Below are 144,179 nucleotides of genomic sequence, written 5' to 3'. Positions count from 1 at the left end.
GTCAAACTATTATGAAACCCTATTTATGGTAAAGACCTGCATGTGAGGTCTTACCTTTGCCATTAATTAAGGTTATTTTAAGGAATTAAAACAAATTTTAATAGCTAAGTCAAACTACTATGAAAGCAAAAGTATTTATTTTGCCTCAAGTTATAATATTGTCCAAATAAAGTAACTTTTTAAGGGTGGTATATTAGCTAGCCAAAGGGGTGTGACGCAAAATACCAGAAATTGCTTGGTTTTTATAAATGGTATTTATTTGGAGTAGGAACTTACGGTTACCAGGCCATAAAGCATAAGTTACTTCCCTCACCAAAGTCTATTTCCACATGTTGGGAGTAAGATGGCTGCTGACCTCTGTGATGGTTCACACTTTCTGGGTTCCCCTGGGCTCAGCTCCTGTTTCCTCTACAAGGTCAGCTGTAGACTATGAGGCTCTCTACACTTTGCCTCTCTCCATAAGGTCAGCTGTAGACTACAGGTGAACAGCTCTGTCTCTTTTCCTGGGACTCCAGCTTAAGACTTCAGCATCAAACTCCAACATCAAAACTCCAATATCAGAAACCCCTCAACTCTGCCCTTTGCCATGTCTTTTATTTATGAGTCCCCACTAACCAAGGGGTGGGGACTTAAGACCCTTATTATAACTCAATCACGCCCAGGCAAAGATCAGATTACAAACATAATCCAATATTTATTTTTGGAATTCATAACCATATCAAACTGCTACGGGTGAGTTAATCCTTTTTGTTTTGGGTAATCTTTTCTACAACATCCAGACATGTCAAAATTGGACTGAAAGTAATTCAAACCCCTAGTATATATCACTATTAGAAAGATATTTAAAAATAGTTTTCATTATGACAGTCATCTATCCTAAAAGGCTATGGAGAAAATCCAATATTCTAAGAGCCCCAAATTTAGTTTACTTTAGCTTTTAAGATTCCTTTTGAGCTACAGCCTCTAGCTTCAGTTTCTCCCTGATCTAGGCACTAGTGCTGACTGGCCCCTTGACTACTAATGGAAAGAAAGATCCAGTATGTGTAAGTATTTTTGTCTAAGTGTTTCTTAAACTCAGGCCAATGGACCCACAAATATATATCCTTAGGGTCTGAAAGTTCTCTTCAAGAAGTTTTAATTGTTTTCGGTTTAATGATTATCTGAAAGAGATGATCTAGATCATTCAAATAATCACTTTATAACCAAGTATAGCCTCGGGATTTTAGTACCCATATCTGCATTTATGATTAGGTTTACCCTGGCACTAAGTAGTAAGTACTACTTTAAATGGGAGGGGGCTAATGACTTAATATGTAAATGATGCATTCTTGTGAAGTGAAGGCTGAATGAGAGTTAGGTATACAGTATGAATACAGGATTTGTGGTGAATCTGCAGATAACTGAATCAGCACATGGCATGCAGGAGAGCACAGACATCTCATACTAAATTGTACCACATTCATGGTGCAAGCAATGATTTGGTTAATGGGCCAGTTATCTGGCACATTATGTTGTTAATTGGTATACTCTTGGTTTTAGAGTAATATATACATTTTATTTATAGATCTGTTTTAGTTTTACAGCTACATACAATTTATAAGGATAAAGAGTTTTAATCAGGTTTTATGTTTGTGCATTTTAAAATAAACATTATAAAAATAATCTAAGCCAGCACTAGGGGATCTAGAAGAATTTTCTTCCTCTAAAAGGGTCTCATGTGTTATTGAAGGTTCAGAAACACCTATCTAAATGATTCATTTTATATACACACAATATTCTTTGTTGGAACAAGACTTGTCCTATAGTTCAAACCACTTCTGCTAGTAAAAAGAACTGAAATCAGCTGAGACAGTCACAGCACTTTAGTGCATGCCATAAAAAGGGTCCAGAAGGACAAAGGAAGAGCGTAAGCTAAAGATTCGCATAAAGGAGGCAAGATGCAGTCCTATTACAGAGAAAAGCACCACAAAAAGGAAGAAGGAGCACACCCACACACCAAAATTTTGTTTGCCATGGATAGTGCTGTTTGTAATTGTCCAAAGAACATAAGAATAGATATAGAATTCAAAATTAAGTGTGTAAAACTCAATTTTAAATAGGCTACATATAGAGAGTGGACCAAAGAAACTTCATTATAATCTGGTAGTTTTTCTTTTCTTTTCCTTTCTTTTGTATTTTGGTATAGACAGGTTTATTGATATGTGAGTGTGTAAATTACTTTGTGCTTTCCTTTTTAAAAATTTATTTTCATTTCTATTTAAAAAGTTTGAGGCACTTCCACTACAGAAGAAGGTCCTCACGCTTTCTGTCTGTCTGGTTGTGGCAGCCATTTGGGAAAGGGGAAATGATCTTTGCAACTCAGAAATAAACTTCAAAGAGAAAAGAAAAAAAAAAAAATGTTTGAGGCAAAAACAGGGATTCTGCAGCCTGGACTACTTTAAACAGATTTTTGCAATAAGAAAATAGGTGAAGGGTAAAATCTAGGGAAAATACCCAATGATCCCCTTTAAGCCTGGGTCCTTTTTCTTCAATTCTCTGTATTTGTTCTTTTATATTTTATATTTTTGTAACCATTTCAAACTTTTGTGAAACAAGGTAGGACATAAAGAATTAACATTATTAATTTTCAAAAGGAAAAAAAAAACACTCACCCATGGGCCAGTTGTCATACACATGCTTTGCAATGTCTGAAGCAGAATCATTAGGAGAAAACAGGAACTCTTTTGTTTTCCCACTTACTAAAATGAGGCGCAAATTTATCTGGAAAAAAAAGAGCAATGATTCTTTTAATATAAATTTTGATATTTTAAAGTTAAAAACCTGATTCATTAGCTTTTCATTTCAATCACATTCTAAATTATTACAAATGCCATTTTCTGGTTTTTATATACTTAAATTCTATAAAGCTCTCTTATGCCATAATAAATGAACAAAAGTGTAGTGAAATTCGTTATGCTTTTAAATTCAACTATCTTAAGAATCTTCAAAGTTTGACTTCCACAGGTTATTACTATTACCACAGAATACACATCTTCTACTCCAAAATTAATAAAAATGTTATTAATAAAAATCACGTCACAAAACAGAAAAAAATTAGTTGGTAATATATACTTAAAAAAATAAAGAAAACACAATAAATTATGTTGTTTTAGACTATAAACATTGTTGAACCTAAACAAATTTGTAAGACAATATAATTTTAAAGAACATTATTATGGTTAATGGAGGCATCAATAACAGTAGCCACTTTACTCCCAATTGTACTATCATTCGTTTTCTTAGGGTTGGAGGTGTGTGTGACAAAGGACATGGACTCGCTTACAGTGAAAACCCTAAGGGGGATAACAGAATTAAAAATGTTCAGATCCAATGGATTTATACCTACAAGTCACTTTTAAATTTTTACCTGCCAGGATTAACTTGATGGCATTTTAAAAAAACATTTCCGAAAAAGGAAAGCAAGGCCAGCACAGTTCATACAAAAGTCAAGGAAATGAAAAGGGTCTATATATAAGAAAATACACAATGAAAAAAACAAAACACTTCCCATTAAGTCACAAAATAACAGACATGATTTTCTATATCTCTGGACCTCTGTTAAGAGAGTAAATAAGATCTTCGTAAAATTTGGATTTATCCAGAGCTGAGCCCTGGGGCCAGGCAACCTAGCCTAGATTCTTTATATGTAAAGAACAGAGAATGCCATTGTACCAGTTTGAACTGTGCCAGATCCAGGTCACCTAAGCTCCCCTCTTCAGTTACCAATATTCTTTTCCTTATAAAAAACACCAGAAAATCCTTAAGATGGCACAGTTCATAATAAATATCCTGGCACTTACTGTAGCACCATCAAGATACAGGATCTTTGATTGCCTATTTACTACCACCACAGCCAGGGCCACTATCAAAGCCTCACCAGTTGGAAAATATCTGCCCTAAAAAAATGCGCACACACAAATAATTCTGCATTCAATTTCAGATGGATTCTGTATTAGAACCTGTATTCAACCTGTATGTTATCTCTCAATAAGCATTTGAAAGATAAAAAGTTGAAGAAAAAAATAATCTTAAGTTCTGGGTGAAATGTTCTTTTGACATATCCAGAAGAATTTCTTGCTGCCTTTCCTAACTAGAAAAAAATTAACCCCTAAAAAACTTAATAGAGGAAGAGAGGAGGACTTTGATGAAAATACACTCCTATAAAGACGTCATATGATGCAAAAATATTTTAGGTCCCTTTTGAACAAAATTATAGCAGGAGTTTGCAACAATGATTAATTATAAGAAAGCAACATCTAATTTATTTCCTATCGCAAATAAGTAATCTTCAAGCAAGGAATCCAACATTTACGCAGTATAATGTAGATTTTAATTCTCACAGTCACGATTCATGGTTGTACTCTTTATATATGAATGTTGATAAATACATATTATACTCTGAATTTATACGGAATCTTAACTGTTTTAAACCACTTTACAAGAAGAGCCCACTTAGTCATTGATGTCTAAGAAATTATGACCCTCGTAATGGTGCAGCCACATGTGTTTAACCAGAAAGAAATACAATTAACTTTAAGAGAGTTATGTATGACATGAATTTACTATTTCTTGGAATCATTTTTTAAGTCTAAAATGATTTCTACTGTGCTTTTATTCAAATTATAGTATAATATTTTAATATAAAGGAAAAAAAGACTTAATCCTTAGAATCTGTAAATGTGAAATTAAAGCATACTTTCCATTTTCCCTAATACTGATTGATATGGAAATGGGAAAATAAATGAAAGTACATCCTCACCATGGAATTCTGTGCAGAATTCTGTTAAATGAATGAGAAAGTGATCTATTTGATTTGACATGGAAAGATGTTCACAATTTACTAAGTGAGAAAAAGGAGGCTATAAAAACAGTACTGTGGAAGCCAAAGAGCACAAGTGTACTCTAGGAAAGAAAAATATAAAATAAGAAACTCCCTTTAGGAAGGGAAGCAGCTTTTGATAAAAGGCAGAAACACAGAACATTCACAGGTGGCTAAACAACCTATTTACCAACAAGTTTAAGAAAAGGTATAAAGTAAGACTAAATTTAACTGCACTACATTTTTCTCTTAAATGACAAATTTCTCCACCTTGTTTTCCTGACATTTCATATAAAGAAATCAGGACTCTCTTGCTGTAAAAATGTTTTATTCCAGCAACTTGAAACAGAATGCTGGTCTCTCTTGTCCCTGGTATAGCAGTTCGCAACTTAATACACTTGAATTAAGTTAAAGTTCTTCTGACAATTTCAAGACCTAAAATACAAAGCAGAGCTTTGTTTACACTTTACCAGCCTGGGTGTACATCTCACACATATAAATGCATACACCATAGTCTAGAAGAATCTGTATGTACCAAGTCTCAACAACAGTTATTTCTGCATTAGGGTTGGTCTCTAGTTTCTTCTTTGTGTATTTCTATATTTTCTCTTTTTTACATTCAGTCTGTATTACTTTAGAAATAGAATATAAAATAAAAAAATTATTTCAAGAAGTATCCCTTAATCATTTCAGAATATTCCCTGTAAACTAATTAATATCAAATATTTGTTAAAGGTTTCAAGTACTGTATCAAGGATGGACTTTCAAGGCAAGTTAAAGTAATGACCCTTTGAAAGAAATAAGACTCTTTCCACAAGAGATCAACATGTTGATAAAAAAAGGAATTCCCAAGTTCTCTCTGAGAGTTTCTTAGGAATGATATAAGTATTGGGGCACTACTCTATTTCACAAGAGAGGAGTGCCTTGGGGAAAACAATCAGAAGGGCCTTTGCTTAAATAGTGCTATACCTGCCTTTTTTGCAGTAACAAGCAAACGGAAGTTTTAGACCCTCTCTAAAAATAACTTAAAAAGCCCTCAATTTATCTCAAAGGAATTATGCTGAGTATAAAAAGTTAATCTCAAAAAGTAACATACTGTATGCTTATATTTATATAAAATTTTAAAAATGTCAAAGTAATGGAGATGGAGAACGTATTAGCGGTGACCGAGTGTTAGGAAGGAGAAGGGGACAGGCCGGAGAGAGGGAGCTGTGCCACAAAAGGGTAGCACTTGGACATGGGCTGTTCTGTTTCTGGGCTGTGGTGGTGTTCACACGAATCTACACATAGAACTAATATATGCACACAAATAAGCGCGTGTAAAGCTGGAGAAATATGAATGAAGTCCTTGGATTTTTACCAATATCAATTTCCTGGTTGTGATTCTTTATCAGTTGCATATGATTTCCCATCAAGGAAAACTGGGTGAAGGGTACCTGGGAATTTTCTGTATTATTTCTCATAGCTGCATGTGACTCTACAAGTATCTTGAAATAAAAAGATTTTTAAAAAAAAGCAAGTTCCCAACCTGTTAAAACTTTATATGGTATTATATATGTGTCTGTCTCTGCTGCTTTTACTTAACAGCATCTGAAGAGGAACAGCAGTTGTTAAAATTAATATTGTATTTAAAAAGCCTCAATCTAGGAAAATAGATGTAAGCTTATCAGTGACTTAAGTCATGCTATGAATTTAAAAATAGATAACCACATCTCTTCATATTCTAGAGAAAGGATTTGTAAATGGTATATTTTGAATTTTCGTTAACTTTTGTGAAAGAAACATGCAATGAGGGAGAAGACGAATGTGTTCATTTTTCTATAAGGGACTGATTTAAACAATTGCAGGGTTGAAATACAGAACTTATATATTTAATAAGCTTTCTTTTATTTGATCATTTATTCAAATTTTTTCTGAGGTAAGACACTGCTTGGTGCCCACATTACAAATATTAATATGACATTCCTTGAGTATTTTATAACCTTGAAGCTATGAGAGACATACAAAGATATTAATAGTTGTTTAGTATATAAAATGGTAGGTGCTCAATAAACATTTGCTGAGTGAATTGACAAAATAACATAAAGGCAGCTCCTGTGAGTCTGAGATTCCAGAGTAGGGTACGGTACAGTGAATAAAGAAGTAAACCTGAACCACCTCATTTCTTGAGTGGCTTGCTGTAAGTCAGGCAGCATGCCTGGTTACCCCCAGCCCCTCTGAAGCAGGTAGGATTATCCCCATTTTCAAGTTGTGGGGATGAGTTGAGGGACCTTAAGTAATATGCTCTAGAAAGTAGGCAAGCTGACATTTGAACCCAGGTCTGCTGACAAGGTACATGCTGTTTAGCACCTGCTAAAGTAACCCAGAAGGACCACGCAAATTCCTCACCTTGATTTACCTGGCTCCTGCTCCCCTCACCCACCCCTCAACTACTCAACTCTTTCCCTCACTTGCTTCATTCACGTGCATCAGCCTTCAGTGCCTCAAAACTGCCAAGTTCTTACTTGCCTCAAGGTCTTACATGGGTTGTCCCTTCTGCCACAGTCCACACACTCTGGCTAACATATGTCTGAAAGTAGGTGGCATGAATAAATCCCTGAGCCTAATCATCCCTGGATGAAATAATGAAACTGAATTTTGAAAGAAGAGAAGGAAAAGAATTAAAGGAAGCCATGAAAGCATTCTCTTTCCCCACTGAAAGCAGCAGCAGTCATTGTGGAGAAGTTACATATTATAAAGCATATATGCAAACAGACAAGCTATAAGAAAATACACCTGATTTCCTGTCTACGAATTTCCTCTTATTCAGAGGACTGAGGCATGGGCTCCTCAACTAAGTACAGTGGATTTACTAAATAGACTGAGGCTATGGAATCATTTCCTATACTCTTTCTAACACTTAGCATGATACAGATTCTAATATTTATTAAATACTAAATCTTTATTGGTAGAAAACTCAATGGTATTCACTTTTTTTTTTTTTTTTTTTTTTGAGGTATTGGGTGGGGGACGGCTGGGTATTGAACCCGGTGCTCAACCACTGAGCCATAGCAGCTTTCCTGAGTTGATATGTTCCTTTGTGTTGCTTGTTTTTGCTTTTTCAGGAGGCACTGGAAATTGAACCCGGGACCTCCCATGTAGGTGGGAGGTGGGCATGCAACTGCTTGAACCACATCTGCTCCCCCCTATTTTTTAACTGTAGAAACATTTGCCTACTCTGAAAGACAGGTAAAGGGGAGAGGCCAGAGAATTCTCTAGCTTAAGCTCCCAAGAAAAATTTTTACATTGCCTCATTTTACTTGGAATGTAATTTCCAGAACATTTAACTCCTATTAAAACTTAAGTAGAGGCAGTGGACTTGGCCCAGTGGTTAGGGCATCCGTCTACCACATAGGAGGTCCGCGGTTCAAACCCCGGGCCTCCTTGACCCGTGTGGCGCTGGCCCATGCGCAGTGCTGATGCGCGCAAAGAGTGCCCTGCCACGCAGGGGTGTCCCCCCGCGTAGGGGAGCCCCATGCGCAAGGAGTGTGCCCTGTAAGGAGAGCTGCCCAGTGCCAAAGAAAGTGCAGCCTGCCCAGGAATGGTGCTGCACACATGGAGAGCTGACACAACAAGATGACACAACAAAAAGAAACACAGATTCCTGTGCCGCTCACAACAACAGAAGCGGACAAAGACGACGCAGCAAATAGACAACCAGGGTGGGGGGAGGGAGGGGAGAGAAATAAATAAATTAAAAAAAAAAAAAACTTAAGTAGAGAGGAGTGGATGTAGCTCAACTGGTTGACTGTCTGCTTCCCATGTATGAGGTCCCAGGTGTGATCCTCCTGAAAGCAAACAAAGAAACCAGTCCTCACTGGTAAAGCTCAATGGTTGAGCGCCTGCTTTTTATGTATGAGGTCCTGGGTTCAACCCCCAGTAACTTCCCCCTGCCCTCCCTCACCAAATTTAAGTAGAGGAAGTACATTTTTAAGCAACTTAATACTTTTTTAATTATACGAACAATTCGATGATTAATTAAGTAATTTTTGAGTGCTGAACATGAATGAGAAGTTGTTGGGGCTACAAAAAATGAATTATTAATAAATAATAATAGTGAGCTTGTTGGTTTCTACACAGATTGATTTTTTTTCCCCTCATCAGTAAAGAAACAAAGAAAATATTGGATTCTTATAAGTACGTTTCAAAATCAAATTATGGGGACTTCCAGGAAGATGGTGGACTAGAAAGACATGGGACTCTCTTCTCTCCCAGAAAAATAGCTAGAGGACAGGCATAAATGCCCTGGAAAACAATTCTTCTAGGGTTTAGGACACCAGGGATAGGCTGGACATTGCCCAGAAAAGGGGCAAAGGAAAAGAATCGCAACTGCAAAGCTGTGAGTTAAAAGCGGCACTGCTACCGCCAGCACCCTCACCCTCACTGAAGACACTGTTGAGTTCTCAGGCCTCAGGTCAGGCAGCTACAGACAAAGGGGACCCCAGGGACCCACCTCCCCAGGAAAGGGGGGAGAGAGGGACATAGCCTAAGGCTGACTCAGCTCTTGACCCACAGATTTGGTCTCCTGTGTCCCAGGAGTCCTTCCAGGCAGGTGGGGCAGCACCACTGTTGGCCTTCTGAGCCAGTTCTGTACTAAAGAGATGAGGGACTAAAGAGATCTGACCCTCTCAAGCTCCTTCTCTCCTAAATGGGACTGACTGTTAAAGAGGAGAGTGGAAATATTTCTTTCTTTCTCGTTTTTTAATTTTTGCTGTGAAAATTTTATTCAGGACATCATACATTTTGTCACTGGAATCCCCTATCCAAAATACCTCTTGAGAAAGTATTTTCAGAATTCAGCTTTCCTACCCCTGAAGAATGCTAATGTCCATCTTTTGGGTAATGAGATTTATGTGTTTTCCTTTTTTCGCTTGGGCCACTGGGAAGCTCTGATTCAACTCTACTACCATATCTATGTTGGCCATTATGGGCTCTTTACCTGGTCTTGGTTTCCTACTTTTATCTGTATATCCTTAGTCATGATTTTCTATTTCTATTGTGGCATCATTTGACACTGTAAATAAAATAAAATAAAATAAAATCCTTTATGGAATGAAGGAAATTATAAACAAGCAAGCAAACAATCAAAACATCCTGATAGATCTGCTGCATGCTCAGCTGACTCTGCCTTGGTAGTGTCCCTACCGCTTAGCCTGCCACTTCTCAACTTTTCTAAATGCTGAAATTTGTTTAGTGGGCCCCACTGTGCCAGCTTTAATGACCCAGAAGTGCACTATTCCAGTTCTACCATGCTACCCTCATATGCTCTAAGGGAAGTTACTACTACTCTTGGCCTCAAGATTGCACCCACCCCAGAAGGTTCTTAGGAATACCAAATGCAACAGTAAGTGCCAAGGGGTGATGCTCAGTTTTCTAGGGTATTGGTATTATTCCAAACAGCTTCAATTATCACAGTCCTGGGTATTATAAATAACAAAAATCTAAGCATGCCACTCCCTCTAGCACTATTGTATTATAAAGTAGAATTCACAACAAGTCTTAGACAGGAAATATTTCTTACCCTGAAAATATTTTAATTACAAGGCTCTTTGCCTGTAGGCAAGAACCTCTAATAAGACATTTGATGCTGTCTGTACTGAAGCACACACACACTCTGATGAGGCAATGAAATGAGTGCCATCTGCTGGCAGACCAAGGAAGTGCACCGGAGGAAATGAAAAGTAAGTGAGGCTTTTTCCTGGTCTTTAGAGCCTCCCTCCCCAAGGACCTAGGATGTGGGTCTATAACTCATTACTGGGCTCAGGGCCCAGTTTTGAGCAACTAACGGGGACAAACCTAGACCCAGATCCAGGCTGAACCAAGAATCAAAGAAAAGCAGTATACACAGTCTCCTGTCACTAAATCCCTATGAAAGAGAAACTGAGCATCCAAGTAAACTCACTATCCTAATCAGATGTCTAGGCATCAGGAAAAATTATGAGCCATACTTAGAAAATGGAAGACATGGCCTAAGAAAAGGAATATATCAAAGCCCCAGAAGAGAGGCAGTATGTGAGACAAGTAATTAACAAGATGCACACAAAAAATCAAATTATGTAACTCAAAATTTATATAGCATTTAGTGCTTGACACAAAGTAACTGTCTAACCAGTTATCACAAATTATTTATCATTATCATCATCACTACCATCATCAGCTTAGTAGGTCACATAATATTACTTATATAAAGCCTTTCTTTAAATACTTTGTAATGCACATTTACTTTAAAATAAGTTTGGGAGCCTGTGATAAAATTAAAATTCTATCAAAAACTGAATACCATTTTCTTGAGGGTTCTGGCAAACTATTCTTAAAATTATATTTTTTTCAATTTCCAAATCCTGTAAACTTAGAAAACATGTTTTTGAAATTATAGTTGTGTCACTTTAAAAACTGATTATGGGATATCCCTTTAAAACCTGCATATCGGATACAAACTAGCTCCTTTAACCAGATAACATTATACAATGGCAGTATCTAATATCCTATATATAAAAACGAAATAGCAAATCTGAGTGAAACCAAAACACTGTCTCTGCAGCACTGGGTTGTATCAAGGGACACCTTTGTTTTGAGGAAGATTTTGAGGTCTCATGACTGACTAAATTAAGAACATTTCAGTATAATTGTTTTTGTCCAAACAAGCACTAAAGATATTGAAATACAATAAAGAAAATGGGCTGACAAAGACAAAGCAATAAAGAGGAAATTGGGGGGAATGGGGAGAGCAGGTTTTTTCCCCCTATATTCATAATGCATTTTTATGTATTTCAGGAAGATGACAAATCCTTTTTGTGAAGATATGATGGTGGAAGTTTTTTGGGTATGACAGTCTTAAAAACCAAAAAGGAGGAGAAACTGAAAAGATAATGACAATTAAATATAATACATAATACTAATGGGTACAAAGAATGGAAGAGAAAAAGATCAAAAGGACATTACTGGCACATAAGAAAATGTTGGAATATAGAATATAAGCTTTATATCAATGTTAAACTTCTTGAGCTTGATAGCTGCACTTATGGTGATCACACAAGTGAATACCCTTATTTGTAGGAAATGTACATGAAGTATTACGTGTTCGAGAAATGTTCAGAAAATAGGTAGATGATAGGTACATGGATGGAAGGAAGAAGAAAAAGGCAAAGGTGGCAAAATGATAAAATTGGTGGATTTGGATAACTGGGGGAATGGGAGTAATGCTGGAGCTGTATGTTTGGGGTTTGCATATTACTTTTGCGACTGCCCTGTAAATTTGAAATTATTTCAAAATAAGTTTTTTTTTCTTAAAAGTTAATAAATACTCAACATGCAAAAAGAAAAAAGAATTCAAACACGTTTTTTCACTGCAAAACCAAGAATTTTTCATATGCCAAAATGCACTGTGAATCTCCAAGGTGGATGGAGAGTGGTGGTAATACCAGAGTATTCTAGATTCTACTCTCAGCTGATACTTCAAAAGACTGAACACACATTTATTACACAAGGCACTAGGTCAGACTCTGTAGAAGATAAAAAAAAAAATGATCCAAACACAATTTCAGTGCCAACAGTACTTTGGGTTTACCATAAAGTCATTCTACCACACACACAGGCCATTGATACTGAGGTTTGTTTAGTGGTTTTCAAATTTGTTGGGCATGGTGCATTGATGTAGGAACAAATTTTACTTGTGGAAAGTCAGGGAAACGGACGTGGCTCAACTGATGGAGCGTCTGTCTACCATATGGAGGGTCCAGGGTTTGATCCCCAGGGCCTCCTGACCCATGTGGTAAGCTGGCCCATGCGCAGTGCTGCCACATGCAAAGAGTGTCCTGCCACGCAGGGATGCCTCTGCGTAGGGATGCCCCACACGCAAGGATTGTGCCTCACAAGGAGAGCCGCCCCGCATGAAAAAAAGTGCAGCTCACCCAGAAGTGGCACGACACACACACAGAGAGCTGACGCAGCACAATGATGCAACAAAAAAGGGACGCAGTTTCCCAGTGCCACCGGATAAAGCAAGCAGACGCAGAAGAACATACATCAAATGGACATAGTGCAGATAATGGGGGGAAAGGGGAGAGAAATATATAAAAATAAATTAAAAAAAAAAAAGGAAAGTCAGACATCAGTCCTGTTGTATAAAAATGTTGAAACATTCGTAATTAAAAAAATCTATTTACACCTATTGTTCAAGGCCAGTTACTTCCCCCTTTAAGTGTTAAATATTTCTATGGTTGTACACACTAAAATTCACGTAAGATGGACATACAACTATTTTACTATGCATAATAAAAATAAAATGCATAAAACACAAATATTTAGTAATGACCAAGTTATTTCAATCTGTCAATCTTTATACCTGAATTAATAAAGATAGAATGATGTAAACCAAACTAGTGTGGATTGAAGCCATGCTATTGCACTGTTCCCTTTCAAAGTCACTTATGACTATCTAAAAAAGCAAAACAGGGGAGTAGATGTAGCTCAAGTAGCTGAGTGCCTGCTTCCCATGTACAAAGTCTGGGTTAGATTTCTGGTACCTCCTAAAAAACAAACAAAAAAACCAACTGTTCACTGGGAAGCATATGTAGCTTAGTTATTGAGCCTGCTTCACATGTATGTGGGTCCTGGTTCAATCCCTGGTACCTCCTAAAAACAAACAAACACCAAAGGGCTTCTTCTCATTTCTCATTGTCTTTAGACTCTGCAATATTTGGCGAAGTTGGTCATTCCTTCCTTCTTGAAAATCTTTCCTCACTAGGTTTCTATAATTCTACACCAAGTTTTCCAAAGTCTGTCTTTCTGGAACATCTGCCCCCCGTGAAAGATGCTGGGGTGGGGTCGGAGGCATTCAGATAGCTTCCTCTTGGGAGATTTGTCATGGACATTAACATATTATGCAGTATTCAATCACAGAATAGATTTTCTTTCCCATATTACCTGTTATCATCTCACAGATGTAGCTTGTGGTAGAACATACTTTGGAGAATGCTATCCCTGCTTGTTTGATCCTTCTCCCTTTTAATAGTTCTTTTTCCTCTTGTAGCCCAAATATGGCTTTTCCAAGTTTCCCTCATCAATTTTTTGTTCTTCTCAAGACTATCTCATCCACTCCCCCAAGGCTTCAATTGCCAAATATTTCCCACATTCTCAAACTAATTCTCTATAGACCACTATTTTCATTTCTCCAATTACCCACTGACCATTTCTAATTGGACATCCTGATGTCAAAATCTGTATATATTCACACTTATTTCTTCCCAAATAACAGGTATCCCTCCTGACTTATTGCCCCTAAATTCTCCTAGTCTCCCAGTCATTCAGACTTGAAAGTTCAGGGTCATCACTTACTCCTGCCCTTTTTTCTCACCTCCCTTTACCAAATGACCAGATTCTTTCCATTTCTCTCTGCTGCCAATCCCTCACTGCCAATCCAACCTGCACATGGCCAAGCGCTGTCTGAGTTTAAAACATGTCGGTGTTAGAGAGATAACATTTACTGACCACTTTTAAATGTTTGCATGAGCTACACAGTTAATCCTCCAACTCTTATAAGATAGGTACTATCAACTCCATTTTATAGATGATAAACTAGAACACCGAAAGGTTAAGTAACTTCTTAAGGTTTCACATTCAAATTTCAGTCCAACTACTCCTATTTTCCCACCTGAGTTTCTATTCCAGTCAAACTGATAAACACATTGTAAATCTCATCCTTAAAATAATCACCGGAATGACTCCCTGATCCTCTTGTCCTCTTCAAATGCCAGCCTACACAGCTCTTCCACCTCAGAGCACCTACCTGACCACTGGAGTACATTAAGATAGCCACATGTGCAAGTTTATCTGGGACAATTTTGATTTATTCATGTCTAACTACAATTATGCCCAGTGCCCCTTTGCTCTCAAAAGTAATTCAACTTAGATGATAAATTATAAAGTCACCCTATATATGTCACATCATTTATTGTAAATACCATTTATGTATATGTTTTAATTCTCTAATTAAAACATGGCTTTTGGGAAGAGAATCTTAAAACTTTGAAATATGTCTCTAAACACCAAAGACAATTTATGTATGTGGGCCACAGAACAATTTTGGAGATGGGGTACCTTTTGTTGTATTGCTCACCCCCGCCCCAATTAAATCCTGCTTTTAGATCAAAGCAGCAGAGAGCGGGGGGTGGTTCATAGTTAACCTCAGTTGCAGTGTCTGAAAAGAGGTAGGTATTTAACTACTGGGAGATGAATGAACAATGTACTGGGGTATGCCAGACTACAGCCCACCTTCCTAAAACATTTCAGCAGTGTGCAGGAATAGGGTATTTTATGTATAACCAGGAAATGGATCTACTAGCAACTAATGAGGAAAAATGCTCTCTAACATTGTTTGCTACTGTATACAGTTAGGGAACGATAGCCTGCCTCACTATTTTCCACACACTATTTTCATGGAATATAAGCCTTGAATTAGGCCAAAGAGATAATAAAAAAATTGTCCTGAAGAGGGGAAAAAAGAAAAAGACATTTAAAAATCACTCTGTTCTTTAAATATGTTTGTCAGTCAACTCATTATTCATAAGTGACAGCAAGCTCTCCTGTTTAAGAAGAATGCATTCTCTCCTGCTATGAAGACGACGACTGTTTGCCCTGCCTGGGCCCTGCAGTCCTATTCAGCTCCACAGATAATCTGCCTCAACCTGTGACTGGTGATCCTGTCACTTGGTGGTGCCCCAGACAGCCATGATCTCATGTGATTGAGATTCTCATTTATAAATTCACATCTCTGCAACACTCATGAATTCTTACTTGAATACAATTGTTTTATTATTATTTATTAAATTTAAAATACTAATAAATAATTTATCAATTTACTTAGGATTGGTTTGATAAATTGTTCAGCAGCAGATTCTGCATAACAATCAGGGAATTAGGTAGGTGAATGTGACAAAAGCATCAAACTTACTATATGGTATTAAATAGGATTATCAGAGAATAAAGCATAAAATTATTGAGTGCTAGTCACTGGTGATGAATGCATCTTACTATTCATGTATTCTTAAAAAAGTGAAGGCTTATAAAATATAATTGTTAGAGTATCAATCTAGCAGCACTGAGACATTGTTACCTTACAGAAAGCAAAGTGAACCGCAGTGATGGCTTTAAAGAGGAGGAAGAAAGAATACAACTAGAGTGTTCAAGTGCAAAATAAAGGTAAAAAGAGGAAACATTTTTAAAGAAATTGTTAAGGAAAAGGAGAGCAGACCTCCTGGGAAAAAGCAAAGAATTAACAGATGGCAAAGAAGGAATATTTATAAACAGGACAGACTGTTATCAACAGATTAGACAATTACACAAAGATATTGATATGAAAAGAACAGATGTATTCTTGCTAGAGAAACAACTAAAGATCTAAGGATCTCTGGCACTGAGTTAGAAAATATCCCACCATACTTTCTGCAAATTTAGAAACTTTGGTTCAGAGTTTTAAAAAATTTGTCTATGGTTATAAGAAACAATAAGATAGAAATCCAAATAAATCAGCTCAGGTCTATGAATGATGACACCTCTCTGACTTGGACTATATGTTCAGCCATGTCTTATTTTTATCATTGAAACAGCCTGTGCTCATGTCTATTAAATACAATCCTCAAGAATCTGTGAGGGGGAGTGGGTGTAGCTTAGGGTTTGAGTGCCTGCTTCACATGTATGAGATCCTGGGTTTAGTCCCCTGTACTTCATTTCTGATGTTACTATATTAATAATTACTCAGAATAACTAACATCATGAGACAGACATAAAAGTCTGGGGGAAAAATGAGTCTCTGGACTCATTACAAGAACTAATGAAATTGTTCCTATCACTTCATTTCTTACATTGGATTTTCTTTTATTTTCAGAATATTTAAGACATTCATGTTTGAACATTTACAAACATTAGGTGGTTTCATCACCTTACTCAAATGATATTTAATGGATTGCTCATACATGTATATTTAGAATTTAGTTTGGGATCAGTCTATATGATCAGGGCCCCTAGGTGAGCTGGACTACTTGGATTTGAAAATGATTACCAAATAAACCTGAGTCTTTTCTGAATTTTAAACAAACAAAAAACCCCAACTCAGTCAGGAAACAGTCTGGACAAATATTGCTGTGACTTCTATGAATCACCCCAGAAATAATATGGAATTAACCTTTGACCACGCTCCCTAGTGCTGTCCTGTATGTTATCCTTGTAATAGGGAGGGTTAGGGCTTGTTAGTTTAATCTGTTCATTTTCTCTAAGTTTCCCTCTACTACTGCTTTCTTTGTAGAGTCAATCTTGGTAGCACCATCTCCTCATTCCAAGAAACAATTCAAAGCAACTGTTAAGACAGGTTCAAATCAGAAAGATTCACTGGTGTGCTTGTGGGGCCAGCTGTTCTGTGAGGACAAGAAGAATGGGGCTGGGCTGGAGGAGGAGGACGGAGACAGAGCCAATGGTGACTCACAGTGGAGGGAAAAGAAATGAAGAGACAAACCTCTACGTGAGAGGGAAAAGAAGGACCTTTGACTCAAAGAACCGGGGTTGACGCCTAGATGACTTACTGATTCCATAACTTGCCGACAATTTGCAAGTTAACAATCCTCAACACTTGGGTCAGCTTGTGTGGGAATAAGTGTGTGAAAGAAAACCCTTGCCCCCTGACCATGGTGTGCCTCAAAGAGCAGATGGAAATTTTCCTCCAGGTGGTAGAGCAGTGGACACATAGCCATTATTCCATGCATGAACCCTTAAAGTACGGACAGTGCTTCCTTCTCCCTTGACTTGCCATTTGGCTTCAGAGCAATCAACCTGTCTCAAAATGGTGTGTAATTCCTTGTGAACACTATAGGCATTCTTGAAACCATACTTTTTATAAGTAAATAACTTGTCCATGATTGCTTCAAGCCAAACTAGTCAAAACACAAGTTTAAACTGAAACACCAAGGTCTCTACTTAGTCAAAGCTGCCATATGTATGCAAAATCAATACTGAAGAATTTTTAAAAAGTATGTGAACAAATAAACCCTCCCCCAAAAGAAAAAACAACAAAAAACAAACCAAAACCAAAATGAAAAACAGGAAACAAATGAACAAAAAGACAAAAAGTATGTGAGTGATAGTGGTATAGGATGTTTTATTTTTTAACAGAAGATATAATTTTAAAGTTTTTATTCTTAGAGCCATTAAAAGTAACTCAGTTCTGCTGCTCAATTCTGATTCCAGAGAGCCAGGAAAAGAAAAGGGGGAAAAAATAGGAAAGAACAGATGATGAAGAAAGTATGAAAGATCCACTGCAAAGGAACAGGCAAATTAGAGCTGCTGCAATATAAACAATTGGAAGATAAAAATTAAGCCATGTGCTGAATAAGTGATTTACTCTGCTTTTGATTTTAAAACAAAATTTGATTTATAAAAATTACAAATTCAAAAATTCCTCCCTTAAGTTTTTAAAAATTTTACTCAATTTACAAGTCTGGCAAAATGTGACTAGTAGTAACTTTTGGTTAATTACCTAGATTTTAAACTGCAATTATAAATTGAATGGGTTCTATTTCCTTTTTAGATATTTCAACCACCAGCTGGCAAATCTTCCCAATTACTTATTTTTTTAATAATATATATTTTTTGAAGATTTATTTACGCCCCCCCTCCCCTGTTGTCTGCTCTGTGTCTATTTGCTGTGTATTCTTCTGTGTCTGCTTGTATTCTCATTAGATGGCTCCGGGAACCAATCCTGGGACCTCCTGGAGTGGGAGAAAGGCGATCATTCTCTTACGCCACCTCAGCTCCCTGATCGGCTGCGTCTCTTATTATCTCTCCTCTGTCTATTTTTGTTGCGTTATCTTGCTGTGCCAGCTCTCTGTGTGGGCCAGCACTCCTGCCAGGGCAGCACACTTGTGCAGGGCAGTACTCTGCGCAGGCCAGCACTCCGTGTGGGCCAGCTCACCACACAGGCCAGCTTGCCTTCACCAGGAGGCCCTGAGCATTGAACTCGGGACCTCCTATATGGTAGATGGGAGCCCAATTGCTTGAGCCTCATCTGCTTCCCTAGTAATATATTTTTGGTTTATTTTTAAAAGATACATACATCACACAAAATGTTACATTAAAAAATATAGGAGGGCAACCAGCAAGATGGTGGCAGAGTAGGGAGCTCTTCGAATCAGCTCCTGTTGCAAGGCAGTAAACACCCACACCTATCTGGGGCTAGGTGAAGCACCTGTTTGGGGGCTCCAAGAGACCAGAAGAGCATCCTGCCACATCCTTGAAGGAATGGAAGGAGGAGACTGCCCATCTGCAGAGAAGATTCCTGAGTAGAGCACTCCATGCCACTGGGGCCAGTGCCCATCCTCCAATGGAGGCACAAGCTGCCTCGGGAGCTGTTCTGTGGCTGGAATTGAAAGTTCCACTTCCCCAAAACGAGGGAGGGAGGAAGGATGGCTGGACACCAAATTCAGCTACTGATGAGTAAATTTGGCGGGTTAAAGTGTAACACTAAGAGCAGCTGAAGTTTGAACCTGTCCAAGTCAGAAAGAGGACAGGAGCTGCCATCTTAACTCCATGCCTGACATGAGGGGAAGCAGGGAAGAATGAAAATCACAGTGCTGGTAGGAACCAGTTTCTTTCCATCCAGATCAGACTGCAGCTCTAGCCTAGGCCCCAGACCCACCTCTGGCAGGGAGGAAGCTGGGGGAACCTGCGCCAGCCTCTCTGGGAAATTACCAGCAAAGTGACAGAGGCCAGTGACTGTCCTAATCTGGCAGCACAAACCACCTCAGGAGCTATTCTGTGGCTGGAATTGGAAGCTCCATTTCCCAAAAACAGGGTAGGAGGAGACGATTGGCCACTGATTTTGGCTACTGATTAATAGATTCAGCTGGCTAAGGTATAACCCTAAGAGAACAGCTAAAGTATGAACCTGTTCAGTCAGAAAGAGGGCGGTGGCCACAATTTTGACTTTGCCTCTAGCCTGAGGGGAAGCCCAGCCCACCAAAAATCACAGTAATGGGAACTGGTTTCTTTCACCCAGATGGGCCTGCAGCCTTAGGTTAGGCTTCAGCCCCATCTCTGGCAGGGAGTAAGTTGGTGGGCCCTGCACCAGCTATTCAGGTAACTGCAGGTACATTTGGCTGGCACACACTGAATAATCGGAAGTTTATTGGGGTAACTGTGGTCATCTTGGACCTGCACTGCACAGATGGCTGCCCACACCTGCAGTTCCATCCCCACCACAGGCAGGGCAGAAAGGGGCATGAAGCTTCATCAGTCTTTCTGGGCAACTACAGTCTAGGTCTTTACAATGTGGATTATTCCATACAGCTGTGACTCTGTCCCTATCCCTGGCAAAGGAGAAAGTTGGGAGAGGCTTCATCTGTTCCTGGGCAATGAGGGAAGCTTGAGCCTCCACTGCTTATAGCACCAACTAATCCTTGCACAACTAGCAAGGGGAAAAGGGCAGGAAGGCCTAAACTAAAGAGAAAAACTGCACCCAGAATAAATAATAAGTCAGATGCCAAGACACCAACAGAAAATTATAATCCACACTAAGAAACAGGAAGATATGGTCAGTTAAAGGAACAATATAAGCCTCCAGATGACATAAAGGAGTTGAGACAACTAATCATACATGTTCAAACAAATCTCCTTAATAAATTCAATGAGATGGCTAAAGAGATTAAGGATACTAAGAAGACACTAGATGAGCACAAAGAAGAGTTTGAAAGCATATACAGAAAAATAGCAGATCTTATGGGAAGGAAAGGCACAATAAATGAAATTTTTAAAACTTTGGAATCATATAATAGCAGATTTGAGGAGGCATAAGAAAGGACTGGTGAGCTTGAAGAAATGGCCTCTGAAAGTGAACATACAAAAGAACAGATGAAGAAAGGAAAAAAATTGAACAAGGTCTCAGGGAACTAAATGACAACAAAAGACATTCAAACATACGTGTCATGGGTGTACCAGAAGGTGAAGAGAAGGGAAAAGGGGCAGAAGGAATATATGAAGAAATAATGGTAGAAAATTTCCCAACCCTATTGAAGGACATAGATATCCATGTCCAAGAAGCACAACGTACTCCCATCTGAAAAAACACAAACAGACCAAGTCTAAGACACACTTATCAGAATGTCAAATGCCAAAGACAAAGAATTCTGAGAACGGCAAGAGAAAAGCAATGCATAACATATAAGGGATACCCAATAAGATTAAGTGCTGATTTCTCACCTGAAACTATGGAGGCAAGAAGACAGTAGTATATTTAAGATACTACACGAGAAAAATTCCAGCCAAGAATCTTATATCCAGCAAGACTGTCTTTCAAAAATGAGGATGAGTTTAGAATATTCACAGATAAACAGAAACTGAGAGAATTTCTAACCGAGAGACCAGATTTTCAGGAAATTCTAAAGGGTGTGCTAGAGCCTGAAAAGAAAATATAGGAGAGAGGCCTCGAACAGAGTCTAGAAATGAAGATTATATCAATAAAAGTGTCAAAAGAGTGGTGAAAATAAAATATGAGAGATAAAACTCAAATAGTCAGGAATAAACTTAACCAACAACGTAAAACAATTGTATTCAGAAAACTGCAACTCGATGTTAAAAGAAATTTTAAAAAGTCCTAAATAACTGGATGAACATTCCATGCTCACAGATTGGAAGACTAACTATCTTTAAGATGTCAATTCTACTCAAATTGATAGACAGATTCAATGCAATCCGAATAACAATTCCACCATTTTTTAAAAAATTGAAAGCATGATTATCAAATTTATTTGGAAGGGTGAGGGGTCCTAAATAGCCAGAAACATCTTAAAAAGGAAAACGCAAACTCTCATTTCCAGACTTTAAATCATATTACCTAGCTATAGTGGTAAAAACAGCATGGAACTGGCATATAGACAGACACATACACCAAATGAACCAAATTGATGGTTCAGAAAAAGACCCTCACATGTATGATCAAGATATTTTTGACTACCCTGTCAAACCCACAAAGCTCGGGCAGAATAGTCCATTCAACAAATGGTGCTGAAAGAACTGGATATCCATAGCCAAAGAAGGAAAGAGAATCCCCAAGTCACACCTTATCCAAAAATTAACTCAAAATGGATAAAAAACCTGAAAATAAAAGCAAGAACCATAAAGCTTCTAGAGGAAATTGTAGGAAAATATCTTTAAGCCCTGGTGGTAGGTGGATTCTTAAAGGAAGTAAGAGGAGGAATGAGATGGACTATTGATGTTCAATGTATGTAGAAGTTTTAATTAGCTTTACTGTAAAAGTGTAGAAATGTATAGAGTGGATGGTAACACACAGCGAGTAACAGCTAGTTTATAAATGGGGATATGGCTGAAAATGGTGGTCTAGGTATGTAAATGCCGGTTGACAGAGTGCTGGAAAATCATCTAGGAACTGAATAGTACAGTCAACCAAGAGGTGGATGAGAAATGTGGTTGATGGTACAGATGCAAGAGGGTCCTTTGCGAGCTAGAACAAATTTACATCACTATTGCAGGGTGGTGGGAATGTGGAGAAGAATGGGAAAAATACACCTGGAGGAACCTATGGACTATGCCAAAGATGTACTGTGTTGATAATGGGGCAGTAAGGAAAATCTGTGCCAAATGTACACTATAGACATAGTAACAATCAGATGATATTATCTTATTTGTAACAAATGTTCCACCACAGTGTGGTGTGTTAACAGAGAGGTGTTGTTTGGGAATTCTGCACGTGTGCATGATTGTTTTAAAAGTTTACAACTTCTGCCAGAAAAAATATATTTAAAAAAATATTAGGGTGGGTTTGGGGAAAAATACACCAAATGTAAGATAAGGACTATCATTAGCAGTAAGATTTTTATAATATTCTTTCATAATTTGTAACAAATATCTCATGATAATACCAGGTGCTGGTGGACGATTGATGTATGGGACCCCTGTATGATGTTACGCATGTTTGCTTTGTAAGTTCATAAATTTTACTATACACTATTGTTTATGTATGTTCATATATAAATGATATAAAGATAATAATAATAGGGTGGGTTTGGGGGAAATACTTTGGTTAGTAGTAATATTTTGACAATGATCTTTAATCATTAGTTATAAATGTTTAACAGCAATGTAAGGTATTGGTGGTAGGGTGAGGTACGAGAGTCCTGTCTGATGTTATATATGTTTGTTTTTTAAGTTCACAACTATTACTATATACTTATTGTTTATGTATGTTTATGTATGAGTGATATACTTCAATAAATTAAGCAAAACACTACCACCAAAAAAATATATATATGAGGTTCGTATATACCCCACTCCCCATACCCCTCACTTTTCCCACATCAACAACTTCTTTCATTAGTGTGGTATAATTTTTCTTATAAATCTAATACATTAATCTTATAAAAAGGGGACCCTTAAGTTCATATAAATGTTCCAGTACTGTACATCAGCCATGTAAGACGTTTTAACCTACAAACCAAAAGATAAAATCAATTCATCAGTCACATATTTTCAATTGGAATTACACTGATGAACAAGCACATGAAAAGATACTCAACATCACATAGCCATGTGATTAATTTTTTGAGGCAGAGTGATAGGTACATAATGGTCCATTATACTATCTTTTCTACTTTTATGTATGTTATAAACTTTCTATAAGGAAAAGCTCTTAAAAATTGGAAGAGACCAAATTTTCTTAAATATAGAAAGTATATAAACTAACTATGGAGAGATTATTACTCCATGAATTCTTTTTATACTTCATTTAAAATCTTCCTGGGTGTAAAATATATTTAGCTAAAGAAAACAATAATATTATCACAAACAACTCTGGAACAACTTTTTGATGTAATTTTTAGGGCTACCCTCCAACTGCTAAGGTTTCTTCAAGATGAGAGAGGTCCTGGTGGGACAAGGGTGAGTTCCCAACTGCAGCCACAACTGCCAACTGAGCCACTGTGCAGCTGTTACAGTAACTACGCCATAACTTAGCCTGTCATTAACATTAATGATGTCTTTCTGTAAATGAAAAAAGAGTGCCCCTTCCTCAAGCATGCTGGCATCTGAACAAGACATGTTAAATTATTACTTGTAGACAATGATCATTAGATTCAAGTTATTTACTATTAATTTATATATTATATAATTTTTCTACCTACTCACAGACCTCTATAACCTTTACACATGTGGCTACAACAATAATTACATTTAGTATTTATTTGGACCAATAGATATGTAAATGTCTTCCCCTATAATTCTACATGAACTATGAACTTGCTAGATTATGTACCTTTTCATATGTATTCAATTTTTAGGACCACAATTCTTTGAGAAGTCAAAATAACGTATGATTTCATTTTGGCTTTCTCACATGACTTGGTCTGAATTGTGACTGCCAACAGGTAAGGCCTTTCTACTGAAAGGTATGTATTTGCAGAGTTTTTCTGTCTTTACACTAAATACTACCCTAGAAATTCAGCTGCTATTCGCCAAGGGTTTCATTTTGTAGATTTAGGGAAATTATGGGAAGGTTTTAAGGGAAAACCTGAAGGACATACCTGTCATATAAAAGAACATGGTTTGTGTCTCTTTAACCGCTGACATTTCAATTATAGCAGTTAATGTGTTTATAAATTCATTAGTAGAAATGCCTTATGAAAACACTTTTCTTATTCCCCATATTTTAGTTCCTGTTTTCAGTTTGTCTAATTTTTTTTCTCACCATCAAAGCTGTACATTTCTTCAGGTAAGGGAAAGGAGAGAAAAAAATATGTATGGGTACTTTGCTATGCTCACAGTCAAGGAAACACAGGTGGTGAGTTAAATGTGGTTTGAAGAGTAGAGATGGAATGGCGTTTAATGTCTTTATGGGATATTTTCATCAAGATGTGGTTATCTGGTTAAACCCCCTTCTCCTCTCAAAAGTTTCCTAACATATTTGTGTCCACTGGCCAGGAAGTCTTGGAGACAGAACGTTACTCTTCTAATTCTACACTGATATTCCCAATATATTGCCACAACCTCAATATTTTCAAATCTATAATTTAATTCATAACACATGCATTACCTACAAGCATTTGGGAGATACTTTAATTTGCATATATGCTAATTTACCTTTATGATATTGCAAACATAAAAAATGAATGTGAATATTTATTGTAAATTATAAGACTCTAAACTGCTAGTCTTATTTATATTTAAAGAGTGATTAGCCACAATGAATGAGAATAACTGCCCCTGATTTGTCCTTTTACTAACCTTGCTCAATTACCTTCTATCTTCTATCTTATAGATTCCCCATACATTTAGACCTGTAAATCCTCTGAGTATTAATTAAATATATATGTAACTTCTATCTCCTCAATCAGACTGTAAACTCCTCAAGGGCAACAATCATGAGGCCTTCTACTCCTGCTTTTACTTCCTTTACTTCCTCTCCACCATTAGCCAGTTTTCCAGAGTGGGCATGTGCACAAGCATTGTTAAATACCCTTAATGAGGGCATGGAAAAAGCACTAGCTGGCGGATCATCCTCCCTAAAGTGCGTCAACAAAATCATCAGGGGCCACTAGAAAGGAAGAGGAAAATATGCTGGTCACCATGATCACCGAAACATCTCTAACAAAACATAGCAGCTCCCAAAGAGATGACCTCACAGGGATGTGATGACAATCCAATCCTTCTGAACAACCCTTCATTCCTAAGATGTAATCATTCAACAGATTTTTCACAGCCCTTAATAACCATTATTATTTTGATAATTTAAGTCTGAATAAGGCTGGTGCAAGCGTAATTAGAAAATAAGTGAAAAACAAAAACACACTATGCTGTGTGGCATGGCCATTATACATAGTATATGTGAATCATTTCTCAAATGAAGAAGGAATCCAAAAACTTTAAGACATTTACTGTACTTGTATAACTCATAGTATTTTTTACCTTGTATTTTTTACATGCTTGATCTTATTCTGAATGGTGATGAGAACAACAATAAAAATAATACAGCACTTACCATGTGTGAAAAGCTGTGCTAATTACAACTAAATGAGGAAGGCATTATTAACTTAACTTTTTAAATTTTTTTTAGGAGGTATGGGAGATTGAATCCAGAACCTTGTACACAGGAAGCAGGTGCTCAACCACTGAGCTACATCCACTCCCCAATGAAAGTTGGTTTTTTGGTTTGTTTTGTTTTTAGGAGGTACTGGGGATTGAACCCAGGACACCTCATATGTGGGAAGTAGGCTCTCAACCACTTGAGCTACATCTGCTCTGTAACTTTACTTTGCAGATAAGCAAACTAAGGTTTAACAGAGGTTAAGAATCATGTCAAAGTTAAGTGGCAGATTGAATATCTATCTGATCAATGCTGGAGCCCAAGATCATAAGCTAAGTAAGACAGGGTTTTTCAACCTTGACACTACTGACGTTAGAAACCGGCAAATTCTCTCACGAGGGGTTGTTTTGTGCACTGTAGAATGTGTAACATCATCCCTGGCCTCTACCAACGGAATGCTAGTGGCAATCTCCATGCCCACCCAAAGCCCAAAGTCAAGGAAATGAAAACTGTCTCCAGACATTGCCAAATGACTCCTGGGGGATAAAACTACCCTGGTTAAGAATCACTGGGTAGGCTTTTATATTTTTATATTGTTAAATCATCAAGAACTTGGGAAGTGGATGTGGCACAAGTGACTGACAAACCTTGTCTTATTTTGCAAATCACGTTTGGCTTTTTCTTTTTAACCTAAAACAATAATAAACAGTTTATCATTGTCTTGTTTACAAGACATCATTTTGGATACTTTTGCTTGTTTTTAAAAATAAGCCCAAATATCAAAGTTAAGCTTGCCACAACTGTAGATATTAAAAAAAAAGTCCAAAAAGTGAAAGTGTTTTATACATTACAGAATCAATGGACTGAAGATCAAGGTTCCTAAAATGAAATTATGGGGTGTGGCTATAATGTTAATCACATGTTTCAGTTTATTTTAAAATTCAATTACTGATTAGTCATTACCTCGTGTGTTTCTGTTTGTGATTATTTAAGAGCTTTACTTTGCTACATATCCTACAAACAATTCAAAATCACACATCATTGCATTTCACAGATAATTTTAAAATATCCTCTGAAATACTAGTTTTAACCTCTTCCTCTGCTGGATTTATGACTAGAGATACCAACAAAGTAAAATAACTGATGGGTTTAAATTTCAGCCTTTTCTCCTTCTGACCCTAACTGATTGAATTAATGAGCTGTGCTGGCCAAAGGGTGGACAGACTTGAGGAAGGAAAGGAGCTTAGACAGTGTAAATTCTTTGCAAAGCCATCTGGCAATAAATATTATGACCTGTAAGAAGTGTTCCTTCTCTTTTACTGACAGGGTCTACTTATGGAAATTGACTTCATACAAATAATTAAAAAAAAAATACAGAAGAAGGAAAAAAAAGCTATGACATAAAAATGTTTACTCCAAAATCTAACAAAGAAAAAAATGTGAAAGAACCTAATATGGGAAGCAGATGTGGCTCAACTGATAGAGCATCCGCCTACCATATGGGATATCCAGGGTTCAAACCTAGGGCCTCCTGGCCCATGTGGTGAGCTGGCCCATGCACAACGCTATCACGTGCGAAGAGTGCTGTGCCACGCAGGGGTGTCCCCCGCATAGGGGAGCCCTACGCGCAAGGAGTGCGCCCCGTATTGAGCTGCCCCTCATGAGAAAAGTGCAGCCCACCCAGGAGCAGTGCTGCACATGGGGAGAGGTGATGCAACCAAAAAGAGACACAGATTCCCCGTGCCATCGAGAATACAAGTGGACACAGAAGCACACACAGCAAATGAACACAGAGAGCAGACAATAGGTGGGGGGGGGGGGGAAGAAATAAAATAAATCTTAAAAAAAAAAAAAAGAACCTAATATATTAAAAAAAAAAGGGAAAGATTAAAGAAAAATATGCAGACCAACTCAGTGGAATATAACTCAGCCATAAAAATTTATAAAAATATAGGAAAATATGGGTGGAAGACGTCAAGGCAACTTTTTGGTGTGGTGGTCCATGGCAGTCTATCAACCCATCAGAGCAACACTGCCCTAAATGACACACATTGCGAGGCTCAGGGCAACATTTACATACTAATCTCTGGGTAGACCACAAGGACCTACTACCGGGAAGCGAACTTGGCCCAATGGATAGGGTGTCCGCCTACCACACGGGAGGTCTGCAGTTCAAACCCCGGGCCTCCTTGACTCGTGTGGAGCTGGCCCATGTGCAGTGCTGATGTGCGTGAGGAGTGTTGTGCCACGCAGGGGTGTCCCCGCGTAGGGGAGCCCCACATACAAGGAGTGCACCCCGTAAGGAGAGCCGCCCAGTGTGAAAAAATACAGCCTGCCCAAGAATGGCACTGCACACACGGAGAGCTAACACAGCAAGAGGACCCAACAAAAAGAAACACAGATTCCCGGTGCTGCTGATAAGGATAGAAGCGGTCACAGAAGTATATACAGAGAATGGACACAGAGAGCAGACAACTGGGGGGGAGGGTGGGAAGAAGGCGGACAAATAAAAAAATAAATCTTAAAAAAAAAAAGACCTACTACCAACTAAAGAAGACTATTATGTATTTCTGGTGTTAAAATACAAATTCCTTTTTAGTTTTTTCATCAGTTTATGACAATAGTTAATTTACACTTAGTGACAATGTAATGAACTTGTTAGACATTGTAACAAATGAGAGTCAGGAGACAATCAATTTGACTCTTGACCAAACGCAGCCTGACCTCCTATCAAATGAGCCAGTCAAGGTGGAATGGAATGGCATCTGAATGGTCACACAGTGTTTAAGCGGAAAGATTTAAAAAAATTTGAATATAAGAGTTCAATGACTAGTATACTGTGATGAGTCACTGCAACACGGGGGGGGGGGGGGGGGGGGGGGGGGAGGGAATTATAAGCTTTTAAAACTTTTTTTTTTTTAAAGATTTATTTATTTATTTAATTTCCCCCCCTCCCCTGGTTGTCTGTTCTTGGTGTCTATTTGCTGCATCTTGTTTCTTTGTCCGCTTCTGTTGTCGTCAGCGGCACAGGAAGTGTGGGCGGCGCCATTCCTGGGCAGGCTGCTCTTTCTTTTCACGCTGGGCGGCTTTCCTCACGGGCGCACTCCTTGCGCGTGGGGCTCCCTCACGCGGGGGACACCCTTGCATGGCAGGGTTCTCCTTGCGCGCATCAGCACTGCGCATGGCCAGCTCCACACGGGTCAAGGAGGCCCGGGGTTTGAACCGCGGACCTCCCATATGGTAGACGGACGCCCTAACCACTGGGCCAAAGTCCGTTTCCCTAAAACTTTTCATGAATAAAAATGTTAAAACTAAACCAGTCATTTAACATTAAAGCAGACAATGCTAAAACAGTGAAAATTTTATTGAAAATGGAATTTTTTATGTTTTAATTTTTAAAATTCTTTCGAAGTAAAACTAATAAAGTTATAGATACTAAACATCTTTTAAAAGTAAATATTACAATTTTAAAAATGAAAGATGTATTCTGCACAGAAGGGCAGAAGAGGAACCTCGCAAATTACCAGAATTAGGATCTGATGGAATATTAAATTTTATGATTTGACTAATTATGTAATTTAAGAAATTAAAATCTATAAAAGAGAAAAATACTTGTTGGTAAGGACACTGTGGATTAATTGCTGGTAATAGATAGGCTGAATTATATTACCCAATAAAATGCATGCTATGGGTTGAATAATGTACCCCAACACACACAACTTCTTAATCTTAATCCTTGCCCCTGCGGTGTCAATCCATTGTAAATAGGCCCTTTTAGAGATGTTATTTTTAGTGACAGTGTTGTCAACTGTATGACAGTGGGTCTTCATCTTTATGAAGAAAACCTAGAACTCACAGCAGAAAGGAGAGGACACTGCCACGTGACGTGTGGCAGAGATGCAAGTCAAAGAACTCAAAGGACTGTGGCAAGCTTTGTGGACGGACACTACTGACCCCCAGAGGAAACAAGCCTTCCAGCCTCTGAAACTTGTGGCAATAAATTCCCATTATTTAAGCCAACTCGTTGCATGTTATTTGCCATAGCAGACAGGAAACTAATACACTAACCTTATTTTGAAGAAATTATGTTTAAAAATAAAAGTTAGAAGGGGAGGTGGGGCACTCAGAGAAGCAAAGATTTAGGAGAAAATAGGCATGAATGTTATTTTCCTACAGAGTGAAAAAGGCTATCACACTGAGGAATGTATGTAATTCTTGGTTCTGAGGGAGCACCTGGGACCAAAAGCAGACAATTATGGCAAAGGAAGTAATAAGAGGTGGAAATAAAGGAAACAGGATAGATTATGAAGAAATAGGTTTTCCAGACTGATATGGTTTTCATAGGGCAATATGACCACTTGTGTGATGTACTGAGTAGAAAACTACATGGTATTCAAATCTAAGGGAAGTTACATTCGTTGAATTCTTATTAATGTACCAAGCAATTCATACACGTTTTCTATAAGACTCAATGATTGTGTTTTTAAAGAATTAATAACTTGAGAAAACAATCATCCCATAATGCTAATTTTTAAAAGTAAAATATAAAACTATAATCACAGCATGACTTTCTCAAATTTCTACAATGAGCATGATTTACTTTTCTATCTATAAACAACAAAGATTATGAAAACAGAGAGAGGGTTTATAATGCCTCCCACCACCCACCCTACCTTGCACTGATCTGTACACACAGATACATACGGGCTCACATAACCACTCATATATTTTCACAATGCCTGTATTTCAGGCATTGGAGATCCCTTGACTAACGTGAAAGAACCAGAAAATAAAATACCAAAATTGCCATCCAAATGGGGCCATTTCAATTAGTCTAAATTAATCATTAAAGAAATAACATCTAGTAAAAGACTAAATGGTGATTAAAATGTCAAAATCTCTGAAATAGCTGTACTAATATTTGATATAAAACATATATGTCAAAATGAATGTGTGCCATTTTATGGCAATGAAAAAAATTAAATGTTACACAAGTTTCCACCATAATCCCAACCTTAGAATTCTGTCTGAAAAACAAACTCAAATTTAAATTTTTAACTGATTTTTTTTTAAAGATTTATTTATCCCCCCCCCCCTTGCAGCTTGTTTTTTTGCTGTCTGTTCTCTGTGTCCATTGCTGCACATTTTTTCTGTGTCTGCTTGTCTCCCTTTGTTGTGTCAGCTCTCTGTGCCGCACGGGCAGGCTTGCCTTCACAAGGAGGCCCAGGGACGCGAACCCAGGGCCTCCCATACGGTAGATGGGAGCCCAATCGATTGAATCACAGCCCCTTCCCTAACTAAAGTTTTAATGTTCTCAAATCTCAGTAGTCCTTGAGATCAGGGAGATTCAGAAGCATATGGGGAGATTTTCCAAGTATATTTATAGGCCCGGGCCACTCTTCAGGGACCCTGAGATGAAGAATGGCACATCCACTACTGATATCACCTTCTCTTTGAGAAACCTAGCTGTATATGCCATGCATCCTTTTCAAAAAAAAAACAGTCTCACTGTGGAGGGGGAAATCATGCCTTTAGCACAATTAGAAGAAATATGAACTCCATTGCTCTTACATTTTCAGATAATTTGTCCTCCCATATTTTTCATTGTGGGAGTCATTGAAACATCACAATATTCAAGAGGTTGAAATGATAGAGGGCAATTTTCAATACTTATTTTATACCATTTTCATAGAATCATCCAACATTAAGTAATACTTAGCCTGGATTTCAAAATAAATTCGTAACAAGCAATTCTACCATTTTTGACTACTACTAAGGGTTTCCAGAAAACTAAGGACAATGGAAATGCTATTCTAGAATAAACTGGTGTGTATCCAAAGTAGTATCTTGTATCCAAATGAGTATTGTATCGAAGTCATCCAAAGACATAAAATTGTGCCATGGAGAAAAAAGGATTTTAGTAGGTAGTTTAGTAGGTAGTTACTCCTTTTATGGTTACTGACTTACAAATCTTCATATTAATTAACTTAGAAAGGACAATACCAGAAAATATCCAATGCCAGGATAGAAAATGGGTTTTATCACTTGCCATTTATAGTGAGTGCCAAAAATGCTCCATTAAAGAAGGACTCTGAAGCCATCTCTGGGCTCAGTGTAAACTCAGCAATTTATTCCAAATTAATATTTCTTATATACTACCTTAAATCACTTCAATTATAATTATTAATGATTCTAATATGTAATGTACTTTAAAATGATGAAATCATAAAGAAAGATCAATGATTCCAAAAAGGGAATTGAATCAGAATTTGAATTTTTAACGGAGGTACCAGGGATTGAACCCAGGGCCTTGTACATGTGAAGCATGCACTCAATCACTGAACTACATCCACTCTGCCAGAATTTGAATTGAGGTGTTTTCCATCCAGTAACTGTTTTCATCCAGTAACTGTTTTAACTGCTGTTCAATGAAGGAAGAATTATTCAAATAAATATAACTAGAGACCCAAGAGGAGAGTCTTAACAGTGACACTGCTGCCTTGTGAGCTGCATTTGATCCAACATCAGCCATGGTGTAGTTCTGAAGAAAACTGAGGAATTCTAAGGAAGAGAAGAAAAAGGGGACTCAAGACATACCTATGTCAAGAAAATGTTTGTGGTTATTTTTAGGATGAAAAAAAGGAGTTTTGTAGCATTAAGGCAGATATATTAGAAAGGGAAAACGTGGTTCAACTGAAATGTACAATTTTTTGTTAGTCAAGGATTTAGAAAAAGGAGGAGATGGGGAAAAAAAGCACAGAAGAACACAATATCAAAAGTGAATATTTCTGTGTGGTGTGGTTTGGGTGCTAAGTTTTATTTGTCTGCTTCTAGCAGATATTCAATAAATACTTGATGAATGAGTAAATTTTTTCCATATGGAAAAAAAAGGACTTACTTTTAACAATTATTTGCAAGATATGCAAGAAATAAATAAAAATATTGATTATATAATGATTATCTTTGGGTGGAAGCAATATGGGTGACTTTTCTGCCACCTGAAATATTTTCTATATTTCCCAAATTTTAACAGGATTATTTTCTATTACTTTATACAGTAATATTCAATAATAATCCATTTTATGCGAGACTACAATCATCACTAACAAGCAAGCATTAAACAGATTTTACAGTACTTCAAGAAGAACTGGGGATGTCTGGTAAAATTCTGAAAGCCTCTGTTTCCTAAAGAGAAAACTGAGGGAAAAGAAGTCACTGTTGAGGCAGCTCTCATTAATGATCTAGTCTAGACTATTAAAATCATCTTCCAAAAGTCCTCATAAGTTTTAAGGGAGCAAAAAATTTTGCCCATTGAGTGTACTTAACATGTGACTTGACTATATATTTCAAATAATCACAGAATTTCAATTACTGCCCATTTGCCTTTAGGACATATCTCTGGCCCTATTTTAATTTACTTAATGCTGAGTTCTTAATTAGGGATATAATTCCAAACATGACATTATTATTATAGGAAAATCACTTCCAGTTTATCATATGACTTCTAGGAAAACATGCCATAAAACATAGGGAATGCATATCCAAACACACACACACACACTGGCACACACACCTACTCAAGATTTATAAAGACATTCTAATGTATTACTGCTCAAAGCTGTGGGTATTTTCATTGTAATTACAGCCTGGGTTTGGTTATCAGCCCTATGATTTAGTAGCTGTGACATCTTAGATACTCCACTTAACTGATCAGGGGACTATAACTGTTCTAGTTGTAAAACCATTCCTACCTACATCTGTGTAGTACTGTAGAGTTAACAAAGTGTTTTCACAAATATGAAATTCACTGGATGCTCACATGACCCTCATTTTCTCGCTATGCAGATGATTTACCCAATGTCACATGCCTGGTGGCAAGACCAGGGTTTACGTACAGAGATACCCTATCTATTCAGAAGACTATTTTGAAGCTCAAATGAGACAATAAGTAGGTAAAAGCATTTTGTAAACTCTAAAACATATAAATGTAAATCAGCATATAATCATGTTTCCTTATCAGAGAGGTAGGTAGTGATTTTATTAACTGATCTGTAAAGTTACGTCTAGATGTAAAACTTCAAATTAGAATAGTTCAGGTTTTTTTTCCTATTAGAAGTTAATAAAAAATAAGAACAAACCAACAGATTTCTACCACCTTAAAACTATTAAAATTTTAACATAGTTAAGATTATACTCAATAGAATATAAAATACTCTTTCTGGCTTTTTCCCAAAATAATTAATACAAGCTTTTCTTCACAGAATCAATTATGGATTCTGGGGGAAAAACACCTTGGATACATGGGGTAAAACACCAAGATGGGTCTCTCACTTCACTGAGTTTATAGTGCCTAGTGAGGAAGGCAGACAAACATGGAAACAAACAAAATACAATTATGGGAAAGTGCTATAGAAGCAGCACCCTGCTCTAGAACAGGGAACTGGGGGAGAGAGAACTTCACTGAAGGCCTCTCTGAGATCTGAAGTAGGGGCCAAAAATGCAAAGAGTAGGTGATAGAACTTTCTAGGCAGAGGGAATAACATATCTGAAAGCTTTAAGACAAAAAAGAAAAAACCTGGCACATTTAAGGAAACAATACAAACAGTAAGGGCAGAGAATAGTAACTGAGGAAAAAATTGGGGCAAATGCAGAAGAGCAGAGGCCAGATCCCACACAATGAGAAAGGACTTCGGAAATCACAAAAAATGTAATGTGAAACCATTAAAAAGTTTATCCAGGGGAGTACATGATACAATTCACACTTAAGATAGCAGCTGTGCGGAGTGGGGGTAGCTCAGTGGTTGAGTGCCTGCTTTGAGGTCCCGGGTTCAATCCTCAATCTCTGGTACCTCCTTTAAAAAAAAAAAAAATCACAGCTGTTGTAACCATAAAAATATTCTGTCTTTGGAGAAAACAGAGTTGGAAGACCAGTTAGAAAGCTGCTGCAATAGTTTGTTTGAAATGACAAAAGTCTGGACTGGAGACTGTGAAGAAATCACGTTTAGATTAGGAATATAGAGGGAAAGCAGAATGACTTGCAGAGGTATTGGAGGTAAATGGAGAAAACTAAGGAATTAAAATTATTCCACACATTTGTTTTATGCACCTGGAGGGATCTGAGAGATAAAGAAGTGGAGATGTAAAATAAATAACTAGATATAAATTGAGAATAGAAGTTTGGGCCAGCAATAGAAATTTGGGAGTAACCAGCATTTAAATGGTATTTAAAGCCTGGTAATTAACCCTACCGAAGAGGTCGATAAAAATCAAATAAGGATTTGGCAAAGGAAACAAAGACAAGCACAGCTAATAAGACAGTTGGAAAACGATGTATGTATGTGGGATCAAAGAAACCAAGATAAGATAGTGTTTAAAGGAGGACCAGGGGAAGCGGATTTGGCTCAACTGACAGAGCATCTGCCTACCATATGGGAGGCCCAGGGTTCAAACCTTGACCTGTGTGGTGAGCCAGCCCACACACAGCACTGATGCACGCAAGGAGTGCCCTGTCACGCAGAGATGTCCCTCGTGTAGGGGAGCCCCATGCATGAAGAGTGTGCTCCCATGCGGAGAGCTGCCCCACGTGAAAAAAGCGCAGCCTGCCCAGGAGTGGCACCGTACATACAGAGAGCTGATGCAGCAAGATGACACAACAAAGACAGACACAGATTCCCAGTGCTGCTGACAAGAATGTGAGCAGACACAGAAGAACACACAGCGAATGGACACACAAAGTAGACAATGGGGGGGAAGGGGAGAAAAATAAATTGAAAAAAAAAATCTTTTAAAAAAAAAGAGGACCAGATGGTCTACTGTTTTTAGTGCTACTGAAAGATTAAGGAAAATGGAAACAGAGAGGTTCCTCTGGATTTGTAAACTGGAGATCGCCAGTGACTTAGACTAGTGTCAGAGTTGTACAGTTATTTTGTACACAGCCTTTGTGGATATTTATTCACCACTTACTATTTTTTTTCTTAAAGATTTATTTTTTATTTACCACCCCCCGCACACTGTCTGCTCTGTGTCCATTCACTGTGTGTTCTTCGGTGTTTGCTTACACTCTAGTCAGCGGCACTGGGAATCTGTCTCTTTTATTTGCGTCATCTTGCTGTGTCAGCTCTCTGTATGTGCGGCACCACTCCTGGGTGGCGGTACTGTTTTCCGCGCAGGGTGGTTCTCCTTGCATGTGGGGCTCCCCTACACGGGGGACACCCCTGTATGGCACGACACTCCTTGCATGCATTAGTACTGCGTGTGGACCAGCTCATCACAAGGGTCAGGAGGCCCTGGGTTTGAACCCTGAACCTCCTATATGCTAGGTAGATGCTCTATCAGTTAAGCCAAATCTGCTTCCCACCACTTACTATTTTACTGAGTAAAAATACAAGCATTTTTCCCATAAGAGTGAGTTTTTCTACATATGAAAGATACACTGAATTCAGTTAAAGAATATGATTTGTCTTATTTGAACCAATAATGTTTATAATTCAAACTATGATTGGGAGCTAGCACTTTGTTTAGGAAAACAGCTGCACGCATTTGATACAGAGGGACACAAAGCAATTTTGTGTGAAAGACTGGCTTTTGTGTTGGGTGCTGAATCTTTCATTCACTGTTAGCAATTACGAATGTCCAGCTTCTATGATTAAGACCAGAAAGATATATATCAAATTTCCGGCACCTATGCCTGGACTTTCACCTATTTCTGGTCAATGGGGTACAGGTTAATGTACCTGGGGAGAGGAGTCTCTTTTCTAAGTATTGCTAGTGAAAAGTCTTCTGCTCTTCCATCTTCTTACCACCTGAAACATGATATGGCCTTTGGAAGTACAAAAATCTTTGGACCATGAGGAGGAAATCCACAAGCTTAGGAGAGTAGAGCAGAGACAGGAGGAGCCTGGTCCTGTGAGGGCATTCTCAGGCCGCTGGACTAGCTCAGGATGATCACCTTTCAGATTTTTATTGCAGGAGGCATGTAAACTTGTTTTACACACAATTTTGTAATTACTAATAGACAAATACAATACTATTGATATATGCCATGTTCCTTCCATTAGTTTTTTTTTTTTTAAGATTTATTTATCCCCCCAACCCCTGTCATTTGTGCTGTCTGCTCTCTATGTCTGTTCATTGTGTGCTCATATTTTTTTTTTAGGAGGCATGGGAACTGAACCCGGGACCTCCCATTTGGGAGGAAGACGCCCAATCACTTCAGCCACTTTCCACCCTGCTGCTGTGTCTCCTAGTTGCATGATCTTGTTGCATCAGCTCACCTCTCCAGTCTGTCATGCCAGCTCACTCTCTTGCTCGTCTTCTTTAGGAGGCACTAGGAACCAAACCCAGGACCTCTCATGTGTTAGGGGGGCACCCAATTGCTTGAGCCAGATCTGCTTCCTAAGAATATTTTTAAGTGAAGCTAGGTTTAACACAGGAAGAGGATATTACAAATACAGCAAACTCATCAGTAACTAGGAGTAACCATGTGACCTAGTTCTAGACAATAAGGGAAGAAGACAGGGGCTCCCAGGAAAGTTAATCCTTTGCTGATAAAAGTAGAGAGTTGCTGTGGAAAACAGTAGCTGGGCCATCCCTGACATGCCCTCCACTCTATCTCCCCTATACTTCCTGCCTTTGAATTGGTTCTGATACCTAGAACCACTGCAGCCATCTTGAAACCAGTGTGCAATATGCCCAAGGATGAAGAGCTCATCTCCAGAACTAGGGGAAAACGTGGTTGCTTGATAATATTACTAAGCTGATACACCAGCCTTGGACTGCCTTTCCAGATTTCATATGTGAGATAATCAAATTTTGTAATTGATAAAGTCACGATTAGGTTTTTAAGAGTTTTTGTTTTTGCAAAATGATTTCTAATTGACATAATCTTTCTTCTACCAAATATCCAAGCGTCTTCATGCTGCCTCTGAATAAACAAAATATCTGGCTTTCCATCTCATTTCAAAATTTCTCCTCTGATGTACGCTGAAATTGTATTAATATTCTCAAACTTGGAAAGCTCTCCCTTCTAAATCTTACCAATTCTTAAAGGCGTAGCTTAATTCCCACATCCTTCAAGAAGACTTTTCCCAGGGGCCTGTCACAGGGACTGTGTCTTCATGTCTACAATTCTTTCTATCCATTTATTTCATTCCCCTTGTAAATCCTCCCCTTCAAATCAGCATAGTATTTAGCCAACTCAAAACTCAATTAAGAGTTTTAGGCTGACAATGAGGAACACCTACCAGCTGGGTTCTTGTTGTCGAACTCCTATTAAAAGCCTAGTTGCAGAGCAGATGTGGCTCAAGAGTTTGGGATCCTGCCTCCCACATGGGAGATTCCCAGTACCTCTGGAAAAAAACAAAAACAAAAATGAAAAAACCAACTCAGGGAAGCCAATGGGGCTCATGGTTGAGCACTGGCTTCCCATATACAAGGTCCTGGGTTCAATCCCCTGCCCTTGGCACCTAGAAAAAAAAAAAGCTGCAAATCCACTACTCATGCTTACCTTAAGTATATGCAGCTAATTTTCTCTTCTCAATCAGTGATTCTTAACTGGAAATAAAATAAAAATGTACCTGGGAAACTTTTCCAAAACGCATATAGTGAGGAACCACCCCAGACCTAATGAATCATTTCTAAGGGTACATATGTTCAAGGTTCCTAAATGATTCTGATGTGTGCCTATGGGTAAGATTTTCTACTCAAGAGATTGTAGAGCTGCACTGTAGCAGCAATATGGCAGCCACTGGTCATATATGTGGCTACTGAGCATTTGAAGTTAATTTAAATTTAAAACCTGATACTTGAGATTCAGTTATTGGAAAACTTAAAGCATGCCTGGAACTTGGGTATGTGAATTTACTTACAAGTGTAAGTTTTATGAACTCTAAATATAGACTTTACAAAAAATTTTAACATCTGAATTGAGATGTGCTGTAAGTGAAAGCTACACACTGGATTTAGAAGACACAGTACATAAAAAATGCAAAATAACATGAATAATTTTATATTGGTTACAATTTTGAGGTAATATTTTGGATATACTGGGTTAAAATATATTATTAAAATTAATTTCACCTATTCATTTTAACTTTTTAAAACATGGCTACTAAAAATTTTATATTACAAAGTTGTTCGAATTATATTTCTAATGACTTTCTCTCTAGAGAATCAGCTTTAACTGTAACTAGGATACGTGCCATTCCAAATTCACTATTACATTTATGTGGACAGAGCTATTAACTGTTATCATTTAAGTGTCCCTTTTTTTAAGGCCTATGAATGAAATTTCCCTTGGTATCAAGGAAAAAAAAATTTCCTTTTCCTAAAGTAACTGGTAAGAGTTTCATGATATGAACAATGGTGATTTTATTCTTGATTAGGTATTTATTTGCTTTGCCAAACGACAGGTCAGACCAAATGTGCACTTCTCTAATTAGCCCTACCTTAATATTCTACCTGTATTTTCTGTTTGCTCAAATTTCTTTTTCTTCTTGAAAAATGAGGCAGGAAATAATCTTAAAGTTAAGTAAAGTATAAATGCTGCATTCAAGCCCTCAAATTGCTATTGTTTATTTTCTAATTCACTTTGCATAACTCATTTTTAAAAATGAAAATAAAGCAAACTTTTGACAATATATCACAATACTCTCATGTACTCTGGGGAAGGAAAACCAGAGCTGCTTTTGAAATAAGGTGAAAAAAAAAATCCTCAGAGGAGAAAGATGTCATTAGTAAATATTACTGACACTGTTCTGCTTATCTAATAAAAAAATGTTCAAAATCACAAATCAGACTCCTCAGTTATTCAAGGAAGTTAACTCCTATTCTGAGTTATTAGGTATAACCTAGAAGAAACAAGAGTTTCAAGTCTAGTTTAGCTTTAGCCTTTTTTTAAAAGTACATGTTATTTTGCTATAGATTTTATGAAATTATCTCATTTACTTTATAGCCAATATGAATAAATATAGTTTGCTGTAATCATCTTAAATATCAAAGGAACTGCAAGGTCTTTCAATAGTTAACATATTTTACTCACTTGTCCTTAACAAAAATTGAGCCTGACTACTAGCCTACAGATGTTATCAAGGATAAATTTATATTCTACCAAATAGAAAACTTAAATCAGGACAAGGAAATCATGGCAACACCTGAAAGCCTGCTAAAGGTAACTACTGTTCCCATGAATAGATCATTTAATATAGAGAGATAGATACCAACTCTGTAATGAGAAGCTATGGTAAAAATTTTATTTGAGACTCCAGGCCAAAGTGTGCAAATGGCTAAAAGAGGAAGAGAACTAATATACATTAATTGTATTTATCGAACACCCACTCTTCTGATAACTGTAACAGACCCAAGATATAAGGCTGAATATAACACACATGTTCCGTGCTCTCAGAGCTTGTGGGCTACAGGAGAAGACCAGAGTTGGAGTAAAGTATGGTCCAGTGGGCTTCTTCTAGGGTTAGGGCCCTATAAGGGACACTAATGCACCCACTGGAATATAATGACCCGTATGGCTGCAGTCAGGTTAAGTCCAAAAATTGAACAGCACAGGGATTTTTACCAGAATTAATAAATCTTATCTCAATCTTAAATGGCTTTTAGGAAGTTGCCTGGTTCAGAGAAATCATGAAATAAAAACTAAGGAATTGAAACTATTAAAAATTGGGAAATGTCTGTCTAATTATTTTTAGAAAACTGACCCTGGTTTGGTCAGTAGAAATGCATTAGGAAGGTATTTGTTTCTATATAGAAATATTATGAAAAAAGCTTCCTCCTCTTCCATTAAATACATATTGAGCAAATATTCAAAGAATATTACTAAGAAGTGGTTCCAACCACATGAATTGGCCTGACCCTGGGCAAAACAGACATTAAGAATAGCAACTGCAATTTCAATCCAGTGTGATTAAGAACTGCATCAGAAATCCTCTGGGTCCCAGGAGCACAGAGTGTGCACCAATACACTTACAGACATCCCCAGGGAAAAGGTGCCTATGCTGAGACTTCAAACAGGACGTAATCAAGTGGGAAGTGGGCAAAGAGAAGTGGGGCAAGGCGGTAATAACTTACAATAAATATGCTTAAACTGGAGATGCTCTAGTCTGAGTGTTTTTATAAAATTATAAACACACATAACTTTGGGAAATGGCCATGTATTAACCAATCTGCCTTGGATCAAAGATATTAACATTAAATTATTTTGTCCAAGTTAGAAATTTTTAATCAACTTACTGAACAAATAAATCTGTGAGGGTCAGAAGCCAAAGAATATGTATGAATTGGTCTTCTGAATGCCACTTTATCCCCAAAAATATACTAACATCCCAACTCAAAATCGTAAAACAAAAATTCAGGAATGCTACTGATATTTCACAGTAATTCTTGGTTGAGCTTCCACAATTGCCTAAAGATCTCTCTCTAAGATATTAGATGAGTTACCATACCTGATTATACCATTGATTATACCATTTACAGGACTGATTAAATGGATTCCAACTCAAACAGAAAAGCACTCAATGGAAGCTGTCAGGAGAACCCCCTTACTGCAAGGAAGGAAACTGAACTAACACAGCTCCATTTTAGCTTTATCTTCCGGGGCCAGTTCAATCCTGTAAACAGTTGCATAGTCTACACACTTCTAATGGAGATGAGCTGACCACTCTTCAATATCTATCAGTTTCTACACAGAGGAACATAAATATTTATCACACAATGATGCCATTAGGACCTATTAAGTAGATGCTCAGAGATATTTTTTTCATAAACTTTTGAGGATCCTATGCTAACAATTCTGCCAGCTCTTGAGGATTTTTTTTTCAGTCAGCAGACTCTTGACTTGAAAGAAACAATCTACGTTTAAATAAGACAATAGGAATGAAAGCATTTCATTAACTAAAGCATTCTAAATATTTGGCAATTTTATTAGTATTTAAAAATATTGTTACATATTGTTACTTTTATACAGAAGTCCCTTCTTCCCTCAATTAAAGCAATATAATGCTAAAGATATAAGTGTTTATGATGGATAAAATCATGGAGCTTCAGGAACTTACTTCTGGAACCAATAGTAAGGAGAGTTTATCATACAAGCTGCCTACTATGGCTACCTAGAGCAAATCTCTTGCTGTGAGCTGAGATAATAAGTGTTAAACTCTGTCTAAAATAAAGGCAAATATATCCTCAATGTTGGACTCCGGACATCTTCAAGGGGTAAAATTTACAAACTTGGTACAGAAATTGGTGTGATGTTTTTGCTATTTGGAGACTTTCATTGTTATTTCTTTGGTTTTAGCTAAGTTCTAGGAAGATGAGACTGTGGTATAGATAACCACTAGGCATATTAAGGGCTATTCCTCCTATTTCAGTTTAAGACAACACAAGCCATCTTGGCTGCAGGCAACAACTCCCAAAAACAAGACAAAAATCGTGGCAGTGCTACTGTGCAGTTTTCTCTTTATCCCTGAAAATTGTGTGGTGAGAACTGCTCAACTTCAAATACCAGTGCTAAATACAAAATGATCTTAATCTTTAAAGTAACATTTACTAGAGAAATATATGAATATTTAGTTTCTTGTCTGTCACATTTTATTCATTCTGGACTAAACGAACAAAAGCATTTTCTATTTTCGATTCTGAACATCACCATGAGAAAGGCTACTAGTTACTTCTACAGCTCAGTCCTAAAACCTTTAAAAATGAAAATATAAACTGTCATAACTAAACTTCACTTTCTCTACTTACTTTTGCCTCCCGTGTGACATATGTACAAACAGCAGAAACTTTCCATTTTTAAAAATATGATTTCAGCCACCCAGGCTTGTTCCTATGTTTTAATCACTGCTTGTGTGCCCTGCCTCAACCCCATGCAGTTGAGAGGGCTACTGGGCTCTGAAGATAAGCCTGGTTGCAGTGAAGGGAATAAGAGAAGGGGTCAGGGGAGGAATAAAGAAGTATAAGGAAAAACTGCTTAAATATATTTAAAAGGTCAGAATTCTAGAGATTTTTGATTTTTTAAAAAAAGTCAATCTGTAGTCCTCCTCTAAAAGCAGAAAGCAAAGATAGCTGAGGATCTGCGCTAAACTGGTAAAAAGGTTGTAAATCTTTGGAAAGGTGAAAGCACATCATAGTGTTTGTAACTAGCAGAGCTAATAACATGCACATTACTAGGAGGAAGTTAAAAAATATAACAGGACTGTATAGCATAGTGAAACCTCATGTGAAATATGTATGGTTTATATTGCATATATGACTGTTTTTCTTTGAAACTCAACAAATGTACATTAACGTTACAAGATGTTAATATCACGCAAAAATACAACCAAAGCAAACTATGGACAAAAGTATATATTAATAATCTTCCATTAAGGGTGAAAAAAAAAAAAGGAAATATACTAAGAGAAAGAAACTAGATAAAAGGTACTATATATTATTTGACTCCATCTATAAAAAATATATATATATAAATACAAATAAATTAGAGAGATGGAGACAGAATAGCAGCTATCTATAGCAGGGGAAGCACAGAGAGATAAAGAGATGATTATTACAGGGTAGACATTTTAAAAATTACTATTGGAATAATAAATATGCTCTAATAATGACTGAAGTGATGAATGCACAACTATGTGATTATACCAAATATAGTACTATTGATTTTACACTTGGGATGGATTGTATCTTTTATCAATATGTATAAATAGTTGATTTAAAAAAATTCCACTCAGAAGATCAATGCGAAAATCTGTTACAGGGAGAGTGAAGGCCAAGGTCACATGTAGAGGTAAGTATGAGTATATACCTCAAGCTTAAGGTATAAACCTGTGTGCATAAGGCCACTTCCTACTCCATCTAGGAACCCAGGACTAAGCTAGGGTGCTGAGACGGGAAAGCAGGGAGTAGGGTAAAAGGCAATCAGGCATAAAGAAATGTTTTCTCTGTCAGTCTAGGACTCAAAATTAGATGTGAGTTCAGCTAATTTTTTAGACTTTTGCTTTTGTTCAGTTCAACAGTCATAGAAAAGTAACTTGTTTAAACCTGCAATGCTTTCACAAAGTTTATTTTTAAAATCTGATGCAGCTGCCAGTTAAGCAAATTAGTATGGTACGTTCAGATTTTCATTTTAGTCCCTATTTCAAGTCCCCAGCACAGACCATATTATGCGCAAATGCTCTGGCCTAGATGCTGCATTACGTCGCATTTAGCTCTGCATTCTCTCTGAACTGTATAGGGGGTGAAAAAGAAAGGAGGAGAAAAAGCTAAAAATAAGGTTAACAGCCTCCTTACCTCTAGCTCACATACACTCACAAGCTTTCTAATTCATGAACAAGAACTCTAAATTTAGATTGACTAAGGAAAAACGTTACTAGCACACACATCCTTCAGTCAGGAAGGAGAAAGTTATTATCTGTAAAGTCTTTAAACCACAGGAATTAAGATTCATTTTTCATCAATTATTTAAATAACCACTAATCGCTGCAAATGAAAAAGAGAGCAAACACTCTAGGTTACTTGACCAGAGGTACAAATTTTATTTATTTTCTTCCTTTTTCCTTCCAACAAAAAAAGCAAGACAGGAACCTAATTATTTCCCAAAGTAAAGCTAATCCATCACCTGAAGAGTGTTTCTCTCTTCAAGAACTATTTCTAAACCTCTAGGCAATTTATTTAGCTTTCTTCACATTACACATATGTTGCAAGTGTGCCTGTGCTAGATATTAGTGGCCAATGTATACTCTATATTCTGACAGCAAAGTGGGACTTTTTACTTCTTTTAGAGGTAAGAAAAAAACAAGAATTCTAAGAATCTTGCCTAAAGTAGGATTAAAAAAGAACTTTCCCGTGCCTTCTCCCCTTCTCAATGTTCATAAGAAAAAACACTTTGAAATGTTAATTTTCAATGTCTTTTAGCATAGGTTGCTAAAAGGTAGCATTAAAAATTATCTTCACATGCTTTAAATGTGTATATTTGAAAATATCAAGTAATTATTGCTAATTTTTAAAGTGTGATGAGTACAGTACTAGTTTTTTTTTAAGTCCTTATCATTTATAGATATTAATATATCCGGGAAGTATTTATGAATAAAACATGATGTTTGGAACTTGTCTAAAAATAATCCAGGAGGAGGGGCAGGGTAAGTATGGATATAGATAAAACATTATTGGCCACGACTGTTGAAGCTGGATACATTGGGGGGAGGGGTCATTATACTATTCTGTTTGTGTATATTTGAAATGTTTAATAAAAGTTTTAAGTGCTTACAAAATCCCTCCTAAGTGATGCTCTGAATGTTATAATAATCTAAGAGTTCAACCAAACCCCATGTGTAGCAGCTGCTTTATTTTAGTGCTGGGAGAGAAAATGAGAAATAGGCAGTAAGAGAAGAGAAAGGCCAAGTAAGGCATTTTGTTACAGTATGTATCCAGTCCTGGAATAAAGAAACTTTGTCATAGAGTTCAAAAGAAATACAGCAACCTTTAAATGCAAGATTCTGCCAACCCCAAAAACTGACGAGGTTGTTATAATGGTACTTCTACAAATTTAGAAAAAATTAACCTATGAATTCATGGGATTAGAAGACTAGGTTATTTCAAATAAAGCAGTTACATTTTCTGAACTGATCCTGGATAATACTGTTAGCGTATAATAGTAAGTTAATATACTAGGGCACTGTAAATCATGAAAATTTCCTTTTTATGAGCATTTTCCAAAAAGAAAATGTGCTCTTCTCTCAGAAAGGACATTAACAAAAAAAGTTAAGAAGAAAGGAAAACATAAGTATATATGAAAACTGGACAAAAACAATTTAGAAAGAATCCAATGATGTTACACTCCTGCAGAAGGATTAATGAACAACACTCATTAATGCCAGAGGACCCATTAAAAGACCTGAGAGCTCCATCACAGTGATAAATCAAGGATAATAATCCCCCATTTCCACCCCCTACCTCAAACCTTTTTTTACAGACAACTGCAAGGATAAAATGTCAACCACTTCAGAAATATAAGAGGTTCTACAAATAAACTTTATAGGATGATTAATGGTGCTTGAAGGAGCCTAATAGTGTCTCTTAACTTATAGTATTTACCAACACATGGCATTTTACTTCTTTTCTAAAAAGATGCTTCTCTAATGAAATCCCTAGTGACAGTAGTATTTTGGTGATTCTGCAAAAAAAAAATGTACCAGAGACTGGCACACTCTCAGTGAGAGGTCCTTAGACCTTCCTAGTACATAGAATTCATTGTAGGTTTATACTACTCCCTAGATTCCCTGCCACCCTAGAGTTAATTTTTCATTCATGGTTCCCATATCTGAAATGGTATTAGATGTTTCAAAAGATGATCAAGCTTTTTTTTTTCCTTGAGTTATCTTCTACTTCTATTTTTGTTCTTTCAAACTAAGGAATTTAACTATGGACGCTGCCCCAATCAAGCGGTTAGATTATGACCATTAGCTGACCCAAACCACAAACTTCACTGCCTACCAAAAGATAGAAAGTCAACCCTTTAATTTATTTACTATTATCTATTTCATGAATGCTGCCCTTCTGCTGTATAATCTTACCACATGCTTATATAAAATGAACTATATATGTAGTATTTAATAGCAAAGTACACACTCCCAGAATTCCACAGATGTCACATCGTCAAACAACAGGCTCTGAACACAGAATGCCTGGGTTTGACTCCTGGCTCTACCACTTGCCAGCAACTTAACCATGTTTCCATTTCCTTATCTGTAAAATGGAGGTAAAAACAATGCATAGCTCACAGCACCTGGGGAGGTTTTCTTGCGTTAATACTGTGAATCACTTAGAATAGTGCCACTATTGAAAAGGATGGTTACTGACTTAGGTACCAGAGGGACATTGTTTAAAAAGACTATGAAATCTGAGCAGTGTGTTTCAAGGTGTCTGACACTTGAAAAAAAAACTTTATTATTTGTAGATTATATATCTGTTTGATTTACTCCCCTAAGTTCATCACAGAGAAAAATAAATTACCTTTCTCGTTATTTGTTTATATGATAAAGATGAATCCATGTTACTGTGTATAGTTTTCTTATCTTTTCACAGTAAACACAGTAAATAATCGAATTGGTCAGGCAGCCAAATATAACACCTTTTGTTGCAGTCATCCTGCAAAATTTGAGGTAGGTCGACATTTAAAAATCTCTAAAATAAAGTTTCAGATTGTGCTATTGCCACTGTGCAGATACTGACTTTCTAGTGGAGCTTGAAGACTCTGTTCTTTCCAGAAGAACAAGCTAACTTCTTTGGTTGAGTTTTCTATTTCTTATCATTTATTCCATTGAATATATATTCCATAAGATAACAAATTTTACTACGGCAATGAAAATCTTTTCCTTGCTATATATTTATCGGGTGCAAGACCATATAAAAATTTCAACTTTTTCTTAAACTCACTTTTGGTGATGAACTTTGTATATTTTTTAAAAAATCTGAATATCCAACAGTACATAAATTCTCAAAATAGAATTGTTAGCAATAGGTCTCAAGGAATTTAGATGAGATTAAGAACTGTTTATAAACAATGTCCAGGTGATTGAGTCTCTGGTCTTTTAAAGCCCTTTGTTAATTAATTAAATTATAAAATGTAGAAATCTGTTTTCAGGACTGTTTAAAAATATTATTGATGTTCCTAATTTTTATGTAAGTAACAATATCATCACTGGAATATGCTGCCTTGGTGAATATATCTGGTAGGCAAAGTATACTGAATATAATGGTCAGAGACTCAACTTAGTAATGCTTCTGAAAGTCCCTGAACTTTATACAAATGTGATTTCTGAAAAGTAAACTACATGTATAAATTTTAAAAACCATACATTTATTTTTTGGCGGGTGGGGAGGGGCGAGTAAAAAAACTATAAAGAAAATTTTAAGTATAAGATTCTTCTAAAAAATGCTTGCATACTATCGAGATGTATATAAGCTGTTACTATCTATATACCATATATGTATCTCCAACATATTCTAGAAATAGGATAAAGCAAAGTGCTGACTGGAGAAGGAGAAAAGTGTTTTTTTTGTATGTGTGTGTTTTAAGTTGAATCCTTTGGTGAGATCAGAAAAACTTTAAAATAAGCATTTCTTCAAATCTCAAATATAAATAAGACTCCTGTTCCCTTTGCTTTGACTAAAATACTCCGGCTTAGGTGAGTTTTTGTTTTGTGAGGTCTTTAATTACTGAATTAAAATTAGAAAAATGTTTCTAGTCACTGGCACATCTACATTAGACTATAGAATCTCCAAAGATTACATTTTAAGAAGGAAAAGGGAACATATATATTAAAAGAAGACTTTTATTCTTTGGGAAAAAAAGATTCAAAGTTTTTCTCCTGTGTGCATGAACACTGTCTTCATAAGGACAAATAAATATTTAAATTTAAATCTTTAAGATTTCCCCATGTCAAAATACTTCAAAATGAATCAAGTTGTGCGCGCACACACATACACATACACAAAAGTCTAAAGAGCAGAGAGCAAAAATGTTAACATTTATATCTGACAGAGTTTTATAAACAATAATATTTTCTTTAAAATGTTTTATATTTTACAAGTTTTAAAATAAACCCATTGCTTTCTAACCAGGCACAAAATTTCTAACCATTCTATAAAACAAAAATAAAACAAAGAAATAGTTTAGATTTTTAAACGTTGACAGATAAGACAGTGATTATGATCAAAAAAGGACAAAATAAGACAAGCCAGATAAATACTCCCTGGTAGAAATCATTGGTAGAGTACACTAAGAAATCACACAAAGGAAAAATATCACTCCTTTTACCATGGAAGATAAATCACATTCCCATTTATCACTGAGTGGCAACCACCTTACCTCACTTGATATTGCATAATTATGATTACCATGACTTCTAAATAGTTTTTTAAAAATTAAATGTTAATTCAAACAAAACAAGAATGGTTACTCTTCTGTAAAGAAACCATATATGTGACTAAGTTTTCAAAATAGAGAAGTTCCAACACCCTATGGGAACTCTGCACTGCATGATTGTTTTGTAAGCTCACAACTTCTCTAACAAAAAATATATATTAAAAAATAAACTGTCTGTGTAACAGGTAAATTAAAATGGCAAAGCACTCAAAAAAAAGGAAAGAAGTTCCAACATCCAATATTATAACCATGTCCCTGTAAATATCCTCCTTTCTCCCTCTTCTCTCTCTCCTGGGTCACTCCAGCCTTGGCTCAACACAGCCACCCACTCAAACACTGCTAGAGAAAGATTCACCACCCACACAAAAAAGAGGAGACATGGGTCCACAGCTCCAGCTTTTGTAATAGCTGATGTACCGATTCTGGAACACCTCCCTTTTACATTTGTAGTTACCTTTGTGCATTTCTCAGGTAATTACAACTTAAAGAAGTTATTCAAGTAACCAAGAAAACAGAAAAAGTGTTCTACAATTTCAGAGTAGATTGATATCCCCTTTGTCCACCCATCTAACTTCAAAATAATATTGCCTGGGATAGCCGTTTGAACTATACCAGGAAGACTTCAGCTGTAAATCTGCCAGGTTCTAAATCAGAAACAAAATACAAAGCATTTCTTCCATGAAATGCCTCACCTGCTGGCATACTTTAAAAAACAAAACATAATAAAAGAGGGTCTACCTGCTATCTCTATGTAATAAGCTAAGAGGGAATCCCATCCCTACTTTGGTATAAAAGTATTTAGGGAAAATATTTTCCCAGTTTCTCACTTTTCTTGGTTGCCTCTCCTAAGTCCCATAACATGTACTTTGATGAGCCCTTATTCTTCACCTCCCTGCAATATCTGCTATTGCTGGCCACTCTTCCTCCTTGGCACAGTGCCCAAGAATCATTTATTCTTTTATTCCACAAATATTTATGAAGAACCAATTACACAAAAGATACCGTACTCATTACTGGTTATAGAGGCAAAGAAAGATATATAACTGTACTCATGGAACCTATAGCCTACTGAGGAAGACAGAAAATAAACAAGTGGACAAACAAGTTGCAAAGTATAAGTGCTGTGGAAGAAATCAGTAAGGTGCTCAGACAGAAAACAAGAAAGAGAGGGAAACTTTAGACATGGTCAAGGAAAGTGTCTCAGAGGTCAGAAAGGCTAAGAAGGCACTACCTGTGTATGAGTTATAACTGTGTCCTGAAAAGCATCCTAGGCCAAGGAATTGGCATGCGCGAAGGCTCAGCCCAGATGTGGGAAAGGGTGGGTAGCATGCTCAAGGAACCAAGAGGAGCCCACTGTTAAGTGCAGCATAGTGAAGTCACCTGACAGATCATTAAGACAGGAAGGGGCCAGATCACACAGGATCCTCAAGGCCCCAGTAAGGATTTCGGATTTTATTCCATGGGAATTTATTCTTCATGGAAAACTGTTGATATTTTCTGTTTTTGAGAGGGAGAAATAATCCATTTACCTTTCAAAAAACAAGACTCAAGCTATTTTGAGTGACTAGATTATAGGGGAACATGGCCGGCATGTTAGAACGGTTAGTGCCGACACTGATGCAATATTCTGGGAGAGAGAAAAGGAGCTTGCACCCTGGGGCGGGTGGGCAGGCACAGAGAGGAAGAGCCGGGGACAGATCCCATGTCCCCTTTGGGATGGACTGGATTTGGGGAGTGTGGGAAACAGGAATCAAGGATAACTCCCAGATGTCTAAGGCCATTCTTTGACTGATGGTGGCCATGGGGGAGTTAAGCAGTTAAGTATTTAATTAATTTCAGGTATTCTTAGCTACTAACAAGACTGGGGGTAGGGGGAGGAACTTAGAGAGGTTTGGTGATCCTATGACACAAAATGGCAAAAAATGAAACCAAGGAACAAAAAGAAACAGCATTTAGGTCTAGCTATGAGAGAACAGCAATATCTGACCAAATGTCCCACTGAAAACAACTATGAAATAGGATAAAATATGAAAAACAAAACAACCAAAAACAGCTATTTGAAGGGATATGAAGAGCAACCAAGAGCGTCAGGACAGGAAAAATCAAATTCCACAGAGAAGAGAAACCCACAAGAGGAACCCATCTTTCCTCCTTGAGGCAGGTGTTCTTAACCAGGGGTCCACATACCTATGAGCTTCAGTTGAAAAAAAAAATCAACTTACTATCTTTATTTTTCTCTGACCTCGATGTTGAGTGTCATAGAACTATCTGCTGCTACATTTTGAGAAAGGGCCTGTGGTTTTCACCTGACTGGTAAGGGGCTTGGTGGAACAAAAAAGGTTAAGCGCTATTTGCCTTGAGGTATTTGTCAGTTACTAGTACAGAACTGAGAGGCTGAGCACAAGCAGCACACGAGAACTTACAGCAGTCTCACTGGGCTGCGAAGACAAAAATGAATATTCTGTACTACCAGGGAAGCCAGGAATTGAGAGGTAAAGACTCCAGATAATTCTGCTCAACTTTTGTCATCCAGCAATGTGCTAAATCATAAACTGCATGAGCTCAAAGATGGAAAAACCCAGGGGAAAAAAGTTGCAAAGAGACTAAGCTAAGCATGTACTTCCAAGAAGACAGCACACTAGGAAGAAACAGGACACTCTTCTCTACCAGAAAAATAGCTACAGGACAGGGAGAAACAACCTGGGAAAAAAATCTTCTAGGGTTTAGGACACCAGGGGAAGACTGGACACTGCCCAGAAGAGATTGGGGCAAAAGAAAAGAATTGCGATGGCAAAACTGTGAGTTAAAAGCGGCAGCTGCCACGGCTGTCATCCTCCCCAACCCTACAGACATTTTAGAATTCTCAGGCCTTAAACTGGGCAGACTAGGAGACCCCAGGGATCCACCTTCCCAGGAAAGGGGAGAGAGAAGAACAGAGCCTAAGGCTGACTCAGCTCTTGACGCACAAATTTGGTCATCCGTGTCCCATGAGCCCTTCCAGGCTGGGTAGGGCCATGCCACTGGGAGCTGGCAAGGGACTAAAGAGATCCCTCTCTCATGACCAGGATGGTTGCTGAAGATGCAGAAGGGAGTAGAATTATTTTCTACCCAGGAAACAAGGAGGGGCTGCCAGCAAAGTTTGGAGAACTGCTTCTGAGAAAAAGTTTGAATTACAAGGATCTTAGCCTTCTGGCAGGATCCTCTATCACCCTGATCCTGTTGCAGCACACACATTCTAATAAGGAATTGAACTGAGAGGGCTGCCAAAGTGTGCCATCTGCTGGCACACCAAGGAAGTGCAAGTAAGGAAATTAAAATCAGAGAGGCTTTACAGCCTTCCCTCCTCAAGACCTTTGGAAGCTGATCTGCAACCCATTACTTGTCCACGGCCTAGATTTGAGCAACTAACAGGGACAATCCTAAAGATCCAGATGAAGTTAAACCAAGAATCAAAGAACAACAGTAACACACAACCTCCCACCACTAGGTCCCTATGAAAGAGAGAAATTGATCATCTGTGTAAACTTACCATCCTAATCAGATGCCTACTACACATCAGCAAAAAACTGAGGCATACCAATAAAATGGAAGACATGGCCCAAGAAAAGGAATATATCAAAGCCCCAGAAAAGACATAGGATTTGAGACAACTAATCACGAAACACATACAAATTTCCAAAATCAAATTAATGAGTTGAAAGACAATATGCCCAAAGAGATAAAGGACATCCAGAAGACACTGAGTGAACACAAAAATGATTTTGAAAAGCTGAATAGTAAAGTAATAGAGCTCTTGAGAATGAAAGACACAAAAGGTGAGATAAATAACACATTAGAAACATACAACAGGAGACTTGAAATGACAGAAGAAAAAATAATATGGAAGACAAAACAGCTGAAATTGAAGAGAGAAAAGAATGGAAAATATTGAGCAGGGGTTCAAGGAGTTGAATGATAACATGAACACAACAACATATGTGTCATGGGATTTCCAGAAGGAGACAAGAAGGGAAAAGGGGCAGAGAGAGTATTTGAGGAAATAATGGCTGAAAATTTTCCAACTCTCATGAAAGAAATGAACTTACATGTCCAAGAAGTGCAGCATACCCCAATGACAATAAATCCATATAGGCCTATTTCAAGAGACATACCACTCAGAATGTCAAACATCAAAGATATAGAGAAAAATCTGAGAGCAGCAAGAGAGAAGCAAACCATCACATACAAGGGATGCCTAGTAAGACTTAGTGGGGATTTCTCATCAGAAGCCATGGGGGTGAGAAGACAGTGGTATGATACAAATAGGATACTGAAGGAGGAAAACTGCCAGCTGAGAATTTTTATCCAGCAAAATTGTCCTTTAAATATGAATGTGAGTTTAAAATATTCATAAACAAGCAGAAACTAAGAGTTTGTAAAAAAAAAAAAAAAAAGAATCCACCTTTGCAGGAAATATTAAAGGGAACCTTACAGCCTGAAAGAAAAGACAGGAGAGATAGGCTTGAAGGAGAGTACAGGAGACAAGAATACCAGAAAGGATAACCAAAAGAGTAAAAAGACAGATGAAAATATGATATGACATAGGAAAACCAAAGAATAAAATGGTGGAAGTAAGTAATGCATTTATGTAATATCACTGAATGTGAATGGATTAAACTCCCCAATCAAAAGATAAAGGCCAACAGAATGGATAAAAAACATGATACGGCAGACTTGGCCCAGTGGTTAGGGTGTTCGTCTACCACACGGGAGGTCCGCAGTTCAAACCCCGGGCCTCCATGACCCGTGTGGAACTGGCCCAGGCACAGTGCTAACGCGCAAGGAGTGCCCTGCCATGCAGGGGTGTCCCCTGCATAGGGGAGCCCCACGCGCAAGGAGTGTGCCCCGTAAGGAGAGTCCTCCAGCGCAAAAGACAGTGCAGCCCGCCCAGGAATGGTGCCGCACACATGGAGAGCTGACACAACAAGATGATGCAACAAAAAGAAACACAAATTCCCGTGCCGCTGACAACAACAGAAGTGGACAAAGAAGAAGACACAGTAAATAGACACAGAGAACAGACAACCGGGGCGGGGGGGAAGGGGAGAGAAAGAAAGAAATAAATCTAAAAAAAAACCAAAAAACAAAACACCACATGACCCATCCATATGTTGCCTACAAGAGACTCAACTTAGACCCAGGGATATAAACCAGCTGAGAGTAAAAGGCTGGAAAAAGATACTCCACACAAACAGTAACCAAAGAAGAGCAGGGGTCGCTATACTAATATTGAACAAAAAAGAGTTTAAATGCAAAAAAGTTATAAGAGATAAGGAAGACCATTTTATATTAATAAAAGGGACAATCCAACAGGAACAAATAACAATCATAAATATCTATCCACCAAACCAGGATCTGGTGCCCCAAAACACATGAAGCAAACTCTGGCAAAACTGAAGGGAGAAACAGACATCTCTACACCACTCACATCATTACATAGAACAGATACAAGACCAACAAGGATCCATAGAACTTGAACAATATGATAAATGAGCTAAACCTAATAGACACACACAGAATGCTGCACCCACACCCAGCAGGTATATATTCTTCTCAAGAGCTCATGGATCTTTCTCCAGGATAGACCACATGTTAGGATGCAAGGCAGGTCTCAATAAACATAGACAACAAAGAGGTAGAAATCACAAATGTATGGAGAGTGAACAACATAGTCCTAAAGAATCAATGGGTCAAAGAAGAAATTATAAGTGAAAATAGTAAATATATTGAGACTAATGAAAATGAGAACACAACTTATCAAAATTTATGGGATACAGTGAAGGCTGGGCTGAAAGGGAAATTTACAGCCTTAAATACCTATATTAAAAAAGAAGAAATCTAAAATCAAAGATCTAATGGAACTGGAGATACTAGAAAAAGAACAGCAAATCATTCTCAAAGCAAGCTGAGGAAATAATAAAGATTAAAGCAGAAATAAATCAAATTGAGAACAAAAAAAATGAGAGAAAATTAACAAAATCAAAAGCTGGGGGAAACGGACTTTGGCCCAGTGGTTAGGGCGTCCGTTTACCATATGGGAGGTCCGTGGTTCAAACCCCGGGCCTCCTTGACCCGTGTGGAGCTGGCCATGCGCAGTGCTGATGCGCGCAAGGAGTGCCGTGCCACGCAAGGGTGTCCCCCGCGTGGGGAAGCCCCACGCGCAAGGAGTGCGCCCGTGAGGAAAGCCACCCAGCGTGAAAAGAAAGAGCAGCCTGCCCAGGAATGGCGCCGCCCACACTTCCCGTGCCGCTGACGACAACAGAAGCGGACAAAGAAACAAGACGCAGCAAATAGACACAGAGAACAGAATAAAATTAACAGACTAACAAAGAAAAAAAAAAAAGAGCAAGGACACAAAATCAGAAATTAAAGGGGGGAAGTTACAACTGACCCCACAGAAATAAAAAGGATCATAAGAGGATATTATGAGAAACTGTATGCCAACAAACTAGCCAACCTAAATGAAATGGACAAATTCCTAAAAATGCACCAACAATCTACAATGACACTACAAGAAATACAAGAACTTAACAAATCAATCATATTTAAAGAGAATCAGTCATCAAAAATCTTCCAACAAAGAAAAGTCCAGGATCAGATGGCTTCACAGATGAATTCTACCAAACATTTCAAAAAAGAATTAACACCAGTCCTGTTTAAACACTTTCAAAATGATGAAGAGGAGGAAAAATGACCCAATACATTTTATGAAGCCAACATCACCCTAATACCAAAGCCAGATAAAGACACTACAAGAAAATTGCAGACCAATCTCTCTAGTGAACACAGATGCAAAAATTTTCAACAAAATACTTCCAAACCGAACCCAACAGCATTATCAAAAGTCTTATACAGCATAACCAAGTGGGATTTATTCCTGGTATGCAAGTGTGGTTCAACGTAAGAAAATCAATCAATGTAATATATCACATTAACAAATTGAAGGGGAAAAAAACCACGATCATCTCAACTGATACAGAAGAGGCATTCAAGAAAACCCAGCATCCTTTCTTGATAAAAACACTTTGAAAGATAGGAATAGAAGGAAAATTCTTCAATATGATAAAAGGCATGTATGAAAAACACACAGCCAACATCATACTCCATGGGGAAAGATTGAAAGCTTTCCCTCTGAGACCAGAACAAGAGAAGGATACCCATTGTCATTGTTATTCAGCACTGTGCCAGAAGTTCTAGTTAGAGCAATTAGGCAAGGAAAAAAAAAAAAAGACATTGAAATAGGAAAAGAGGTAAAACTCTATTTGTAGATGACATGATCCTGTACTGAGGAAATTTTGAAATGTCTACAGCAAAGCTACTTGAGCTAATAAACAAGTTCAGCAAACTGGAAGGATAGAAGATCAACATGCAAAAATCAGTAATGTTTCTATACACTGGTATCGAACAATCTGAGGAGGAAATCAGGGGATAAAATTCATTTATAATAGCAACAAAAAGACTCAAATACCTAGGAATCAATTTAACCAAAGAAGTATAGGACCTATACGCAGAAAACTACAAAACAATGCTAAAAGAAATCAAAGAAGACCTAAAAAAATGGAAAAAAATTCTGTATTCATGGTTTGGAGACTAAATATCATGAAAAGATGTCAACTGTACCCAAACGGGCTTACAGAGGCATTTCACTGCCTGACCTTTAAATACATTACAAAGCTACAGTGGTCAAACAGCATGATATTGACATGTCAATCAGTAAAAACGAACTGAGAGTCCACAATTAAGAGATGGAGTGGGCATTACCATTCCAGAGTCCTCAGGATTGGGGAATAAAATATGGATTAGAGTGGGCTTACTGGTATTTTACTATAGACTTATTGTGATTCTAGCAATGGAAGAAATTATATCATTTTATGTGGAGATAGTGGCCACTAGAGTTACTGAAGGCAGGGAGAGGGGAAAAAAGGTGTAATACAGGGGCATTTTCAGGACTTGGAGTTGTACTGAATGACATTGCAGGGACAGATGCTGGACATTATATATCCTGCCATAACCTACCAAATGGACTGGGAGAGAACGTAAACTACAATGTAAACTATAATTCAGGCTGTGTGGCAATGCTTCAAAATGTGTTCATCAATTGCAAGGAATGTACCACACTAATGAAAGAAGTTGTTGATGTGGGAAAAGTGGGCGGTGTGGGGAGTGGGGCAAATGGGAATCCCCTATTTTTTTAATGTAACATTTTGTGTGATCGATGTATCCTTTAAAAATAAATACAAAATATATTAAAAAAAAAAAAAAAAAGATTTGAGAGTCCAGAAATAAACCCTCATCTCTACAGCCAACTGGTTAACATGGACAAAACCATGTTAACAGGACAAAACAGTCTCTTCAACAAATGGTGCTGGAGAACTGGATGTTCATAACCAAAAGAATTAAAGAGGACCCCTATCTCACTCCCTATACAAAAATCAACTCAAAATGGACCAAAAACGTAAACTACTAGGAAAAAAATGTACGGAAATATCTTAAAGACCTTGCGGTAAATGGTGGTTTCTTGGACCTTACACCAAAAGCACGAGCAGCAAAAGAAAAAATAATTGGGATCGCCTCAAAATTAAACACTTTTACATTTCAAAGGACTTTGTCAAAAGGGTGAAAAGGCAGCCAACTCAATAGGAAAAAATATTTAGAAATCACATATCTGATAAGGGTTTAATATCAATGCTATATAAAAAGATGCTCTTACTCAACAAGAAAAAGTCAAATGACCAATTAAAAAATGGGCAAAAGACTTGAATAGACATTTGTCCAAGGAAGAAATACAAATGGCAAAAAACACACAAACAAAAAAACATGAAAAAATGTTCAACATCACTAGCGATTAGGGAAATACAAACCAAAGTTAAGATTAGGTGTCATTTCATACCCATCAGTACGGCCACTAATAAAAAGATAGAATTACAAGAATTGGAGAGATTGTAGAGAGAGTGTGTAGCAGTTTGAGTTTATTTACAAATTCCCAAAAGAGAAAGATTATGTTTGTAAAGTAATCTATTACTCTGAGTGTGATAGCCTTTGATTTCATTAGATTCAGCTGAGATGTTTTTGATTAACTTACCTTTAAGATTAGGGCTTTCATTTGACGACGTCAATAAGGAGTGCCTCAGGTTGAGTCTCCAACCCTTGGTGGGTCAATATAAACAGACACTCACTGAAGAAGACACTCTCAAGAAGAGGAAGAGCTCTGTCATGTTTGATCCTGGGGCCCTGGGGAGAGATGGACCACCTGCCTGATAGACTATAGGTGACTTTGGGAAGACAGCCAAGAGAGAACGGGAAGCCCAGAGGGAAAGGTGAGACCAGGCAGCGATCAGCGATTATCTTGCTTCAACATGTGGCAACTGACTTTGGTGAGAAAGCAACTTTGAGTTGGACTCTTTACAGCCTTGTAACTGTGCGCTTTTATGCCAAATAAATACCTTTATAAAAACCAATTTCTTTCTGGTACTTTGCATTGGCACCCCTTTGGCAGACTAATACAGATGGGAATGCTTATTCACTGTTGGTAGGAATGTAGAATGGTACAGCCACTGGGGAGGACTAGGTGGCAGTTTCTAAAGTAGTTGAATAAAGATTTGCCATGTGACCCAGCAAAACAACTAATGGGTATATACCCAGAAGAACTGAGAGCAGTGACACGAACAGACATCTGCACACTGATGTTCAAGGCAGCGTTATTCACTATGGCCAAGAGATGGAAATGATCCAGGTGTCCATCAACTGATGAATGGATAAACAAACTGTGGAGTAGACATATGACTGAATATTATGCACCTATAAGAAGCATATGGCGGGAAGTGGACTTGGCCCAATGGATAGGGCGTCCGCCTACCACATGGGAGGTCCACAGTTCAAACCTGGGCCTCCTTGACCCTTGTGGAGCTGGCCCATGCACAGTGCTGATGCGTGCAAGGAGTGCCATCCCACGCAGGGGTGTCCCCCGTGTAGGGGAGCCCCATGCACAAGGAGTGTGCCCTGTAAGGAGAGCAGCCCAGCACGAAAGAAAGTGCAGCCTGCCCAAGAATGGCGCCGCAAATACGGAGAGCTGACACAACATGATGCAACAAAAGGAAACACAGATTCCTGGTGCCGCTGATAAGGACAGAAGCAGTCACAGCAGAACACACAGTGAATGGATACAGAGAGCAGACAACGGGGGTGGGGTTGGGGGGGAGGGGAATAAATAAAATATAAATCTTAAAAAAAAAAGCATATGGCAACAAGGATGAACCTGGAGGACATTAGGTTGAGTGAAGCAAGCCAGACACAAAAGGACAAATACTGTATGATTGTGCTACTATGATCTAAATATACTGTGTAAACTCATGGGGTTAGTAAGTAGAATATGGAAAGCTGAGGTTAACTTGTGCAGAATTGGTAAAAAGGCTGTGTATTAACCTTTGGAAATGAATAGAAAAGGTGAAAGCATAACATAATGCCTGTAACTAGCAGTACTGCTATATGCGTATGACCATAAGTTTAAAGGAAAAATCTAAGTTCATGTATATTACTAAAAGGAGAGTTAAAAAATTTAACATGGGAATATATAGCATAGTGTTATTAGTCAGCCAAAGGGGTACTGATGCAAAATACCAGAAATTGGTTGGTTTTTATGAAGGGTATTTATTTGGGGTAGGAGCTTACAGATACCAGGCCATAAAACATAAGTTATCTCCCACACCAAAGTCTATTTTCATGTGTTGGAGTAAGATGGCTGCTGATGTCTGCAAGGGTTCAGGCTTCCTGGGTTCCTACGTTCCTGGGGCTTGCTTTTCTCTGGGTTCATGGTTCCTTTCTTCCTGGGGCTGGCTTCTCTTTCCTCTGTGAGCTTACTTCCTGGGGCTCCAGCTTAAGTCTTCAGCATCAAATTCCAACATCGAAAATCCCAACATCCCAAACCCCTCCAAATCTATCTTTTGCCATGCCTTTTATCTGCGAGTCCCCATCCACGAAAGGGTGGGGACTCAACGCCCTACTGGAACAAGAGGTTACTTAATCAAGTAAACCTCTGAATCCAATATAATCTCATATGCCCAGAGGAAAAGATCAGTTTACAAACATAATCCAATATTTCTTTTTGGAATTCATCAATAATATGAAGCTGCTACACATAGTAATACCACATGTGAAATATGAATATGGCTTTATTTGTATATATATGACCATTTTTCTTTGAAACTGAAATATGTTAATACTACAAGATGTTAATATCAGACAAAAAAAGCCATTATGCTAAATGAAAGAAACCAGACAAAAAAAAACTATATTGTATGGTTCCATTTATATAAAAGGTAAATATAAATCAATTTATAAACATGAAATTAGATTAGCGGTTATTTAAGGCTGGGGAAGGATAGAGGGATTGAGCAGTAACTCCTAGGTGGTGTGGGGATTTTCTTTTTGGAATAATGAAATTGTTCTAAAATCTTTTGTGGTAATGAATGCACAACATTGTGATTATGCTAAAAGCCACTGGTTATACACTTTGGATAGATCATAAGGCATGTGAATATATAGCAATAAAACTGCTTAAAAATAAATGAATACATAAGAATGGCCAGAAATAGCAGCTATGTATGGCAGAGAAAGCACAGAGATTGAGAGGTGAAGAATTTTGGTTTTTTTGTCCGTTTTTTGTTCATTATTATTATTAAAATAATGAAAATTCTCTAATAATGACTGAGGTGATGAATGCACAACTATGGGATTATACCAAATACCATCACTTGTACACTTTGGATAAACTGTATGCTTTATTAATACATATCAATAAAACTGATTTGTTCAAAAAAAAAAAGCTAAGCCTGGCTTTCATCAGTCTGACAAGACTAAGGAACTGAAAACTGAAATTCAGGGTTTGTCAAAGAAGCAACATCTGATAAATACCCCAAAATTTCAACTGACACCTTAGAAGGGCTATGCACTAGGGGTAAAGCTATTTATTTTATTTCCCAATTGCCCTGAGTTCAGCCTAGTATCAATCACTGATGAGTCAAAGAGATTAATATCTTTCCTAACTGTCTGTCAGAGAATATTAAATCCTACCTGGAAAAAGATAGCATCATCCTGATCCTCTATAAATTTTTCATTACAATGTTAATAAAATATTACCTAAGGAAAAGGATCTAGTGATCAAAAACCAGACAAAAGAAATAAGTTAATGGATGATTTTGGTATTAGAAGATGGAAACTTTAAAACAACTATGATTAATATACTTAAGAAAATAGGTGAAAATATAGACAACTTTTCACTAGAGAACTGGAATTTATGTAAATTTTAGGGCTGAAAATATATTTGAAATGAAGAATCAATGATTGGGTATAACAGGTTACTGAAAAGAGGAGATAAAAGTAAACTCTAAGACAAGTTAGCAGAAAATATCCAAACTGACACAAGGGGGGAAAAAAAGGATGGAAACTGAAATGAATATATGTGTAACTGGAGTCCTTGAAAGAAAAGAAAAAATTAGAGAGAAACAATATTTCAAGAGATACTAGTTAGGAAATTTCCCAAAGTGGCACAAGAGAGCAAGTGATAGACTCAAGAACCCCATAAACTCCATACAGAACATCTACAATAAAAGTCACACGTGTACATCGTAGTAAAACTGGAAAAAAACAAAGACCAAGACCTTAAAAATAGCCAAAAGAAAACACATTAAGTTCAAAGGAGCAACAATAAGTCCAAACACTGACTTCTTAACTCAAGCAGTGAAAGCCAGAAGACAATAAAATAATGACCCTTTCAAAATGAAAGTAAAATGAACACATTTTCAGACAAACAAAAACAGATAATTCACCACCAGAAGACCTACACTAAAAGTAACAGTGGGGGGGGGAGGGGAGAGGGAGTAAATAAATAAATCTTTAAAAAATGAGTTGGGTTTTTTTCTTTTTGGAATAATGAAAATGTTCTAAAATTAATCGTGGTGATAAATGCACAACTCTGTGGTTATACTGAAAGCTATTGATTATACACTTTGGATGAACTGTATAGTAATGTGAATTTATCTCAATAAAGCTGCTTTAAAAAATAAAAATAAATAAATAAAAGTAATACTTAGGGAGTTCCCTATATAAAAGGGAAATTAACCAAATGCAAATATGGTAAAACAGAAACAAAGATTTCCAGAAAGTATTAATGAGGACAAGTTGAAAGCAAGTTAACGACTGTTTTAACGAGGACATTGTTAATTATAGTTCCAACAACAATGTTGTAATTGAGAGTTAAGAATTAAATAATTATGATTACTGAATCATTATATATTCATAAAATGCATAAAAGTGCATTTTCACTTCTAATATATTATAAAATAGCCAAAGGTTAATATCTGAAATTACTGAAACTGGTTAGACTGACCTCAGCCTTGTATACTTGCTAATGTGACGGTTATTCTAGACTGATATTACCTTTGTTTATGGTTATTTCAAACTAGGCTCACCCTTGTGTGTACTTACTATTGTGGTGGAAACCACCCCACTCTCTCCTGTTTGAATACATAAAAATCCTAAAATCCTCAAACTCAGGGAGGCAGATTTTTGGGCCTCTGACCTCCTTTGCTAGACTAGCAAATAAACTCTTTCTATTTTTGAAATCCTGAAAGATTTGAAGTGCATCAGGCAGTAAAAGAACACATTTTTGTTCAGTACCAATGTCTTTTGGAATAAAGCAAAATGAGAATAAAGTATTATAAGACCCTTCCATGCCACCCACAATTGAGATCATAAAACGAATGGCCTCACACCACGGTAGTACTAATTAGATATCAGTAACAAAAAAAACAGCCAGAAAATCCACAAATGGGGATTAAGCCATATATTAAGTCAGGTATTTCTAAATAATCCATGGGTCAAAGAAGAAACCACAACAGAAATTTAAAAACATTTAAAATTGAGTTATAATAAAAATACAACCAACTTTTGAGAGCCAGCTAAACTGCATTAGAAGTAAATCTTATAGACTTAAAAACATACATTTAAAAAAGGATGATTATATTTTACATATCCATGAAGAACTGAAAGAGAACAGTAAATTAAACTTAAAAATGTAGAAGGAAAGAAATAAAAGTAAAAACAGAACTCAACAGAAAGTATCACCTCCTCTTCACGTGTGGCAGCATTCAGTCTAGAGCTGGTCACCACTTCCCCTAGGTGGTCTTCAGAATCATTCAGCACAAGCTGAAGCTCTCCCACAAAAACTCTTCTGTTACCTCCAACTGAGATACCCACATGGGTCCTCTGTATGCTGCCTTGCTGGAGCAAGTTAATAATCCTGAGTCTTTTTGCTCTAGATGTACTCTTCGTGGTCTTTACCTGGTGGGCATCACAGGTTTCTTCACGAAGAGGTACTACCACTTATATTTACCCAGTGGTCATTGTTAGGATTAAATGAAATATTATCATGTAAAGTGCCAAGTATTGTGGCTGGTAAATACCAAGTTCGCAATAAATATTAGTTCTCCCCTATGAACTCAAAATAGAGCTTGTGGCAGTTCAATATTGTTTATGAATTCCAAAAATTGATACTGGATTTTTTGTAAACTGGTCTGGCCCTCCGGTCGTATTAGATTATACTGGATTCAGAGGTTTCATTTTTACTTGATTAAATAATGATTAAGGCTTTGATTGGGACACATTGGTATGATGTTGCATCCCTGCCCCCTTGGTAGGCAGGGACTCACAGAGAAACCACACTGCAGAGAAGGGAGGTTGGAGTTTTGATCTGGAGCCTGTGAAGTAAGCACACAGAGAGGAAAGAGCAGCTAAGTCTCAGGGAGAGAGACAGAGCTGTCACCTGATCTACAGCTGGCCTTGTGGAAGATAGCAGGGCAGGTGAGCCCGGAGAGAAACAAGCGCTGGGAAGACAGGAACCCAGGAAGCCTGAACTCTTGGCAGATGTTGGCATCCATCTTCCTCCAACACATGGCAACAGACTTCGGTGAGGGAAGTAACTCATGCTTTATGGCCCAGTAACTGTAAGCTTCTACCCCAAATAAATACCCTTTATAAAGCCAACCAAATTTCTGGTATTTTGCAACAGCACCCCTTTGGCTGACTAATACCGAGCTATATGTGTGATTTTACTTTTTAAATCACCTACGTAGTACTTCACTATCACGAATCTACATCTATGCAGAACACAGCTAAGAGCCAGAAAAGAGGACCTCCAAAAACATTCAAAACAAATATGATCAAGTCCATGCCTTACTTGTAAGGCAACCCCCGAAAGTCCTATTTGGACACCATTTGTCATTTAAAAATACATATATAAAATAAACTATTTTTAAAGAGGCTTGAGATTACAGAAAAGTTACATTGAAAGTATAGGGGATTCCCATATACCATCCTTCTTCCCCTCCCACATCTTCCCCTATTAATAACATTTTACAATTGTGTGGTACATTTTACAATTGTGTGGTACAAATTGATGAAAAAACATTGAAGTACTGCTACCAACCAAGGTCTATAGTTTATATTGTGGTTTATACTTAATTCCAATGTCCTAAAAATGCTCTATGTTCCACCTATTCTTCCCTTCCCCTCCCCCTCAGAACCTCTGGCAACCACTATCTTTATATCAATGCTACATGTTCTTCCATTACTACAATATTAATAAGTTTACTTTGTCTTTAGTTGTATTTTCCCCTTATGGTTTGTTCATTCCTCAACCTTGAGGATTCGAGGATGGTAATGCTTGTTCTGCCTCAGATTAAGAGGGGGCTTACATGGAAGGAACTGTTTTCCTTGCAGTTGTAGATACTGCCTGTTTTGGGGGATGGGTGCAGTTTATCATTTTGTCGGCTGTCCTGGGTAAGTCCAGGGAACTGGAGAGTAGGTGTTGGCTGCAACTCTTCTGAGATTCAGGGCTCAACTGGCATATGAACTGACTGAAGATTAAGTCTCAGGCATATATTTAACAGGCATAGTGTTAATTATAGGCTTAAATAAACCTGGAGAAGGATCATGTATAGGGAAATTATAGATGAGTCTAACTCTGTTACACTGGGGAAAGAGGTTATCAGATATTCCAAGATAAGGCCCACCAACAGGGTGCTGATTCCAAGGGTTTGTGTGCTTTGCCTATAGTATCTGGATGGCTCTAGCACCCCCAGGAGCACCCCTATTTGAGGCTTTGTTCACACTGGCAGGTAGTGAGATATGTCTCAGACATGCATAAGTGTAACCTCTGGAAAGACCTCCCAATACATTCTGAAATCTCGTAGCCATAAAAACTCTTCTGATTTTGATGTTTTCCTCTTTTCATCAAGGTCTTTTTCCAAATACACTGCTGGTTGGTGCTTAATATTAATCTCTCAACACCAGGGAGGCTCATCCCTGGGAGTCATGTCCCACACCCAGGAGAAGGTAGTGTGTTTATTTGCTAAGTTTGGTTTAGAGAGAGGCCACATTTGAGTAACACGGAGGTTTTCAGAAGGTAACTCTTAGGCAACAGCTATTATTAGGCTAAGATTCAATTTTACAAGAGTAAGTTTCATCATAGTTACATGCATTCATATTGAGAGCTTGGCATACTGGTCTGTTTTCTTTTATTAGGCTCTGCCTATGTACTCAAGAGATTCTTGCTCTTCTATTTGAGAAAACAGCAGGACTCACTCCCCAGGATGGGAGTTTAGTATTTTGTTGTGTATTGTGTGGGTCTCTACCCATTGAAATAACACCCTAACAAGATGAACACTCATATTTCATAGAAGCATGTCCCAGGCGTACCCTTTCCACACATCTCCCCACCAATACCTGACATCAGCAACCCTCCCCTGCCATATTTGCCAAAAGAACATTCCCAAAATTGTATTTTAAACCACAGACCTCCGCCTCCCCGGAGTTCACCTGTTCTTTCCTCCAGCCATCCCTTCAGTTTCATGAATAGCTCAGCCAATCCCCTCAACCCTGCTCATTCTCATACTCCACCATCCTCAATCCCATTCACATCATCACTATCACCGCCATCCTCTGCCAAACCAACCCCTTCCACCTTATCATAGGTTCTGCCCAGATTGCATTTGCTCATTTTTAAAAAAATCAAAATTGCTGGTTTTGTTTTTGTTTTAAGATTCTTTTATTTCTCCCCTGCCCCCAGATGTCTTCTGTGATCGATCAGTGGCACCAGGAATCTGTGTTTCTTTTTGTTGCATCATCTTGTTGTGTCAGCTCTCCATATGTGCAGCACCATTCTTGGGCAGGCTGCACTTTCTTTCATGTTGGGCGGCTCTCCTTATGGGGTGCCCTCCTTGCGCATGGGGCTGGCTCCCCTACATAGGGGACACCTCTGCGTGGCATGGAACTCCTTGCGCATATCAGCACTGCGTGTGGGCCAGCTCCACACAGGTCAAGAAGGCCCGGGGTTTGAACCATGGACCTCCCATATGGTAGGCGGACACCCTATCCACTGGGCCAAGTCCGCTTCCTGCTCATTTTTAACACATCATTATTCTAATAAACTTGGACATCTGATTTCTACAACCAAGCAAACCAGAACCAGCAACTGGAAATAGAAAGGGATAGGCAGGCATATTCACCACAGCAATAAAACTATAAATATCAAATATAAGAACTTAAAATGCATTTGGAACAATGAAAATGTTTTGGCAATGAATGGTAGTGATGGAAGAAACATTGTAAACATAATAGCACTGTAATATGTATGTGAATGTGGTTAAAAGGAGAAATTTTAGGTTGAATATACAGTGAAAGAATAACTTAAAAAAATTCATGAAACTGTACTGAACAGTGAACCTTAAGCTAAGCCATGGACTAGTTAATAGTACAATTATAAAAATGTGCTTTCATCAATTGGAACAAATGTACCACACCAATGCAAGGTATTAATAATAAGGTGATATATGGGAATCCCACATTTTATGCATGATTATTCCAGAAACCCATAATTTCTCTAATTGGAAAAAAAAAAAAAAGATGCAGTGTTCGTTACAAACCTGTAGCCACATTTGTCTCTTTATTTCTCAAGGGTTCAAACTAAAATACAATTTTATTTTTCCTTAAAAAAAAAAATAGCAGGGAGTGGAGATGGCTCAAGCAATTGGGTGCCTCCTCCCACATGGGAAGTCCCGGGTTCGGTTTCTGGTGCCTCCCAAAAAGAAGATGAACACACAACGAACAGACACAGAGAGCAGACAGCTAGCATAAAAAATTGGGGGGTGGAGGGGGAGAATAAATCTTAAAAGAAAACAAAACCTTAAAATGCTCAGTAATCTGAAGTCATCTAGTGCAGTGGTTTCTAATTTTTTTTGACTGAGTATCCCAACTATAAAATACTTGGCACTTATACCTCCAATCTATATATAATCATTTATAAATCATATATTATATACCTTATAAAATATGTACTAAAGTAGATATAAAGTATTTTAACTTCTATTTTAACTATTAACAATTTTAAGTATTAATTTCTTTTTAACTTTGCAATCACTAAAAAATACTATTACTATTTACATATTGACAGAGAGCACTGTTATTGTATGTGCATCTTTTAAAAAAATCTTGGTTTCCCAATTTGTGGAGTTCAATGTATTTTGACATTTTTTTAAAAAGCCCTCATAATGTGTACACCAATGTTCACAACAGGACAAGTAACAATAGCCAAAAGGTATAAACAACCCAAGTACTCATCAACAGATGGATGAACAAAATGTGGTACATATATAACTGGAATATTATTCAGCCATAAAAAGGAATGAAGCTCTGATACATGCTTCATTCTGATACATGGATGAAGCCTGAAAAATTGATAAGTGAAATAAGCCAGATACAAGGACAAATATTGTATGATTCCACATATATAAAATATCTAAAATGGGCAGACTCACGGAGACAGAGTAGATTAGAAGTTACCAGGGGCTGGGGAATGGGGCAAATGAGGAGTTATTGTTCAATGGGTGACAAAAACATTTTGGTAATTAATGACAGTGATGGTAGCACAACATTGTAAATGTAATTAATGCCACTATCTGTGCATTTATAAATGGCTAGAATGGCAAAAAAAAAAAATTTAAAGCCAGCTATCTGCTGTCGATGTTATTGAAATTTTATTTTTCCTGATGTCACTCAGATATTTTTACAAACTAAAATAAAAAGGATTTACTTTTTACGTTCCCAATAATTGGGCCCAAGATCCACTGAATCTTTATAATGAAGATTTTTTGACAGACCAGAAATATCGAAATGGGTCCAAAATGTTCTCTCCATAGTATTAGTTTCTCCTGAAAAGCAGGTACTCTCTCACTTAATGTTAAAAAAGTCAATTTTGTCTTGAAGAAATAACTGTGTTTGTCTCAAAAAATATCTCTAGGTCGCATACTATTGATAGCCTCTTGCCATCATGGAAAAGGTCAGCATATCTAGAACACTCTGTGTCTTCTGCAAACTAAAATCAAGTAATTCATCCTGGAGTTCTTCAACGCTTAAACATTCTGGCCATGAACTGCTGATTCCCCATCTTGATACAAAGTATCCTAGATTCTTCTTTTTAAAAGTAACCAAATAATATATGATAACAGAAAACTGCAACAACTCTGAGAAATCGATGGTGCTGCTGTGGCCTTTCCATTCTGGAATCCCCACATCTTTCTTCAGGCTTCTTCACGCTCCCTGCGACCCCCTGAGTGTGAACCCAGGAAAGCCTCAGAGCCAACACATGTATTAATACAAAAGTTCAAACACTGCCCTTTTGGGGGGCACAAAATAAACAAATACAAGGTGTAAAATGCTCTTCTTACACCTCAACTGACTTGCCTCACATTACTTTGCAAACTATTGATCCAGTGAAGGGTCATAAAAGTTCTATAAGCTGTATTAGGCCCTGAGGGTATCACAGCTGTAGTTTATACAATAATAATAAGTGCTCACTGAACTGAATCAATTACTCAAATGATGACTCTAAGTCACCAAAAAAAAAAAAAGCAACCTTTAAAGAAATTATGCATAGTATAGTCTGTTAAAGCAAATAGGACAGTGATCCAAAATTGTCAGACTGGGATATTTCAAAACACAACCTTCATGTATTCAGAAAACATGAGGATTCAGAATGATTTCCAGAGCAGCGTGAATTCTACAGTCAATTTCAATGTTCCCCCCAGAATGAATGAAATTTGAAACTGGAGATCATTAATTTAAGAATATACTTCGGTCTCCTAAAGCACATTGCTTCATATTATGAAAACATCAGTACTTTATTCATTAATTTAAAATAACTCCAACCTTAATATAACCATATATATCTCATATTCAAAGTGGTAATAGAAGTAGACATCAGAGATTTCATATTTAACATCATTAGTAGTAGTAGCAGTGGAAGTATAGAATATATTTGCATAAGTAACAAAGAAAGTAATGCTTATGAGGCAAGATAATCATTCAACACAGTTTTTAAATATCTACTCTGTTTTAGAAATTATAGGACAATTGCCGGACATTGTATGTCCTCCCATGGCCCACTGGATGGAACGTGGGAGAGTGTAGGCTATGGTGTGGACCACGGGCCATGGGGTGCAGTGATGCCCAGACATGTACTCACCAGATGCAATGGATATGTCATGATGATGGGGGAGAGTGTTACTGTGGGGGGAGTGGTGGGGTGGGGGCGGTGGGGGTGAACTCGGGACCTCATATTTTTTTAACGTAATATTTTTTGAAAAAATGAATAAATTGAGAATTTTTTAAAAAAAGAAATTATAGGAGATACAACAAATGTAATACACTTAGATCCATATAAATGTAATACTGTGTAAAAAGAATGTCAAATACACTGATAGAAAATGGTTCACAGGAAGAAAAGAGCACTGTGGGCTAGAATGAACTTAAAAAATCATTGTCACAGAGGAGAGGATATGAGCCATGGGTGGAATCCAGAGCTGAAAAAGAGAAAGTATTCAATGCTGAACGAAGTATTAAAAGTTGACGAATGAAAATTGTCATTTGTTTTGTTCATTAAAATGTGTAAATAAAAATACCAAATATAAGGCACACCCGTATAAATTTTAGAGAAATATTCTATTAGAGATATATTATTTCTTAATTGTCCATCGATCCACACACATGTACGTAAATGATACTAATCTACCATTTACCTTCATAAAACCTTCCAATTTAGATTTGAAATAAGAGCTCTAGGAGAAAGCGGAAAAAAGGAGCAGTAAATAAAGAGAAAAACTGTTTTGGCATAGATCTCAATATACTCTTCTTTCAGTGTTAAAAATTTCTATTCTCTGGATCTTTTTCCAGCCTGGCACTTTTCTCTAATATACTGTCTTTTTACTTTAACTTGGAAAAGTCATGAAAGTTCACTTCGAAATGAAATTCAGTTCAGTAATCTGCTGTCCACCAGAGGGCTCCAATATTTCTTCCACAGATGGAAGAGATGTAACAAAAATTACAATAAAATATTAATGAAGCAATAAAATGTACTGAAAAACTCAAGCTGTCATTATCTCATTTAATCCCAAATAAAACTGTTCCATCTGCTACAATGTCTACATTAATAGTTTAAAAAGAAATAAGACTTTTTAAAAAATGTTTTATGAACTAAAATGTTTCAAATATCAAAATTGCTCAGCCATTATCTGGACATTAACTGTTCATCTCTTAGGCAAAGTTTTCAGTTTTATAGATATTGTAAAGTATAACTTCAGTCTAAAGCTCTAACAGTAGCTCAAAGTGTTGTATATAATACTTTTATAAATGCAGTAATGTATTTAATAATTTTCCCAATCAGAAAGCAAAATTACATTATGTGAGTAGCCTTAAGCATTACTAACATAGATAGTAAATGTTTTCTTACAGAAAACCTAGTAATTAACATAATGCCTGCTATGAACATGAGTCCATCATGAACTATGAATTTTGGCTGAGGAATAAAAAGGAAATGAATCACTTAGAGACACTGTACATAAGGATATTCTGTTCAGATATTTTCAGACTGTTTCACAAATAAGTTATTACACTGGTATGTTAGCAAATATCTTCATTCAAACTTGATCACTCTTTAAAAATGTTTTATGTAAAAATATAATATTTATAGGACATGTTTTTTATTGAATGTTAACTGGAAAAGTGGCAAGGGCAAACTATCTTTTTAATGACTACAGCAATTCATTCACTAAGAAAGCCACTCCCCCTTCAAAAAGATCAACTTGCTAATGTGGATTGTAAAGAAATATGAGATCCCTAACGGTGAACATAAAAATTTACTGGATGTTTAAAAATAAAATTTAAAAATGAGTTACAGAAAAAAAAAAATGCTAAAAAATCCACTTTAAAGTGGGTCACAATCAGATGGTAATCATAAGACTACCAAAACATGGATTGATATAGCAATTACTGCAGGTCAAGAATTACTCTATAATCAAAACACGACAAGGGTCATAACATCACTGTCCCACCCCATCCCCCAAATAAGATGTTCCTATATAACTGATGAACACCATGAAAATGGAAAAAAGCATAACATTTGTTTCTAAGTAGCACACACTAGCTGCCAACACTTACAAAACTTAAGAATTTACTTCACCTAGCAAAAATGCATGTATTCATGCTTTCAAGTTTATTGGTTTGTAAGTTTACCATAGGTATCCTAAGCCTAATCAATTTAGAGCTGTGCTGCTGCAAGGAAATGTTAGTTTGTAGAGGGGTGTAGGAGTAGGGAGGGAGGCTGGTGCTTTTCAAAATTGAAAGAGTGGTAAAATAAATAGTTCTCACTTTTAATTTGTGAATGTAAACTCAAATTCACTGCCAATTTTTGATGTGAAAAACATGCCAAATATGAATTATTTAATCAACAACTTCTAACCAACACCCAAGATGTGATATTTCAAAAAGATGAGAATTCTAGGTACATATTTTATTTCTGCACTAAGCAAAAATACAATGTACATAATAGCAAATGAAAGTTTAAAAAGCTTTAACACAGGGGAAAAAAAACAAAAAACAAAAAACTCAACCCTTCCAACAAGTTGAAAAGCTAGAAAACAAGACATAAAAAAAAATACTGGAGCAATCTAATCGACACTGTGTGTGTTAGTACATCCTCTGAAATAGCTCCATCAGGGCATTATATGTTTATTACATAATACTGCTTTGCCCTTGCATATCACCTTTAATCAGGGGATCTCAAAGCACTACAGAATCATCAAGGCCTTAAAATACAACTGAAAACAAATAAATAGTTCTATATTGCAGCTCTTAACAAAACCTTCCCACTACTTCCAAGTACCCTATCTGAAGAGGAGCTTCCAATCCCTCTGTGACTCAGAAACTGTATGCCCCAAATCATTTCAATTTGAGACTGATACTACGCACATTCCAGCTTTTCTTCATCCCAGGGTCTAAAGAAAGTAGTGGCACTATTTTAATGACATACCTATTTCATGACTACCTCTGTGGCAGAATAAACAGCATTTAGGGTGAACAATATCTTGCAGGGTGCATGATGTTATCAAATGGAGGTTTTATAAAGAGAAAATCTTTGCTGGAGGTGAAGAGTCCATAGAGTACTCACCAAACAGTTCTGTCTAGAGACCTCTCCAGGCAACTTAAAGAGCAGGGTAGAGCAAACAATGCCCAGCCATCCTTACCAGGCAGAAAACTATCCTCATGTGAGCACATCATGAGGGAAAGGAAAACTAAAGGACAATGTGCGTAAGACTCAGGAAGGAGAGTGTAAGGTTGCTGGGTGGTCAGGAGAGAGGCACGATATTGTGTTTCCTTTGCATTTAAATAGCACATGAAACGGAAAATCAAACATCAAGCAAAATGTCTTGAAATCAAGGTCAAAACCTGTCGTTTACGATAACTTACTTTTAAAAAAGTGACAAAATCTGTAAATAAGGTTCAGACCTACAGAATACCTAAATTTTAAACATCAGCAAAGTTCAGTTTTGCTTTTTCCACTGGAACACACACACACAAATGTCAGCTTAATGTGAGTATAACTATATTAATGCCAATTTTCAAATACAGTATTATTCCTCTTCCTGTCAACTGCATTACGTTTGTCCTTACAACTGCAAAGTGCAATCTCACATCACACTACCCACCCCCGGCGCGGTAAGCCTACACAGTTACTGTCAGTCAAGTCGGAACTTTAACCCTTATAAAAGCAAAAAGAGAAGCAAGAGTACTTTTTGTTTCAAGTTCCAGACATGCCCTGATAAAGGCCCCAATAGCATGTTTTATTAGTTCCCCAAGCCCAGTGGGGTCACACTACTAAATATCTGGAACTAACAGTCCTGGAATATTCATTAAAAGACACTCAAATCATGTCTAGATTTGCGAAAATTCCCGAACACCTGAACGTTCCGGCGGCCGTACCTGCTCACCCAGAAATTTCAAAAAGCACACAGCAGCAAGACAAATTCTGGTGTACTTTTTCTTAAAGAAAAGCAAATGCCCGTTCTTGAAAAACACCGAGCCGGTGCCTGCTGCAGGAGCCACCCAGGCTAGAGGCCAGAGGCCCGGGTCCCTCCACCGCCGCCCACGACCACTGTCGCCGTCAGGGTTTGGGGGGCTTCCGGCCACCTCGCTACGTTTTCCCTACTTCTCCGCCGGCGCTGACGATTTAAAACACACACACGAGCGAACGAGAGCGCCCATCTCAAAGCAGGGCTTTCCAAAGCGGCGAAAACCAGAAGCTCCGACTTCTCCCCAGTCTCCCAGCACGGGGGCTTCTCCACAGCCCCCCAGCACCCTCCCCGCAGCCCGCACCCTCCTCACCGCACACGCCAGGACAGCGCCGTCAAACCCAACCAGGTCCTCCTTTCGGCTTCACTCACCATATCCGCCGGGACAGTCGTGGACATCTTGCCGTTTGACCGATCCTCGGATCCTGACGCCAAAAAAGCCCACAGAAAAACACACCACCTCAACGCGGCGAGCGTTCAAGCCGCCGGACGAGCCTGAAGGATGTCGCCGGGCTCGGAACGCGCGTCCGCAGAGCGAAGTTCCTCGGCGGCAGGCCGAGCCCGGGAGCGGGCGGCGGGTCCTTCGTCAGCGGCGGCGGCAGCCCCACGACCGGCCGCGCCAGGTGGGCTGAGCCGAGTGACACTCGGGCATGGACGGGGTGGGAGGGGGTTAAGTCCGCCCCGGCGATGAGTCACAGCCGCCCTCGAGGCAGGTCCTCCTCAGGCAGGAGAAAAGGGCCGCGGCGCGCGTGTGCGGAGGCCCCGGGCGCTCGGCATGGGCGCGCGCGGGCGCCGGGCCGCCGGGCAGGGCCGCGCGGGGGGCACGGCGGCGCTCAAGGGCAGGGGAGCGGTGGGCGGCGGCAGCCGGGCGAGGGCGCGCGGCGGCACGCGGGACCCCTCGGCCCCTCGGGATCAGGCCGCGGGCGCCGGCGGGCAGCAGCGGCGGCCGGGCCGGGGCTCGGGGCGCATCGCCTCGGGCGGCGCAGCTCCCCTTCCGCCTCCGCCGCCGCCGCCCCGCCCCACCCCCCCGCCTCGCGAGCGCAGGCGACGCCGACGCGGCGGTCCCCGGAAGCGCCGAGCCCCCCTCGCCTCGGCGACCGCGTCCTCGCAGAGCTCGGGCTCCCCCACGCCACCACTTTTCAGTCAGAAACGCCGCGGCCGCCTTCCGGCAGCGCCTCTCAAGCCAACATGGCGGCGGCTGCCGAGTCGACGAGGGGACACGGCCGAGAGCGCAGCAACCCCCCCGCCCCGCAACCACCGCCCCCGCCCGGCCCCCGGCGGGCCCCGCGCGTCACGGCGGGGCCCCGCCCGCGAGCATCATGGGAACTGTAGTCTCCGCGTGGGGGGAAGGGGCGCCCGACGCGCCCCAGCCCGACGCGAAGCCACGCCCCTCTTGGCAACAGTTGCTAGGAAAGGAAAGCGCCCTTCCTTCCCTGGCCGGGTGTCTGCGCAGGAGTTAGGCGATACCGCCTGCAGAGATGGCTGCGATGATGCGAACTCTTTGGGGGAAATAATTCCGCACGGAGATTCCCTCAGTCACAGTTTTCACAGAGTGAAGATATGGCATACCTCATAATGGTGGACACATGACACTCAACATTTGTCAGAAACCAAAGCCCCTGTGCACACAAGAGAGTGAACCCTAATGTAAGCCAGGAATCTCAGTTTATGATGGTTCATTCATTGTAGCTAAGGTACCACATTAACGCAACATGTTAATAATAGGGGAACCTGTCCTTGCGGATACATGGGAACTCTGTACTTTCTGTGCAATTTTTCTGCAAACCTAAAACTGCTCTGAAAATGAAGTTTTTAAATTAATATATATGGTATACCTCTAAGCAGAATAATTTATTTGAATTACAGCGAGCTCCTCACATCCTACCATCTCAAAGCATTTCTTACAGTGATTTCTTCTAGGTCTCCTTACCCTTACATTCTGAAGATCAGAAGCAATCATTGATTTCCAATAAGGTCAGAGAAGTTCAACAGGAACAAGGATCTCATTAAGCAGTGAGAATGTTTGAACATGTGTTGCCTAAAGACCCAAGGCCATAAAGCTATAATCCAGTTAATTGAAATGATCAAAAACTGTATTAGATGCAATAGCGTATCATGCCAAATTTGTACCAGGAAAAAGCTGTTCCAAACTACCTGGGGATTCACCAGTTTACCACACTAGCCCCTAAAGTGTACTTAATTCATAACGTAACTTTGTAAACCTATACAGCTGCAATGATTAGCAAGTAGCAGGGTGAAAATGCCACTATTGAGAGACTTAGGTGAAATATGTCTACGCCAGAGTTAGCAACAAAATGTAGGAACCACCAATATCGATCTGAATCTCTCTATTCATAGCTCTCTTAGTGCTTTGGCAGAGAATGACAGGAAGGGCAGTCTTGTGAGACACCTGTATAGAAATGCCAACGAAGTTAGACTCTGAAATCCACCTCTCCTACCTCACCTGTGTGACCTCATCTGTGAAACAGTCTTGCCTCCCTTCCAGTGGTCAAATAGGGGCAATTGTGAGGATGAGTTCATGCATGGGAAAGCATTTTGTAAATAATAATGCATCATTTGATGTGAAATGCTACTACTCATTCTCTCATTCAACAAACAAATGTGCCAGGCATTCTGCTCGGCACCAGAAGTTTAAAGGTGAATAACCCATCACTGTCCTCTGGGGCCTCATTGTCTAGGAACCTGTGTCATTTCCCACGGGAATCAGGCATCTGTCTCATCGGAATACGCTCGAGCACCTGCCTCTTGAGTAGCCTGGCTGGAGACATTCCAAGCACGGCATGGGCCCTACACACCCAGGGGTGAGTTAGGGTGAAGAAGATAGAGTGGATTCCCAAAGGAACCAAACAGAAGGGGGCAGGGAGGGGACCCCAAATCTCACCACGATTGGGCTTCAGGTCTGTGTCTAGATCTTTCTGAGTCTGTACATAGAGGCTTTCCCACATCCTCTCTTACTCAGGTGCCCATGCCTAGGTCTAATACCCATGGCGACTTCAGCCCCCACCCCTCCACATTCTCCCCAGGAAATAAGGGCAGTTGAAAATCAATGAGTTCAGAAGGACTATTGGAACACATTTTGAAGGCTCTGGCTCACAAAGCTAGTCCCTTGCCCCACACCTAACCCCCCCTTTATCAAACGACCTCTCTGGACACTGTCCGGCTGGCCCTGAGCACAGCCGTCAGTGCAAAGGCAAGAAGCAGAGGTGGCAGCCAAGAGAAGCACCGCTGCACGCTCCTCGCTGATTCTCAGTAACTCCGGCCAGGGAAGTAAAGACCCCCACTGCGAGCCCAAGACCTCGACATTTCTGACACATGAGGTTGCTGTTGGCTACCGGTCACCACAGCCACCACTTCAAAAGGCCACCCTGTTCTAAAGTAAAGCCACGCATCAGGCTGTATTTCCAATTACTCTGCTAAGAAAGGCTGAGGCATCATTCTCAATATAAGCTCATTATAACACTTTCCTAACATTTTTCAACACGCTTGCAGATTTCTCCACTCTCTAATCTCTGCTCTCAACTTCCTGAGTCGGGCTGGTGAGATGGGAAACCGTGGAAAGGAGCCCATCTGTCCATGGCGGGAAGTAGCATCTTTTTGACACCATTAATCTATTGTCAGCATCGATTTGAAGAAAGGGAGTGACACAGCATTTCGTAATTGGAAGAAATAACTTCACAGGAAATCAAAAGACCTGGCTCTCTCTCACAAATTAGCTGTGCGAGCTTTGCCAATTTGCTTGCCTCTCCGAGACTCGATTTCTTCTGAGGAGGAGGCTTAACTAAATCTCTAAGTTCCCTTTAAGAGTCTTTGAGGGGGAAAACAGATGTGGCTCAAGTGATTGGGCTCCTGTCTACAATATGGGAGGTCCAGGGTTCAATTCCTAGGGCCTCCTGGTGAAGGCAAGCTGGCCCAAGCAGCAAGCTAGACCAAGCAGAGTGCTGGCCTACGTGGAGAGATGGCCTGTGCAAGGGTGTGTGGAGAGCTGGTGCAGCAAGAAGGCGCAACAAAAAGAGACACAGAGGAGAAGAGACAACTAAAGATGCAGCAGACCAGGGAGCCAAGGTGGCACAAGGGATTGAGTGCCTTGCTCCCAATCTGGAAGGTCCTAGGATCAGTTCCTGGTGCTGCCTAAAGAGAAGACAAGCAGACACAGAAGAACACAGCAAAGGGACACAGAGAGCAGACAGCGAGTGCAAAACAGTGTGTGTGTGTGAGAAATAAACAAATCTTTAAAAAAAAAAAGAGTCTATGAGGAAAGCAGCTATAGATCCATTGGTTGAGTGCCTGTTTACCATGTACAAGGTCCCAGGTTCAATCCCTGGTGTTGCCTTTAAAAAACAAAAAAATCTTATCAGTTTCAGTTCCTGGAAGACTAGTGCATGACATCCATCATGCATGATGGCCTGAGTATGAGGTTATTTAGGGGGAAGTGATGAAAATGTTCTAAAGTCAGACAATGGTGATAGTTGCACAAGTCTGTAAATACACTTTAATTGGGTGAATTTTATGATACATAAATTATATCTCAATAAAGCTGTTAAAAAAATATATCTCCCCCAACTGCCATTAAAGGGGTCTGAAATGATTCCCATCTCAGGCCCATTTCCAAGGAAACTTGTGAATTTAAACTAGATGGAAGCATTACTTTATAAGAGAGCATAACCTTTTATTACGTGTGATTAATTCATTATATCATCCATTATCCTTTATTAAGGAAAAATGTCACAAGAGGCAGAGAGCAGTCTGCCACCGTGGAAGCACTGAGGACAGGCCCTCCAGTTCCGCCCAAGGCTGGCCTGGTCTGCGGCCTCCCGGAACACCAGCACTCTCCCATCAGAGAGCCCCTGAACCCCTCTCTCTCGTGAGCCCCCTCCGATGGTGGAGAGACCCACCTCTACCACAGGACTGAAGTGCTCCAAAAGCTAAGTCCCCTTCTTGCTTCCAGCCAAAGAGTCACTTGAAAGGCTTACTTTTAAAAATTACAGTCTCCTTCTCCCGAGAAAGCCTGCGGGAAGCCCCCGAACGCCGTGCCTGCCCCATAGAAGGGGTCTCAGGAAACGTCAGTTCCCTACAGTTGGCCAAGGTCTTCTCACTTGTTTGGGGTTTACTGGTGGCCTTTCTCGCTGCACGTGTGCGTGGGAGTCGGCAGCTCTGGGAACTGTGCTGTGAAGGGGTTTGGGATCGGAAGAGTGGAACGGAAGTGTGGGAGGGCAGGGAGTGGAGAGGACGAGCTGAGCGGCTGAGCAGCCTGGTCTTACTCCTGAGGACCCCCATAAAAACCTCAGCAAACACTCCCAGTGCCTTGAACCTATGCTTCCCTAGCCAGAGATTCTCCACCTGGGCCCCCTGAAAATCACTGGGGGTCTTTTGAAAAGACGGATGCCTCTGCCCCACACCAGTCCAACTAAATCAGCATCTGCAGGGCGGGGGCCTGGCGCTGGTGTTTTTCCAAAGGTCCCCAAGAATTTCTCCAGTGCAGGGATGGTTAAGATGAACCACAGTCCCTCCTTCCCTCCTCCTTCCATGTCCCCTGGCAAGTTTCTTTTGTAATAAGAAGTGCCTGAAGGTTCTGGTGACGTGTACCACGATCCAGTCACAAGGTCTAAGGAGTAATTACATCACAGTTCCAGTCTCCCGCCCCCACTGCAGTCATTCAGGAACAAATACGTTGACTTTCCCCCTCATATTGCCCATCTCTTTGTCCCAAGAAGACATTCCCTTCTGTGCTCACAGTCTAGTAAGATCTTGTCTTAGACAAGTAAGGGGAAGATTAAAATACCAGGCGAGGAGCTGATAAATGCCCCCGTAGGATCAAGCACTGGGTACTTTGAAAGCCCGGACTCCGTCTTGAGGGGTCTGTCACTTAACCATGTGAAAGGCAAGTGTGTGTGTGGGGGTGTCAGGAGGTGGGCCAAGACCCAGGACAAGCGGCCAGGTGGTCTCTGGGTGTGGAGGTGGCTGGAGCTCAGATGGCTGCTTGGAGTGGGGGCAGGATGGGCAGAGAGGAGTGTGGCAGGAGAGAGAACTGGAGACAAATCACCAAGGGCTTTATAATTTCGGCTAAAAGTTTGGACTGACTTAGTCCAAACTTCCAAGCAAGCGGTAGCCATTGAAAGCATTCAAACTAGGGAGTGTCATGATGCGATTTGTTTTTATAGAAGGCTCCCAAGAGCCCTCTGCACTTGTGTAGCACTGTCTGTATGTTTGGGTTCTTTGGCTACTTAGGGCATGACGTCTTGGACTCAGGTAATTTAAAAGCTCTAAGGGGATCCTAGAGATCATCAAATCCCATTTCTTTTTACAGATCAGGAAATAGGTCAGTTTAGTGGCAGACCAGGGCTGACTCCTTTTTTCCAATATCCCCTCCCACCAACAAAATTCTACAAAATAAAGAGATCTTTACTCATTCTATAACATAATAGATATTGAACCCACTTAAAATGTAAATTCTCTTTTATTTTTAAAATAAAGAGCAATATCAATATTATAAAAATTCTAGAAATTAGAGAATCCACTTTCACTTTTTGTGTGCGTGATGTCACAAATTTAAGGTATACATATTTTTTCTTTTAAACATTAAAATTCTTTTTTCTTTTGAAATTAAAAAAAAGTGTACATTTTTTACAAATGACTTGCATAAAGATCCTACTTTTCATTTTAAAGGCAGCTGACTATTCCACTAAGTGAATGTGTTATAGTTTACAGTCATTTTCTATCTGGAAAGCATAAAGATGGTTTGCAATTTTTCACTACGTATGCATATAAATCTTTCTGTATTTTTAATTAGGTTACAGTTCAGAACCAAATCAAAGTCTGTGGGCATTTCCATGGCATTTGAACTGCCCAGCCAAATTATCGTCTAAAAGATTTTCACCTGCTTACACTTCTACCCATGTATAAGAATACCAGCTTAACTACACTGCACCCCAGCCATTGTATGTATCTATAGCTACACCTACGTGTTTCTTACATATAGATATACCCTTGCAGAGAACAGCAGGTTTAGCCCCTCATCAACTCTTCTCATCTTCTCTAAGTGAAGATAAAATCCAAGTAAAAACAAGTGTTTGTTATGCAAGCTCAGCCTCAGCAACACACACACACACACACTCAGAGGCATGTACACATACCAACCAGACAGGAAACCCCCCATAGTTAGAAAATATGGAGCTGTTACTGCATATGCATACTAATTAATCAGGTGGGTTTTTTGGTTTAATAAGCACTTCACAATTGTTCATTTTGCATTTTGATGATTTCCATCAGATTGAACCTTTTTCTGTGCTTAGGGAACAAACAGTTTTGAAAATTGACCCTGAACAAGCAGAAATGGGGCAGCAGGTCCGGGACCTGTGTGGGACTGAGCCCAGGAGCCTGCCTGGCAGCCAGTGGGCCTCCCACATAGGGTGGGGGCAGGTCGTCCAGGCAGGGCATGGGTGGGGGACAGCACAACGTGGACATCTTTGGGAGATTGCTGGGGCGCTCTAGAGTAAACTCTTGGTTTTAGGGTTATTTTAGTATAAATACCAATATGTTGAACTTCAGAAATCATATTTGTAGTTATAAATTATTTATTGACATAATACAGCCCTTAGACTGTCCATCATTAATGGAGAAGAAGGCAACACCCGGTTTTGCAAAGGTTGGCAGCTCTGTTACTTATCTCTCACAGCTGCTTGTGCCTTGGGTCCCCAACTGCATACAAGTTTCTTAAGAGCCGGGGCAGGATTTGATTCATCTTTGTACCTCCAGGGCTTAAAATGGTGAATTGCATAAAAAAAAAAAAGTCAATAAATGCATTGGGTTAACAGTTGGCCTTTTAAAATCCCCTCCCCATTTTGTGATTCTGCCAAGTCAGGGGTCACCTTCTTAATGTTGTCTTCAGTCCCAGCCGTCTGTCTCCTTTACATAGAAATGATATTCAAGGTCTAGTTCAATTGACCTCCCACCCTGGGGCAATAGGCCTTACCACAAAGGAGGCAAATTTGATATCAAGGTAGGAGAATTTCATTTTGACAAAACAAAAGGAGCTGCATTTTAAAATGTTTTTAGCTATTTTTGCAAACATGAAGATGTACGTTGGGCTGGCTAAGAATGCATAGGTCGCGGGAGGAGGAACACTTGTGTTTGTCCCTTTCGCCTGCCCGCCGTGCCTTTCTTCCTGGCCCCGCTTTTGCACACAGTTTGGGGCCATGGAATCGCAGGCTGGAGCTGGGAGACCCTTAGCAATGATGTCATCTCCATCTTTTTTTTTTTTTTTTAACAAATGAGGAAATGGAAACTTCTTGAAAAGCCACATTTTCTCTGTAATTTTCAAATGTTCATGAGAATGAGTTTCCTCTAAGATGTTCCAAGAAACAAAAAGACAGATTGTTTCCTAGCGGCATTATGTAATAGTTGAATTATTAAATAATTTTATAAATCACGGCAAATATACTCAATGAGTATAGAGTTTATTGTCAGATTGGTACCATAAAACAAGCATTATGCCCTGTTTCATTGTCATGGGAAATCACTTAATCATAGAGTTATTCAACCAAAAAATGTTTTTAATGCCAAAACAAGTGAAACTCTATCCAGAATTTTTAAAAATCCCATATTAGCATTATATTCCCCTCGGTGTAGGCAAGAGAACTCTTCTTAACACTAATTTTTTCATGGGAACTATAAATTCTATTTCCTTTGTACTCCAATAACCTTTAGCACAGCCACGGCATATAGCTTTTTGACCAGGTTTTTTGATTGATTAATGAATTGATCCATAGTTCCTCCATAATGTCCAAATTGTGTTTTTCTATATTTACAGAGGGAGGTGGTGTCATGATCAAGAGGCATATTGTGCATTATATTAATTTTAATGAACGAAACAAGGAATCAAGGAGAGATTTTACCAAGCCCCCGCGCCCCCATTTGCTTTTGAAGGCTTCCCTTGTATCACGTTGGCAGGGAGGTCCCACAGGTGGAGGATGGCTGGAGCCAGAGAGTGCCCTCTGTAATCACTGATTCAGATCTTGAATCAGCCCTTGTTGGGCAACTGCCCACGTGGCTGGATTTCATGATTGTGGTTCCTAAACTGAATAATCCAGTTAGCATGCACTTCCTCCAGCATGCCAATTAGATACTTCAGAGAAGAGCCAGGATGGAGCTGGCTCACCATGTAAAGAACTGATGACCCTGTGTACCTGGGCAGCTAGTCTGGTGTGGCAGCAGCCTCATATCTGATTTCCAGCTCATCTTTTTTGGGGGTTCAGATGTGATTAATTTGTTACAATGACAACTTTTGACTTAATGGCACAGTTGAAGAAGGCCTGAAATGAACTTAAATTAGATAGATTAGAGTGAGAGAGAGAGAAAAATAATATATTGGTTAAGCGTGTAGGCTGCTGGATTTAAATCCTGCCTCTGTCATTTACTAGATGTGTAAACTTGGGTAAGCTACTCAATTTCCCCATCTATTAAAAAAAAAAAAAAGGAATAATAAAAGCAGAGAAGCACATACATTTAGAACATTTCATTAAAATATTTAAGTTTAAAATTTAGAACAGTTTCTAGCACATAATAAATTCTCAATAATAACTTATCATTATAACTATCATAATTAAATGAGGATGCAGTGATAAACTCTTGAAGTAGTCATGGTACAGATTTGTCTCATTATATTACTCTGTTAAGCTAAATTTTTCTTATATGCTCTTAACACTATTAAACCAACTTCTCTCGGAGCACTTGCTTTCAGTTACATGTTCACGCTCACCAGCGATCACTCCACACTGCAGGTTTTTGCTTATAGAGAACGGCATTCATGAAAAGGCTGGCCTCCCGGTCAAGAGAGCAAAGCAAATTGGGCTTAGGAATTAGAATCATCAATTGTGACCTCATGGCTACCCACTTCACAGAGAAAAGACAGCAAGCAAGAAATCCCACAGATTTCCACCGAGCCCCCTACCCGTTACCTTCCACACTTATTCTGACCTGCTGGTCCCTCTGGCTTCAGGGGCAGCCCTATTCCCTCCCTTCCAAGACTCCGCCCTCTCCCTGCCCGGGAGCCATCCCTTCCCTCAATAAACAGCCCTTCCCTCTCTCTTACACCTTTGACCTCTCCCTCTCCCGTGCTGACCATATAATATATTGTCCAAACAAGTTAGGGTGAAAGTGGACACTGCTAATAACTACTCCTGGACCACAGATAAGCTGGGACTGTCCCAGGTAAAGCAATCTATTCTCTTAGCATGACAATATACTCAAATCTCTCCCATCTTAAAAAAATAAAAGAAAGAAAGAAAAAGAAAAAAAGCAGGTTCTCTAATTTCTCAATGCTCTTATCCAACGCCTACCCTCTTTTACTCCTTTGAAGATCAGGAAGATGGGAGTCCATCCCATGGACCATCTAACTCTCACCCAGGGCTGTTGCACAGGTTATGCAGGTTGTACCCACAATTCCAGAAGGAGTCATTTACACTGTGATCCTTGTGAACAGTGCCTCCCAGAGCTGGGTGATGCACATTTACCAAGGCCACGCTTGGTAAATTCACTTCAACAGGGCGTTCATCCTTTTTGCCTTCCCTCACACTTCACCCAGACTCTCAAGCCAAGGTTCTTACTTGCCAAATACCGTGGACACATTTCAGACCTTGTCATCCTTGACCAGTTCTTTGACTCGGTGACACTGTTGGCCCCTGCCTCGCTCTTGGATGGGCCTTGGTGTCAGATTGCATGGGATTCGGATTGGATTCCAACTCTACCTCTCACTAGCATTGTGGGCAAGTTGACAATCTGAGTCAAATGTGAGCTCCTCAACCATGAGACATGAGACAGCTAACATCATAGGGTTGTTGTGAGATGGTGAGATGAAATCATTCGTGACCCACTTACCACGGTGCTTGAAGTATGTATATGGCATTCTAGAAATGCTCAGTCTTAGGTTTCTAGAAATGATACAGTTTTCTATCCTACCACCCTTTCCAGGTTTTCCAACCACCTCTTGCTCTGTCTGCATCTCCTTCACTAATTTCCATACCACATCTACCCCTTAAATGCTGATATTCTCCAGGGTGCTGGTCCTTGCCTTTTTCTTCTCCTCCCCTTCCTCTCCCCTCCCCTCTCCCTCTCTCCTCTCTTTGCATATCCTTCATTCCAGTGGCTTCAAATACTTCCCCAAATCTGATGATTTACAGTGTTGTATCTCCATCACGCACTGCTCTCCTGGGCTCCACACCCGTATATCCAAACTGCTCGTTAGACCTCTCTATTGGGAAGCCCCTGAAACCCCAAAGTCAACACATTCTAAACCAAAGCATCACAGGTTTCTCCACCAAACCTACTCCTCTGGTTGTACTGTATCAGCATTCTTCCAAGAGCCCATCCTTGACTTTTTCCCATTACCCATCCCCAATATACAAGTCCTATTGATTCTACCTTCTTAATTTTTTTTGAATCTGTCACCCATATTTGCATCCCCATTTCCACAACGTTAATTCATTTCTCGACAAGTTCTTCCCGAGATCACTTGCCACCCATGATGCCTCCCTCCTGCCTTCAGACTCAGAACCTCTTATAGAGTCTGAATAGTAGAGCTTCCCAAACACCAATCCAGGATGGAGTTTTCAGTGATCTGTGGAAAAATGTTGAAAATAATTCATGAGTTTTTCATAAAGCATTTTTTCCCCAATTTAGACATTTGCCTTTCATTTGGAAAGAATGTCTTTTCTGATTTTTTGATGCTAAAATAATTTCTTTTGTAATGGTTGGTAGTAAGTCTTTGTTGTTATATATTTTTTAAAGTCAGCATTCATATGTTCATCTCCAAAATTCCTTTGTCTCCTTTTTAAAAAAAAATTCTTTTAGGAGATACCAGGGACTGAACCCGGGACCTCGTGCATGAGAAGCAGGCACTCAACCACTGAGCTACACCCATTCTATTCCAAAATTTCTTTAAACTGTTTTATCAAATTGTATATTTTAAAAATGTACAGTTTATTGCACAATTATACCTCAATGATGTTTTATAAAAATAATTTTTTAGGTCATGGAATCTGAAAGCTTGTCAACATCTGCTCTACACAGTTTCCATATCTTTTTATTTATGCTTACATAATATTATAGTATCTGAGCATAAATTATGTTAAATTGTTATTTATACATCAATAATCAAGTAATCCCCAATAATAATTGTGGTGTTTTGGCACTTATGTAACCCAGAAAAACGTATTCTTAACTTTAATCCGTTCCTGTGATGCGAAGCCATGGTAAGTAGGCCTGTTTGATGAGGCTACTGCAGTTAAGGTGAGACCCCCTCCATCAGGAGGGGGCTTAATCCCATTATTGGGGTCTTTATAAGAAAATGAAATTCAGACAGAGAAAGAGAAGGCCAGAGGGCGCAGCCAGAAGCTGAACAACAACAGATCCCGGAAGAGAAGGGAGAGGCCAGGGGACACCCCATGTGGTTTGCCCTTTGACAAGCAAAGGACCATGGACCAGGGGACCAGCCCCAGAAACCACAGTCTTTGGGGAGAAAGCATCACCTTGATGATGCCTTGATTTGAACTTCCTTTTAACCTCAATACCATGAGCTAATAAATTTCCATTTTTTAACCCAATCCATTTAATGGTATTTCCTTGAGCAGCCCAGGAAACGAAAACAATAACCAAAGCTCAAATTGACTGTACACTTGTATGTGCCTGGTACAGGGATAAACCCTTTGCATGCATAAATCTTCACAACAAATTTATGAGGTAGGTTCTGTTATTATCCCCACTTTACAGCTGAAGAAACTGAGGCCCAGTAGGTCGCATATCTTAAGTGGAAGTTTGACTGACTCAAAGCCACTGATTGGTTTTAGCCGCTATGTCTTATTGGCCCCTTGCTTTAAAATCTGTCCATCACACCCCACAACCCACATACCTTAGCTTGGTCCCTCAGCATTGGGCCTCTGCACTCTCTTCCCAGCCTTTTTTTTTTTAAACCTCTCTTTACCTTTTAAAACCTGCTCCAGTCACACCAAAAAATCTCACAAGTCTAAGAACTCGGTAGGTCCTTTCAGGCGTCCCGGGCCTCTGCATGTGCAGCTGCCTTGGTCTGCGGGTACCTTTCTCCTGCTTCCTCCCCTGGTGAACTCTTCCTCATCCTCCAAAACCCAGTGTCCCCCAAGAGTGGTCCATGACCTTTGTCAGTCACAGTTTCAGCCTCAGAAGAAGCAAGGAGAAGACATTTGGGGCGGCTGGGGCCTCTGGCATTCCTCAACTGACAGCACTCTGGCAGGATTGTGCTCTGATTTTGGCCTTCCTTCACCTGCCCTGCGCAGACCCCTGAGTGGGTGCCCTGGGTGGGCTCAACCCTTAGGGAACTTATGTTTTAGGTGGGGAGGCAGTTAATAAGCCCAATAGGTAAGCAAATGAATAGACAAGGTAATCTTAGGTAGTCATAAATGCTACAGAGAAAATTATGGCATAATGGACGAAGAGTGACAGGTGTTGGGGGAGCAGCTTTAGGGTGGGTCTTTGGGGAAGGTCTTGGAAAAGATGACATTTGTGCTGAGACCTGAGTGGCCAGGAGCCAGCCAGGTGAGGAGTCAGGGACAGAGGGTTCCAGGTATTCATGAGTTAAAGGAAGGAGCACGCATGAGCATCTAGAACCCCAGCCTTGCCTCGTACACTGTTAGGGTCTGGCATATAGTAGCTGCTCAATAAATGCTCTGAATTGGGTTGTTAAATGAAGAAACTTAGGAAGTTTTGCAACTGGGCTCTGCATCTCTTAGGACTTTCTCAACATCCCCCTGGTTGGGGAAAAAACTGCTTTAGAAGATTCGTGGGACTGTCTTAGGGAAGCAAGGAAAATGTGGTTGGTGGGGAATTGTGATCTTCTCTACCTTGTAAACAAAGCTTGCCTCTGGCTTGGGTATGCCCAGTTCTGACAGTCAGTTTCAAAGTTCCATGGAGATTTGGAGATGAATTTCCTGTTATGTCTTTGTGCTTAGGCTTTTCATGAAACGTTCCTGTTTCTTTCCTACTTTTATGGTCTCTACTGTTACTTTTCCATTTCTGATCTTAAACCCAAGTGATACTAACACAGGCATAAAGGTACCTTGGTGAGATCAGCATCCCATGGAAGAGACAGTAACATGGCAACTTTGTTAATTTTGGGGGTACCTAAAGCACATTTCACAGCTCTGCCTTTTGTTTTGTTTTGTTTTTTATTAGAGGAATTCCTGTCTTGCCACCTTTAAAAAAAACTGAAGACCCAAACACTCAGATTTAGCTTGAAAATTAAAACACACATGATTTCTATACCAGCAATAAATTTGAGGACAAAGTTTATTTCCTATTCATAGGCAACCGAGCCTGAGGGAATGCCCTGAAATACTTTATTTTGTACCCACTTCAAGACTGCAGCAATTTGAACAGAGATAACTTGGCCACAAATGTGATACTAGGCTGATGATTTGCATAGTTAACCCTGGTCATTTTCATTATCGATTAGAATCTCCATAGACCATTCTGTTTTAGCAAAGTTTCAGGATTTAGCGAATCCCTAAGTTTAGCAAGGCGCCTGTAGGGGCTCAGAACACACCTCGTCCTGTGTCCTTCTGGGGCTACCAGAATACACGATGGACACAGAGGAGAGCGGGGCCAGTGTGCCCACACATGAAGTTACCAAAGTGTCAGCTGGCTGACCACGGGGTGCCATCCCCGGACCCGGGGCAGGGCGGCCTCCATTCCCTTGGGCTGCCCTGCTTCTCCCCTGAGGAGGCCAGGGCCAGGGCCGTGGCCCCTCGGTCTCTCCAAGAGCTCAACTCCTGTATTTGTGAAGTATGCCTGGGCTACTTAGTTAACTTGTCAAAGGAGAATTGCACCAACTACCAAGTCACGAAAATAATGAATTGCGGAGCTATTCCACTCCTGATTTTTCATACTGCAAAGTGTTGTTTTATTTTTCAGGAGGTACCAGGGATCGAACCCGGGACCTCATACATGCGAAGCAGGCGCTCAACTGCTGAGCCACGCCCGCTCCCCACCGCAAAGGTTTTTAATCAGGCAGCAGCATCGGGAAAAGGACATGGAATATTCCCCGTGCCCCTGACTAAACTGCCTGGACCTGATCACACAACTGCCGTTTTTGGAATGCAGAAGGTGAGAACAAGGGGAGGAAGGGGTGAGAGGAGAAAGGGAAGAAGGAGCGGCAGGAAAAGGGGAGCTGGATGGTGCCAATCTTCCCCAAGTAACCTCCATGTCTGAGGCTGACTTATTTCATGGGATCATTGTAACAACCGCAGGGTCACAGCCTGGTCTGTTAATTCTTAAGAGACGGGTAGGGGATGGTGAGAAAAGGGTCCAGGTGGCAGTTTGCACAAACTCACTCACGGCAGAGTTGAATGATATATGTATCCTCAAAAAAATACAATTTACAAAAATAATGGGGTGGGGGGTGGGGAATGGGTTATATGGGAACCTCTTATGTTTATGTTTTTTTAATGTAATGTTCTACGTGATCTATTAACTTATTAAAAAATGTGTTAAGTGGGAAAAAAACAAAAACAAACAAACAAAAAACCTCAGAAGAATGTCAGGGTCCCTCTCGGCTCACACATGTACCCATCTCTTCCCCAAAGAGGGACCCAGAAATAAATGATTGGTTTAATGAAAACTGGCCTTTGAGTTTCCTTTCTTTTAGAGATTAAGTTATCCATCAAATCCACTCTTGGGTTTGTCTCTTTCTGGAAAGATGGTCCCACCACTGGCAGAAATATCATTACAGACAGTCTGCCTGGTGGAAGAGCAGAAGAAATTGAAATCAAATTTTACCATTTATTTTAAAACTAATCATACCAGGGACATATATTAATATAAAGTGCTGGCAAACTTAAACACATCTTCCGAGACTATGAAATACTTGGGGCCTGAAGGGATCTCGTGACTTTTGACCCTTCTTTTTCTTGCAAACTCCATTCCATTAGGTTTATCTGAGTGGCCCAAAGCTCATTTTTTAAAAAGTATTCTAAAAAGTGCTTGTCAAATTTCAGATCCAAATTTTCATCCAGGCTGCACATCAAGCAAAACGAACACTGATTCTGCTGGAACCTGTGGTGCGCCTCCTGCCTTCCCCCAGCCCACGGTTCTACTGCGTGGCGATGAAATTACATACCGGTTTACTCAGAATAAGGTTTTTCTTCTGGATGATTGTAAAAATATTTAGGAGGAGGGTTTTGTGTTTGTTGGAGTTTTTTTTTCTCTCAAAGCCTTAAACTCCAATTACGTTAGCAGGTGTGTGCACGTGCCCTGTGCACGGGTGTGTCCTGTCTGGTTTCAGTTCCCAGGGTAAACCACATGCACGAGGATTCACGTTTACAGATTGCATCCGCAATCATTCTTATGGGGCCAAAGATGAAATGAAAATTCTTCAGGCTTCCACGGTGAGTGTGTGCTGGGACTCTCGAACAGCTGCTCGCGATCCCCGGGCTTGAGAGGTGGCGTGTGCTTGGGCTGGCTCTCCCGCCTCCCTGTATTTATAGCACCGTGGGTGTGTTTATTTTCCTTCTTGTAAAAACTTTTTGCCGACTGCAAGATGTGACGAAGCTTTTGTGTCCAGGATAGGGACGTCATATTTATGGAATGGATCAGTTGTCACGGGACGATTGGCCATGGATTCTTCAGCTAAAGAGCATGGCCTCGTTTCAGCCATTGCGTTTAGCTCAACTCATCCAACTGGCTGTGCGTTTTGAATTCACTTTAGCCACGTAGACAAGTAAAGGGAAAAATGGTCCTGGAAGGAGAGTGATGTTTTTAGTTTTTGGTCAGCTGACACATTCTAGTATCCGTAGAACCATGGAAACTTAAGAGTTGCAAATCTCGCCAAGGTTAATTCACAGGTTTCCAGCATGGGTTTCTTGATGCCAGGAATCTGAAGAGATGGGACTGGGGAAGAGAGAAATACTGGAGGTCATTCCAGCACTTTAAAAAGCTTGCTAGACATTGTATATTTATGACTAATGAGGCTGCTCAGGGAAATAAAATGTCACATTTCTTGGATTTGGACTGGAAATATGTGCATTGATGATCTCGGGGGGAAACTATTAATAAAAGCTTAATAAATGCAGTCCAGGAGATAAAAAATCTTTTGGAAAAACAGAGTACATTGAGCAATAAAAAAATTGATACACTTACTGTTTGCTGTTTTAGTTCGAACCTTTAGCACCCGCTATTAAAAGATACTCGTTAGGCATCTGGGCTAAAGCATGCACAAAAGAGAATATCCCTGCTCTTGTGGAGCTGAAATTCTAATATGGGGAGACGAAAAGATAAACAAGTAAGCAAACAAGCAAATAGCTAAAATACACATGGCAGTTTCCAGTTGTGTGAAGTGCTGTGAATAGGATTCAGGGAGATGGGCAAGGTGGCGAGAGGAGGGGCTACCTTAGATTAGGGTATCCGGGACGGCTTCCCTGAGGAGTCAGCTTGTGCTGACTCCTGGTGGCAAGAAGAAAAGCCTCCAAAAGAGTAGGGGAAAGAGTTTTCCAGGCAGAGGGACAGGCAAGTGCCAAGACCTTTAGATGGGAACAGGCTTGGTGGTTCCCAGAAACAGACAGAAGAGAATGGTGCCTTGAGCTTGCTATACCTGGGAAAGAAAGGTTGGCAGGGGCTGAAATCAGAATTCAGCAGTTCATGCAGGTCCCTGTATGTTTGGCAAAGGGTTCAGATGGATGCTAAAACAAGGGGAAGTCACGGAGGGCAGTCAGCACCTGACTTAGGTTTTACACCGATCACTCCGGCTGCCGCAAGGAGAATGGATTCTAGGGGGCCATGAGAAGAAGCTGGGAGATCTAATGATGACAGAGGAAGAGAAGAGGCTGGATTCTGGATATATTTTAAGGTAGAGCCACAGGGCCAGTCCAAAGCCCTCCGCCCATCCTCGCCGCAGTCCACGGCAGGTGGTCACAGAGGAGCCGGGGGCAGTATTACTGAGACTAATTACATTGAAATAGGAATGTTCCCAAGGAACTACAGCAGTGGGAATAAGGAATGCCTGTTTAAGCAGCATCGCTGCTTGGGGCGGCTGTACCCAGGAACATGACGCAGCCACACAAGCAGCTCTGTGCCTTTGCTTTTATCTCCTGAAGACCTTGATGTCTTCTTTCTACCCTCGGCCAAGAGTATGCTCCCCTCCCTGGTACTCTTCTCCCTGGTAGGTTATCATTGTGATTACACCATATACCAGGCCAGGCTTCTCGTGCAAGGTGTTGAACTCAGCTTCTCTCCCCAGTGACGACGATGCATAAGGAAGGGTGCATTCCGTCTGGGGGCATTGGTTATAGGTGGGCAGGTGACTCAGACCCCATGGTTTGTACAACTCTGTTCAACCTCCCAAGTCAGGTCTGATTCCCGCTGGGCTCCTGAAAATTCTGTATTCTCCATCCCACTCTGCCTCTGTTCCCACTCCAGGCCAGGCTGTGCCTCCTAACACCAAGGCGGTGCCTCTTCTAGTCCCTCGATTCTAATCCCAGTTCTGGCCCAGCTCCCACCTCTGATCCACTGGCCGAGCTCCCACTCTCTGATCCAAAGAGAGGTCTCTTCTGATGCCCAGCGTCTATTGAAATAAAAACTCAATCTCTTCGCTGGAACAGGCTGGGTGTGCTGCCCGCATTCCCTTTTAAGCTGTTGTTCACTAGGCTCAAAGCCATCTGGCTTCTCCTGGGGGAATAAAAGGAGTATCTCCTGTTTACCCATTAAAATGTAACCCTTAATGATCAGTGACAGCCATTTAACAGAGGTAGATGATGCCCCGCGTTCTGTGTCTGGACAGAAACCTGCCTGGGTCACCTTCTGGTCCACCCCTCTCTGGGCAACCAAATCGTGACTACAGCAGTCACTGGGACATGCCTGTTCATATAACAATTCCTAAAGGGCTTCTTTAGCTCTAACTCTAACCTCTGCAAAAATAGCAAAAGGATTTAAGAATGACCGAACGCAGAGAATGCGTAGAAACAACATAGATAAATCGATCATTTTTAAAACCTTACGTAAATTCATCAATACAAAAGTAAAACATTTTCATAAAGCAGGAAAAAAAATCTCTCATTCATAATCCAGCCCTAGCACTCACCCCCTCACAACCCCAATCTTAAAATTGGAGGCATCTTCTTTTAGTCTTGCTTTCTGTATTTCTTTTATACATTTGAGCTCATACTATAAATAACATTTGGAATCTTGTCTTTTCCCACTACTGTAAACACTTTAAGAGCCTCACAACTCTGTACAGATCATAGCTAGTGGCTGCGTGTTGTTCCAACATAAGGCTGTGTAAAACTTTATATACAGTATTACTATATATATTTCTATTCAGCATTTTTACCGAAGTTGGAACAGGTACAAATATGATTTTCATATTCTTTCTCTTGCCAAACCTAGAGTGAAATTGCCCAACATCAGGTACCATCAGGAAGAAAATAAGAAAAAGTAAAGTCTATAAATTGGATAAATAACTCTTAAAATGCCAAAGTTGAATGTTTTAAATGCTTTTTTAACTTTCTTCTTCTTCTTTTTGATAATTTAAGTTCAATCTAGCATCCTTCAGGCCCCAGACCTTTGGCCATTGACAAAGACACATATTTTGAATATGTGTATAGAAGAGCAAATATATTAATATATTTGGTAAAAAATGCTTCTACTTCTAAAAATATCCTTCAGGTAATGTGTTTTATCTTTTCAACTGAAGTGCCTTAAACTTCATTGAGTTGTTTGTTTTCTTCAAGGATTTCACAATATCCTTGAAGGAGTCAGAGTTGTCCTAGAATATTACAAAATTTAGGGTCTTGAAACTGCAATAGAAGTTATGTTCCTAGCATGTCTTACGTGACGGGGACATTTCTCTCATGTCTTAATGAAGCAACAATTTTGAGGAACCAACAGAGTAAAAAAATGCCACCGTTTGCCTATTTGATTCCAAAGTCTTTATTTTAATGGAATGCAATTCATTTAAAATTTCACTATAAGGCTGTTTTAGTTATTTCATTCTGGCGATGGAGGGGTTTATAATATATTCATAGAAATAATTAAATGCTCCTAACGGCTCTCTCATTCACGATGCCGGAAAGCGTCATTTTCCAAAGCTATGGAAGAGCAGAGCCCTCCTACTAGCTCTGCCTGAGCCCCTGCCATGCCTTCCTCTCCATTTCAAGCAGAAAAACGCATTTAGGTTTTGGGGAACCTGAAAGGGAAGTGCAAAGAGGTTGAGCTAAGCAGTCAGACTTGGAGCTTTGCTTTCTGAAAACGCATCCCCTTGAGGAACGTTCAGCTAAAGATCTTGAGAAAAATTGGGGTGGCTAGAGGGACAGAGCACTGGGGGCAGGGTGGGGTCTCCTAACGCCCGTGTTGCCTGGCCTAGAGGCCTGGACGCCTCCAGCACAGCGGTCTTTTTCCCTGGGGGAGATACTTTACATTTGCTCCGTCTTGGTGGCAGGAAGGAAACTTCTTTTTCTGCACATCCTGCCCCGACTCCCACCATCAGATTTCCTCCAATGTAGAAACCGTCTCAGCATTTTGTGAAGGTGAAAGAGCTCGGGAACAAAGGGCAGCGTTCACTGTGAAGGTCTGGCGGGGGCAAAGCCAGATTCTTTTCCTCCCTGGAGGATCGAATGGCAGCAACACAAGATGAAGCCTGTGCGTGAGGCGCACAGAGGAGCCACTAACAGGACACCGTCCCGCCCTTCTGGATAGGAAGGAGGGCTTGGTTTGAGTTTTACATGCTCCAGGGTAGAAACACATGTTCCTCCAACTACTTAGGTCCTTTTCCACCGTAATGGTTTTGTTTCCTAACCTCAGCTGCGGGGTTTCCCTGTTCTGCCCACGTACCTCCTTGTGCTGGCTTCGGGCACCCTGGAGGCTATCACTCTGGGCACAGGCTCATTTGGCGCTTCAGACTTTTCTTCAGTTAGGTGGAATATTAGGTCTTGGTTCGTTTGTTTTTGTAGGGTACAAGCTGCCAGACAGCTTGGTAAATTTAAAAAGAAAACCAAAGCTCTTCAAACTGCGACTTGTTATCCTGAGGCCCAGATCCTTCCAGCCCACCCCGATTTCAGCCCCGGCCCCGCCCCACGCCACCCCCGTATCTGACACTTCCATCCATGACTCCGAAGTCCTCTCCACCCGCTAGTCAGCTCTGCCCAAACACTCGTGTGACTGGAGCAAGCTGGTCTTGATTTTTTTATTTTTTAAACTTAAACTAAGCCCAAGAGCAGCCCACAGAGTAATACATAAAGGGACATGTTTTCAGCAAAGGGACAACCTGTTTTAAGCAAATTTGATGGGCTCAAGACCTGATGTATAAAACCCAGGCACTTGGAAGTGTTACTGGCTTTGTGAAAGAATCCTTTGCTTTGCAGAGGAGCGACTAGAGGGTTTGTTTGAAAGTTCGATAGCATTTAAAATAGTTTGGTTTACCTACGTTTAGTTTATACCTAGAGTTCTTTTATTCACTAAAGCCAGCAATGCCCCACAAATGGCCAAAAACCATTCACTAAACCCACTTGCTGGAGAAAGCCCGAAAGACAGAGGCTGTGGCAGCCGCTGTGGAGACCGGCGGGGTGGGCAGCAGTTTCTTAAAGATGAACCACCAGCAGGCGTCCATTCTACATGCACGAAACTTCCCCTCGGCGAAGAAGTGGAGGTTTTGTCAGTCGAGGAAGAGCTGTTTGGCAGGGGGAGATAATATAAATTGACAAATCTTAGATTTTGGCTGAGTTAACAAGGTTACTAAAGTAGATAAAGGTCAAGGGAGGGGCCAGTATAATGTAACAACTGTGAGTATTTGAAATAGTTCATGTTGTCCTTTTTTTTTTTTTCCTCGTGTTTTTGCTTGTTTGCTTTTTCAGGAGGCACCGGAAACCGAACCCAGGGCCTCCCGTGTGGGAGGCAGGAGCTCAACCACTTGAGCCACATCTGCTCCCCACCTTGTGCATCTCAAACTCATTTTCGTGGGAAAACATGAGGTGAATTAATGAAGAATTTGGAATGCTCAACAAACCTGTATTTCTGGAGACTACAGTTTAACCACACAGTTGAATTAAAAATAATAAATTAACATTTACTGAGCACCACACACCACAGCCAGATGCTACGTTGGTCATTTTCTATCTCATTTAAAACAAAGGCATAAATTGATGGACCCAACCATTCCAACCACGTTTAAAACTAAACTTTGTCTAAATCTAGAATGAGAAGCAAAATCTTACGTAAGACTAGAGTTTTCTTCCTAACGGGCAAGAACTTTACATTTGCAAAGCATGCTTTTGAACTCGTGGGTAATTAAATATTGACTACAGTGCATTTAAATTATTGCTTGTTTCACCAAAAAAGATTAGAAATACTCATTGCATACACATAATATGGCTTGGAAGTAAGATTAAAAGCGCCATTTCATTTCCACTTCTTTCCCTTTCATAGCCTTTTAGAGGAAGTATCTCTTTTTCTTCCTCTGTTGCATGCCAAAGGGTTTCGCTAGAGAAGAAAACCCCACGCTTTCTTGCAGGTGGCACGGAAGAGGGCTAGGGGTCTTTCCTCTGCAGTATCCGAGTGGCTTTCCTACTCCTACCCAAGTGAAAAGGGTACACATTAGACTTCTTTTCTTTTTAGCCAGTGCTGAAAGCCTCGAAACTGAAAATTCACGAAAACCTTCACTGGGATGAAGTTCTGGCCCCGACGATGGCCTCGAGTTGTTTCGAGAACATTCTGCCTGGTAGACGGGCTGCCGCCGCCCTCGTGGGCCCTTCCGGGCTCTCCACCCGCCATTCCTTACTCACCCGAGCTGTATTTTTAGGCGTGCAGGTTGCTATTTCAAGGACTGATGTATAGCATGACATCATTATTAATTATCTTCAATTGGCATTGTTCTCTAATTGTTTCCTCTGTTCTATGTCTCGGTCCTAGATGATATATTACCTCCCCTCCTCCCCCACGCCTAGGAGAGTGCTGCATGGCCAATAACCGGTGTCTTCCGGTTCTAAACTCTGCCTGGGTCTGGGGACTTAGATCTTAGGGACTTTCATTCTATCTTGGTGAGCTTAAGTAAAGGCTGAGGAGAACAAGCATGAACAATTACATAGTAGGGGGTATTTCTAAAAGTGAAAAGCAAAGGAGGGGGAAAGTAGCAAGATATTTCAATAGTTTTTTGTTTTTTTTCTTGTTTTTTAACTCATTTCCTGCCAGGAGCACATTGTTGAGTAAGATGGTGGGATGAAAGAGAGTGGGTGAAGGACGAGGAGGGAAAGATAAGGAGCACTGAAAAGAAATGCTCCTTGCCATGAGGTCATTTGCTTCCGGAATTTCCAAGGCCAGCCCTGCATTTCTAGGCATTGCTATCTTGAAGGAAGTTGATCTAAAGTTACATGTGTTTATAAACTGCTGCCTTGGGGTTGGGGACGCAGGCTTGAGTGACGTTACTTCTCCTGGATGTGCAGCCAGTCGAGGCTAAGGAAAACTGGATGTTTATTCAGGCGGTAGTTGATGACCTTGGTGGCCTCCTGTATTTCCTTATAATATGTTTCCTTCACTGTTCCCGTGAGATATCAGAAGAGAGAGAAAAGCCCATTCATATAAGCTACTGAAATAACAACAAACAATCACTGGTTCCCAAATAACTTACAGATTAGACTTTCATGGCTGGAGGGAGTAAGAAACATGGTATTGTGACAATTGGTGGTAGATCCCCAATTCCCAAATGGAAGGACATTGAGGGTCACAATTTTGCCAGAAGGACTGGAGTCCAGGGAATTGCCTGGAAGCTGTGTCCATCTGGAGCGCACTGACTTTGGGGTAGCTGAGGGCTAGCTGATGGAGATCATGGGGGAGGGGTAAGGCTCCACAACACGTACTGTTGGGTTGGACCTGGGCGTCCATTTCAAACACCATTTGCAATTTCTATAGTAGGAAAAACAAAAGAATACAATTTCTCGAAACCTGTAAGGTTTCAAACTGTTAACTTCTACATGTCCTCATAAACCAAGATCCATGTGTGCTATTTTGAACACCATCGGTATGGTTTTGCACCAGTAGGCAATATGTGGAAATCCTAATTGAATCTGACATGCTATGTATCCAAACTTGTAGTTGCTTGACAGTCTGCAGAACTATATTTCTTATAATCAAATGTCAAAAAGCCTCCCATCTCAAAATACCCACTGTAATTACCTGCCATGGAGGCCGTGGTGGCCATTGCTGGGTCTGATCACCCAGGCCCCTGTTAGAATGCAATATTGAAACAAGAACATGCATTATTTCTCACTCACAAGTAATAAATTTACCGATCAGCGCCCCTAGCCAGTTCCCTGAACGTTACTAAGGGAATGGAATATAGGATTGGCAAATCTGGGTAGAAGACAAGTGACTAGGAAAATTCCAGAATATGGGAGATGCATCAGAGAGCAGAGTGTTAAGAGGCTGACTTGTGGGAGAAGTACCATAAAAGAGGGTCCAGAAGATTAGAAACAAATTCATCTAGTCTCTATTTTGACTATGGCTAACTCTGCTTTTAGTGCATAGTTACGATTAAATTTGGCTGCCAGTAGCAGCGGTTTAAGCAAGAAAGATTGTTTCTCTCTAATGTTCTTTAAGTTCAGAGGTAGTTAGTTCTGAGCTAACTCCATAGTGTCCGGAGAACCCAAACTCTGAAAGTTTTTGTTTGTTTTGTTCTGTCACATGAATGGTTTCATGCTCTAGGTCATCTCATGGTTCAAGATAGCTGCTGGAGCTCCAGCCGTTCCATCTACATTCTCATCAACAGAAAGTTAGGAAAGAGAAAAGAAGGGCATGATGCCTCTCTTCCTTTTCCACTTACATCTCGCTGGCCAGAAGTTAGACAAATGTTCTTCGGCTTAACTGCAAAAGAGGTTGAAGATCATTATTTTGGGCAGTTGCATGCAGAGCTAAAATTGTGGGTTCTTTTACTATGAAAGAGGGGCAGAATGGATGCTAGGAAAGAGTATCTCTGCCCCAGGACTTCAGCCCCCATCGAGGCCAGTTCCACTGTTCACCCAGGCCTGCCCCAGCATCTCTAGCAATTGTGTAGCCAGCACGGGCCAGACGTCTATCTGCAGAAGGCACTTAAGAGCCTGTTCATTCTAGGGAGAATGAACCCTGCAGACAAGGTAAAAAAGAGCTTGGGCTGGGTGTTGTCGGGGTCCTCCCGGCCATTGCTCTGTCTGACCGCTCCATCTGTCATCCTGCCCAGCCTCCCACTGCGGCAAGCTCAAGCCCCGCGGACGGTGAGACACTGAGGCGTGGTGAACTCGAGAAAAACACCAAGGAGCTGGCGGACGGAACATTCTCTACTTTATTTGGCGCATGCAGCATTGCTCTGGTGCCCGGGGGCCAGAGGCGAGGGAGTCCTGTGTTAGCACAGTAACAGGCAGCACCCCAGATACAGGGCCACCCTCAGGGGATCCCACGGGAGGAGGAGAAGGTGGACCTGGTGGGAGCCTGAGAAAAGACCCGGCACCGCAGCTGCCTCTCCCGGTGGCCTAGGCTTTCTCACCAGCACGTGCAGGTGCCTGGGAATGCGCAGGACTTGGGGACAGGGAGGGGGACTTGGCTTCAGACTGGGATCCAACTTTAGCATTCGGGGCAGAAGAAAAACACTGGCTCCAAGCAGTTAACTTCCCCACGTCCCAATTTAAAGAGAAGCTCTTTATGTGTGTTTACGTTATTATTTGGGCAGAATTTAGAATATTCACTTTTCTTTACAACAGAAAATGTGTCTCATCTCTGCTTGAGAAAGCTGATGGTGGTCTAATTATACCCAACCGAGTATTAGCAGCAGGTGAGATATGAACTGGTTCTTTTTAAATTTTTTTTTAATTTAAAATTTTTTTATAACTCTGACAGATGTTAACATCAAAGCCTTGCTGGACTTTGTCACCACAAGCGTTACACATGCTGGCATTTCCCTCTTGGCTCTGTTTCTTCCTTTTATGAATAAAAAACTAAAAGAGGCTGAATTATTTCAAAGTCTTGGTCTAAAAAATTAGGACTGGCGTGGTAACATTAATTTATTTCCCCATTTGCCATGTCCCATTCTAAGATTTTGCAATTAGCAGCATAATTGGAAATTTAAAATACCATGGTCAATGTGACAGACTTAATGTCTTATATATATATAAACTTGGATGTTCTAATTCCAAAGCTTTAGTGCTTTATGACTGTGTTATTGCCTCTGAGAGGGTTTTGTCTTAATATATATGAACGTTTATAATAGCATGCCTACTGATGTCTACTTTACCAGTTCATAGTAACGAGTAAGCCCGCGAAGGATGAGATCAGCCTTTTGCAATACACACAACTGAAGGACTGTTGGTGATGTGGGCAATATCATTCAAGGTCAGTGGCTTTCTTCTGTTATCAGAGGGCAGGGTTTATTACTTCTGCTTCCGTAGGGAGCCTGCTTAGCGCAGGACACTGCCTTAGACATCGCATGTGTTAGACAGCAGAGGTCTCTGGGTATCCACCCTACCATCCATGGTAAGTTTTTTTTTTTTTAAATTAAAAAAATCCCGCCCCCCTGAGATGGCACCTTCATCTGTCTGTTTGTAGTTTCCTCTCACTGTTTGCACTTGTTGTCTGCTCCTTGTGTCTGCCCATTGCTGCTCGTTGTGTCTGCGTGTTGTGTCTGCTCATCTTCTTTAAGGGGCACTGGGTCCACACACTAACCTTTTTGTATCCACAGTCTGATAAGAGGAAGGTGAAATTTTCTCAACTTCTTTTGTAGCTAGGTGTGGTTGCAGTTCTGTCTAATGAGATTAAGAGGAAGCCTCCTAAAAGGATAAGGCACTGCTCTTCTTTCTGTCACCCAGGATGCAGATCTCAGACCATAAAATGGCAAACTAATGTTGGTGGAACAACACAAAAGGAACCTAGATTACAGAAACCAGGAGCCACCATTTTCGTCCTGAAGGTAGCCGCTGGTCGTGCACCTGAAATAGAAACGAAGTAAGCCACTATTAAGTAGGGTTTTCCTCAGTTAGGCACCCAGGAAGAATCCTAGCTGGTAGCCTGGGATTCAGGTCTTGGGGTGGTGGACATAAACCAGACATACCAAGGGCCAGGAATCTTACATTCTGGAAGTTGCAAGTCCAAATCAGTCCCTGGTCAAGTTTCAAGGGCAAGGGAGTATTAACCAACTTTATATTCTCTTCAGAGCCTGGCCCATGCTTGAGTAGGTACACAAAAATAGGTGTTGGATAAATAAAGGAACAAGTGAATGAATCAAACAGAGACGTTTTGTTTGGGTGGTAATGTGGATCATTTTTCCTGATTAAGCTAACAATGCACAAGGAAGACTTTACCCTAAAAGGAAGAGTAGCAAAAGAAAAAACATAAATGGGACTTGAACAAAATTAAAAACTTTCATGCATCAAAGAGCATTATCGAGAAAGTGAAAGGACAACCTAGAGAATGGGAGAAAATATTTGGAAATGATATATCTGATAAGGGTTTGATATTCAGAATATATAAAGAACTCCTGCAATTGAACAACAAAAAGACAAAGAATCCAATTAAATAATAGGCAAAGGACTTGATATTTCCCCAAAGATTAAACAAATGGCCAGTAAGACATGAAAAGATGCTCACATGATATCATTGAAGTCGCAATGAGATACCAGTTCACACCCACTAGAAGGGCTACTCAGAAAAATAAGGAAAATAACAAGTGTTGGGAGGATGTGGAGAAATAGGAGTGTTAGTACATGGTTGGTGGGCATGTGAAATGGTGGAGCGACTTGGGGAATACAGGTTGGTGGTTCTTCAGAAAGTTAAGTTTAGAGATACCATATGACCCAGCAAGTACACTTCTAGGTATATACCCCAAAGAATTGAACAGATATTTGCACATCAGTGCTCCAAGTGTAATTATTCACAATTGCCAAAAGGTGGAAGCAGCCCAACTGTCTATCAACAGATGAATAAATAGACAAAATGTAGTATATACATGCAACAGAATACTATTTGGCCATGAAAAGGAATGAAGTTCTAATACATGCTACAACATGGATGAAATTTGAAGACATCATGTTGAGTGCTGTAGCTGTTTGATATGGTTATGAATTCCAAAAATAGAGTTTGGATTTTGTTTGTAATCTGGTCTGTACCTGGGTGTAACTGAGTTATGATTAGGGCTTTGATTAGGCCACGTCATTAGGACGTTAAAAGGCATGGCAAAGGATAGAGTTGAAGGTTTTTGATGTTGGAGTTTTGATGTTGGAATTTGATGCTGAAGCCTTAAGCTGGAGCCCCAGGAAGTAAGCTCACAGAGGAAAGAGATGCAAACCCCAGAAAGAGAGGAAACCTGAGCCCAGGAAGAAGCAAGCACTGGGAAGGAAAGAACCTTGAACCCAGAGAGAAGCAAGACCCTGGAAGGGAGGTACCCAGGAAGCCTGAACCCTCACAAATATCGGCAGTCATTTTACTCCCACATGTGGAAGTAGACTTTGGTGAGGGAAGTAACTTATGCTTTATGGCCTGGTATCTGTAAGCTCCTACCCCAAATAAATATCCTTTATAAAAACCAACCAATTTCTGGTATTTTGCATCAGCACCCCTTTGGCTGACAATACAAGTGCAAGAAGACAGACAGACACAAAAGGACAAATATTGTATGATCTCACTTACATGAAATAATTATAATATGCAAATTCATAGAGCCAAAATTAGAATGGGGAGAATAGGGAATTAACTACTAATTGGCATGGAGTTTCTGTTTGGGGTGATGGGAAAGGTTTGGTAATGGATGGTGGTAATAGTGGCTCGAAACTGTGAATATGATTAACACCACTGAATTTATACTTGAAAGTGGTTAAAATAGGAAATTTTAGTTTGTATATGTTACCAGAATAAAAATAAAAATAAGACCCACAGAACTATATAATACAAAGCATGAACCCTAATATAGACTATGGGCTATAGTCAATAATACAATTATTATAATATTGTTTCATCAACTGTAACAAAGTTACGCACTCATGCAAAATGCTCATAATAGGGAAAACTGCACGCATGTCAGGCAGTATATTGATATTCTGTACTTTCTGTATGATTTTTCTGTAAACCTATGACTGGCTTAATATAAAAAAGTTAAACGCATGTGAAAACTTTCTTTGGGTACTTTAAAAGTTAATTTTAAATTAATAATGGATTAAAACTGATTATCTATAACCTACCAGGTATGTGCTGTGCAGCTATGTGTGCTCATTTAAAAACCATTTCTCATTTATGAGAAATGGAATATGATGAGGCACTCTTGAGCCTCACTTTGCCCAGTCTCACAGGTGGGGTTGGCTGGGGTGGCTGTAAGTCAGGTGAGAACAGTGACAATGTGCATCCTCATTACTCTAGTTTCTCTCGCTCTCCCTCCCGCAGCAAGTGTAGTCCAAGAACCCTCTCCCAGTATGGCTAATAAGAAAGATACCCATAAAACTTAAAGGAATGAAGCTCTAATGGTTGAATGTCAGGCATCTTGCCAAATAAAGAGGCAAGTAGGCAGTGGACTAATATAAGATGGAGCTGCCCAAACGGGCTATAATGAAGGTGGTATTTTACTCTCTTGGAATCGTCTCTCCCATGCTGCTCTGCTAACCCTAAATCTTTGCTAATGCTCCAGCTACCCAGTGTTTGTGGCTTTTTGGAAACCTAGAAAATCAAAGTGGTGCTATAGGCGTTCTGGAGTCATCTGAAGGAACTTTGAACCACTGCTGGAATTATCGCGAGAGATGCTACCAAGATTATTCCAGACTTCAAGGCGTTCAGGGTCATATTCCTGAAATACGAAGCGGCCTTGGATTGAGGGAATTAGAGTAAGATGCTAAAGCCAAGCTGGCCCTCCCCTTGGGGTTGAGATTCGAGCAGGAGAATTTCTAGGTCTGTGCTGTGCAATAGGACTTCATGTGACGAAGAACATTTCACATTTGCTCTGTCCACTACAGCGGCCACTACCACCTGTGGCTCTTGAGCCCTGGAAATGCGGCTAGTGCGACTGAGGACCGGCTTTTAAAACTATTTCTCTTTAAGTAATTTAAATGTAAATAGCTACGTGTAGCTGGTGGCTACCATACTGGAAAGCACAGCTCTAGAAGTTTCTATACCTAGTAACTGCAAATGTGCCGGGAGAGCAAACACTTAAAATCATATCGAAGGGAGAATGCTGAGGTCAGCCAGGAAAAGGGCTGCAGAATGGATGGTCATGCCCGAGTGGTGGTGCAGGAATCAAAGCTGCATCAGAGCTCAGGGGGCTGCACGCAGAGCCCCACATGGGAAGCCGGGCAGTTTTCCCTTGACAGGGCTCATGGCCTTTTGCCTGCGGCTGTGTTTTTAAGAGCTTCTAACTTGCATTCAATCGCCTCGGGTCTTTTGAGAAGATCCAGGCCTGATGTCCAGGAGAGAAAAAATTTGCTAATAGAGAAAGATGTTAAGGTTGCATGTCAGAATGCCCAGTAGATTTTACTCTGTGAACAACTGATACACTGATTTTAAATACTAAAAGACATTTTAAAATAAGACTTCTTTATCTTACTTACTTGTTGCTAATATGCTGCTTTTGGGTTCTCCATGGGATCTTTTTGTTCTCCTGGCATGAGAAATTTTATTTTGCCACGAATCAACAAAATACCAAAAAAGGACACTTGGAATGAAATAAAACACATGTTTCCTATTCAAAGGATTTGTTTGTAATTTTCTCTAAATACTTATGAGATGACTTTCCAAACTTTAAAAGAGCAAAATACGGTGAAACTCCGTTTTGAAAATTCATCAGAAAGTCCACCTGCCTGACTGCCATGTCCTGTTGCCCTGGAGACAGGCTCAAGAGCCTGCTCTATTGTTTCAACTTGATGGGACAATACAATAGGCCAGTGTCTTTGGGACCCCACTGTTTCATGTGCCTTTAAATTTATCCCTATAGATAAGGGTACAATTAACAAAGACCTTGCAAGGAGGACCCCTGTCAGCACGGGACATCACTGAATCACGCCTTTCTAGTTTCCCTCAATGTGATGCTTTCTTTGGGAAAACAGGACGGCGTGGGGTGCGGTTTTTGAAACCCCTTAAAGGGAAAGGAGTCTGCAGAAGAGTGGGGTTACTGGGACTAAGACCTGGGGGGGGGGCAGGGGGAATATTCACCTCTGGAACTTCAATCTTACATTTCTTACAGCAAAAAAATGGTTTTGCTCTTTCCTAGAAAGGCTCGAGCTCAACCCCTTGGCCACATCCTCCCGTGGCAGGCGTCAGAGGCGCCAGGCGGGCCGTGGCGTGGGGGGCCGTGCTGCGCAGGCGCACTGGGGGCAGGCAGGGGGTGTCCACCCACCCGGGAGGGAAGCAGAAGCACGTGGAGCGTGCATTCCCTGCCGAGCGCTCTGCTTCCCTGGCCCATTTCCTGGGTGGTGTCATGTGTCTTAGGTGGGTAATGAAAGGGTGAATTGAACGGGAGTGAGAAAGGTGGATTGACTGATAGTTAAAAAGGGTGGGGGATCACTCTGCGGGGACCCCGGCCCCAGCCCCAATACTGAATCAGAATCTCTGCGAGGGAGGCCAGGGTGTTTTTTGCGTTCACAGAGCTCCGGCGCTCTGCGGCTCTTCTAGTCGTCTCTGGTAAGGCTCCCTGCCCTGGTGGATGTGACCCTAGGACAGGTCATATGTGAAGGGAAAGGGTGTGTAGGAGTGGGTGGGGCAGGAGTGGCCTGGGGCGGGAGCAGTGAATTTGGGCGTTCAGAGATAATAAAAATAGCTATTAAAAAATAATTATTAATAGAGCCTGGCTCCTCAAAGAGTGGCCGGTGGACCTTCAGCGGCGGCGACCTGAGGGAGCTCGTTAAAATGCAGAATTTCAGGCCCCATCCCAGACCTGTGGAATCAGAATCTGACCTGAACAGGCTCCCCAGGTGATTGCTCGGCACGTCCAAGTTTGAGAAGGGCAGTGGTATCTGAGCTAGACTCAGGTTTACCTGGGATACATTTCAAGGCTTGAGGGAGCACAGAACGGACGATGAAAACTCTTGAGCTCCTCCCTGAGCTGGCCCCACGAAGAGGGCGCAGCAAAACCCACCCAGCCCGTCAGGTGGGAAGGGAGGTCTGTGACTTCCATCCGCATTCCGCCTTGACCGTGTTCTGGTCGTGGCACAGGCCACCGTGATAAGGAGGGGACCCTGGAACCCGCCGGCCTGGGCCGCACCTCCAGGTGGTCCCTCCAACGCCGAGCCCGCGGGTGAGAGGCACAGGTGCTCTCTGTGCTGCACCTGTAGGTGGGACAATAACATACCAACAGGTGTTAACATTCCCAGAAAGAAGGGAAGGACTTTCCAGCCATGCAAGGGACCGTCCTGTGCCAAGGCCTGTGGTGGGAGGGACCTCGTGAGCTGGGAGGGACAGTCAGACTCTGCTGGGGGCAGAAGTAGAGGGACATGGCTTGAAATGTGGAGGAAGGAAAGGAGTCATTCTGTGCAGGTCACAGAGGCTCTGTGGCAGTGACAGTTGTACCTCTTCCTGGGGAGCAAGTAGGGGGCTGGGGGTCAGCCAGATCGCTCAGTCTTCTGTAATTCACCCCTGCCACTAGCGAATGGCATCCTCCTGATCAGAAAGGAAGGAGTCTCGGACTCATCTGACAGCATAGGCTCCTTCCAGATAAACCAGAGGATTCTAGGTCAGCACCCATCCTCCAGGAGAACCAGATGCAACGCCTTCGCCTCACCTTAGGAGGGATAGCTCAATAGTGCTGGGCACCTAGAAATTTCACTGAGGTGGAAGGCCCCTAAATGTTTGTTGGATTTATCTCCCACCTCTGACACACAAATGCTGTACTAACTAGGCTAGAGAAGTTGCTACTTCTTGCCCAGTAGATTAAACCAGTATAATGTCATCAACATAATGGACCAGTGTGATGTCTTATGGATGGCAGAAACAACCATGGCCCTTGAAGACAATATTATGATGTTCGGCTGGAGAGTTGATATGATTCTGAGGTAAGAGAGTGAAGGTGTATATTGCTGGCCTTGCCAGCTGAAAGCAAACTGTTTCTGGTGGTCTTTATTAACATGCATTGAGAAAAAAAACATTTGACAGATCAGGTACCAGGGGATGTGTTGATTTGCTCAAGTAGTAATACCACTTTTGAAAGAGCAGCTGCAACTGGAGTCACCACCTGGTTGAGTTTATGATAACCCACTGTCATTCTCCAAGATCTACTTGTTTGCCAAGGCCTTTTGCCATTTGCCAAGGCCAAATAGGAGAGTTGAATGGGGATGTGGTGGGAATCACCACTCCTGCAGCCTTCACATTCTTGATGGTGGCATTGATCTCTGCAATCCCTCCAGGAATCTGGTATTACTTTTGACTTAACTATTTTGGGAAGCGGACTTGGCCCAATGAATAGGGCGTCTGCCTACCACATGGGATGTCCGTGGTTCAAACCCCGGGCCTCCCTTACCTGTGTGGAGCTGGCCCATGCACAGTGCTGATGTTGTGCAAGGAGTGCCATGCCATGCAGGGGTGTCCCCCACCCCGTAGGGGAGCCCCACACACCCCGTAAGGAGAGCCGCTCAGCACAAAAGAAAGTTCAGCCTGCCCAGGATTGGTGGCCGCACACATGGAGAGTTGACACAGCAAGATGATGCAACAAGAATAGACACAGATTCCTGGTGCCACTGACAACAATACAACAATGGAAGTGGACACGGAAGAACACGCAGCGAATAGACACAGAGAGCAGACAACTGGGGTGGGGGGAGAGGAAATGGGAGAGAAATAAATAAAAAATAAATCTTAAAAAAAACCCAAAAAACTATATTGCTAGATAGAGGCAGTTACTGTGGCTTCTATTTGGCCTTTCCTACCATATTAGCTTTAACTCGACAAGTCAGAAAGTATATGGGGATTTTGCCGGTTGCTAAGTATATTTCTTCCAACTATATGCTCTGGAATGGAGGAAATAATTGTGAGACAGACCTGCATTAAAGCTCCACTGATCACCTGACCTTTGTAAGCCCCTGCTCTGATGGTTTGAAGTTTTGTGAATCCCAGAAAAGATCCTGTTCTTCGAACTAATCCATTCCTGTGGGTGTGGGACCCTTTGATTGCATTAGATTCAATTAAGGGACCACTTGATGAGATCGCTGTAAGGCCTTTGATTGGAGGCTTAAATAAATGCAGAACTGAAAGCAGAAACACGTAGAGAAAGAGAGCCGCCATTTTACCCCGCCCTGTTAGAGAAGACCTCAAGACGGCCGACAGCTGCAGAAGGACAAAGAAGCCCCGAGAGCCTGAGACAGAGGTCCTGGAGGCTGGATGCTGGAATCGGCACAACACAGAGGCACAGAAAGAGGCCCCTGGGAGGCTAAGTTACGGAATGCTCAAAACCAATAGAGAAAGCAGCCCGGAGGAGAAGGCAGAGAACCAGTCTGATAGCCACAATTTAGCCTTGCCATGTGGCAGAGTCCAGGATTGCCCACAGCTGACCTTTGTGAGATAGCATCTCTGAAGATACCTTGATTTGGACATTTTCATAGCCTCAAACTGTAAACTTTTACCCTAATAAATTCCTATTGTAAAAGCCAAAATAATAATAATGTTCCTACTGCACTGGGTTGTCATCAGGAGCAAATAATGAAGCCGAATAGGCACTTATCACAGGTCTGAAAGCTGCCAGGTGCTCAGTAACTGCAGGACGCTGTCAATGTCCCCCTGCACCTTCTATGGTGATGGCCACGTCCTCACCTCCCTGGACCTCAGCTTCCACGGGGAGAACACAAGGACCATCGTGACCAGTCACTGCAAAACTGAAACCGAGGTTCCAAGGCTGGCCTGGACGTCCTGACGGAGGAGGGACAGGTATAAGCCGTGACCTCCAGCCAAGCCTGGCGAGCAGGCAAAGCCTCCCGGGTCAGGGGAAGGGCTCATGGGTGTTTCCTCAAGTCCAGTGAGACTCAGACCACCCTCAGGGGTGGGATAAGGTGAAAGGTCAGTGGGTCCTGCCAGCCTGTCCTGTCCCTACCTCCACCCACCGCCCACAGTCGGCCACCCAGGAGGGGACGTTTGCTTAGAGGCCAGTGTGTAAACAGCCTTGTGGGCTTCTGGCTGTGTGAGGTCGGGAGCAGCAGGGTTTTACCCCCCTGGAGCTTGTCCTGCAGCCCCACACCTCCCTTGTTCCTTTTGTGTTTTAGACAGTCCTCGAGAAAGCTGACCATTCTGTGCTCACTCCTCTCCTGACAGCCGGCAGTCCCTTTTGTCATTTTGACTTCCTGTGGGGCTGCAGCCAAGCATAGCTTCTACCCTTCTTCATTTGCAGGACCACGAGACAGGCGATAAAACTTTTTTCCTCCCTCCTGTGGCTTGCTTCGTGCCTGTGGGACAGAAAAGCTGACCCTGGATTTGCTGCCGTTAGGGAGACTGGGATGGTTTCTGCATTGGCTGTAGAGACTCACATTGGCCTTCACCAAGGCTTGGGCAGAAGGAACCAGCGGAATCTGCCCAGAGTGCCTCAGGACACGTCAGGGCCCGCACGCTCACACAGCCACTGCCGGGGTCCCTGCCAGCCTACCGAAGTCTCTGGGCTGAGAATGAAGCCCAGTTTGGGAGGAAAAGGATCGGGGCCAATTCACTGTGTCCTGCTGCTCTGCCTCACGCCTCACCAGATGTCCTCGGCTCAGCTTTGTCTTGGCCTTCCTCGTCTTCCAAAATGGCTTCTCCGAGGGCTCCACATCCCCTCAAATTACCATTGCTAAATCTAAAACCAAGGTCAGCACTTGAGAAGTTTACTCTGTGCCAAGCAAGTCTTGGGTTTTCCCTTTAATAATTTGTGGCCACACCTGGAACCATCCAGAAAACCTTTGGCAGCAAAATGTTCCCCTCACAGAGACATGTTAAAATTTTAATCCGGCCGGAGTCGAGATGCCAGTCCTGACCGTCTTCAGGCATCCAGTCCCCGTACCCCTACCCTGACTTTTGTAGGCTGAGCTGTTCCATTGTGTCTTTCGAGTCGGGTGATGGACTCTCTCTGTCTGAGGAACAATGTTAGTTCCTGTTCAGAATAATGCACATTTGTGGTGCCACAAGATAGTGACTAGTAACCCCCAGCTTCTCCTAATGCTTCTCTGGGAAGACAGAGTTTTGAAGCCTGACCTCACTGGTGACTCCTCAATGTGGAGAGAAATAGAGAAGCAGGTGGGAAGCGGATTTGGCTCACCTGATAGAGCATCCGCCTACCACATGGGAGGTCCAAGGTTCAAACCCAGGGCCTCCTGACCCATGTGGTGAGCTGGCCCACGCACAATGCTGATGTGCACAAGGAGTGCCCTGCCATGCAGGGGTGTCCCCTATGTAGAGGAGCCCCCCATGCAAGGAGTGCGCACCGTAAGGAGAGCTGCCCAGTGTGAAAAAAGCATAGCCTGCCCAGGAATGGCACCGCACACACGGAGAGCTGATGCAGCAAGATAACGCAACAAAAAGAGACACAGATTCTGGGTGCTGCTGACAAGAATACAAGTGGACACAGAAGACACACAGTGAATAAACACAGAGAGCAGACACCTGGGGGCAGGGGGGAATGGGAGAGAAATTAAAAAAATAAATCTTTTAAAAAAAGAGAAGCAGGTGTCAGTGTTTCCCTCCTCCTGAGAAGAGTATCCTCCTTTTCACAAAAGAGAAATGGCACATGGGGATACCGGCTCTGGAGCATGTGGTCTGTATCTGGGTAGGTCTCTCTCTGGCATCCTCCAAAAGATCTCATAACAGGAGGTGAGTTTTCAGGACGTTGGAGGCACTTGTGACACTCTGCCCCAGCTCAACAGCTGGAACGGCTCATTGGCCTTGTCTTCTGTGGGGTGCGGGCTTCTGGATCCTTCCAATGATCAGTTCCTTTGGGTCCTGGTCAGAGGGGAGACAGTGGCTGAGTCTCCTTCTCTGCACAGCAGCCTGGGCTGCTCTTTGACAATCTTGTCCTTCCAAACAACAGTGTTCTTGATTTGAAAAGAATATGCTGGTCCCAACTTCTGGGGTTACTCTTCGTGGGTAACAAGCCTTCCATTCACTTTCAGAGGGTCTCTTTCTGCGAGGCCTCAGAGAAGCCTTCGTTGTTAGGAGAGCGGGGCGTGGACCTGGAGGACGGGGTGGCCCCACCCACGAACTTTCCTGGCTCACAAACACTGAGAAACAAGCCCCTCTCCTCTCGATAGAAGCCTTTTCAGGTTTGGAGGAGGCAGCGTTCTCTTTGTGTCTCTTTCGTGTGTCTCTCAGACCCGGTGAAAAATGACTGCAATGAAAACGCGGCTTAGTTCTCCTTATTTGTGATACACCCTCTCAACTGGACACAAACAAGTAGTTCTTCGAACCGCCACGAGACACATTATACGAAGACTAGGAGAATCATTCAGAGACAGGCGATACGTTCCTTAAAACAGAAAAGAATATGTTCTTTGGAGAAGAGGAAAACTTCAACTGGTCCTTTCTTGGCTGGGGAAGAAAATGGACTTGAACTAAGCTCCCCTTAAACCACTGTAGCAGACAACCAGGAGCACGGATGCAAAAAGGAAACTCATTTTCAAAAGGCACGAAAGCACTGCCTTTGAACTCTACCCCTCCCTGTTCGTCAACCATCATCTCCCTCTAGGAGACGCGGGACCTGGCTCTGGATGCTCCGGCTCTCAGGATGCTCGTAGGATTTGTCCCCAAGTATCCTACTGCTCCTCATCCCGAATGTGTGTTGGTCCCTCCCTCAGAACGGCTCTTCCTCTCGATTTCCTATCTCTGCAAATGATGTCAACTACCATTGCCAAATCCTGTTGTCGCTCTATCTCTCCAGTGACTCCAGAATCTCTGCCCCCAGCCCATGTTCCCAGCACCAACACTAGTGAAAGACCTCATTACTGCGTCCCCTGGCAATTGCACCTGGCTTCGAACTTGCTACCTCATCTCCAGACTTTCGCCACTCCACTCCTTTCGACGCGGTTCAGGCCAAATTGATTTTTTTGAAGCTGAGCTATGGCCATAACATTCCTGTAGCAGACCTGGTGTCATCTGTGGCTGTTTAATATCATTGAACATCTTTGGAGTCTTGCCTTCCTACGCTAGAAACCAGAAAACTACCTGTTCCCAGACTCCTTTGCAGCCGAGGCTCAGGCGCGTGAGTTCAGTTCTGGGAGTCACAGGTAACTCGCGCACCTGCAAGAGATGTGAGTTCACCACGAGCAGGAATCCGTTCTCCTGGCAAATGCCGTCTGGGGTTTCCTGCGACGTCAGGCACGTTGGTGGTGTGTGTTTTCACCACAGGCGCTCCTCTTACCCAGCCACAGATCTGGCTGCTTAATGTGCCTGAAGGTTCTTTAAGCTACCCAGTGTTGTAGGATAAATTCTCTCTCAGCTTAGATTAGGCAGAGTGGATTCTGTTGTTGGCAACTAATACACAAAAATAAAAAAAATAAATATTGACTGGCCTCTCAGTGCCTGGTGAAGCAGGCTTTCAAGTCCATCGTAAGTTGTGATTCTTGATTTTTCCTGCTTTTGTTGCCTTTGGTATTTGCATTTCCTCAGACTTCATGATTTTTTCACCCTTACTCATTGTTTTCCTGCATTGGCTCCTACTTTATGTGAACTACTTACTTTCTAAAATAACCATCAAGAATGAGTTTTTATGATGAGGACGTTCCAAAGTTCAATCTGTGGCTCTCTCCATTTTGATTTTTAGCCATCGAGAGAAGCAGCTCCTGAAGGCCAGAAACGAGCTAATAGATGTCAGATGTAAATATGACATGGCTTGGGGGAAAAACCCTCTAAAACATTGAAGGGGAACATTATTATCATCAAAAATGCTTTTTGATGATGTATTTCTGCACACCTTTAATTTTCTTCTAATATTCTCAGTTCTGTGACTTTGTACAACATCAAACACATGGTCCAAAGTGAAAGATTCAGTCAAAGAAGTTTCCCAGTAATACAGCTAAAACATCTGGATGACTTAATTTCTTCTTTTCCAACATATGCTTGCCCTTGTGTAGAAATAGTCTGTGTCATTTGCCTAGACAATTAGAATGTTCCTGGCAAAGCCCATCCTTCACCTTCACGTGAATCTTTACAAATCTGCAATTTTTGGGAAGCTCTTTTTCCACCCTTGAAAGACAAAGGCATCACGGAAGCTTTGAGAACACTAATAGGAAGGAATGCAATATTAATTACAGACTCTCCTCCCGGGCTTGCTTGAATAATATTGAAATCATGAGGCAGAGGTTTTCCTTCCTTCTGAAAGGAAGAAAAGGAGGTGTGGGTCTGAACAGGATGCCCTTGGTTTTGCTAAGCCCCAGGAGGATGGAGGCAATTGCTCATAATCGATCCTCGACCTGCACTGAATGTGGTCGTGTGCGGCTGGGACAGGCACCCTGGGTCACTGTCTGCTCAAGGGGCCTGGCACCACCTGTGGCCGTGACCTTCGGCCACACTCGGGCTGACTTGCCGCCATGCGGTTCTGTCGGCAGCGCCAGCGTGCCCAAGCAACAGCCCTGGTTTCCCAACAGGTTACAATGACACAGCCCCGTGTCAGGAGCTCTCCCTGAGTTTCAGTTTAAAAGCTTTTCTTCTCTTGGCAAAGAAAACATTAAGGTCTACAATGTCCACTGATGCCAAGTTCGTTTAAACTCATTACCCTTATTCTTCCCTTGTTTTCACTCCCTGGGTATGCCACAATCATCACTGCGAACTGGCACCATCAACAACACAATTGAAAACCTGAGTGCACCAGAGAAAGCAGAATGAAGCCAAGGACTCTTATCCTACCAGGTGACAGCTTTTTGGATTATACTTATAAACAATTTTAACCATAGCAGCCTTATTACCTGAGTGGCAAATGCCACAAAATTCTGTTGCCAACATTTTGTATGTTAGATATTCATTACTAAATTTTAGAGAGAAAATACAAAGCTTCTTTTCATTTCACTTAAATTAATTCAAGTTTTCTTTGTTCTGCCTAGATTATTTGCTATTAACATATATAGACCACAGGTTTTGTTTGTGTGAACCTATTGGAAGTTCCCATCATAACTCACTTTATACATGAAGGGACTGGATTTTTTAAGAAACAAAAGCATTTGTAACAATGTTTCTGAATGAAGACTCTTCTGGTCACTGTAGAAAATGCTTTTGATTTAACAGAAAAATGCCTTTCAGCTTTCCCTCTAGTGTGCCGAATGGAAGTTCATCCCTGAGCCATATGGAATAATTACTTGTTGGCAAGGAGAGAGGAATGTTTGCATTCCCTCCAAACGTCGTTAATCCTTCTGTCTGGTAATGATCTGTGAGCTAAGGAGGCATTCACCATCCTTCAACATGTTTCTGGAACAGTCAAACTTGACCCCACTATGTGGACAGCAATAGGGTTGGGGCAGATTACATTAGTTAACTGGTTAATAATCTTCTCCATATATACTTAGGTGAAACCGGACCATCTCCTCATTTGGTTGTCAGATGCTCCAGAGGAAATTGAGATGAAAACACCAAAGTTCAGTTAATACTTTAATAATTTGGGTTTTATTATTTTACAAAGCTTTCTCAGATAGGGATCAAGCACACATCTATTTTCTGACTCCCTCTTCTAAAATTTATTAAAACACAACTTCTTTCAATTTAAGGGACTAGACTATCCCTCCAGATGCCCATCTCTGGGAGCCCTAGGACAATCTGCAGGAATGAAATGATTTAAGCATAACCCTTTAATATTACAGGTTCTGTTGAGCTGATCTCAAAGGTATCGTCTGGATCCAAGATCGAGAGGGGTAACCTGGGGTGAACGTAGGTGTATATCCATTTGTGTCCTCAGCATGAAGCTGAACTATATTGGAGATGCCAAGGGCCAGGCACAGGATGGGTGCTTGTTGATTACACACTGGTGGAGATGATAACCTGTATTTTCACTTGAACTGTTATTGAAGTGAGTGCATCTGATCCTTCCTCTATCAGGCTATCAGCAGCTGTTTAGTGCCTGGGAAGATGAGAACCATGACAACATAGTGCTGGCCCCTCACCTGGATGCCCCCGTGTGAAGGTGCACAGGCTGCTGGAATGGGCACGGGACATCTGGCTAGAGGACGGTCCTGCCACTTAGGAGTGGTTTCATGGTGGGTGGCTCTCTTATTTCTCATCTGCAAAATGGGAGTAATCATGTGTTTTTGACTGATGGGAAGGATGAAATGAGATAATATATGTAACATATATATGAGATATATATGAGATAATATATAGATAACATCTAGCACTATGTAAGTGTTAGTTGAACCTGAATCTGGATCTCAACTCACTGAACACTGGACCAAACATGTATGCCTGGGGAACCCTGGAAATGCAGGGATCCCCATGATCCTGGTCTCCTTAGGAAACGTCACTGGAAGTATAAGGCCTCTAGGCATCTGATCAAATTCTAGGGAGACACAGGCTTGGTTTTGAGGTGTCTGAGAAAAATTGGAAGTGAAACTTACTCTGCTCTAAGACCTTCTGGAATAACTTGAGAGTGGATGGGGAACTCCTCAAACCACCCTCCCAGAGAGCCTTCCAATGGAAGGGAACCCTCAGACCTTCTTTGTGGTCGACCAGAATCCCCTGGGATGACCTGGGTCTGAATGAACTTCCAGGGGCCTACAAATCCTTTTGGGCCCCAGATTGCTGGAGAACCATGCAGTGGATCTTTCTGGAAAATTCAAGATCAGTTCTTTTTATTTTCAGACTAATTTTTTTAACCCCCCCCGCCCCGTTGTCTGCTCTCTGTGTCCATTCGTCATGTGTTCTTCTGTGTCCACTTGCATTCTTGTCAGTGGCACCAGGAATCTGTGTCTCATTTTGTTGCGTCATTTTGCTGTGTCAACTCTCCATGTGTGCGGCACCACTCCTGCACAGGCTGCCCTTTTTTATTCACGTGGGCTGGCACTCCTTGAGGGGTGCACTCCTTGCATGTGGGGCTCCCTACATGGGGGACACCCCTGCATGGCAGGGCACTCCTTGCGCACATCAGCACTGTGTGTGAGCCACTGCACCACACAGGTCAGGAGGCCCTGGGTTTGAACCCTGGACCTCCTATGTCATAGATGGATGCTCTATCTGTTGAGCCAAATCCACTTCCCCAAGATCAATTCTTGTTTGCCACATGTTAGGGAATGTGCTTCTTCTTCTTTTATAAGTCACCACCTCCTTAGTTTAAAGGCCCCCTAACTGATCTGAAAAGGCAGGACTGGAAATAGCGGGCCAGGGGGTGAAGATGCTTCCTGTTTTGAGTGGAAGGAGCATGGACCTTGAACTTCGACAGGCACAGGTTCTTTCAGGAGCTGTGTATGTGGCTAAGGTCTTCGACATGGCTATGCCTCAAGTTCCTCCTTGTGAAGAGGTTATAAGAGCACCTGTCTCTCAGGGTTATGAGGCTTCAGCGCGACCATGAGTGTTCAAGACCCTGTCCCTAACAGGCATTCAGTAAATGCCAGTTCTCCTTCCTCTCCCAACAGCCAGCTCCCCATCTTTTCCCTCAGGAGTCTTTGCTTCCTGGCTGCTAAAACAAATACTAAATGGTGGGTTGGCTTAAACAATGGGAATTTATTGGCTCATGGTTTTGAGGCTAGGAGAAGTTCAAAATTGATGCCTCAGTAAGGCTGTATTTTCTCCCTGAAGACTGTGGCATTTTGGGCCTGGCTCCTGGGGACCCTTGGTCCTCGGCTTCTCTGTCACATGGCAGTGCACGTGTGACGTCCTCTCTTTTCTTCTCTGGGTCCCGTTGACTTGAGCTTCTTCCCGTGGCTTCCTCTATGTCTGAACGTCATGGTGCTTATAAAGGACTCTGTAATCTGATGAATGCCCCGCCGGCTTCATTAGGGCCACACCTTAACTGAAGTTGTTAGGAATGTCAACTGCATGACTCTCTAAGAGGGGGTCACTGAAGTTCAGCCTGGGTCCCTACCCACCAGGTGAGGACCAAGACCAAGAACTGGCCCAAAGTTGGGCTCACAGTTCAACCTGCCACAGGCTGTGCCGATGGCCACCTCCTGTGCCCATTCGCCCTTCACTTCCGTCCTCCCTGCTCTTGCATTTCCCACCTACTCTCCACATCTCTGCTGCTTTCCCCATTGGTCCTTGAGGCACAGTTGCTTCCTCCTGCCTGTCCTTTCCCACCCGGGTATTTTCATGGGCACTTCTTTTGGGCCTTTCTGCTCTGCCTTCCTTCAGGTAGCCTGTGCATCTCCGGCAGGGCCAAGGTACCTGGCCTTGATGGTCCTCAGTGAGCAAAGCGGCGGGCAGTGTCGGCGTGTCAGCCACTAGGCGGGTGTGGTCCAGGGCCCCTGGCCGCCGGGGCCGGGAGGGGGGACAGCACTCCACCGTAGGCTGCTCTGGGGGATGTCTGGGGGATGTCTGGGGACTTGGCCCGGGCAGCAGGAGGAGAAGGCGAGCTGATCTGAACCTCATGCTTAAGGAGAACTTTTCTTATCGCTCAGTGTCAATGTGGCCATGCAAAGCAGGTAAAGGTGAGGGAAGTAGAACCGAGAAATGATAGAAAATGAGGAGGAAAAGGTCTGGAGGTGGTGGGTTGATTTTATGTCATATCCCTTTATATCACCTCTTTGGCATAAATGCAGAAGGACATCAGAATGCAGGGGCAGTGAGAGCCAGGCGGCGCATTCAAAGAAATCTAGGCGGGAAGGGGGACGCCCGTTAGCACGCCCTGCCCTTCCTCTCCACGCGGGCCTCCGTGGGCACGGCGCTCGGGAGGGAGGCCGAAGGTGCTGTTTTGGGCGCTGCTCTTCAGACTGCCGGTCCCGACCCTTTAAGGGGCATGCAATCGATTTAGGGGATAAGAGCCAGCATTCTTTGAGACTTTTAAATGGAAGTATAATGCATACAATCAAGTACATCAATCTTAAATGTATGGCTCAGTACCTTTTTTTACCTATGCATATAGCCTTGTAGTCAACGTCCAGATCAAGATATGGGATTTTCCCAACATCCCTAAGGCTCCCTCATGTGCAGTCCCAGTCCATACTTGCCACCCTTTCTGCCCAGAGATAATCACTTTTTAAACTTCTATCACCATAGAGTAGTCTTGCCTAGCTTTGATCACCATATAAGTGGAATTATATAGTACACACTTTTTTGTCTGGCTTACTTTGCATAAACATTTTGTCCACGTGATGGTAATTCATTCTTTTCTTATAGCTGTGTATTATTTTATTGTATGAGTGCACCAGACTTAAAAAGTAAGTTCTACTGTAGAGGGACACTAGGGTCAATTCCAGTTTTGTGTATTCTTACATCTGTCCTTTGGTGTACATGTTCACTCGTTTTTCTTGGGTATATTCCTAGGAGTAGAATTGCCGGATCCTAGAGAGGGGGTGTATTTAAATACTGTCAAACTGCTTTCCAAAGCTTCACTGTCCAAAATGATAGCCACCAGCCTATCCTCACGGCTGTTTAAAATTAAATGTGGCTATTTAACAATACATTCACTTAATTTTACATCAGGTTAAACTTAAAATTCAGTTCTTCAGTCACACCAGGCACCTTTCAAGAGGCTTTTAGGGGGAAGCAGATTTGGCCCAAAGGATAGGGAGTTTGCCTACCACATGGGAGGCCCAAGGTCCAAACCCCGGGCCTCCTTGACCCGTGTGGAGCTTTCCCATGCACAGTACTGATGTGTGCAAGGAGTGCCGTGCCACACAGGTGTGTCCCCCGCGTGGGGGAGCCCCATGCACAAGGAGTGTGCCCCGTAAGGAGAGCCGCCCAGTGCAAAAAAAGTGCAGCCTGCCCAGGAATGGCACCGCACACATGGGGAGCTGATGCAGCAAGATGATGCGACAAAATGAGACAGATTCCAGGTGCCGCTGACAAGAATACAGAAGAACACACAGTGAATGGACAGAGCAGACAACTGGGGGGGGGGGAGGGGAAGGGGAAAGAAAGAAATAAAAAATAAATCTTAAAAAAAAAGACCTAAAAAAAAAAAGAGTTTATTAGGGGAAGTGGATGTGGCTCAAGTGATTGAGCTCCTGCCTATCACATGGGAGGTCCCGGGTTTGGTTCCTGGTGCCTCTTAGAGAAGATGAGCAAGACAGCAAGCTGGCACAATGGGCTGGTGCAGCGAACTGACACAAAAAGATGATGCAACGAGAGACACGGGGAGGAAAACATAATGAGAGACACAACAAAACGGGGCTCGGAGGTGGCTCAGGCGATTAGGTCCTCCCTCCCACACGGGAGACCAGGGGTTTGGTTCCCTGTGCCTCCTGAAAGGAAGAGGAACGGACAGCGAGCACAAACAATTAGGCAGTGGGGAGAAATAGATAGCTAAAATACATCTTAAAAAAAAAAAAGAGCTTGTTAGCCAGGGGGTGCTAATGCCACTAAGGGACAGTGTTAAGATGGACAGTTTCCACCATCACAGAAAGTTCTGTTAGACCGCGATGTCCCAAAGCGACTTCCAGCATTTTTCAAAAAACAAAAAGCAAACAAAATATCAGAGTGTGTTTTACAGAATAAGGATAAGCATTGTTTCATGAGACTTTTGTTGAGTGATAACTATGCAGACGTGTGTACTTGGTTGCAGTATGAAATGTCCTGCTCTCCGTATGTCGTAGGAAAGCCACTGGTGTGGGGCAGGCTCTTGTTATCTTTGGCTAGAGATGCAGAGAGCAGCAGAAGAGAGGAGGGATGTTAGGGAAGAGGATGCATAAGGACTTTGGTGGATCACATGAACTTTTGTAAACCTAAAGTGTTTCAGCATTTAGGGCAAGACTGACCTTTATATGTGTAGAGTAGAAATTAATGTACGTTCTTCCAAATCACTAGGGGATTCTGATGCTGTGAAGTTATAGATGTTGTTCTTTGCTTTCCGTGCCCAGCCCAGTCCACCACATCCCCTCCCCGCTGTGAGAGTTTAATGGCCACGCCTGGGGCTGATTCAAAGGATTAATTCAGCTGCTCACTTGGTCCACCAAGATGTTATGCAACACCACGATTACCCAGAAGAGAACTATCTCTGTGAAGTCGCTGTCAATGGTAAGTGAAATGTCAAATGAGCTTTGCATAGTTTGAAACTCTGACTTTGTGCCGTGGAGTCACTTCTCCCGATAGTAAAGTCCATTGCAGGTGTGCCTTGAAAGCTCATTAAATGGAAACAGTAGCCCCAAATTATTTTGAATCGACAAGGTGTTCGCAGTATGAAATTATTGCTTTAATCAGTGAACGGTGACTGGCATGGTTTTAAGAGTGGAAAATATTCAATTACCAGAAACGGACAGAAAATTGCATCATCTTCCACAACGTCCTGAGCAGTTACATAAAACCCTTGTTCATTCCAGCCTGCCCGGACAGGTAGCATTACATTCAGCCTGGGCCGCGAGAGCCGGCTCAGGGGACCGCTCCGAGCAGATGGTGGGTCTCAGTCACCCTGGGCCTGACAGGTTTTGGGGATGACGGCGATTTGGTCCCATAAAGTGTCGACGGCTCCTGGAGACGCTGGTCAGCACTGTGGTGGCAGAGCCCGTCCTGCTACACTGCAAATCTCAGCCTCATGGAACCGGCTGCAAGAATTCGCAGGACAGGTCTTTCCTCATCCACTGACTTTTCCTTCTCTTAGGAAATGCCAATAGCTAAACTCTTCTTTGATAGATGTGTCCTTTAAAAGTCGTGGAGATTAAAATTTGATACTGTATTAATCAGGGTTCTCCAGAGAAACAGAACTGACAGGATTTATGTAAATATTGAGAGATTTATTCCAGGAATTGGCTTACGGTGCCATGCAGTTTGGCAAGTCCAAATTCCGTAGGGCAGGCTGCTAGTTGGAAACTCGATGAAGGGGATGTTGAGTTGCCCAGGAGAGGCTGGCTGGCTAACACAGAGAGCGAAATTTTTCTTTCTGACAGCTAAAATCCTCAGTTCTCACTTCAAAGGCTCCAACCAATGGGATGAGGAGACTTCCCCATTGCTGAGGGCAATCTCCTTTGTTAATTGTAGATGCAATCAGCCGTTGATGCAATCAACTAACTCAGATGGTTTAAATCCATCCATGAAATACCCTCACAGTCACAGTCAGGCCAGAGCTTGTTTGACCAAGCAACTGAGCACCACCATCTAGCCAGGTTGACACATGAAATTAACCATCACAGATACATTGAAACGTAGTCCCTATTGTCTAGTACTCTGGCATCAGAGTTTGTTAAATGCTCACTCCTGATTGCTCTGCAATCTCTTCAATGCTCTTCATTGTCTCCCAACAGTTTACTTTCTTTCTGCCTCCCTCTTACATCAAGAAGAGGATTTGTAAGCACCCACTTGAATGCACTGGATGTGTAGGGGGTGGTGGTGAAGGGGATGCTAGCATTTAAAAGTATCTCAGCAATCCTTTTATAAAGTATAGAATCTTATCACTTATAATTTTATGAATTCAGATTTTCTAATGTAGGTTTCCTTAAAATAAGGAATGTCTGTATCATCAATTCCAGTTTCAATTTACTTGGTGTTCCATTGTCCCCCATGTCACAGGAGCTGATGAAGGAACACTTTTTATAAGCCATCTTCATACTACTTAAGTTTCTATATGATTATTGTATTAGTCAGCCAAAAGGGTGCTGATGCAAAATGCCAGAAATTGGTTGGTTTTTATAAAAGTTATTTATGTGGGGTAGGAGCTTACAGATACCAGGCCATAAAGCATAAGTTACTTTCCTCACCTAAGTCTATTTTCATGTGTTGGAGCAAGATGGCTCCTGACGGCTACAAGGGTTCAGGCTTCCTGGATTCCTTCCTTCCTAGGGCTGGCTTCTCTTTCCTCTGTGTGCTTACTTCCTGGGGCTCCAGCTTAAGAATTCAGCATCAAAATCCAACATAAAAAACCCCTAACTCTGTCCTTTGCCATGCCTTTTATCTGTGAGTGGGGACTCAGCACCCTACTGGCACAAGAGGTTTACCTAATTACTTAATTAAGTAAACCTCTGAAACCAATATAATCTAATCCAATATTTCTTTTTGGAATTCATCAATAATATCAAATTGCTCCAATCACTAATCCAGATGTGGCCCAAATTCAAGATATGAGCCTAAATTTTAAGACTCCTGATACCTGACACTGATATGTCGAATCTAGGAAACATGCAGCATATTCCTTTTATTTTGCAGCACATCCTTTGCAACTGCCTCACTGGAGGCCAGGCCAGATGTGCCTCACCCATGAAAGCTCTTTTCTCCTGGGCCCATACATGGTCTCAGCGTCTTTCTCAACACAGATCTCCAGGAAACCACTAACAAATACCCAGAAGTAGATAGTGAGAAGAAACCTGTTTGCTAACTCTGGAATCTATAATTTTTTGGTAAATTCCCCTTTAACTAATTTCACCAGCTTTTGGTCAATAAGAAACCTCAGTGTTGAAGTTATGGGTATAGATGGTTTCATCTGAGCCCTCACCTGAGCACATTTATAGAAGACAGAAGCCATGTGTTCCTCAGCCAATGGCTTGTTTCCATGTTGTCCTTCCATTACCCACATATAGCATGGCGGCGTCAGGCAGACCTGAATTCAAATCCCAGTCCTGCAACTTACTTGCTGTATAACCCTGAATAAATTTCTTAGCCTCTCTGAGCTTCAGTTTCCACAGCTACACGTTGGGATAATAAAACCTATGTCATAGGGTCACGGTGGGGTTATAGGAGGAGATTTTAACAAAGTCCTAGCACATGGCAAGCACTCAAAAAACGGCAGTGTTGTGTTGTTTGTAACTCGTATCTAGCGGTAGGGACCAGATTCTCCTGTGATGGAGATGAAATGAAGACCTGCATGAGTAACCGTAGGAGACATCACCTCAACCCTCCAGTCGACACCTGTGGGGATTGTCCACCAGACAGGCACGAAAGCAAGCTCAACTGAACTTTTTATCCCAAACGTGGCTATTTGGACAGGATCCAAAAGGAACCCCTTAGGAGGCGGTGACGTAGGTGGCCAGCTGACGTCAGCTTGGCTGCGGTGAACCTCTCACTCCTGCCCCTCCGGACGTTCTCTCCAGAGACACAAGGAAACATCTGATCATCAGACTCTGCCACGGGACACGTCATCACCCTGACCCAGGAGATCCGGGGCGGCTGCCCTCACACGCAGCCTCGCCCCCCACAGAGCGGGACCCAGGCCCGCTAACCCCGACGGGCGGCTGGCCTGCGGAACTACCGCTTCCTCTGCCGAGGATGGCGCAGGGAGGAGGCCGGAAGGGAAGAGGGGAGGAGCAAGTCAGTGACGTCACTGTCAACAGGAAGTGCTTGCTCGGACTGCTGTTCCGACGGCAGCTTTGAGGGCCATTCGGGGTTCCCAGAGTGCCTCTTGGTAAAGGACCGCTCAGGCGGGGTCCCCGAGGCCGGGCGGCTGCCGTTTCAGAGGAGCACAAACAAGGCCATTCCAGCCAGAAAGAGCAGAGAGATGTGTGATTTGGACCCTTTTAATTCATTCCAGAGGCCAGTTGGAAAAGATACTTCAAATTAATATCATATTGGATTGAGACAACTGCCCATTGTCTGACATCCTAGGGGAGTAATCGCACAGAAATAAACACGGCGGCTGCCATCGGAGCTGGCGTTCAGTGCAGTGAAAATCCCCCGGAGAGCCGACCGGCGGGGTGCAGGGCAGCCTTCCTCCGTGCTGCCCCCAAACGCGGAGCTCCTTCCGGCAGGACTTTGGTCTTTTTCCTTGAAATGCCCCCAGTAATTCCTCCCCACCTCACCCTCACCCCCACATCCACCACTTTAGTGGGCACGATGCTCTCCTGGAGGGTTTGTGAAAACACAGACTGTTGGGCCCCGCCCCAGAGATTTTGATTCAGTAGTTGTGGGCCTGAGTCTGAGAATTTGCGTCTCTAAAATGTCCCAAAAGATGTGATGCAGCTAGTCCAGGGGCCACGGTTCCAGAACCACTGCTGGAGAGCAAATTGTACTCACTAGCAAACAGCCGGCCTTAGTGGTTGGCTGAATGAATGAATGAATGAATGAGTGAGTGAGTGAAACAAAAAGAAAGAAGAATGAGAAAGGAAAAAAGAACCAAGTCCTACTTGGTAACCTCTTGAATATCCTCAAGGTTGACCCTTTTGTCCTCTAGAGATAGCCTTGGCAAAACACACTTCCATAGCCAAGGAAGGCTGCTGTTTTCAGTTTGAAGACACTCTCTTTCATCCTGCCAGGCCAAGTATCCTATGACGAGTAGTTTAGTCTCTCTTGCTAATTCCAGGACACATGAAGTTCTCAACTGTGAAGGTGCCAGAAGTTCTCTGGGCACAAAGTGTGTCTCTCCAGATGGACAGACTGGGGAGCCAGACTCTTCATTGCTTTCTCTGCTCTAAAAATTCTCAGCATTTCATTTGAACACATCAAAACAGGCTTGGATTAAAGACAAAATGGGCTCGATGCTAAACGATGGTGCCAGCTTGGACCCCATGATATGGCAGGCTTGAGGAGCTGGTCGTGGGCCACTGGCCAGCGGGAGCTTCACCTGGAGAGCCTGCTGCTGCTGGCCCGTCTTTTGGCCTCTGTGAGCCATTTTCCCCAAATTGGGCCACTCCTCATCCTTGGAAGCAGGGTAGCAGCAGGTTCTGTCAACTGTGGTTGTTTCCCAGCTGTCAGCATCATCAGGCTTGCTTGTAGAACGTTTTAACAATTAATTACTATTTAATTATTAATTATATTATTATAACTATAATTGTTATAGAACTATATGTTGTTATAATAAATAGAGAAGAGTGGAAAACAGGGAGAAATTATTCATATTCCTACCACCCTGTTGGTACCATCATTTTAAATAATTTTTTCCAGTTCAGTTTCTATGCTCAGGATTATTTGTTTTTAGTATATATGTGATGAATATCTATCCATCTTTATCTACCTGTCATCTATTATCTATACCTATCTCTATCATCTATCTAATTTATCATCCTGTACCTATCTTTCTATTTAATTTATCTATATCTATAGTTGTCTATAGTTCTCTATTTTTATATATGTATTTTTTTTCAAAACCTACTTTTGGCAGAAAAGAAAGCCTATTTTTTTTTAAAAATTATTTATTTTTTTTAATTACATTATGAAAAATATGAGGTCCCATTCAACCCCACCAAGAAAGCCTATTTTGTTTTCAATTTAGAGGTATTCTTTTTCATCCTGCCAAGCCAAATGACCTACAATGAACAGTTTTGTCTCTCTCATTAATTCCAGGGCACATAAAGTTCTCATCTGTGAAGGTGCCAAAATTTTCTCTTTAAAGTTTGAAAAAGATTATGTTACAAAGTTGATTTGCAAACTTTCCTATTTCAAAAGCTAATTTTAAGAAATGTGACAATTGTTTAGAATCATAAACAAATTTTATATCCTACTTTTTTTCATCTAAAGGACTACTATATGTATTTCCCTGACAATATAAACTCTTTCGGAATTTTCAAAGCTTCCTTGGGCTCTTCTTACTTAGATTAGCTTGAAAGCAAAACAAAACAACAGTAGGGCAAGAACGATTTTAAAGGCAGTATTGAGTTGTATTCAGTTTACAATACAATTCCAATGGCTATCTCAATAAGCCTATGAAAAATGACAACATGACCGTGAAAATCAGACCAACTGGTTAAAAAAAAAGCCCTTATGCCAGATCATTAGGTCCAGAATCAAACTGGTTTTGAGGCCTGAGTTACCAGGTTTGGCCAGAGTCTGTTAATGCAGCTCACCAGAGGTTGTCAAAGGCCTGCTTCGTCCTGGGTGCCATAAACCGAGAGGAGGTGGGGCTGTCAGCTCCGCAGGGAGTGGAATTTCCCCTGGAGCTGGAGCCGAGCTTTCCCTCGGCCTCCACGCACCGGAGCTGCCTTCTGCTCTTCCCCAAATCGCCTTGAAGCACACTGGGGCCTCCTCAGACAGGACACACAGCAGTCTACCTCTCCAGGTCAGCGGGGCGGGCTGTCGCCCTCACAGAGTGGGTGACACTGCACCATCCCCTTGACTATGAGGTTACCAACACTAACCTGGGGTGCCTTTTTTGTGAGAAGGATTTAAATAATTTCCTAAACGCCGCTGCCCAATAAAAAAACCCACAAAACCCCTGCAGATTTATTTTCTAAAAATCAAATACGACTTAGATGGATCTGAGTGCCTGCCTGTACCCGCGTGCTTATCTTTGTAAGAGCGTGGAATGAACGAGCATTCCAAAAACTCCCAGCAAAGAGTGACAGGACCAATCATCTTATCAAAATAAAGTTGCTGTCACTGAGACCAAAAAATGTCCCCCTGACCCATAAGGGATCTACTGGCCTGGGTGTGAGCTGATGATGTTCCCTTAGAATCAAAGCTGTCAGGACTTTGCAGAGCGGACCAGAGGGGTTGTGTGACTTCCTGAGGCCGTCCAGCTTAGAGGCAGTGGGCCGGGAACCCCCTCCCCCACTGCCAATCCCTCCTGGCTCAGAGCTTTCCCACTGCTCCCTGCTCCCTCCCTTACCTACGCCAACACTGTAGCATCACAGGACTGAAGAAACCCCAAAGCACATCCATTGAAAACTCTCAACAGTCTGCACAGTGCTGCACCCTTTTGGCTCTTTCTCTAACCAGAACTGGCTGCTCCTCAAACTAGATCTTTTTGTTTTGTTTTTTGGTTTTTTAGAGTTTTTTTTTTCTCTCCCCTTCTGCCCCAATTGTCTGTTCTCTGTGTCCATTTGCTGCGTGTTCTTCTTTGTCTGCTTCTGTTGTTGTCAGCGGCACGGGAATCTGTGCTTCTTTTTGTTGCCATCTTGCTACGTCAATTCTCCGTGTGTGTGGCGCCATTCCTGGGCAGGCTGGACTTCCTTTTGTGCTAGGTGGCTCTCCTTATGGGGCGCACTTCTTGCGCGTGGGGCTCCCCTACGCGGGGAACACCCTGTGTGGCATGGCACTCCTTGCGCGCATCAGCACTGCGCATGGGCCAGCTCCACACGGGTTAAGGAGGCCTGGGGTTTGAACCGCGGACCTCCCGTGTGGTAGGCGGACGCCCTAACCACTGGGCCAAGTCCACTTCCCTCAAACTAGATCTTAATCCCCCATTGGATCAGCTACTGCTCCTAAACTAATTTCTCCCATGCCCTGGCCTCCCTGGGCAGGGATGCACCCCAAATCAAATTGCCTGGCAGATAAGGGGGGAAATTCCCATGGCAGTCTCGGTGAAATAGATTTATGTTTATTTCAGTTTGACGTTAGACAAATGGCTAAAGGTCTCCAGAGGCGCGTGTGGATCTAATCTAGTTTTACGTCTTGATGTCTTAATTTTGGAATGTTTTAAGGGCCTTCACTGACTTACTCTGGGCTTGTGATTGGCTTCTGACTCTTACCCTAACTCACTGTCATCTAACATAATTGAGCGTTGGAGATGATGGGGGATTCTTTGTAAATCTGCTTTCTGAAGGTGATTTATCTGTATAATAATAATTACCTTTAAAAATACCTCTGAAGAAAGGAGCCTTTTTGCAGGCAATGCTGAATGAGACGGAATCACCCACATTTCTTGCTAACCCGTAAAGAGCTGTGGATGGCAAAGGGGAGCCTGGAAGCTGCCACCTCCTGCTTCCAGAGATGTGGTCAGAGGTTGGCGGATGCCACATCCCCTTACGCCAAAATGACTGTGGACTTAAAGTGTAGGAATGGAGGGAAATTTCCTTCAAGCTGCTGTAATAAACACTGAACTGTCAGAGGGAAAGAAAAATTGGCTTCAGGTGGAAAAACAAATTCTCAAAATCTGCATATGCCTCAAGGCTTCAAACTTGATAGGCACAATCAGAAGAGAATTTCCCCGGGGAAATAAGTATCTTATTGGTGTTACCTCTGAGCCCGTAGGAATTGTTATATAAAAAATAAGCAACGTTTGTCAAAATGCTTCTCTGCCACAGGAACAGGGGTGATTGAATTGTGCACATGGACGAGCGATCATGTATTTGGCTTATCATGATCAAGCCTGGAGTTCCGGCTAAATCAGAGCGGCCCGGTGCCCACCAGGCTTCCGCGACCGACTTGGTCAGAGTCACATGGGTCTATCGCGAGGCCGGCGGAGCCTCCCCGGTCACATTCAGGGCTGCAGGGGCCCCGCTGGTGATGCACGCGAAGGAAAGGTTGGCGTGGCGTGAAAGGGTTAAGCAGCCCGAAGCACCAAGCCACGGATTAAGGGATTAACCCGGGTTGAGTGAAAATTCCCACTGGGCTGCACAAGGAAGCCCTGAGGAGCAGAGGGGGAGCTGTAGAAATCAGGACCACAGACCCATCCAGGTAGCCGCTGTCCCCGCCTGATTCCAGACATCTCATCTGGAGCTAACGCTGCAGGGGCTGCTAACTAAAAGCCAAAGCACGAAATGAGGCCAGGTTTATTTTTAAATTAATTTAATTTTATTTTTTTACAGTGTTTTCTTTTCCAAATTTAAAATTTTTTTTTGTATAGTGGTAACATAGATGTAACAGACAATTCGACATTTTAACCATTTTAAGTGGACAAATCAGTGGTGCCAACTACATTCACGATGCGGTGCTGCCATCACTGCCATCCATTACCAAAGCTTTTCCATTGCCTTAAATAGAAACTCTGCACCCATTAAGCAAAATCTCCCATTCCCCCTCTCGCCAGGCCCTGGTAATCTCTAACCTACCTTTGTCTCTGTGAATCTGCTTATTCTAGATATTCTTAGACGTAGAATCATACAATAGTTGTCCTTCTGTGTCTGGCTTATTTCACTAAACTTGACGTTCTTCAGGGTGCACCCATGTTGCTGCACGTAACAGAACTTCCTTCCTTTTTGCTTAGTAACATCCCATTGCCTGGAGAGAGCACATTTTGTTCATCCATTCATCTGCTGGTGGACCTTGGGTTATTCCCACCTCTGACGCCTGGGAATAATGCCCCTGCGAGCGGTGGTGTAAAAGTGATGCCAGGTTTATTTTAATGCCCCCCCCACTCCTTTCTTGGCCCTGTCCTTTGTCTTAGTGAGCCCCATAAGCATATGCCCCATGCTAGCCCTATTCCCCTGCTTATCTCCTAACCGCAGCGTAAACCCATGCAGTGTTCCGCAGCCTAGACTTCCGATTGCTGCCTCTAATAAAACTTGCTGCTTCTGCTGCCTGACGGGGACATTGCCTCGTCCTCCTTGATGACACAGGTATGCTTTACAGGGGTCTTCATTTCCGGGAGGTGAGCAGGGGGAGGGGAAGGAAATAAGGCATGGTGCTTTGCAAGATCTTTATATGGGATATCTCATTGGATTTCTTTTCTTTTTTTTTGGAGGTACTGGGGATAGAGCCTGGGATCTCGTACATGTGAAGCAGGTCCTCAACCACTGAGCTATATCTGCTCTGTTCATTGGATACTTTTGACTCCCTTGAGAAGCAGATGGTATTAGCCCAATTTTACAAATGAGAGACAGCTCAGAGAGGTCAAATAATTTATCTCACATCTCATGGTCCAGAGTAGAATCAGGATTCCAGCTCATTTTCTCCAAAGCCTCAGTTCACACTGCCTTTCATAGACTGGTGGGGGGGTGCATCAGGCTAGTAGGGTCATGGTTTGGTCTACAGTTTTCTGTGGTCCCATGTGATGGTCAATTTCAAGTGTCATCTTGGCTAACTTATGGTGTTCAGTTGTTTGGTCAAGCAAGCACTGGCCTGATTGTTTTGTAGATAGATTTGCATCTACAGACAGTTAGCTGCACCTACATTCAACAAAGGAGGTGGCCTTCTCCAATGAAGGTAGTCTCCTCTTCCAATCAGTTGGAAGTCTTAAAAGTGGGTATTGAGAATTTCAGCAGCAAAGGAGAATTTCTATCTCTACTCTCTGCACAGCACAGCCACTGCTCTCAGGAAACCCAGCAGGAGCTTAGGGGCAGTTCGCTTTATTTCTGTAGACTAAGCAACTAAAAGAGAAAGTGAAAACATGTTTGTTAGGTTGATAATGCAAGGGATACGAATTTAAAAAAAAGAAATGTCATTCCGAATGTGGAAAGCCTGGAGAATATTCTTTTTTTTTTTTTTAATTTTTTTATTTTTTATTGACTTTGTAATAATATTACATTAAAAATATATATGTGAGGTCCCATTCAACCCCACCCCCCCACCCCCCCTCTCCCCCCCCCCCAACAACACTCGTTCCCATCATCATGACACATCCATTGGATTTGGTAAGTACATCTTTGGGCACCTCTGCACCTCATATACATTGGTTCACATCATGGCCCATACTCTCCTCTATTCCATCATGTAGGCCCTGTGAGGATTTACAATGTCCGGTGATTACCTCTGAAGCACCATCCAGGGCAGCTCCATGTCCCGAAGACGCCTCCACCTCTCATCTCTTCCTGCCTTTCCCCATACCCTTTGTCCATTATGTCCACTTTTCCCAATCCAATGCCACCTCTTCTATGTGGACACTGGATTGGTTGTGTCCATTGCACCTTTATGTCAAGAGGAGGCTCAGATTCCACCTGGATGCTGGATGCAATCCTCCCATTTTCAGTTGTAATCACTCTAGGCTCCATGGTGTGGTGGTTGTCCTTCTTCACCTCCATCTTAGCTGAGTGTGGTAAGTCCAATAAATCAGAATGTAGGTGCTGGAGTCTGTTGAGGCTCAGGATCTGGCTATCACATTGTCAGTCCAGAGATTCAAATCCCCTAAATATATCTTAAACCCCAACATTAACTGCACCTCCAGCACATTAGCATGAAAGTCTTATGAAGGGAGATCCCATCTGAGTCCAGATTCATCACACATAAACACCATTTCCAAAGAGGGGCCATCTGCCCTGGTAGTTAACCCCATCGGCCATGACCATAACTCCCATGGGTCTCTTTAGCCCTCAAAGGAACCAATATCTGGGGGTTGTATCTGCTTTATCTGTCTCTCTGACTCTGCTCAGTTGTGCATGAGGGCAAACCTTCTGCCAGCCTCCAGACTCTTTTTTAGAAACTCGTAGCCATATAAACTCATTTTGGAGAATATTCTTGGTCTTCTGATGTCTGATAGGAATTTGTTTTTTAAATTTTCACTTCCACAGAAATACAAATTAATAAAATTATTTTAAAAACCAATTCTCATTTGTTGAAATAAGGAGAAATAGAGCTGGTATCCATGCCATATTCTGCAAATGTCATTTTAAGTATAGGTTTCTACCACCTTCCCCATTGATCATTTTTAACCAAAGTTACTTGCACAATAAAGCATGCATTGCTTCTTCCTGTCTTGGCCCCAGAATATAATCCAGAGGTGGTGATCATTTCAAAGAGTAGACGAAGGTAGCCTCGAAAATCTATATTTGCTGATAATAAATTATTGAGTCGGCTTATTTAACAGATATTTATTCAGCGTTTACTGAGTGGACCTTCCTCTGCTACTACTTCGCTTTAATAATGGATTGTGCTTGCAGGATGACCCAAGGGCCTGTAACAACACATGGTCACGGCCTTAGCCTTCCACCACCCTCCAATGAGGGGTAATAAAAGATGAAATGGAGCACAGAGGGAGAGAGGAACGCTCAGAACAGAGAACTTCTGCTCCTACCGAGCCCCGAGCTGCAGGACTGGAATGTGGGGCATGAGGACTTCCACTGGGTTGACTGGGAAGGGTGAAACAGAAAAATGCCACAGTCAAAAACAGCAGCTGAAACGGCCCTTTGCCGTGCCTTATTCCCTTGAAATCCGGCGGGTATTAGGGCTGGCCAAGGGTTCTCTGAATGTGACGTGTGGAGAGGAGGACCAGGGGGCGGTGGACGAGGGGACTGCAGAAGGGGACAGTCCGAGCTCCGCCTGCCGCCTTTCCTGTGACCCACAAATAGACCCTGTGCTCGGGACTGTGTCAGCCTGGCTCCTAGGAGGCGATGGGACGTGGGAAACCTCTTGGGACTGGCTGACGGTGGCCTGCCCATGGTCCTTCTCCTTCAGCCTGAGCGTAGGAAGTGCTCACGGAGGCTGCTTGGCCAAGCTGTGCATTTTAGGGTGCTGGGTCTTTTAGGGTGCCCAGCGCTGACGGGTCAGAGTTCCGGCTCCCGGCACCCAGATGCTGGGTGCCTCCCTCGCTGCATTCTGCTCACCTGGGAGGAAGGACTGTGTGGCTTCCTCTCTCAGCCGCCTCTGCTGGTGACTGCCTGGTGACAGCTACTTCTGGCTCCTGCCTGGCACCTCCCGTTTCTCTCCAAGCCCAGAACACATAATAGAAACAGGTTCTGGCCCCACACTTTCATCCATTGCTTTCACGAGTGGGTGCTGAACACTGCCGTGGACCACACACCCTGCTTGTCCAGGGAATGACGAGCAAGACGAGGTGTCCCCACTTGTTAGGATATGAAGTCTAGAAAAAGGGACAAATAAAATAAAGGAAATATTATCACAACAGAACGTGGTACATACTTTATGACTTCACTGACATGACATCCTGAAAAAGGCAAACCTAGAGAGACCAAAACAGATCAGTGTCACCAGAGGCGGGAGGAGGAATTGACAACAAAGGGGCTTGAGGCCTTTTAGGGGGGGATGAAACTGCATCTTTGGGGCTGTGGTGTTGCTTACACTACTAAATGTATTTGTCAAAACTCGCAGAAACGTATGCTAGAAAGGGTGGATTTTATGGTGTGTATTATAACTTCATTTTTAAAGAAGAGAAATAGATCACAATAGAATGTGCTTAGTGCTGTAACAACATGATGTATAAAAAAAGACAGGAAGAAGGAAGTAAGCAACTCTCTCTGGGAGGCTTTCCAGACAAGGAAATGAGTGATTTGTACTTTCTGAAGATGAGCAGGGGTTTGCCAGAGAGACAGGAGGCAGAGGGCTTTTCACAAGAGGCTGGGCAGCAGGCGGCTGGCTGCGAGCTGGCTGTCATTCCGTGCGGCTGGAGTGGGGTCAGGCGCCCAAGCACCAGAGTCCCGTGTGTGATGCTACTGAGTTTGGACGGTGATTTTTGAAAAATAAACTTTATTTTAAGTGCAATTTTCTGTTTACAGAAAAGTAGCACAGAAAGTACAGAGAGTTCCCATACACCCCTCTGTACACACATACAGCTTTCCCTACTATTTAGAGTTTGCTTTTGTGTGGTACATTTGTTACAATTGATGAGATATATTATTTAACCTAAAGTTCATAATTCACAATAAGGTTCACTCTTCATGTTGTACAATTCTGTGGGCTTTGACAAATGTATTTTGTCATGTCTTCACTATCATGACAACCGCTTACTTTTTACTGTCTCTATAGCTTTGCCTTTTCCAGATTGTCATAGAGTGTGAATCATGTAGTATGTAGACTTTTCAGACTGGCTTCTTCACTTAGCAATGTGCAGCTAAGTTTCCCCATGTCTTTTCATGTCCTTTCAGGTTCCTGGCTGCTAAAACAAACACCGTACAATGGGTTGGCTTAGCAACAGGAGTTTATTGGCTCACACGTTCAGAGTCTGGAAGGCTTGCTCCTCCTGCGTTGGATCGGGTCGGTGTCTTCTGTCTGGCCATCAGTCTTGGGGGTTCCTTGGCTTTTCCATCACATGGCCACACACGTGGAAGCATCTTCTCCTTTCCTTCTGGGTTCCATTGACTTCCGGTTCTGGGGACTCCCCATGGCTTCTCTCTGTGGCCTTCTCCACAAGGTCTCCAGTATAGGATTAAAACCGAACCTGATTCCCTTGGGCCACACCTTAACTGAAGGAACCTCATCAAAAGGTCCTGTTTACAATGAGTTCACACCTATGGGGATGGATTAAGATTAAGAACGTGTATTTCTGGGCACATAATTACAAACCATCACACCTGGCAGGGAAGCACACTTCTTTCTAGTGCTGAACAATAAATACTCCATGGTAGGGGCGTGCCACAGTGCAGATCCCAGAAGAGAGCATGCTCTTGGAGCTAATCCATTCCTGTGGGTGTGGGACCCTTTGGATGGGATTCAGTTGGGGGCCTTTGACTGGAGCGCTTCAGTGAGGCGTGACCCAGGGTGGTCTCAGCCCTCTTGCTGGAGCCTAAATAAACAGGAGAACTATGCAGAGGCCCACAGAGAAAGAGAACCGTAAGCTTTTACCCTGCCATGTGAGAGAGGACGCCAGGATTGCCTGCAGCCCAGAGGCTGAGGAGAGAGAGAGGGTCCTGAAGACTGAGCGATGAGCCATGTGCCCGATCACCTGCAGCTGAGCGCAGGGAGAAAGCGAGCCTGGAGCAGAAGGCAGAGACCGGCCGCCATTTTGCCTTGCCACGTGGCAGGAGGCCAGGATCTGCCAGCAGCCAACTTTTGGTGAGAGCATCTCTTGATGATGCCTTGATTTGGACATTTTCACAGCCTCAGAACTGGAAAATGTTACCCTACTAAATTCCCATTATAAAAGCCCACCCATTTCTAATATTTTGTATTGGTAGCCCTTTGCAAACTAAAATCTATAGTTGATCTATTCACCTATGGAAGGGCATCATGGTTGCTGCCAATTTTTGGCAATTCTATGCTTAGTTGTTTTAAATGAGGTTTTTTGGGGGGGGAGAAGGAGGATGGGTGGTTAAACAAAAAGGTGAGAGAGGGAGAAGGAAGCCTCTTCTGAATCAGAAGAACTCAGAGCGGGGCTGGGATGACTTTCTCCAGGCGTCCTGCATGTGCAGCAGTTCCTTCAAGACCAGGCTCTTGAAAGGGACACCCCCAAACACACACAACTCTACCTGCGTATGCCCCCATGTTTGTCCAAGGCAGCATCTCTGCACTGATCAGTTGCACGCGGCATTCTCACCTACAATACTGCAAAAGGAATTTTTAAAATGACTAAAGAAAACCATTGACCAACAATTGCAAATGAGGCAACTCAAGAAGCAGGGCTTGGAGTTAATTAGCCCTTAAACTGTCAAGCCCAATTGCTTCCAGTGAGTTTTGACATTTCTAAGAATAATTAGGGACTTGGCTGTCATGTTTCACAAAGGCCCACCCACTACGTGAAAAAGCTCTGTCTGCGTTTCCCATATAATGTCCAGAAATGAATAAAGGAGAATTATTCACACTGCTAATTGCAGAACCTTGGGTGGAAGTGTCATGTTTGGGAAGAAAGTTTCATATTTATGCACTGAAATATAATGATCCCCATTTAAGGAGCAGAAATGAGTGACAAAAGAGGTGGATCCTTAAAAACATCTGAAATCACTGGTAATAGTAAGAGCTAACAGGGAAGTGAATTTGGCTCAATGTATAGAGCATCCGCCTACCACATGGGAGGTCTAGGGTTCAAACCCAGGACCTTCTGACCCGTGTGGTGAACTGGTCCATGCACAGCGCTGATGCGCGCAAGGAGTGCCCTGCTATGCAGGGGTGTCCCCCACGTAGGGGAGCCCCATGCACAAGGAGTGTGCCCCATGAGGAGAGCCGCCCCATGCAAAAAAAGCGCAGCCTGCCCAGGAGTGGTGCCGCACACACGGAGAGCTGACACAGCAAGATGATGTAATAAAAAAGACACAGAGTCTCGGTGCCACCGAGAATGCAAGTAGACACAGAAGAACACACATAGCAAAAGGACACAGAGAGCAGACAATGTGGTGGGGGAAGGGGAAAGAAATAAAAAATAAATCTTAAAAAAAAGAGCTAACATTTATCAGGTGCTTGCCAGGTGCCAGGCACTATTCTAAGTGCCACAAGAGCCTGTAGAAGTGGACACATACATTGCCCTCAATTAAGAAACCAGGAAGCTGAGGGAAAGAGATAATCATTTCAAGGCCACACAGCCAAGACCAAATCCAGGCAGTCTAGGGCTGGGAGTAGTGCCCGGAACCAGGGGACTCAAATCCTTTCTTGCCTCTATGGCATTCTGCAGAATTGTGCCACTGTGAGACCAGTTGGTTTTCTTGTAGACATCATTAGTCTTGTCAGAACCTTGTCACCAACTTGCAAGTGATTTGCTTCCGTGGCTTCTAAGAACTAATTTCCAAGCAAGAAATGAATTCAACAACAATACATTTACCATCCGAAATTCAAGTACCTCCTTCATACTTGCCTTTCACTGTCTTCATTGGGTCATCAGATAGTTATTGAGCATCTGCTACATTCAAGGCAATGAGAGAGGAGCAGAGATTAATTAGGGATAGTGTCTGTAAGGAGCTTACACTCCAGTTGCAATAAAACCTGCCCCTTAAGTACAGTGCAAGGTAAAAAGTGCCAAGTACCACAAGAAAAGCGTGTAGGGCCATGGCCCTCAAAGGAAGTCATGACTGCTAGGGTGACTGTGTGTGTGTATGGGAGTTGTGAGAGGAGGAAACGCTCATGGGAAAAGGATGGGAAAGAGGGAGATGAGAGAAAGAGGAGAAGCAGAGAAGATTTTACAAAGAAAAGAGTGAGACGGTCCTCGAAACAGAGAGGATCTGAACTGGGGCAACACGGGCTCATGGGGAGGCTGCAGGCAAGGAGGTGCCAGCCGATGGAAGGAAACCAGGAGCAGAGTTGAAACCACGGGGTTTTATTAGGTAGAAAATGGGCAATCATGGCAGGTTCCTGAGCTGGAAGACATGAACCACAGCAGTGCAATTTATATGATTCATTAGCAAACATCAGGGCCTGCCCTGTCCCAGGCATTGCCCATACCAGCCTGGGAGCCACAGCTGTGCAAGTCAGCATGGGGGCTCTTTCGAAGGAGCACAGGACGGGGTTGGGGAAATGTGAAACAGGTCAGACTGGGGAAAGCATGCGGGTAGAGACACTAGTTAGAAGCCTCTTATCCTAACTCAGTGCTCTTCAATCCTTTCTTGAGTGATTTTGACTAAACCCCCAAGGAAATCTTAGTATTGAATCAAATAGGGATATTGAGAAAATATATCCTTTTCTTGACCTTTATCTTAAAGAATGTTTGGTTTCTCACTGTTAAGTATGATAATATCTATATCATGGATGCCATTTACTGTGTTAAGGAAAGTACTATACTATTTCAAGTTTATTAAATGTTCTATCATGAAAAAAAAAAAACCCAAGAAAGTGTCTTTTTCAACCCACCCCACCTGTCCCATCCTGCTCCCCACTGTACATTACCAGAGGCAGCATATTTCCTTGCATAGCTCCACTGGTCAAGAATATTTGGTTGAGCTTGACTTTCTGTAATTTGCATTCTGGGAACATGACTTCTTTTTTCTTTCTTTCTAATCTAAGTATATTATAATATTGAGTTGTCTTTCCTAAGCTTGACTGTTCCACCCAGGAGATTTTAAAACAATCTCCTATGTTCCCTGATGTTAGAGGCTTGCAATAATTAAGCTGTAGCTCAGTTTTCCCTGCTATGCACTGGGGAAAGGCTAACCCCATCCCCCTTAAGCCTATGTGTATACGGGCATGGCGCTTCCCCACAGTTTAGACAAAGAAACCACATAGAGACGGGAGTAAAGGGAAATGGAGACCTTCCCCACCTGCACATCAGAGGGAGATAAAATTCCTACAGAACAAAGAAACATCTGCTCCTGCAGCATTCCAAGAAACCGTAACTCCCTAACCCACTATCCTCTACTCATTATCAGGGAAAGTTTTCACCGCTAGGGCTTCCTATTGGTTCCCGCACCTCACTTGGACCTTCAAGCCCCTCCCACCAACTATCATTTCCTGGCCTAGGAAAGGTCTGTATAAATTCAAATCCCCCCTCCCAGGAGTGGGCTGACATCTCTCTTCAGATCCCCACCGTGCTGGTGGAGCTGAAGTCTGTTCTTTAAACCCTCTCCATTGGGAGAGCTTCTCAATACATTCTCTGCCTGTGGTCCTGCCGGTCTCCGTGTCCCAGAAAGTGCCATTTTTCTCCAAGACCCAAACACCCCCATCCCCTGCCCAGCTTCTCTCTGCACCACCACCGTTGACAATGCCTTTTGATACCAAGGGGCAGTGCCTAGAAAAATACAGACAAAAACCAAAGAAATTTGTAGGGTAGGTATGGCAGCAAGTCTTTCCTCAGTGTGCTAGGCAGAATATTAATCCCTAAAGACTTCCATGGCTTTATCCCTGGATCCTATGAGTATATTACCTGATGGTGCAAAAGGGCCTTTGCGGGTGTGATTAAGCTAAGAGCTTTGCAATGGGGAGATGATCCTGGATCATCTAGTTGGGTCCAATGTGATCACGTGGCTCCTTAGAAGGGGAGAACATTACCAGCTGTGGTCAGAAGGAGATGTGACTCTAGAAGAATGGGCAGAGAAGAATGACTTTGAAGATGGAGGAAGGAGACCATGCACCAAGGAATGCAAGTGGTTCTAGAAGTTGGAAAGGGCAAGGAAACAGATTCTTCTCTAGAACCTCCAGAAAGGAACACAGTGACACCTTGAATTTAGCCCAGTGAGACCCACATTGGAATTCTAATCTGTGTATCTGTAAGGTAATAAATTTGCATCGTTTCAAACCACTACATTTATGGTAATTTGTTATAGCAGCAGCAGGAAACAAATACACTCTATTTATTATAACTCGAACAAACTAGACCTCCTGATTTGAACAAGGGGCACCTTCTCCGTTGGACTTTGTAGTGCCTCCATTTTCTTGATGCCCTTACTCTGAGTGCTCGACCAGTTGGTTTTATTTTCCCTACCAGATTGTAAGCTCCTTAAGGGCAAGGGCTGAGTGATCCATTCCTTAGCTCTAATTCCAGCATAGTGCCTGCCAAAAAAATATGAATTAAATGAATGCATGAAATTCTAATGCTGCATAGGACTTTATAATGTCCTAATAGGACCTCCAAAGAGAGGCATCAGTGTTTCTTTACAGACACAAATGGGTCAAAGCTGACGTCACCACTGATGTATGTATGTCATTGTGCTGAGCTGAATTACTTTTCCTTTGAACTGTAACCAAGACAACAAGAAATCTCATTCACATGTAGAGGATGGTGAGTCATTCAGACCAGTGTCTGTGGAGGCCTGGTTTCCTAAGAAAATCTTTGTACAATGTGATTCCAGGCCCCTTTTCATGCAGAGTGTTGGTCAACAGAGCCTGTTCTAAATGGCTTTCCCTATGTAATTCACATAATGAGCCCATCCAATAAAGGCACAGAACCCAAAAACAAAGCTTTGTTAGTTTGGACACACTCCTCAAGAAGTTACGTTTGTTTCTGGAAAGAAACGACCATTCACAATTTTTCATTGTTGGGTAGAAAGCGTTAAAGTTGCTCTCTAGAAAAACCGAGAGTGGGTGGTTATGGTATAAATAATGCAGCTTCCTCCCCGTCATATCATTAGGAGTTGTTTTCAACTGTCACGAGCAGAAATTCTGGGAGCCGGTGGGGACGGAAGTCTCGGGAAAGCCCAGCTGGCCAGGTTCAGCTCTGTTGCTCCTCTCCACCAGCCTCCGCAACGAGGCCGCCCCGCCGTTAGCCAAGGTCGTCATGGACGCCTGCATCTTCCCTGCTGTTGCTGCTTGAGTGAGCAGCTCCGGGACGGGTGCTGAGAGCTGAGAGCCTGAGGCTGGCATGGCTTGCCCCCCTCCTGCAGGGACTGAAGGGCTTGGGCCGGGACACGAGGTCAGAGCTCAACCACCAAAGACTTGGGTCTTCAGGTAGCTGTGTCTGGTCAAGTTGACCCAGGAGAGTTCATTTCGCCTTCCCTGCCCCCATATCCTGAGCTCCTTGCCCTGAAACAGTCTTTTCCCTCCTGCTCCAATACCTACTACTCGACGATTCCTGCATACCGCAGGCCTGACTTTAGTAAACAGATCCAATATAAGCCAAGAGCATCCTCTAATCCCAGGAGGCACCCCCAACAAATCCCTTTCAGGACTGTTTATTAAGCTTAGGGAATTCCAGCAGGTAACAATTCTCTTCAGCTAAGCTTCCTCTGCTGTACACTGTACAGGGCAAAACAGCTTATATGGGTATTTCGAATTGGATGTGCTTCCCCTTTAGCCTCTCGTTGGTTCCTTCCCAACTCCTCAGGGCAGATCATGGTCCTAAATTTGTCTCCAGGGACAGAGGAGAGCAGTTCTTTTCCCTCCATGCGGTTTGGTGACTCTAATCTGCCCTGGGCGGTGAGCAGGTTCAGCAAGTCTTATGCAGTAAACAGGAAGTAAGGTATTAGAACTGGATGTAAGGATGGTAAGGTATTAGAACTGGGCAGCGGCCCCACAGTTTTTTCTTCTTGGCTCTTGTTTGACAGTTTCTGTGATTATTGTTCTCTGGTAGAGGCATGTCAGAATCAAGAAATACTTAATGAGTGACTATTTTATCTGCTTTAAGTTAGCTTGACCAGGATAGAAAATGGATGGGCTGGCAATTGGCACCTAGAGAGGGGTGTTTAGAATGAACCCCAAGCCATCACCAACCGTGGTGGTGCCCATGCTTTTTGGCCATGGGAGAGCTGCATAGAGAACCAGGCAAGTGGACTGGTACAGGGGCCAGAAGAGCTGAGGAGGCTTCCAGGCAGGAGGACTCACGGGAAGGAGCTCCCCAGAGAAGGGCTCCCCCTGCCAGACACAACGTGTCAGGGAGAGACGGATCTGCTGCCAAGAACTGGCAAGGAGCAAGGCCCTCTTTTAGTCTGAGTGAACCAAAGGGGCTGGACTCAGGGGGACCTGACAATACTTCTATTAAAGAGGCGATGGTGGTGAGCTGGTAGCAGTTGACAAAACCACAGGAGGCAACTGGTACATCTTCTTGTACTGTACACCAGAATAGGAAGGGCTGGGAATGCAGAATTCATATAAAATTCTAAGATAAAGCATGAGACATATGCTTTCAGTCGGCCACAATTGGACATGACCCACCCCCCCCCCCACCCCTAGAATTCCAGGTACTAATAGAAATTCTCCAGTGGAAAGTTTGAGAACTCTGCCTTATGGAAGCCTAAGGAAATCACACCTAGCCCAGAATCCTCTATTCTCATTTCTTCACTCATCTCTCAATGGCAAACGTAAATACCATGTGCCATCACAGACATTCAGCACAAGTACACAATCTGAATAACTATGTGGGCAACAGGAATGCAACATATGTAGAGAAGAGAGCTGTGCTTCCTCTGTTGCATGTTAAAAACTCTAAGAGTAACCACAGCTGCCAAAGAGTAAACGGCCTGTTGCGGCAGTTCAGTGGTCCACTGGGGCCAGGTGTGGCCCTGTCAACCAGGTGGCTTTCGCAGGAGAGTGCAGATGAGCTCAATGCTGGCGAGATAAAACCTGACGGCTGCGTGCTAAGTACTGCCCCCTACACTTGGCCAGTTACCTTTGGAGCTTCCCGTTACCTCCTAGACAAAGCATGTGCTCCCTACTGGTCACGTAAGGTCCCACAATTTAGGGCAACGCTCCTTCCTGGTCTTGTCCTACCTGCTTCTCCTCTTCACCCTTACCCAGACAGGGCTATCGGCCATTTTTCTGTCCACCATGCTTCCCCCCCGGGAACCTCCTTCTCCTGCCTCAGCCCCGGCCCTGCTGTCTGTCAGAGTCCAGGCTCCTCCTTCAAGGCTCCGTTCTCCTCCTCTACCAAGGCTTTACTAACCTGCCTCTTGCCGGGGTCCGTTGGGCTTTGTGTCTCCGGCAGATGTCACGGTCTGCTTTGGCCTTTCTGCCATTTGGGTCTATGTCTCTGCTCCTCTACTGCAAGGTGGGGACTTGAGGGCTGTGCGGGTGTCTTACCCACCTCTGTGTTTTTCAGGCCACGTGGCAAGCGCCTTTCCTATAGGAGATCTCAGGCACTGGCCTTGGGCAAGTTACTGCCTCGCTAAGGTCAGAGCCCTCCTCTGTAAAATGGGGTGAATAATACACGTCCTGCAGAGGGATTATCATCAGAATTAAGTGAATGTGCACAAGTGAGGTGTTTAGTGCACCCCTTGGTGCACAGTTATGCTGGTTGCTACGACTATCAAGGTGATAAAAAAAAAATTGCACCTTCTTTTATTTAATCCTGAAACTGACAATTTTCAGCCTCAGGGGCATCTCCCAACTTCCTTATTTAGGTGAAAAATACAACGTTGACTCTATTTTGGTACTCTTAGCCCTCGCTGCGCATCAAAGTCATCTGACAAGCTTCCCTTTCTCACTCCCAAACATCACAATGTTTATTGTCAGATTGAGAATAGAAAGCCAGGGCATGAGCACGAGGTGATGAATTAAGTAGTCTTAATTCAATGCTCTCATAAAAGGGGCCAATCCAAATCCTCATCATTTGTTTCACATGCACAAAAACCACTTCAAGAGCATTTACAATCTCTCACAAAACTGATCAGTTTTGTGTGAGTAAACACCGTTTCTATTAAAAAGACTTGTTGGCAAGCTTTTGAAAAGCATTGATGCCTGGACCCACCTTCCAGAAATTCTGCTTCAGTTGGCAGGGCCCAGCCAGCACTAGTTTTTGATTCTCTAAGTGCTTCTCTTGTAGAGCCTTGCAAGAGATAGCTTACCATTTCTGCTACATCCCCTCTTGGCCTTTTATTTCTATACCAAAAAAGCTGTACCCATGGTGGAACCAATCTCTAGAATATTGTTAACACCAGTGATGTAATGTTTCACCTTGGGGCCTAAAACCAGTCATTCCCTCCATGCTGCCATGATGAGTCAGCATGTTTAATGCTTTTTGGTATCCCTTTTTATTCCCAAAATAGTAGACGTTCTTGTTCAAGATAACTTACGACATAAAATGCTAAGGAGTAGAAGCACAGCTTGGTGGTTGGCAGTGGAGGGATAAAGAACATAAAATCTCTCCATTTTTCACTTGTCCACCTGCACCCATTATGGGGTGAGGGCCTGCCCCCATCAGCCATCAGTGGCAGGGTCTTAGGGATGGCACATTCTGGAATGGTCTGCCTGCCTCTGCCAGCCTGAGCAGAGGATGCATGGACAGTGGGCTATTATAATAATAAGCCTACAGTCATTGCTGATAGAGAGATGCAGATTCTTATTCTTTGCTCTTTAGGCTTTCAAAACCTCTCTTCATAATTATATGTATAAAGCCTGTAGTTGGTTCTGGGCATTGAATTTCAGTGGGAACTAGGCCAAAATAAGGACTGCAGAATTGGCCTCCCCGTGGGGAACGCAGGAATGCTTAGGCAGTGCCGTCCTGCTGACTCAGTTCTCTCTTTGGGCTGCAGAATTTATGTAATTTTAGGATGAGTCGAGCCTAGTGGTTCCAGTGCCAAGATGGGGAGAAAAAGGCTGATTAAATTTGAGACACGGCAGATCATGCCAATAGGCAGGGCCTCTGGTAGTTGCTTTCCAGCAGACGTGAGAATGTCACTGAAACGCCTGGCGCGGAAGGCCCTAAAATGTGACGGTGTTTTTGAGGACAGGCCCCATTCAATACTCCTGAGACTGTGCTCTGCTTCCCTCCCCGCCCCAACAGCACGCAGGCCTCTAGATCAGACTTTGAACTCCCGCAACCCCAAAACGCTCGGGGCCTGCTCCAGACTCCCACGAGCTTGGCCGGATCTTGGGGGTCATTCTTAGAGGTGGGTAAACCAGCGCCTGGAGGGTTGAAGTAACACTGCAGCACACACACGAGCCGGGGGCAGGGACAGGACGAGCACTCAGCTCCCCAACCGCCCCGCAGGCCCCAGCCTTCAGCCCGGGCTGAAGCAGCATGGCCCGAGGGGCTAGAGCGGGGTCTGTTCCTGCCACTTCTAGTCCCCAGCCCTTAGGGTTTTGGGGACGCCTCGAAAATCCTGTCTAGCCACCAACCACCCAAACAGAGCAGAAGAGCCCAGGAGAGGCGGCCACCCGCCAGGACATTCCTCAGGCGTGAAGTCACCAGCTCGCAGCGCCGAGCACGGAAGGAAACCAGGGGCTCGCCCCAGCCACCACCCCCGAGGCGCTCCAAGTCTTCCAGCGGCAGCAGAGAGAATGTGCAAAATCCACAGAACGTGCTGCCGCTCCACGCAGCCCTTCAAACGCGGGTACTCGCTACGCATCAGGAAATGGCTCAGGGCAGGCCTCAGGGCGTGATCACCGAGCCCCGTGGCCGGCTCAGCGCCGGCTGGTGCGGATTTCCCTGGACCTGGCCGCTCCGCTAAGGAACACCCGCCTCGGCAGCCGCCCGCCCGCCGGCCCCGGCCTCGCTTCCTCGCGGGGCGGAGCGCGGCCCGGCGCCCCCTGCTGGAGCCACGGCGCGCTGCGCTCCCGCCGGGCGGCTGAGCCGCGACGACACCCCCTACGGGATCCAGAGACTTCCGTTCCTTATTTTACAGGAGGCCCCGGGGCTGCTGGAGGTGCCGGGGGCCTGGGGCTGCCCGCCTCTCTCGCTCCCCTCCGCCGTGCTCGCAGGGCGGGGGTTGGGAATCCACGGATGGAATCCGGGGCTGGAGGCACGGATGCTCCCGGGCCCCACCTCTGAGCTGCTTCATCCCAAGGAATGCCAACAGCGCAGAGGAGGCCTCCTCCTCCAGGCTGGCTCCGGGGCAGGGAGGCCCGCCCTCGGGAGGCGGCTGGCCGGGCGCCTCACCCCCAGGCGGGGAACCGGCCTTGCGGCTGAGTGGCTCACCTGCCAAGTCTACGCAGCGAGGCGTGGCCCCAGAAGCAGGTCTGACCTCTGTTGTTAATTGTGGTCATGTGTCTCTCTCATAAAATTGGACATTTTAACCACTTTAAATGTACAATTCAGTGCTATGAATTACATTAAAAATATTGTGCTACATCACCACCATCCATTGCCAGATTTTTTTCATCACCCCAAACACAAACACTGTGCCCCTTAAATAGTAACTCCGCGTTCCCTCTTCTGCTCTGCCTCCGGTAACCTCGAACCTACTCTGCCTGCATGAATTTGCTTATTCTAGGCATTTCAGACAAGTGCAACCAAGCAGTGTGTGTCCTTTGGTGTCGGGCTTATTTCACTCAATATGGGGTCTT

At 41.9% G+C, this 144,179-nt stretch overlaps 2 long non-coding RNA genes across 4 annotated transcripts; both read left to right on the top strand.

Annotated features, from left to right (window-relative positions):
- The first annotated feature begins 89,601 nt into the window (after positions 1-89,601).
- LOC111760645 (uncharacterized) lies at positions 89,602-102,607 on the top strand. The gene is made up of 2 exons (XR_011645787.1): positions 89,602-89,821; positions 95,276-102,607. It is a non-coding gene; the product is annotated as an uncharacterized lncRNA (long non-coding RNA).
- A 2,157-nt stretch (positions 102,608-104,764) lies between these two features.
- LOC111760641 (uncharacterized) lies at positions 104,765-136,352 on the top strand. Of its 3 annotated transcripts, XR_011645786.1 has the most exons (6): positions 104,765-104,840; positions 106,246-106,399; positions 113,161-113,198; positions 114,375-114,532; positions 119,285-119,441; positions 132,755-136,352. It is a non-coding gene; the product is annotated as an uncharacterized lncRNA (long non-coding RNA). The 3 variants fall into 3 exon arrangements; XR_011645785.1 differs by lacking the exon at positions 104,765-104,840 and having other exon boundaries at positions 106,264-106,399; positions 113,153-113,198; XR_002794269.3 differs by lacking the exons at positions 104,765-104,840; positions 106,246-106,399 and having other exon boundaries at positions 108,482-113,198.
- The last annotated feature ends 7,827 nt before the right edge of the window (positions 136,353-144,179 follow it).

This window comes from Dasypus novemcinctus, chromosome 15 (genome assembly GCF_030445035.2).
Source record: "Dasypus novemcinctus isolate mDasNov1 chromosome 15, mDasNov1.1.hap2, whole genome shotgun sequence".
Lineage (NCBI taxonomy): Eukaryota > Metazoa > Chordata > Mammalia > Cingulata > Dasypodidae > Dasypus > Dasypus novemcinctus.
Note: the sequence above shows the minus strand (reverse complement) of the source record. Positions and strands in the feature narration are given on the sequence as shown.